Here is a 129,701-nt window from a genome sequence, read left to right on the forward strand (position 1 = left end):
ACCTGATAGAACACCTTTGGGATGAATTTGAGCAGAGACTGTGAGCCAGACCTTCTTGTCCAACATCAGTGCCTGACCTCACAAATGCGCTTCTAGAGAGGAATGTTCAAAAATTCCCATATACACATTCCTAAACCTTGTGGAAAGCCTTCCCAAAAGAGTTGAAGCTGTTATAGCTGTAAAGGGTGGGCCAACTCCATATTACATTCAAGGCAGACGTCCCAAAACTTTTAGCAATATAGTGTATCATTTTCAAACCACCACGCTTCTGTGTGTTATATGGCTGAGTTATTACAGTGGATATTAAGTCTATTATATGTTTATTTATTACTAGTATGTGGATCATAAATAGAAATGAACCAATACCCACAGTGGCAAGATCTGGAGGACAGGAGCACATCACAAGACCCCAACAGAAATGAGTGTTTTTAGTAACTCTTTTGCCAGAGATGATTCAGGAGATTGAGATTGTGATTGTGACACAACATGGACTCAAAAGGGGCATGAAACTGAAACAGTGGATCTTCCACTTCAGAAACACGAAGTTAGCACTATTTCATCATCAACTACTGATTTTGATCACACACCCACACACACACTCACACAGATAGTTAGATAGATAGAGAGAGAGAGAGAGAGAGAGAGAGAGAGAGAGAAAGAGAGAGAGAGAAAGAGAGAGAGAGAGAATCTACAGTATATGGTTGAGGTTCTCTGGTTCTTTACAGCTTATATTAAGTGCTCTGGAGTCTCTATCACAGATACATCCTCAGGCTAGTTCACTGGGTCAGGGACCAGGAATACCATCAAGAACATATTATGTAAAATATTAAAACATTTAATATTATTGCCATTAAATAAAGAATATAAAAAAAAATAAAGAAACTGAGTCAGCACAAATCCATCCAAACAAGTGCATGCTTATTATTATTATTATTATTATTATTATTATTAATACATATTTTTATTAGCATAGAAGTGAGTCATCATTCTGTACTTTTTGTGGACTTTTAACATGCAAATAAGCTGTGTCCGGAACAATACACACACGTGAGCATGAAGGAAAATAAGGCAGTAAGTTTTAGTTAGACTTGACCAACACAAACATTTACACACCGTTCATGTTATGATGTCACAAGTTTGATGTCTAAACAATCATGGGAGGATTTGTGTATCTATTAGCTATTTACACAGTACTTTTCTAAACTGGTATGGAATAGCTGTAGCTGATGACTGTTGTGATTTATTCCCACTGTGTAAGTAATAAGAACAAATACACGTTAGAATTTCGCATTTCGAACCACAAATGTATTGATCAGTCGAACAAATCACAAACGAGGACTAACATCAGTGTACACTCCATTTGTTTTCTAAAGCAATTTGGACCAACGCGAAACAGGAACCTAGCTTAGTTTCAGCATTTTTTTTTTTTTGTAAAAGTGTGAGGCAAGAATAGATATTGAGCCATTCTTGTCATTTTTTTTTTTATGACTTTCACATCAACGTAAACATTTTTTTTTGCGTCACTAACCGAACTTCTCATTATTTTTCGATGTTTTCATTTCATGTGGCCTGGCTGGGAAAATATGAATAGCAAATGATGTCACTTAAAACTTTAGAAGGGAGCTGACTTTCTGGTAGTCAAAACAATGGGCATGTTTACTAAAAATTTCCTGGTTACAGACATTGTGATTTTTTTTGCATAACGGTTGCCATTGTTTCACAGGGAGATTAAAGACTACGAGGTGGCTTTTTCTCTCGATACCCGGAGGCTGAGAGAACCTATCTGCTCATATAAATCAATAAAGAAAATAAACGTCTATCTGTGCTTGTATCCAAGTGCACAGCTTCATTCCTAATTCATACCTTTTAATGATTCCTACACTGAAAATAAAATATTTTAGTACACTATATACATTGATAGAGAGGGAGAGGAAGAACTGGATAACCTTACACCATGAATTTTAAATAGGTTTGCATCAGGGTAATAAGTCCAGTGGGAACCATTTAGTATCATGTGACTGATGGGAAGTCGAATTAAATTGCCATTATTCTGTCAGTAAGGGAAGGGCTGGAAACTGGAACACATTTGCGGGTTTAAATGGATTAAATGTATTCCATACAACATTTGAAGTCTTCTGGCTTTATGTACCACATGAATGTGCAGATGACATGTGAACAGGATTAATGATTGAATTTTAGTGCCATGATGCATCATAAGGCGAACCACTTTAGAAAAGTTTTGAGCCTGTTATATATAATATAATCCTTTGATACAAAATGACTTACGCTTAAATACAAGCCGATCTACTGCTTGTAGAATATAATGTTCCACTTTCTCACTACAAGCTGTAAATAGTTTATAATTATTTATAATAGTGTTGGCTGAAGTGATGGCTGTGGGTAGCACCAATGGTGAAGGATTTCCTGTTTTATATGTCACCATCTTGTTTTCATAGAAAACAGATCACACAGTGATAATTTTACCCATCGTATGAATGCTCCCAAGATAGGTCTTAGCTACATTTATCTCACAGAAGGGAAGTGTAAAATCAGACTGGTCTGATGTGAACAGTTTATTAACATGCTCACAGGTTGAAGTGAGTCACTTCATGTGTTTTAATAGGATACTGCCATCTGTTGGTGTAAACGTAGCACACACTCCATCCTGAAATACACTGAATATGCTTAAACTCATATATTTATAGTGATTCTGGTGTTAAATTATTCCTAGGAACATAGGAAGATGCACACACACAGATATTTATATATATGTACACACCCCTCCAAATCATTCACTTATGTATAAAATGTATAATGTGTATAAAATCTAGCATGCAGACTGCTCCTACAAACATTTGTGAAAGAATGGGTCGCTCTCAGGAGCTCAGTGAATTTAAGTGTGGTACCATGATAGGTTGTGTGTGAATGAAAGGGAGGGAAGTGGAACAGTAAGATTACAGGGTGAAGAGGTGAAGAAGGTCCAGGAGTTTAAGTACTTGGGGTCAACAGTCCAGAGTAATGGAGAGTGTGGGAAAGAGGTAAAGAAGCGAGTGCAGGCAGGTTGGAATGGGTGGAGAAAGGTATCGGGAGTTCTGTGTGATAGAAAAATATCAGTGAGAATCAAGGGGAAGGTGTACAAGACAGTGGTGAGACCAGCCATGCTGTATGGTTTAGAGACAGGAGTCAGAGCTGGAGGTAGCAGAGCTGAAGATGTTGAGGTTCTCTTTGGGAGTGACAAGGTTTGACAGGATTAGGAACGAGTACATCAGAGGGACGGCTCATGTTGGACGCTTGGGGGACAAAGTTAGAGAGGACAGATTAAGATGGTTTGGACATGTTTAGAGGAGGGAGAGTGAGTATATTGGTAGGAGAATGTAGGACATGGAGCTGCCAGGCAGGAGGCAAAGAGGAAGGCCAAAGAGGAGGTATATGGATGTAATAAATGAGGATATGAAGCTAGTGGGTGCAAGTGTTGACAATGCATTAGATAGGGATAGGTGGAGAGAGACGATTCGCTGTGGAGACCCCTGAAGGGAAAAGCCGAAAGAAGAAGACGACCGTGATAGGTTGCCATCTGTGCAATAAGTCCATTCGTGAAATTTCCTCACTACTAAATATTCCACGGTCAACTGTTAGTGGTATTATAACAAAGTGGAAGCAACTGGGAACAACAGCAACTCAGCCACAAAGTGGTAGGCCACGTAAAATCACAGTGCAGGGTCAGCGCACGCTGAGACACACAGTGCACTGAAGTCACCAACTTTTGTTTTTCCTTAGTTCCAGTGAAAGGAACTCTTAATGCTTCAGCATACCAAGACATTTTGGACAATGCTCCCAACTTTGTGGGAACACTTTGGGCATGACCCCTTCCTGTTCCAATATGACTGCACAGCAGTGCACAAAGCAAGGTCCATAAAGACATGGATGAGCGAGTTTGGTGTGGATGAACTTGACCGGCCTGCACAGAGTCCTGACCTCAACCTGATAGAACTAGAGTTGAATTAGAGTTGAGACTGTGAGCCAGGCCTTCTCATCCAACATCAGTGCCTGTCCTCACAAATGTGAGAAATGGACAAAAATTCCAATAAACACACTCCTAAACTTTGTGGAAAGCCTTCCTAGCGTTCCTTAAAACTCCATATTAAAGCCCACGGATTACGAATGGGTTGTCATTAAAGTTTATGTGCATGTAAAGACTGGCGTCGAATAGATGGATAGATGGATGGATAGATAAGGAATATGTTAGCTCCTTAAACCAGACAGCACAAGCTTTTCATCTGACTTTTCATAGTGAATATAATACAGAAGAAACAACAAACACTGAACTCAAATTCCAGAAATGCAGCTAAACGACGTACAGAGTTACAGCACAGATTAGTTCACCTAGTTAGCAATCTACAAAATGACACACCAGTTAAAGTTGACACTTTGGAAGCTCATCTTTTTGAGCAGAGATTGAAAGAGTGCTGGAGAGATTAAAGGACTAAAGTGCTGCTGCATCAGTCTCTTCAGATAAAAGCAAGGACGTATAATATTCCACTACTACTACTACTGGTGGTGGAAATATCACAATTATGATGATCTCGAAACTTTGAATAGAACCTGAAGGATAAGTCCCACTGGTACCACTAAAAGCACAAAGAAAGATAAAAGATGGAAAAAAAAGAAGAAATTCATCAGGGAAGATGAAATGTTAATATGGAGCACAAATAGAAGGGTTATAAAACATCACCACAAATGAATAATTGGACATTTTCAGATCTTTATTTCAATACTATCAATAACTTTAAGCCAGGCAGGTTTAAGGTGTTTTATTTAAAAAAAAAAAAAAAAATCAGTTGCAGATTTGGATTAGACCTTGTTAAGCAAGACATGGATAATGGAGTTAGTCAGCACACCATAAATTGGCAAATAATACCAATGCCTATATAATGTAAATGTGTGTAGTGGAAAATTAATTAAAAAAAAACAAAACACAAAAAAAAGCAGCTATGGGACTGATGTAATACTTTTCCTTATAGTGTGTGAACCCCTCACTGTAAACATGACAAGAGTAATATATTCTAATGTAGAGATTATAAATAAGTCCAGCATTAAACATTTTAGTTCAGTTAGTAAAGATATCCCCAAAAGAGTATGTACGAATGCTGTAGCGAGAGTTTCTTCTATAACTCGAAGCTATGTAACAAACTGATCTGATTATTGGGTCTGTGAATGATCAAGGACGTCATCCAGACTACCCTGACTCTTTTCTTTATGTAACAGAGCACAATATAAGTTTGAAGCTTCAGATTCAGTGACCAAAAGAGGACATAATGCCCTTTTTACTCTGTTGTGTAAACACCACCTATGGGAACCATATTGTTGTTCTTTCCATTCCTGCCTCAGAAAAACGGCCAGGACTCAGAGATGATAGTGTATATAAAACAAAACAGGCACAGGTCTACAATACACAAAAAAAATACTGACCCTTCAGTATTTCATAAAGAAAAAAAAAATATAAAAAAACACGTATCTAATCTGCCCGTTCTGCTTTGAGCCTTGAATAAAGAAATTTCTAATAATACAGAAAACCAGAATATTAAATAGAAGTCGTGTTGTCTTGCCTGAAAGGAGGTCTAATATGAATGGATATCACACTGCAAAAAATCCAAGCACAAATTAAACGTTTCAGTATCGGGCATAACTTCACAAAATAATAAAATAAAATAAAGGTAAACATGAACACATTTACAAGTGCTTTAAATGCTGCTGGTTAAGTGGATAGGTTAGTTATCTACACAATGTTTTTAATCAAAGTTGGAGATAAATTGAAAAGCATTTCCACAGAATCGCATGTCTATTGTATCACTGTTATTTTTTAACTTATTTTTTCCCCCTTTGGTCCTGGGGGAAGCTTGTTGCTTATGTCATCCAATTTACTCTCAGTCATCTGATTTTTATATAAAAGTTGTTTTTAGTTTCAGACTTACCCCACAAAAATGTCATGTGTGTACACTGTTGAAAGAACTAACATAACACACAACTGGCCACTTTCCAGATAAAACAATAATGGAGTCAATCTGGTGCACTGGAAGAGACAAATCAGCCAACAGCCTCCAGAAAAGCACTGTAGCAGCTTGTTCAAGCTCCAGAAAAACTGCTGATTTAAAGGTAAAGGATGTGTGGGCAGATAATGATCTGGGTTTCTTTATACCAAATATAGATCCGATGGAGTATTACTGCTCTTTATTATTCCATGCCAGATAGAAAAGCAATTGGATTTGGGGGGGGGGGTATGAAATGAAATACACAGGCGGGATTGCTTTTCACTTGCGACCTGAGGATTTATTCTGTGAAAACAATCGATAAAAAATTAAATACTGATTTTTTTGGATCAGAAGTGAATGCTGCATGTGAAATCCCAGTTGCACTGCATTTGAGTTTCGTCACTGCACTTCACACTGAAATGCAATCACTGTCCATTTACAGCCATACTCAGGGACGTTACTGAGAGTTTCATTGGAATGCAACAAGGAATTATATTTAATTCTGATGTGATTCTCTTAAACAGTCCCTGCTGATGGGTTTTCACTAAAAGGATAAAGCAAAGTGACAAATGAAAAGCAATACCATCTGTATCTGGCACAGAATCATCATCATCATCTTATTTCATATGCAGAAATGTTATATTTCCTATTTTTTACACTTGTTCACGTTTTATGTGCCTAAGACCTTTGCACAGTACTGTACAGTGGTTGGCCTAACCAGGAGCCTTCAAAACCACAAATGCATTTCTTGTTATTCTGGGATAGTGCAGCTTCAAAGCATCAGGGCCAAATGGTCAGCCTGTGGAGTGGTTTATCCAAAACAAGGACGTTCTGCCTTGCTCTTTCGCATACCACGGAACACTGCCTGGTTCCGGTAAAGCTGATCCTCTCTCTCTTTTTGCTCTGCTCATGTTCCAGTTTAGTTTTTGAAGGCTCCATAGCGACTTGCTTTGCTAATAAAGTTCTTCAACAGGTCGTGGTCCATGTCGGCAAAGGCCTGGGTTTGAGTGACGGCAGTCAGATGGTTGACGCAGAACTTGAAGCAGAACTCTTCCAAGTCCTCAAAAGAAGAAAAAGCAGTTTAACCAAATAATACATCTCCAGGTTGCTTACAATAATGGGTTCTGTTTTGATAGTGGGGTGAACGCTAAACATGACAAAATGGAAATCTGAGAAAATGTACTGAGAAAAGAATATAAATCATCAGCAGAGTTCTTTCCTCTCTACCACATGCCAGAACCATCACTCAGCAAGTAAACAGACAAAGAGTAAGAGTTCCCTAGTAGGTGAGAACTGGCAACCAAACATTACTTTAGTTTTAAAGCATACTTCTGTACTGGATAAATAAAACTATAAATATGACTGAAGATAAATGCCATTTGAAAACATTTCGAATGCTTTCATGGATTAGTTCAGTTTCTCCTGTATGTTACATACAAACTACCTGAAAGGACGCCACCGTGAATATTATTTATATAACTACAAATATTCTTTGTTATATTATATTAATTACATTATCAATTTATTATTATCAGTAGTAGTATATATACTTTAGTAAACATATTTAATTATATAATAAGAATTTAAACATGTAGAATTTTGCAGAAATTGGTCAGACCAAGCAAAATTTTCTTACAGAAACCCTGTGGTTTTCCACTTTCTGGTCATCGGGGTTGTAACTCACACTTGCACTCATTTACGTGTAGCAAGCGGAAGATTCTCCACAAGAGGGCACTGTTGTTATGTCTACAGTCTTTGCTGCTATTATTGTGGACACTGGGGCAGGTGAGGCACATGGAATGAGTGTGCTATTCCTTCCTGGGGTGTTTTGTCTGCATTGTCACTGAGTAGAAGTGTGTGTGTGGGGGGGCACTTACCCGTGCCTCATACTTGACCGCAGCAGATAGCAGTGTGATTGCATTCTCTTCTGAAATACCTCTTTTAATAGTTTCCTGGCAGAGCCTTTTTAGGCGAGTTTCTCTGTAGTAGGTAGCAAGATCAAGAAGACCTGAACACCAGAAAGTCAATTAACTCTTACAAGATCAGTATACACAGTATATCCTGTAAAATAATGCAATAAGATAATACATTTCTTTTTACGCAATAACCAACTAAATTGTTAAATCTATTTCATCTCTGAAATTATCAAGTGTTCCTGAAGGAGCTTTGCAACATTCTTGAAATCACTAGCTGTAATAGGAAGTTCTCAAGTAAGCAAAGCAAGTTCTACACAAAATACTACTTGTTTAGAGAAACAATTTCATCTGAATTAAAAATATTTTTTTTTAATTTCAGCTTCACACATGCATAGGGAGTATTTATATAATCATAGCGCACCGGATAATTAAAAAAAAAAATGCATGCAAATGTCTGCATTTACCAATGGCATCCTCTGGTGGCAAGTTAATAGTGTCAGTGTAGAGGTACTCCAGGAACGCCCGGTAAACCATATAGGAGAACTGATGGATTTCGATGGCTTCCTCATCATTTTCATTTAACAGTGCACGAAAATGCTCACATCTTTTAATAGAGAAAAGCAATATATGTATTAAAATATGAATAAAAGCATAGCCTTGTGGGGAAAAAAAAAACACTTGCAGATATCCATGGGAGTAAACATTCTTTAAAATCGCTTCCAAATATGTCTATGACAATGTGCTCATTTTTTCCAGAAGTTTTCAAGTTGACTTTACTTCCTTGAGCAGGCTGTAGCATGTTTCTCTACAAATTACTGACATTATTTAGTTTGACCTGTTTTGCACTGCCACCAGGAAGTAAATTTTTATCTAGTCAGAGACTGGGAAAAGGTAAATCCCCTAAAGAAAATGTTTTTGTTTACAAGGATAAAAATACAGTCTTGTATAAATATAGTAAGTTTCTATGACTTGCCTAGTGCCCATTACAAGTGGCCACTAAAAAAAAAAAAAGGGCCACTTGAAGTCAGTCCCTTACCTGATTTTGAGAAGAGCTTTGTGAACATGAATACATTTCCCATCAACTAGGAACTTAAGGTCTGAAATTTCTGGACTGTCAAACTCCCTCTTAAGGGACTGAGCTACAGTTAGGTAGTCGTCCCCATCTAACCAGGAAAGAAAAATCCCTTTTAACATCACAGGCATGACCAGACAAGGACAGAAATGATACGAGTGAATATGAGTGATCTGATACTAGTCAAGACTAGATTTATATGCAATAATTCATTTTTTTTCCACCGAATGAACCTGAACTGACTCTCTTCTTACCCACAGTGAGAAGACGCCAGGTTACAGCAGGAGTAGCGAAACAGGCAAACACATCATCTGTGCTGGAAAAATGTGTGCTATGTGGGACAGGAACGGCCTGACCTCGACACTGACCCCACATCAGCACCTGACCACTCTGCGTCTTGGCAGCAGATGTGTGACTGGTGTGACACGCGGCCACTTCCACCATCCTGACGGAGAGACAATACACACACAGCAGTTTGCCTCCTTCATTAAAAAAGGATAAGCAAGGTGTGTTTTCAGTGTTTTGCATAAAGCTAAGAACAACTAGCCAAAGGCAATAATCACGCTTCCAAAAGTGAGCTTATAAATCAAATAAATAAAAACACTACAGTTCTGTGTTTTCATTTCCGTGTGCGGCAACAATTTATTTTAATGTTCATCAGTTGATGCATTATACAGAATTTGGTTTTAGTGCAATCCTATACTACTATTTTCAAAAAGCTGCATTATCCTGCACATGTACGATAATACAAATGCACGTGCATAATCAGTGCACATGCATGGAGTTGGAAATCCTGCGTGATTGTTTAATGTTTGTTCTCACCTCTCCTTGTCCATGTTGATAAGTACAGGCAATGCCTGGTTGCTCTTGTTTCCAGTGCCTAGCTGCCCATAAGCGTTGGCACCCCAGGCATAAACAAACCCCTCATCTGTTAATGCCAGAGTGTGTGCATAGCCACAAGCCACCTAGAAAGATAAGCCACTGAAAGTTTACCTTTCCACTAATGTGAAATGTGAACAAACACCTCTTTTTATTCCAACTGAGCTTGGCAGAGATCAAGCTGATAAATGTTAGTGAATTATAGACTTGAAACAACCCACTACTTTCTTGTGGAATTCAGGACATTGAATCATTTGTTTCATATTACAGATAATTTAGGACTGTCTATTCTGGCACAGTTACATCCGATGAAATGTTTTAAAATCTTTATTAAAGCTATAGGATATACGGTTTTCGAATTTTGCTCTAAATTGTTTGCATACTTTCAGATAGAATTCAAAACTGCATTGTTTAATTTGCACAATGCACACAAAATAGTGTACATAAATAATAACAGCAATGAGGTACTGAGTACAGTAGTATTGATGGTCAGTTGGCTCTCAACTTATATAATCAGCAGCTGTGAGATGAACTGAACTGAGTGCAGGACAGTCATTAACCTCTGCTTTAAAAAAGTTGCTATGTCTTCAAGCTCTTTTTTTTTTTTTTTTTAAATAAAGCGTCTATAAAGTCACCAAATCTAGTGACAAAGTCAACAAGCTCACAGTAATGAACGTCACAGTTATGGAGTAAGAGATCGAAGAGCAAAACCACTACAGCTAGTATTTTAGCTACAGTCAGCTTGCGTCACTGTTACCGCGCTCATGTATCTTGTATATCTTAGTTAGCGTAAGCTCTGGTTGAACTCTAATCTCAGCATGCTTCATGCCAGGGACTGTGAATACAGTTGATTTACTCAATGTATTTTCTGATATGTGTTCTCCATGTTTTTTTGTTCTAAGTCTCCTATATCTTATCACAATCAGAGCGAGACACATTTTTTTAACACACTGCTCATGCTGCATAACACACTTGCATGCACAAGCTTACAAACACCCATGGTTGGCAACTGCTATAATTAATAAATATAATTGGGGAGAAAGAATGCCATTCTTCCCTCCTCAAGACAATGGCCATGTTTATTCTATTAGAATCTCAGCCACAGAAGGCTTTGGTATGTGTACTTTTTCCAATCTGGATCTTTTTATTTGTATTTTTTAATGATGCTCATTCTGAAGATGGGTAACAAAAACATGTGGGTAAGGGTTTGAGAGTTTAAAGGTTGAAGCTGAGCAAACATGAGTCATGCTGCCTGATTTACTTTGCGAACTTGTTTATTTCCTCACCTGGACAATGTTGATTCCCTGCAGAGCAGCAATACGACACGGTGTTTGTTGGTTGCCGTTATTACCCAGACCCAGCTGCCCGTTACAGTTATAACCCCAGCCATAGATCTGTTAGCACATGGCACAATCAGAGCACATAATGCCTATAAATTCTCACAGCAAGGGGGAAATATACCAACACAAATCCCTCGATTAGTCTGAATTAGATATAAGCAAACCAGAACAACTTAGATCATTACTTTGTATTAGCAAACTATCAATCACACGCAAGAATAATTTAACATGAAACGGGCTGTCACCTCTCCGTTGTCTAGGACAGCCATGGAGCAGAGCTGGCCGCAGGCAATGTTCACTACAACCTTGTTCTGCAGACAGCTGCTGACCCTGCGTGGCGTGGGTTGGTTAGCTGTAGAGCCTGAGCCTACCTGGCCAGAGTTGTTGTAGCCCCAGGCATACACCTGAGCATGGAAGAGAAGTTGGCATGGTTACTAATGTACTAAACAAACGGATATAATTAATCTGATGTAAGCAGACCCAATCCTAGACTGGGGTGCAGCAACAGCAAATACAGAAATCCCAATGTAAACAATGATTAAATATTAAAATTACCTTTATGCTTAAATACGTTTAAAAACTTATAGGTACCTCTCCTTCAGTGGTGAGCGCAATGGTATGATGGGAGCCACAGGCCACCTCAGTTACCCTCTTATTAATGAGATTGGTGGACACCAGGGCAGGGATCAGGCCGTGGTTGGTGGTGCCATTCCCCAACTGGCTGTAGCCATTGTGGCCCCAGGCATACACCTCTCCTTCTGCACAGTAAATTAAACAAACAAATAAACAATGGGTTCAGATTGCATATCAATGCAATTGCACAGTAGATTGCCAACAGATTTTCAACATTTTGCATAATTTAGATTTTAGAGAATTAATCATCATGCAGAATGGTCTAAAGAAAAAAACATTTACAATACATCTATTAACATTTCTAAAACATTTTTTTTAAATCCATACTACTAATAAAGCAATGTTGTATCTTTTTAATACAGGACTATAGACAAAAAATCTAATCAGATACTGAGCTTGCAGATTGCTGGAAACCAAAATTTGCTTCAGTTATCTATTATCTATCAATTACTCCAGACACAGATGAGAACGAGGATGACCGGAGATCTTTCTGTTTCACCATCACAGACAGGTATATGCACTACCACTGCTCCCTCTAACCTGAGCCATTTGTCAACCTGGTTTGAGCACGTTACAAGGATACCCCATGGTTGATTCTCATTACACTGGCCATGGGAAAGACCCAGCATCCTCTGGACTGGACATGGGGGATTTGGCCAGGAGGAGCTCTAATATGTGGCTGAGGATTAGTAATGTTTTGGGCAAAATTTCTCAGCCTGTTGCCACTGCAACTCCCACCAGCAGACGTAAGAGAAAAATTAATGAACTAGTCCAGGTTATGTAACTGACATCTGGCCATGGGGACATCTGAAGTCACTCTGGTTATGGCTGACTTTTTAGCAGATGGAGGGGGAGAGATTTGCAAGTCTACAGGGTTGAACCTAGAAGGTTTCATCACTGGTGATGGATGGTGTAGTCAGTGTCTCATCTCCAGACAGTTCAAGTTCCTGAATAACTGGCATGTAATTCATCCTCATTTTGGCTGGCATGGGAGGTCATTATCCACAGTGACACCATCGATTTCTATCCGCCCTGTGCTATTCTGCTACTGCAGCAGCCGGTTCAATCTTTCCTTCCCTTCGGCTCTTTATAAATCCACTGCAATCATTCAACCATATATCCTGGTTCAAAACTGATATGGCCTTGGGACATTTTAAAAATATTCAACATCTTTGATATCCTCATACTCTGGGCCTGAGTTTGACACACACATTCATCACAGTGAGAGAGAAGCACTGGGGTACTTGGAGGCCAAAAAAACCTTACAAATTATCATATAACAGCCTTTAAAGCATCTGGCAATGTATTCGGAAACATTTAAAGAAATTCAGTGACGTACATTCTAGGGATGCCACAATAATCCATGTAATATTGAACCGTTCGGTATGACCTCCATGGTTCAATGAAACATGTTTTTTTCCTTTTTCCGTTCAAATAATTTCCACGCCTTTTATTACTCTCTGAACTGCCTTTTTGTGTTTGCCTGTACTGTATGTCTACGCGCTGAGACAGCCTCCCCGCATGTTAATATCCAATCAGTGAGCGCTGAAGTTAGGGGCACTTAACCATGCTTGCGATGCTGGTGTCTGATTTCACAATCTAACCATGGAGAGCGGTGAAGCAAGACGGAAATACGGGGAAGCAGCGCCGTCTTTCATATCTGTGGTGTGGGAACATTTCGGATTTGTTGTTGACCATGATGCCGATGAAACAAAAACGTTAAACAAAAAATGACTGTGTGCAAGCACTGTTACACACGAGTTACATACTCAAATGGAAATACTTCCACCATGACCGTACAACTACAGCTCCATCACCCAGAGATATCACTGTGTGGAAGCAGGATGTCAGAGCAGGTAACACAGACATCCAAAAAGTAACAGTCCCCTAGCTGATTCCTTCCAGCATTTATACACAACTGATTCCAAGAGACGTTTTCGGTGATCGGTGATGTGGGCTTTCGACACTTTTTATCCGTGTTACACACTACCGTCACATACTTTTTTTTTAGGCACTGAGGTAATTCCCGACCTCTACGAAACGGCGCACAACAAAATCGAAAACGAATTGGCTAAAGCACAAAGCCTTGCTCTAACAACAGATATTTGGACCTCGCGGGCAACAGAGAGTTATCTCACCATGACTGTTCATTACATAGCAGATTGGGAAATAAAGAGCGCCATACTCCAAACCCATCCAATGTAAGAAAGCCATACAAGCACTAATTTGGCAAAAGAGTTGACAAATGCAGTGAAAATTGTCCATGCAGTTCATGAAGCTGACGTGCTGTGAGCTGACAGTGTTCATTTTTTATATCTCACTATTTTCAGTACACTATGAATGTGTACAAGCTGATTTTTGCATTTAAGTAAAATAAAGAGAGTGGCAACTAAAACCAGTTTTTTTTCTTCTTAACATCTTACTGTTCCTGTCACTTAAGCGAAGAATAGTGAAAAAAAAAAAACACTTTAATTTGCCAAGCCATCAGAACCGAACCGAAAACCGTGGTTAAAAAAACAGAGGTACGTATTGAACAGTGGGTATTGAACTGTATTGTTACATCCTTAGTACATTCAAAAGCTTCAGACTACTTATAAATGTCAGTGTGAAAAATGTTGAAATCTAAATGGGTTTGTTTACTTGCAAGTTATGCAGAAATACTAAGAAACTCATTGAAATACCTTTAGGCAGAGGCCTAATTGTAATGTGTTAATATGTAATCAAATAAAAGATGCATTCTGCAATCATTTTTCCTTAAACAGAAAATAAACTAAAACACTCCAGATATTTTCCAATTTTACCATATTATAACATCCCCTTATAACATCTTTTATAAAAATGAAAGGGGAATTCATTAAAAGTCAGGTAGGCAAATCACAAACCTGCAGTTCCAATGATGACATGCGGCCCTGTGCCATAGCTCAAAGAGATAATCTTCTTCCCGCACAGGGTGTCTATCCGCCTGGACTCAATAGTGCTTTGGACATCTCCCAGGCCCAAGCATCCGCTGCAGTTTGTTCCCAAAGCAAACACCTGTTAACACAACCAAAAATTGGATAGATTCAGATTTTACTTTCATAAGCATTGAAATTAATTTATAGGTTCATGTACATCTAAAATGATTGTTGCATTTGGTTTAAAGATATCAAAAATTTGTAGAGGGATACCAGAGAATCGATCTACAAAACTACAATAACAACAACAACAACTACTACAAGGGCTAAGTGGAAAGGCAAAGAGGAAATAGCTTGACAAACACACAGATTAATACAATATCCAGGATACAAACAAGGCTTGTGTTAGTATTACAGGTCTATATTTAGCTTAACTCCGTCTGTCCTTTCTGAAGAGTCAACCTGGAGGGGGAGGGGTTAAAGACAGAGAGAGAGAGAAAGAGAGCAAGAGAGAGCGAGAGCGAATCTTCCTTCCTCAGTATATTATTTACTCAACACATGATAAACTGTGTAGATATCTAAATTACATTGTATATATGACACACATAGATTAGTAGTACCTACAGTTTCCCAGAGCTGGGCATGGAAACCCCCACATCCTGCATCTTTTTTTTTTTTTTTTACTTTCCCTGCTCACACGTACCTGCTTCAACTCAGTAAGGGCTGTTAATTAGGTAATTAGTTGAATCAGAAGTGTTAGGAGCAGAGACAACACTGGACCACCACATGACCAGGGCTGGGAACCTGTGGTGGAAAGGAAAGCCTACCTCATCATTGACCGTAACGTAGATGGCCTCATTAGCGGCACTGCCGAATACACAGGCCTGACGGATGAGACGTAGTTCCTCAGGAGGCAGAAGTGCAAACACTGGCCACTTGCCTACGTCGAGCATCCTACTCTGCAGTGAACAAGATAAACAGATGAGTACAATTTCTTTATCCACTGATGATGATAAAAACAAAGCCCCAGAAATTGTGCATCCTGAAATGTCCACATGCTGGGCTATACACCCACAGACTTGTAGCTTGGACTTCCACTGCATAGGAAAAGTGCTGAGATGACAATCATAATAATTGCTTGAACCGAACGAGTTTAATGCAAACGAGTAGGCTTATAATAAAAAAATATCAGTAACTTTAATCTACTATGGTCAATCAGGTAAAACTTCAATACCATAGAGCTCTGGGGGGCGGTGCCTCGAGTCAATGCAGATTTTGGACAATATGTTAAACTGTTCATGTCTAAACCATCCATCCATCTATCCATCTATCTATCTATCTATCTATCTAGTACCCAGTGTTGTCTGTCTGACCTTCTGGAGGTCCATTGTTTACTTTTTCATGCCCTGTTATATACCTGGCTCAGCAAATCATTAAAAAAATGTGAGTTGAATCAGATCTTTCGGGGGTTTTTCATTATCTGTGTTGTGTGTTGTTGTGTTGTGAGCATCCAGAAGAGTAACCACCAGGAGCAGGAGAAAGCTGATGCTTCTGTAATTGAAAGAAAATCCATATCACTGTCAACTAGTCTAGTTAACTGCACGAAAATGCCTGATATATGACATGAATTAAAAAGCTGCAGCTGGTGTTATTATACAGCTCTATGTAGCCTGGTGCAGAGTGAAGTTAACTTTAGCTTTGGTAGCTAGGAAACTAACTAACTAGCCAGCTAAGCCGCACCCTGTCTTAACTGTATGCTAGCTCAGAAGCAAGGTTCAGTCAGGAAACACTCACTTTTTAACCGCTAATATTCCAAACATGTACTTTAAGCTAATCGGCTAACTTTGTGCCAAAGCTAATTAACGGTAGTATGCTAGCTGGGTACGATAACAAACACCGCTTAGCTAGTAACGATAAATGTCAAGCTTGGTTGACTCGATTAATCTTTTTTTCACTCAGCTATTACATTACCCCTTTGTCTTTGTTGGATGTTGTCCGGCTGCTTTAGCTTCTTTTATCAGTTTCGTGTCCATTCGCGCTGAACATGGACTTCTCCATACTGACCGCTACACTCTGTTTGGAAACACTGCTGCGAGGAGAGGAGGGTGTGTCACGTGATCACAGGCACGCGCCGCTTCGTCTCAGACCGGTTATACTGTAGTGAAATTACTTTTAAACATAACAAATAATATGGTACATATTCTTATATAAAACACTGTATATTTAAATATTCATTCTGCCCTCTTATTAGTGTGCTTTCTTTATATACTTTACATTATATGACCAAAAGTACACTATATTGTCAAGTTTTGGGACACCCCTCCAAATCACTGAATTCAGGTGTTGTTTTTCAGGGCTTGGGCTCGGCCCCTTAGTTCCAGTGAAAGGAACTCTTAATGCTTCAGTATACCAAGACATTTTGGACAATTTCATGCTCCCAACTTTGGGAATGACCCCTTCCTGTTCCAACATGACTGCACACCAGTGCACGAAGCAAGGTCCATAAAGACATGGATGAGTGAGTTTGGTGTGGAGGAACTGGACTGGCCTGCACAGAGTCCTGACCTCAACCTGACAGAACACCGCTGGGATGAATTAGAGTGGAGATTGTGAGCCAGACCTTCTCGTCCAACATCAGTGCCTGACCTCACAAACACGCTTCTAGAGGAATGGTCAAAAATTCCCAAAAACACACTCCTAAACCTTGTGGAAATCCTTCCCAGAGGAGTTGAAGCTGTTAGAGCTGCAAAGGCTGGGCGCTGTATTAAATACATGTGGCCTGGCTCTGCTCTAATTCATCCCAAAAATGTTCTATCAGGGTGAGGGCAGGCCAGTCAAGTTCCTCCACACCAAGCATGGACACTCATCCATGTCTTTATGGACCTTGCTTTGTGCACTGGTGTGCAGTCATGTTGGAACAGGAAGGGGTCATCCCCAAACTGTTCCCACAAAGTTGGGAGCATGAAATTGTCCAAAATGTCTTGGTATACTGAAGCATTAAGAGTTCCTTTCACTGGCCAAGCCCAACTCCTGGAAAACAACACCTGAATTCAATTATTTGGAGAGGTGTCCCAAAACATTTGGCAATATAGTGTATTTGGAACCTGACATCACCTTTGAAGCACACAGTTGTCTATAACTATAGACAGTATATAGACAGTTTCTTTACTATAGATTTCACTTTAGTGGAAATAAGAATCACAAATCTGTGACAATTCCCCTGTGCACGAATGGAGGTCCATGAAGACATGGTTTGCCAGGGATGATGTGGAAGACGTTTCCTGCACAGAGCCCTGACATCAACCCCAATGAACACCTTTGGGATTAGTTGCAACTTTTCATCTGACATCAGTGCCTGAGCTCACTAATGCTCTTGTGGCTGAATGAACAAATCCCCACCCCATATCTAATCCAAGAAGAGTGGGAGTCATTATAATAGCAAAGAAGGACTAAATCTTGAATGGAATGTTCAACAAGTATATGTAGGTGGGATTGGTCAAGGATCCACATACCATATGGTGTATCAATATGTTGATGGTTACTACTCCTTTGACTGGATAATCTGATAAACTGATAAAATTAATGAAGTTGGAGCTGAAATGTTGGTCTATTTTTACGTGATTAAGAGTTTCCTACATGAACCACAGTGTCATTTGACTATCTGCTGATAGAGACACCAGTGCTTTATCTCTACCTAAAGAGAGTAATGCAGCAACACTTTAGTCCTTTAGTCTGTTCAGACCTCTCACTGTTTCAATCTTTACTCTGCTCAAACAGCTTCAAACCTTAAACTGTCATGCCAATACCACCATCAATACCATAATGCTTGTTATATTGTAGATCTCACATCTCAGCCTTTTACCCAGTGCAACTATGTTGAATTGCATTTTGGTCTGGGCTTTGTTTTAGATTTTTTTTTAACATTACATTTCACTGGAAAATGGTGGAAAATGGTTTTTTAGAGGCTAACTGTGAACCTTGAGGCAGAGAGGAATAAAGAAAATATAACATCATCTCACAAATTATCATCAGAATTGCTAAACACATTACATATATGGGGAGGGTTGCCTTGTAGCCATGTTTTCTTAATTACGAATTGTCACGACAGTTTTCTTTTTTTTTCCAGCACATACCTGATGGGAAGATGATCTACCACTTTAAGCAGTTTGATCTGAGTTAGATTACACAGGATTTTGAGAGAGAGGTATTTTCACTCAGTTATCAGTTGAATGGCTCACAACTATGTGCATTTATTTTTTGCCTAAAATGACTCAGAGGTTATACTAAGGTGATTGGTGTCTAACTGAGGAGAAGGAGAAAGTTTCTTGGGGACACGGCCAAGAAAAGGCTGAAAAACCTGGTGCAAAATAAAAAGCGAATATTAATTCTTAAATCTATTTAAGGAAATAGACCAGACTGAGGATCTAGGATTTTCTTTTCCATCCATAAATGTTATTTTTTTGTGTAGTCTTTAATTTTTAGCTTAATATGTCGTTAATGTTCTAATGCCTGACAAAATGGGTCTAAAAGTAATAAACAAAATATAACAGTATATTTTATTTTTAGAAATTTGGTTGTTTAAAAATAAAGTCTTGACAATTTTACCCTATTGAAGTTTGAGTAATTGCTAATATCATCACATTTATGAGTGCATGCTGGTTGAGTGATATGCAGTTGTGGTCAAACATTTGAATACCCTAAAAGAAATTGTTAAACACTGCCATTTCTTTGGAAAATATGACTGATAATGCAAAAGATTTTTTTTTCTTATTTAAGAATAATGTTCACATGGAGTCATTAATTATCACATAGTTGCTTGACTCCTTTTTAAAACCTAATGATCACCCAAACGTCCCTGATCAAAAGTTTACATATCCCTGAATGTTTGGCTGCATTATAAACATGCAGCCAGACACACAGAGGTTTAAATGGCTATTAAAGGGAAGTTTCCACACCTGTGATTCATTGGAATTGTAATTTGTGTCTGTACATAAATAGTCAGTGAGTTTCTCAGCTCATGAGGTGATGCACCTCTCAGGCTGGATACTGCACCATGGGGAAGACAAAAGAACTGCCAATGGACCTGCGTAATAAAGCAGGGAAAGGCTGTAAAAAGATATCTCAACACTTGAAAATGCCAGTCAGTATTGTTCAAACTCTGATAAAGGGGTGGAAAATAAGAGGATCTGTTGATAATAAGCCATGGTCAGGTAGACCGAGAAAGATTTCACTCACAAACAACTTCGAGAGAAATACAGGCTGGAAAAAAAGTGGTATTGTCGTCTAAGGAGCACAATAAGGATTCACTTGAACATAATGACCTGCATGGTCGAGTTGCCAGGAGAAAGCCGTGATAGGAACAAAATCATAACCATAAATGCCGTGTTTGGAGTGGAGTCAACAAGGCCTATCCCCAATGTAAAGCATGGTGGAGGATCTCTTATGTTTAGGGGCTCCAGTGGCACAGGGAAGTTAGTCAAAATTGATGACAAGATGAATGCAGCATGTTATCAGGCGGATACTCTTGGATGGGGCGCTTTTGAATGTTCCAACATGACAGTGATCCAAACCACAGAGCCAAGTTGACCCTCCAATAACTACAGCAATAAAGGGTGAAGGTTCTGGACTGGCCGTCACAATCTCCTGACCTCAATATCATTGAGCCACTTTGGGGAGATCTCATACATGCAGTTTGTGCAAGACAACCAAAACATTTACAGGAACTGGAGGCATTTTGCCAAGAAGAATGGGCAGCTGTACCACATGAGAGAATGAAGGATCTCGTGCACAATTATTCCAAATGACTGCATGCCATCGTTGATGCTAATACATTAAGAACATTATTTCCTGATTTTCTTTATGGTCATGTTTTGTTTGATGACTGTGCCATTCTGTTATGCCTTAAATATGAACTTGAGTCTGATCAGAAATAAAATACATTTGTTTTGCCTTCTCACTCGTGTTTTCTTTACAAAATGGTACATATCTTGCAAATTCACCCAAGGTATGCAGACTTTTGAGCACAACTGTAAATAAAAACATGTTCACCGACAAACAACAGAAGAAATTACACATATTATTAAAACCAGGTGTTCATGTTAACAGGAAGTTCTGTTCCTGCAGTCTAAATCCTAAATCTGATATTATAAGATCGGCAAGGCAGATATAGTGTTTTAGAGAAATTCCAAGGACCACTCTGGTTTACTGTCAGCCAAAATGTGTTCATGTATGGTCATCGTTTGTGGGCTTGTTTTGTGCAGGCGGGAGCAGGATCATCTTTTACAAACACACACATTCACATTGCCAAGTGCAGGAAATAAACCTCCTTAAGCATGCTTAAACATGTCACACTCTAAACCCTTTTATAGACAAAACATATAACTTGGTAGCAGATATTTCTGCCTTTGCAGGATATGAAGCAAACGACGTGAGTAATAAAACTGTGTGTGAATATTTTCATTATCATTTTCATTTCCGTTTTCTTTCTTTTTCTTGCTTTCTACTTCCTTTAATGCAATACACTGGTCAGATTTCTACTTTTGCAGACTATATGTAACAACAGTACCATGTATTGTATACCTGTAGATGCAATTTTCATAGTAATTATGTTATTTCCTAATCATCCGGTGCATTTTCCAAATCTTTTTTTATCAGTAAACAGAAGTTTCGGCACATTACCGCTGTCTGGGTGTGTCCTGTAAAGGCAAATATTTATCACGGAGTCTGCCAAGAACATATTCACTTTCCTCAGTCTCTGTACAGCGCTTAATACAACCATGCTAACTTTTGCCCTCAGTCAGCATTAGAGTTGTGCAACAATCAGGTAAGTGTGTTTTCTCCGATGGGTACGGATGCCTCACTTTTGTTAGAGATAAACTTGCATGTATGTTGCATGTTACTTATAATATTTGATTTCCTTAAATATATAACCCCTAAAAAAAAAAAAGCATTGGTTTATTTTATCAACATTATATACAAACTAAATAAAATGTAAAGTAACTAAATCAAAGAAATCTTAGTCTATTTGATTTGACAGTATTTGCATAAAAAGATAAAGTAACTAAATCAAAGAAATCTAATCAAGTCTAATTGATTTGATAATATTTGCATGTTTTGTTTTTTAGGTTTGACTCAATTTCGATAATAGTCATGGATTTCTGAAGCAGTTTTGCTTACCACATATTCAACGTTTGTTATGCAAATCACTTTTTGGGACGTCTGTGTCGTACCTCAGACCCATGTTCAAATGTGTGTTCAGATTAATGGTTTTTCTTTTCATTTAAAAATGGAGTATTTTGCATGATTTTGTGATTCTCCTTTGTTTCTCTGTCAGAAAATGTAAAATACCTGCATGTTTTAGCACTATTAATAATATACAGTGAAAATCTAGCTCTCTAGCTCTCTATGGTGCGGAGTGGAGGACAACAGTTTGTTCTTGGAAAAATATTTCAACAGAAATAAAGTAAAATCTTTGATATAATAAGTATTAAAAGAAGGCGTAGTTTCGTTTTTTTTGTGTTATAATGGCGAACTGGTTGAACAACGTTTGAGGTTACATAATACGCTATGAATTTACATCTGAATTTTTTGCTTTAAAGGAATTTTAAAGCATACGTTTTTTGTTTGTTTGTTTTTTTTGAGTGGAAATTGCAGGGTGTGTGCCAAGCCTTCACACGAACGCTGAATGAATGAATGCACTGTTATGATATCTGTATATCACCTAGGACCTTCTTTGTTTAACCTTTCCACTTCTGGGAAATAAAGATTTCTCACATTTCTAGCATAATGTTCTTGTTGTTTCAGAAGTGAATATTTAGGCAGAATATTCAGGTTATGCACAAACATTCCCAAAGGAGCAAGAAATAAGCAATAAACCTTGCTCACTCTTGTGTTAAAATAGAGTGTATGTTATTTCAAAGGATATTTAATGCATATTTTCACTCAGGGGATGAATATGAGGAAAATACTTATTCCTTCACCTTCTCTTAAAATTAATAAACTTGACATTTTACTCAGAAACCCCAAAGCCAAATGCCCCCAGTCCAGAGTTTTATAAACATCTCCAAACCTTCTTCATATAAATTATTTTACTATGTAAAATAGTCATTTATAAAATTAGTTTATTATTAAATTGGTGGCCATGTTAAGTACTTAATTAGCTAATTAATGTATTAATTACTACAGAAATGATAACATTTGAGTACAGTGCATTTATATAAAGCTGTGATTTGATTTATAGCCAAAACTACTGAAAATGAATCAGTAATCTGAGCACTGAAAAGTTAACAGCATTGTGGTTCAGCAATAAGACTTAGTAACAGTTAAATGAGTTTGCCTTGGTAATGTGTTGTAATTATTATGGCAAAAAAAAAACCTTACCTCATATTTTGTACTGTTGTTCTTTTCCCCCCAGCATCTAGGATGAACCAGTCGTATAACATTGTTGAAGGCAGTTGTTCAATCAGTGACTTCAAGCGCAATGTCTATCCAACCGTCTACCTGTGCATCTTCTTCTTGGGATTATTCGCATGTCTGGCCTCCTTATGTTTCTTCACTGGTGTGTTAAGGACAAAGAAGTCCTTCCATTCAGTCCACTTCTTCATGATGAACCTTCTCATCTCTGACCTGATGCTGGTGTGTTCCCTGCCGTTCCGAGCCGCCTACTATCTCATGGATTCCCACTGGATTTTTGGGGACATCACTTGTCGCATCATGGGTTTCGTGTTTTATGTCAACATGTACGGTAGCATTTACTTTTTAATGGTCCTTAGTGTAATTCGCTTTGTGGCCATTATTAGGCCCTACAGCTATGTGTACATACAGAGTAACCAAGGGGCTTTACTGATTTGTGGCTTCATCTGGCTGTTGGTGTTGGTAGCGTCCATCCCGCTGCTAGAGTCAGGCACATCTCAGGAAACATCTGGCCAGATAAAATGCCTTGAGCTGGACTTAACTAAGTTGAAGTCCATCATCACCTTGAACAAAGCTGCACTGTGCCTAGGCTTCATCTTACCCTTTGTAGTCATTTCCATCTGTTATTTAATTACAGTTAGGAGACTGCTAAATCTTAAGAAAAATCCAGGGAGAAGAAGACCCCATTACAACAAGTCCTGTGCATTGGTCATCATTGTTCTCATCATTTTCCTGTTATGCTTTATGCCATATCATGTAGTGCGCACTGTCTTTCTGGAAGCTGAAAAGCAGGTTCTAAACAGTACCTTTCAATCATGCCACTACATTGAATTCGTAAGGAAAGCAGCTGTGGTTACGCATTGCCTGGCTGCTGGAAACAGTTGCTTGGATCCTCTTCTATACATCTTTGTGGGTGAAAGCTTCTGGATCTATTGGTATAAGAAGAAAAAGAGGAAGCTGGACAAACAAATCAATTACTACAAAAATCGATCTACGTATACTACAAGGACAGAGTTAAAAGTGTTCCACGCTCAACCTAACTAAAGGGCCCTGTGCCTTCATTTCTGTTCAACAGCATGTTCAAAGATATTTACTTTGCTGTTGTAGGATTTTACATAGATGGGGACACATAGGGGACAAAGCAAAGAAATATTTTGTGGTGTTGGATGAACAGATAACCCGAGAATTGGAAACAACCAAGATATACTCAATATGTTCATTAAAAAATATATAATAATTCATATATTACATCACATCATTATACATTATTACAAATGTTTAGAATTTCAGATAAATCTATATGGGGAAAAACACATCTGAACTCACTCCAAGCTCTGCATTATGAGTTTTATAACTGTACATTATTTAATTTGTTACAACTGTACTGTATCTGTATTTTGGTACCACTTTATAATAACTGCACACTATGAAGCATTAGTTCAGCATGAGTAAGAACTTAATTCATCATTTAGAAAGCATTTCTATATTTTATTTGATAAGCGCATGTTAATACTTGATTATTGATCTAACGTTTTTAAATGACATACAACCTAGTTATTTAGGGCTGGTCAGAGGTTCATAAGATCATTTAGAAAGTGTAAGTAAACGATTATTAAACTATTTAAATGTGCTTTATGTATTTAAAGTGTATTTAAATCATGTACTTATTGTTGTATTTACATGTCTAATTGTTCGGACATACTGTTATACTGGGTGTTTTAATAAATGCTTTATAAACACATGTTCCTCCTATAACTCCTGATTAATTAAGATTAATTCAATTAAAAAATGTTAATACTTGTTAGTTAAATATTTTTTTGAGCTTGTCCAGGCTTGTCTGTGCCTGGTAAAGCTTTTAGATTTAAAGGGTCAGTTTTCTTCTCAACAAAAAACGGAAAGAAACAAAACACACAGTGATACAGAACATAGAAATATTTATTTCAAGATGCAACGAATGGAAATGTACGGCTTTACACTTGATATAAAACGCAAAAAATTAACGGTATATAGACAAATTAAGAAAAAAATGAACAAAACTACCAACCAAATGAACAGAAAAACAACAAAATAAGCTATAGAATGAAAAAAAAAAAAAAAAAAAAAATATATATATATATATATATATATATATATATATATATATATATATATATATATATATATATATAATTATTATTATTATTATATATTAATAATATATATTTTAAATATTTTAACATAGAAAAGTGAGAAATCAGTGCAAATAATGAGTCATAAAAAAGTTCAAGAAAATCTTCCAGTGTGGCAAAAGCCAAATAAATTCTACACTAAACTAAATATAAAAATAAAAATAAATTCTAAACTGAAAACTCACAATTAGCAGAGATAGAAACACAAATATTAGGTCATATATTATATATTATGTTATATTATTTATTATATGACCATTATATAATATAAAGGTCATATATATTGTTTAAACACAGATGAAACAATACATGACCTTTACATTTTATGACACCATGAAAATAAAATAAAAATAAGTTAGTCTCTTATATAGAAAAACATACTTACAGTGATTATAGTGACCGAACGTCATGAATCAATCTGCCAAATGCACCATCATGATGTTTCTTTTCTAGCCATTCATTTTATATTTATGGCATTTGGCAGACACCCTTTATCCAGAGCAATTTATATTTTTATACAGGTGTTAAGGGCTTTAGTAGTGAGCTTGGAGTTTGAACTCACAATGTTCCAATCAGTAGTCCAATCCCTTAATCACTAAGCTACGACATCCCTACAAATGATATATCGACATTTGGCAGACACCCTTATCGAGAGTGACTTGGAATTTATTTTACATTTTATGCAAATGAGGTGCTCAGGGGCCCAGCGGTGACTGCTTGGTGCACCTGGGATTCAAACTCACAACCTTCCCATCAGTAGTGCAATACCTTAACCACATCCCACACTCATTCGCTGCAAGGTGGTCAGAAAGCAACTCTCAGATTCCAGATTCTCCTCCAGATCTGCTCCTTGTAGGACCTCCAAGCTCTCTCAATATACTGGGTGTGGGCACCAGTATGGGGATCTGCATACCACCTTCTGTGGTTGACAGTGTGATGGTTGTACCCTAGTGCAGGGAGAATGAATGATATGTATGATATGCAGTGTGAGCCATGGACACACCTAATTGAAAATAAATGCACAACTAAACATAATGTAATGCTTAAATGTGGCCTGAATCAAGGTTTGCAAAAATCATATAATAACTGAGTTGAAAGATTTTTTTTAGAGACTCAGATACCATTGTTGTACCACAAGGTGTTTAACATGGCAGGGTTTTAGGAAAACAGCTGTCAGGTAATAAGAGATGCCAGAACCTTATTTACTGTGCTAGAAATGGTGCACACCACGAGAGAGGAAATTTGATAAGGTAAACCTGGCGTACGAACATAATTAATAGAATAACAGAAATGATATTACATGGCTTGGTAAAGATTTTTTAACGATTTAATGCTAAATATTACCTTGGAATAATAGCCTAAAAAGCACAAGGGTTATGACTGGAATTGTTAGATTGGCCTGTTCAATGTATTTACTAACAGCTCCATCTGCTGGTCAGTCTCCATAACACATGTACTGAATTACATACCACTGGTTATTCGTAGGCTTTCTATATCTGGCTATTTCTGTTGTTGGAATGTGCTACATACATATAGAGGAGAGTATTACATTTCTGTACATGCAATACTATACTCTAGAAACCTCTTATTATTATGTGAAATTGATTTTTTTTAGGAAATAAATAATTAAAATTCCCTTTCAGGACTAAACTGCATAGCTTTACATGTTGCTGGGCCTTTCTCCTTACTCAACTGTGTTTAGTAATATACTTTTATTATCCACTAGAAATGTAGACATAGTGTAATTTTGCATATTATTTAAGGAAAATAAATTTCCCATACTTCGTTTTAGGTGTACTCCAAGCACTTTTCTAGGTAGAAGATTAAAAGTCAGAGTCTCAAGATTTTGCAAGTCTCAAGTCTTGCCATTCACGCCCCAATTCAAGACTGATAAGTCCAAGTCAAGGTACATGTCCTTAACTTTACGTTTCAAGTGGTAAACAAGTCATAATGAACTCTTTACCAAATTTAAGACCAGAAAAATAATTAGTATAGTAAATGTACACATTATGCAGGTGTTTTAAAATTTGTGTTCATTCCATTCCAGAAAGATATGGGTTTTTGAGAGACGCATTATAATGATATAAAAACCTTAGTTCAGTTTTACATGAGATGAGGTGTAGACTGTTTTCAATATGGACATCTATATCAGTTCATTTTGGCTTCGCCTTGGGATATGTCTTATGCTTTATTTTTTGAGCAAACAAAATCGGAAGTTGGGACTTATACGTCTCATATTGCATCAGGAAGGGCATCCGGTTTAAAAGCCGTGCCAAATGGATTATGTGGATCTTATGAGCTGCTGTGGCAACCCCAGACATGTAGCACCTGAAGGACAACAACGACAACAAGTATGTCCGATATTCTCAAACCACAGGTTCCACATTTCATTTTTTTGTAGTTGAAGGCGATTATCTTTGGGATCATGGCTACCACAAAGTGCCTCTGTCAAAAGGCAATGACTCTGTGCTGCCTGATTGGTTGAACATTGACCTTGGTGGTGATTTGCTGAAAATGAATTGTTTGTTGGGAAGAAGAATAGTTGATTCACTGCCTACTTTTTAATTTATCATTTTTTAATCTTTCTCAAGATTTTTTTTTCCAGTCAAAGGGCTCACGTTGAAAGTCTTCATTGACAGTCAATTCAAGTTTAGTTTAAAGTCAGCAAAAGTGTGACTCAAGTCCAATTTGAGTCTAAGTCATGTGACTCAAATCCACAACACTGTGATGTGAATCTACAACACTGGAATACATTTCTACCCTTGAGGGTATCAACCCATTGCTGTGAACAATGTGACAAGCGCCCCCTCTACACTGTCTATTAATGGCAAGAAACCACCGTAGGACCATCACTGATCAGATATGATTACGGTGATGGACCATTCTCAGCACGGCAATGACAAGTTGTGTTTGTGATGATGGTGTGAGTTTATCAGGCATCGTTTGAGTTCAATAACCCTGATGAATCAACCTAAAATATCCAGTGATCTATCAACCAAAAATATTCAGTGAACAGTCAGAAACTGACACTGATAAGCATTTGAAAGCTTATTATGCATAGTGTTCAACAGGACAGATAAAGAGGGTCTAATAAAGTGGCCAGCAATGCTTATTAAAACAACAACAAAAAGAAACAGCATACCTAGTGAATCTGATCTCATACCAGTGCTACACACATTCACCATCTTTGCGGTGTTCCATCACCCATTTCACTGATGGATCGTGACGCACTGTGAATGAGGCTATGGTCAGTAATTTTATGCAGGCACAACAATGTGGTGCATATGCATTAAAATAGCCAATGAGTGTAGACGCAGCATGTACCTAATATAGTGACCACTGTCTAAATGCAATGTGTACACTATGTTTAATGCAAAATGGCAAAATGAACCAGAATACAATCATTGTGACATTTTATAATGTCATATCCCTTTCAGAGGATAATTAATCAAATTTTATTGACCAAATTGGTGTGAATACTATGTAACTCAATCTTTTTTGCATCTTTAAAATACAGTAATGAAGCACCCAGCCACCAGCTCGTGGGACCTCAGTACAATTCTGAGTGGATTTTTACATATTCTCCCCAGGGACCATGTAGGTTTTATGTGGGTGCACTGTTTTCCTCCCACCTTGCAAAAAGCATGCTAGTAGGTTGAGTTAATATTACTAAAATTGCTCCTAAGAGTAAATGTATGTGCATGGTGCCCTGTGATGGACTGGTGTCCTATTCAGACTATACCTCTGCCTCTTATCCCAGTAGTGCTGGGATAGCCTCCAAATCCTTTATGATAGTGATGAGTGGCTACTGAGCATGAATGAATTGAACGAGTGAATGATTTATTATTACTAGGGAAGCACAGTGGTGCAGTGGGTAGCTTTGCTGTCTCATAGCTCCAGGTTCCCAGTTTCAATCCTGAGCTCAGGTTACTGTCTATGTGGAGATTTTTTTGCTCTTCAGGATCTCCGGTCTCCTCCCACCCATGTAAAATATGCCAGTTGGTTGACTGCCTGTAGGTGTTAATGAGCATGTGAATGTGTGTTCATGGTATCCTGTGATACACGAGCAGGCGCAGTGTTCCTGGGATCCACTAAGACCCTGACCAGGATAAAGTTGTTACTGAAGTTGAATGAATGATGATGATAATAACTATTAATAATAATGACTAGCTTTATAACAATATATTTTAGTATTTTAAGATTATTTGTCACATATACACTATTGCACAATGAAATTCTTTCTTCAGATAATCTGTCATTGGGGTTTGGGGTCAGAGCACATGATACAGCACCCCTGGAACAGGGTGGGTTTGGGGCCTTGCTCAAGGGCCCAACTGCAGCAGCCTTGGCAGTGCTGAGGCTTCCGGTCAACGACCCAGAGCCTTAACCTTAACCTTGTTTAGTAGTAGTAGTAGTAAAAGAAGAAGAAGACGAAGACATATATATGTATTGTATATATTTCAGCTACTGACTTCTTTTATGAATTGCACTTTTATTTAACTATTTGGTATATTGTAGGTTTTACCATTAAGCTTACTATGTCAAACGATGTATATCTTTCAACTAAATACCAAAATACCAGTTTGCAAAAATAAAAAAGAAAGAAAAATAAATCAGGAGCAAACAGAAAAGCTCGTGACATATAAAAGCAGAGATAGATAAAAGAGCTGCGTGTCCCGAGCGCCGGGACGCTGATACGCATGCGCAGCGCCTTGTGTACATTCTTGATAGAGAAGCATAATGGCGGGCGTCCAAATTAAAGAGCCCAGCTCACGTTCAGATGGAGGCTGAGTTGCAGAAGTAGAGAGTAACAGTCGGAAGCCGTGGTTTATTTCGGACATAACGACGTGTCCCTTCACCTTCTCGAGCAGGGAGAGCACGTCAGTTATGTCTTGTTCTTGGAGAGTGGGGTTTTTTAAAGCTCGTCGGGCAAGCTAGCGAGTCTTATGTTTAACTAATTTTTTATAGTGGAAGGGCTTAGCTAGTAGCAGTGAGACACGTAGATAAAGAGCTAGCTGGCTGCTTTAGCTCGCCTGGAGTTTTTTTCTAAAGCAGTTTGAGTCCTCGAGGTTCAAGAGAGGGTTAAAAAACAAACAAACAAAAACACAACAAGACCAAAATAATTGCAAGCCTGACTCTCCTGTGCTGAAAGAAGCGGAACGAGGAACAACTGCAGCGAGTGAGTACTGAGCCTTAGCGAGCTAGCGCGCTTGTATACACACACACACACACACACACACACACACACACACACTGCAAATATAAAGAATGTACAAAAATTATTAACGCGTTGAATTTAAATGACAGAAAGTAGCTGGCTTCTTTACTTCCCTTTCATGCTAACTCGGCTGCACATGGTAATCAGTTGTCAACAGGGATTTAGCTGGGTAGCTAACTGAGAACGTATCGGTAACTGCACACGTCAACGTTATCGGGATCCATTTAACTTAAGCTTGCATAACACGCTAAACTAACGGGACCTTACACAGCACATGCATCCAGGGATCCTCTACTTTAGTTTGGCATAAAATAAATAAGAAACACGTCGTGTTTGACATGGTGAATTGAGGGCATGCCTGTTGAATTGCTCCCTAAGATAAGTAGGCAACTCGGATAGTTAGCTAGCTGTCGTGTGTATGGTTTATATTGGAAACGAAACTGTTTGGCTCAGAGAGAGACTATTTAAAGATCCAGCCTCAGCTCGCTCTCTCTGCTGTCTTGCCAATCTGTGCATTGAACTTTAAACTTTGTTATATAAATGTGGTGGTGTTCAGAAAAGCGTCTCGTTTTCAGGGTCATGTTGGAGACTTGCACATGTCCATGAGGAGAAGAAGAAGAAGAAGAGAGAGCTTTATTGTCATTATAACATGTATAACGAAATTTAGTTTGGCAAACATCCTAAGCAGCTCTCTGTACTAATAAACACAAGCCTGTATAACTTTAGTGCAATCTCTCTTCTTTATATATAATTCAATCCACCAGGTCTCACACATTTATAGTCCGCTCGACACTTTTAGTCAAAAACGAACCTTCGGGAAATGTGATGCACTGCGTTTAGGCCTCTGATTTTTCTGTCTTCAGTGAGAGCAACTCTTTTTAAGCGAGAAGTCACCATCGCTGAGATCGGTCAGCTCGGATAAATCAGTCAGGTTTTATCCGAACGACTGGATGTGCTGTGTGGGCCTCTGATTTTTCTATCTTCAGTAAGTGCTTGCTTTAACTAATAAAACTTTAAGCGAGAAATGAAGACATCACTATGTTTCCCTTATGCCTTGAAAGCGCAGCTGAGATCGGTCAGCTCAGATGAATCGGTCAGGTTTTATCCGATCAACTGGATGTGCTGTGTAGGCCTCTGATTTTTCTTTTCTTCAGTAAGTGCAACTAGTAAAGTTTTAAGCGAGAAGTGAAGATATCAGTATGTTTTTCTTTAACTTTTGTAACCGCTGTGATCGGTCAGCTCGGATAAATTGGTCAGGTTTTGTGAAAATGACTGGACGTGCCGTGTAGACCTCTGATTTTTACACTTGGGGCTTGCTTATCTAATAAAACATTTTATCGCAATCATTGAAAATAGTTTTTTCACAAATGGTTCAGATTTCTGAGCCGTAGTTCACGGACTTGAATGCCCAAAGCGACTAATCCGTGCATCAGATATTTTATATCAGTGTCTCGTTTTCGCCGCTTTGTTTTCCACAGCTGAAACCTTGTATACTTCAGCTATTTGACTTTTTACCCTTTTGTGTCTGTTCTGCTCCACTGCTAGTGTAACGCCTCACCGCTTTGCCACATACTTGTGCTCCAACCAACACAGTATCTGTCTGTTTCTTTTCTCAGTCTCCACATTGTGCGTAGAGCAGTAGGCTTTTGTGTATGCATGGCAGATTGGGTTGCACTTAATCCTTCGGAATATAAGCAGGCCGTGATTTGGCCCGTAGCCGGATTGTGATGAGAACTTCAGCTGCACCGCCACGTCCGCAGGAGTGAGATTAATGATGCCTAACCTCGTAGGTTTGGTGTGTTGGGGCATGAGCAGGTAAAGTCCTATAGTGGAGTAAAGGTTGAAGTAAAGGCTGCTTGGTGTTTGTTGTTTGAAGTGCAGTCATTGTGAATTACAAGTGATAAGCATCAAACCGTACGTGGCTCTGAAAAGACAAATCTCAGGCAGGGTTATGTGAAATTAGTGTTGTATCTACTTTCACAAAGACCTGTTAGATGGGATTAGTGTAATGCCGCAGCATTGGTTTGACCAACACTTGTATTATTGATACTGATAAGAGTCTGTATAAGCATGATGATATCGGTATTGTTTCAGTTCCATGGAAAATAATAGCACCAAGTTATTTTGTTCCTGTCTTGTACCATACGTTAACATCTCAGCTTAAAGAAACCATAAATGTATTTAGTGATGGTGAAATGGTATTGTTGATCCTGGCTTCCTGCCGGTAAGGAGCCAGTTTAACAGACATGAGGGTAAAAATATTCAGTTACAAGATGTCTAAATTCTTGCTAGATAAGAAAAGTGAAAGTCAGATAGCTATGTGCCATCATGACAAAGCCAAATCCTGATCAGTTCAGCTTGTAATCAGATGCTGGCTGTAAAAATGTCTATAATGATCCTGTGGCACAGTTGTGCAATCTTTAAGCTCTGTTTTCTCCCTTTTAACTGACGAGATTATCTTTTAAAATGCTAGAACTTCAGAGTGAGGTGCATGCAACGTTCCACTCAGAGAAAGCCTGTAGTGTCCAGCACTTCCCACAGATGCTTGATCAGATTGAGATCTATGGAATTCAGAGGCCGAGTTAAGTCTTTGTCATGTTCTTCAAAACATTCCTGAACAATGTTTGCAGTGTGGCAAGGCGCATTATCCTGCTGAAAGTGGGAATGAAGTTGTACTGGGACTGCAGTAATGTTTAGGTAGGTGGTACGTGTCAAAGTAACATCCACATGGATGCCTGGACCCAAGGTTTAACAGCAGAACATTGCCCAGTGCATCACAATGTCCACAGTGTGTCCTGTCGCCATCTCTTCCCCAGGTAAGTGACACACACATGATATAAAGGAAAACAAGCCACATTAGACCAGTCCACCTTCTTCCATTGCTTCATGGTCCAGTTCTGATGCTCATTGTAAGCACTTTCACTGGTGGACAAGGTTCAGCATGGGCTTTTTGACTTGTCTGCGGCTACACAGCCCCATATGCTGCAAGCTGTGTTGTATTTAGCATCCTGACACCTTTCTATCATAACCACCTTTAACTTTCTCAGCAATTTGTGCTATAGAAGCTCTTCTGTGAGATCAGACCAGACAGGCTAGCTTTTGCTCCCCATGTGCATCGATGACGCTGTTGCTGGTTCACTGGTTGTTCTTCCTTGGACCACTTTTGGTAGGTACTAACCACTGTTTACCGTGAACACCACTCAAAACCTGCTGTTTAGGAAATGCTCTGACCAAGTCGTGTAGCCATCACAATTTAGCCCTTGTCAAAGTCACTCTTGCCCATTTTTTTTGTTTTTTCCTGCTTCCAACTTCAAGAACGGACTTGTCACTTACTGCCTAATATACCCCAGCCCTCGACATGTGCCACTGTAACGAGATAATCAATGTTCTTCACTTCACCTGTCAGTGGTTTTAATGTTCTAGCTGATTGCTATATATGTAATCTCATCTCATATCTACTCCATTTGTCCTAGCACTCTTCTGGTAATTACTACCATTGATTTAACGAAAAGATTTATAAAAGATTTATACGTGAGATTTCTCAGTGTAGTTTATTAGCAGATAACTGCATTGCAAGTGTCAACTCACGCAAAAAAAGTTGTGATCACATTTAAATAGCCTATTAATTCTGTATTTCACTGCTGGCCTGGTGTTTTGTAAGGAGATTGGGATTTATTTGTCAGCTATTAGAGGATCTGTCACACAAATGTTTATATTGCACTGTTTAAAGCGAATGTCATATTTCTTTTTTTTCCCCATTATGGCTAAACAAATACAGGGTTGGTTTGTAAGGGTATTTTATTCTTTGGTCATTTTTTAGTTTCTGTTTTCTTTGTTCAATGCAGTCATTCACACAGCTCTGTGATTTCACCATAAAATGCCAGTCATAAAGCTTGTGTTTTTCTCACAAATTTATCTAACACAATAATTGTCATTTTCATGTTAAATATTAACACTGGTGTTTTTCCCATAGCATTGCACAGACGTCCTTGTGGATGGGAAAAACCACTCTGGCCATGTGACGCCATATCTATAAAACTCTAGGCATTTTTTTCTACTGAAAAAACTGCTGTCCATAGCACCTTTTGTGCTAACATGAAAAAAATAAAATAAACCATCACACATGACGCACTACAACCATAACCTCGATCCCAACTAGAACAAACTAGACTCTGGTGAGAAGTACAGAAGTAAAGAGGAGTGCTTGTGAGACTAGGCAAAGTTTAGACCTCTGTAGGCAGTGCAACTGTTAAAACATGGCCAGACAGTGACATCAAATACTAGATAAAGATAAAGGATCAAAAGCTAGCTTTTGTTACAGTGCAGTGATGCTGACACACAGTATCTCAAACTGTACATCTTGTTATACTCCTCATTCACTCGATAACGAGACTTGTTGTTTTTTTCCTACTGGTACTATACTCCGTATTTTTTTCCCCACTTTTTTCAGAACTGGTCATGAGATAAGAGATGCTTGAGATACACTATATTGCCAAAGGTTTTGGGACACCCCTCCAAATCATTGAATTTACGGGTTGGGCTTGGCCCCTTAGTTCCAGTGAAAGGAACTCTTAATGCTTCAGTTTACCAAGACATTTTGGACAATTTTAACTTCGTGGGAACAGTTTGGGGATGACCCCTTCCTGCTCCAACATGACTGCACACCAGTGCACAAAGCAAGGGCCATAAAGACATGAGTGAGCAATTTTGGTGTGGAGGAACTTCCTGACCTCAACCCGATAGAACATCATGTGCCTCCACACCAAACTTGCACATCCATGTCTTTATGGACCTTGCTTTGTGCACTGGTGTGCAGTCATATTGGAACAGGAAGGGGTCATCCCCAAACTGTTCCCACAAAGTTGGGAGCATGAAATTGTTCAAAATGTCTTGGTATGCTGAAGCATTAAGAGTTCCTTTCACTGGAACCAAGGGGCCAAGCCACTCGAAAACCTTTGGCAACTTGGTGCATTTTCTAAAGAGGCACATTTTAGCTTTTGGAAATGCTCCGCCATGACAAAAACGCTCTTCTGCTACATGGCCGGATTAATTACACCGGAGAGGTTCACTGGTGGTGGAGAAAAACTTTTGCAAGTAGCCTTTTGAACAGGAAACTTGCAAACATGACATTTTGTAAGCAAAATTGTGTTTAATGGAATAGATATGACCACATTCAGTGGCTTTCATCCACCCAGTGTGAACTTTTGAACAGTGATGCACCAGGTCACGTCATAGACTTATAGCACACCTGCTTGTGCTGTGTTGACCTCAAAAAGGCTCTCGAGTGCTCAGCCATTAAAATAAACCTTCCTACCTTTAACTTTGACTTTTTTAAACTTTGTTTTTAACTTAGGATTTGCAAGTCAGCCGTCTTGCTAGTGAGTAATGATTGCTAATTTGGCAAGCAAGATAGATTACCAATGAACTGCCATGCACAAAGGCTAAATGTTTACCCCTAAATGCAGAATCCTTCGATGAGGTTTCCTTATTCTTACCACAACCTCCATATGCCACAGCTAAAATGCTGACAGAAAACCACAAAGCAGACCTCCTCCCCCTGCCCCCAATGACCAATGTTCCGGTCCCACATCGGTCATGTTTATTTCGCAAGGAGACTCGAGCAGTACATTTCTTCTGTGTCTGTCGCATGCTGATAAACCGCTAGTCAGTAATATGTACACAAATAACTTGGGTTGTTTATTTGCATTCTCTGGGATAATTTACATGATGAGGTACAATCCTCATGGAATAATTTTTGTCAATAAAAACTCGGACGTCATGAAACGCTGGGATCGAGCTAGTGGCTTGAATCATTGCCAGAGGCGGTGCATCTGTCGATAGTTTAATTTCCCAAGACGTGCAGAATATTTAGAGTTAATATGAGTTTTTAGCTTGTGCAGCTATAAAATGAGGTTGACGGGATGTACTTGAACATCACAGACACCAGTTATAGACCATTCTGTGCTCTTCAGAGCTGAACAGACTGTTCATTTTTAATCTATTATGTACTAAATGGACAAAACAATTATAAAAATACATCTTTGTCTTCCAAGCAGCTTTGTAATTAGCAAACCCACCGCTTGCTGCACTACACACATCGGCTCACACAAGTGTAATCTCGCAGGTAGTTTTGCAAACGTTTTTTTACTCTGCTAATTATTTTGTCTGTACTCATGATGGATGAGCAGCCCGGAAAGTATGATGCAAGTATGATGAAACTGTTCAGTGCAGAGCTAACATGTAACTGTAAAGATGCTAGTCAAATAATAATAATATAGTTTTGCATGGAAAGTGAAGAAATGCATATCCCTTAGCTTAGACTATGCTCATGTCAGCGATGCAAATACAATGCACTACATTAGAAACTTTCTTAGTAGAGGAAAAGAAAACTGAGATTTTTCCCCTAAAAAATTATGTTGGCTAAAATTCTATCTTTTAATTTATGTAAAAACATTTTAATAAAACATGAGCCTGGGTAGCCCACTGAAGCTTTTACTGGCTCTGTGTGTTGGCTAATGAATTTATGATTTGTCCAGCACTGCAGAGTTTTGAGATTCTTTGATTTAACCCCCCTGCTTATTCCTCTAATTAACTCCAGCAGGAGTTGAATCAGACTTTATTGGAACAGACGTTTAACTGTGCAATGTGGTTTCTCTTCAGTTTCTGAGTTTGACAGTCCAGGTGCAGTCTGTATACACCAAATTCAAAGTCTGAGCTGCGTTTACGTGCCTCGCTGTGTTGTAGGACTAAAGTTCAACCAGATGTACAGAACAAAATGCTGGAAAAAGCTACTGAAACTGTGTACTGAGAAAGCCGAAGCCCTCAGTGTTTTCATCAATGAAACCGAAAGCCTAATAATAAAGCGTAGTTCTGGTAAGTTTTAATGTTCTGGCACTGCCTATTGTTTGTCATGGGAATACTGTATAGCCGTTTTACTAATTAGTACTTTCAGTCCAATTCATTTAGAATGATATCATAGTGTTTTATATTTTATTATAGTGTTCCTTGGACCACTTTTGATAGATACTGACCACTGCAGACTGGGAGATGCTCTGATCCAGTCGTCTAGCCATCACAATTTGGCCCTTGTCAAACTCGCTCAAATCCTTACGCTTGCCCATTCTTCCTGCTTCTAACACATCAACTTTGAGGACAAAATGTTCACCTGCTGCCTAATATATCCCACCCACTAACAGGTGCCATGATGAGATCATCAGCGCTATTCACGTCACCTGTCAGTGCTCATAATGTTATGGCTGATCGGTGTGTGTGTGTGTTGCATCTCCATATCTTTGGTCATTCTTCTTTCATCATTTGCAGAGCAGGTGTGTTCATAGGTCATCTCTCATATTTCATTCTTGTTTTGCTATTTTCCATTTCCCCACCCACGTAGCCCCCCCCCCCTTTTTTTGGTCATGTAGTTTCAGTCAAATTTCTGGTAAAAATTAGGAAGGAAGTTGTGCATGTTTTGAGCGTTGATAAGATTTAGTCAAATGGCCGACGCAGGGCCGCGTGTAGCCAGAGTTTGTCTCTGTATTTGTTCTTTCTTGTCGTCTAGAGAATGCCATTTTAAGTACGGGATTCACCCTTTATCACATAGTTCCAAAGAAAAGTGTCATTACAGAAACCTGGGAAAGTCCTTCCAGGCAACTTAGATTTCCCCTGACTGTATGGCACTGTACAGCTTATAATTAGGCAAATGATGTGAGGGGGTGTTTTTTTTCTCTAAAAAAAGATAATAAGGTTTTAGGGCCATAAAAAACAAATTGTGGATGCCTCGTCTAGTCATAGAGACGTATTGACACAAATAACCAGCCATGACATTAATATTACGAATGGGGTGTGTGAAAGATTAATATGATGACTATACAAATTCAAATAATGGTTTTCTGCATGTAGCATAACATTTTCAAAACCATTTAACATTTTCCCCCCAGATCTCCTTAAATCTCTAGTTTGTATATTATACTCTCTTTCGTGTGTAGGCAGATGGTATGAAGTGTATATGTACATATAAAATAAAGCAGCGGAAAAGCCTTTGCACTATTGAAGGGAGATCGCAAGTTTGAATCCTGATGTCACAGCCAGGAGTATGGACATCACGCTCTGTAGTGGGAGAGATGGAATGCTCTCTCTTTCCTGTCAATCACCGTGACGTTGGTCGGTATGGTCATCTGTGAGCTCACGTTTGTAGAAGTTGGTGGACGGTGCTTTGCTCTGAAAGGTTACACTGCCCTGTGACGCAGCATAAGCAGCATTTTGAAAAGGTGTGGCTGGCTTCAGGTATTGATGACGCAATTTGTATAGCAATGGCATATTTGTGTTATGAGTATACGCTATTGCCAAAAGTTTTGGGACACCCCTTCATTCAGAGGTTGGGCTTGGCTCCTAAGTTCCAGTGAAAGAAACTCTTAATGCTTCAACATACCAAGACAATTTCGTGCTAAAAAAAAAAAACAAAAAACACCAACACCTTGATTCAATGATTTGGAGGGGTGTCCCAAAACTTTTGGCAATATAGTGTATCTGTAAAATAACAGGTACACATCTGGATTTTTTTGTGTGTTCAGTGTGGAAATACAAACGATTAACATTCAGATATCTGCAATGTTCAGTATGTATATAATAGAACAGGTTTGGATAGACTCATAGTGAGTGGGTCAAGTGTACACCTAGTTTCTTTGCATACTCAAGTAACCATTTTGTTCCTGTTAATAAATATAGTCTGTGATTTATAGACATCTGACCATCGTAAGTGTACGCCCGTTTTGAACATCCCATTCCACATTTAGTCCCCACTGTTATAATAAACCTTTTTCAGACACTTGGAAGACTTTCCACTAGATTTCTGGAGTGAGTGTGGCTGTGGGGACAGAAACATCGTCATGCTGGAACAGGCTTGGGCCTCTTAAGTTTCAGTGAGGAGAGCTCTTAATGCTACACCAGAAAATGACATGCTGTAGAATCGTGTGCTTTGTACATTATAGCAACCGTTTGAGGAAGAACTACACATGGGCTTGATGATCAGGTGTCTGTATACTTTTGGGCATATATTGTATGTACCGGTTATGTGATTATGTATGTAGTTTGGCCACAAAGCCAGTTCTTTTGATATTTGGTTATATACACCTAATTAGGTATATGTAACTCACTGCACCAGGAGACAAGAGAACAAGGAAAATCATTAGTTGATGCGTGACTCATTAGTTAAAATAATGAATTTTAAATTATAGCATCGAGTCGATTTTCCCATGAGACTGTAATTTGTAATATCATTTAATCTTTTGTTTAGAGTTTACTCGCAAATAGAAAAAAACAAACAAACCAACCTTTCCTCCCTTTAGCTAATTCCCAGTGTACTCTTTGCCTTATTGCAAGCCAGCAGTGCCGGGCAAGGTGGGGAAGAGCTGGCAGTCGTCTTCCTTACGAAAATCTTTGAAGCAGTAACTCAGGTCTGTTAACAATTTTGCTTGCAGCTTTACACAAACACAGATAACCTGTAGGTCCAGATGACGTGCAGCTGAGTGTTTGGCTTTGTAACACCTGCACACCATTAACCATTTTCTCTTTCTCTTGCTCTCTCTCTCTCTCGCTTTATCTCTCTCTCTCACCCTCACTATGTCCCTGTTTTCTTGCTGACCTGTAATATCCTCATCACTGTGGAATTGTAGGGTTGTGTGGGTGTTGTTGAGTGCTGTGACATTGCAAACGAAAACCCTTGTATGTGTGACCAAACAGGGGTCGGGAGACAGCTCATGTCATCACCACTTGAAATAATTGCAGCTGACTCAGAGGCGTAGCACATGAGCCTGGCTGTCAGTGTGCCCTCTCTTCTCTCACTTTCCTCAAGTCCTAATAAGAAGTCGTGTTCACACTCTGGCCTCTTACTCAGTAGAGAGCAGATTTGGGCATCGGGGCCATTGCTTACGTCACCTGGCCATGGGGCTGAGAGAGATGGTGAGAGCAGGATTGCGCTTTGTGAACTAACCACCCTCTAGCACTCTTGTGTTCTGACCTCCTCGGTGACCATGACGGAGCTGTCGTAATATGGGAATTTTACTCAATCTCTTATACCACAGTGGTGTACAGTTCTCAAATCTGCGGGTTTTTCGTGAATTTTCTTTAAGGCACTGTAGAAACCCTACACATGATGGTAGCCTTAGTTCATCTTTATTAATAAATGGGTTTTAAAGACGTTTTGCTTTGGAAAGAAGGATTTACTGTAAGGATACTTTTATACAGAATCGCATTTACAGAGAGAAGGTCAGCGCTTTGTAATAGTCCATCAGGATGGAGCAATTTGTTCTTTGTGGTTTCTCAGTTGACAAGATTCAGTATTTGTCTTCATTTAGAGAGAGTTGTAGTTTGAGAGTTTGTAGCTGCTGTAGTTAAAGTGATAATGGGGACAAACTTGCTTGTTGCATTAAATCAAACCTAAAACGCATGACTTTCATTAATGAGTAAAAAATGCAATTGTTGGTAAATTCACTGTGCTATAAGAAGACCACAGATTATAAAATAAATTTAGGGATGTTCTTTTATAGGAATGTAATTGTGTTAAGGGTGGTGGTGAGAGTAACTCTACAGAACCCCACTATGGATTATTATGTTTTTGTGGCACTCTTATTCCAGCCCTCTCTCTCTCTGTTTTTCTATGTATATATTCCAGTTATCTGATGATCATATGGTGGAACGTTGCAGCGTATATCACCATTAGCTCATTTCACATCTTTGTGTTTTTCGATTGTATTTCGCTTCACTTGTAAGTTGCCTTGAATTAAAGCCTCTGTCAAAGGAGTAAACATCTTTAGGTCTGTGAACGCACTCTCCTACGCACTTGTCAGTCGTTTTTTCACAGCTGATAAAATGACAATAGAGCTAACAAGGCAGTATTTAGGACCTTCAGTCTGCGTAAGCAGACTATTTCTTTGAGTGACGTGACGTCAGCTAGAGCTGCAGTCCTTGTGGCTCCGCAACACCATATATTTTAAACCAAGTCTTACATGATTTCTATTCTTTTTGCATGGGATACAACACCTGGAAGATTCACTTTGCTAGCATCTAGCAAGACTTTTTAAACATCTATGTTTTATTAGTTTTGGTTTGAAACTTCTGGCAGGAAATGTTAGAAAAAGAGTGTTTCCTGGAAGTGTCGGTACTAAAGAGGATCCTCTTCAGACAGGATATATATCCATACATATCTTTTTAGATTCATTCACGTTGAAAATGTCTGGCATGATGGATATGGACAGCACTCCCTTGTGTAATTATTAAATTACCCCACCTCATATAAAACTAGTCCAAAAATAGGTCTTTAGTGGGATTCATCCTTACACACACCACCCCTGACACTTAAGCAGGGGGCTGGCAGGCTGATTAAAGCTGATCACCATCAGCCCTGTTCACGTGTGCGCTTGATACTAATTAGATTCAAGGACACACGCCATTTCCTACTTATTAGCTCCGTCTCTGATTCACTGCAAGTCTGATCAATCAGTGAGAGCAAAGGAGAGTGTGTGTGTGTGTGTGTGTGTGTGTGTGTGTGTGTGTGTGTGTGTGTGTGTGTGTAAGCACACGTGCTTTGTAGTCACCGGATCCATACTGTGACTGATGGGCTTTTATATGCATTATGTTGAATGCGTGTGGTGGTTGTGGTGGTATAAATGTGACGGGGAGAATAAAAGAGATTTCTTTGTGCTGTTTCACGTCACCCAGGCAGCTCAGTCCTTAAATACAATGAGTCAGGCTAAAAATAAGCCCTGTTACACACAGCTGTGTTAAAAGTGTGCACTGGGTGAAGAATAAGTGACGTTTGACATGCGGCTTATTCAGAATCCTACCTTAGTTGAACCCAGGAAGATAAATGAACAACGTGAATGGTTAAAGAAACTTGTTGGATGCTGCCCATTTACTCAGTATATAACTTTACATTCCTGCTTGATTGGGATTCAAATAAACGGTGAAATTGAGTTTATATAATGTACTATTTTAAATTAAAATAGACATTAAAATTAATCTATAGGTTTTTTAATGTGTAGTTTTATATTTAACTAATAAGGTACTTGAATAATGTGTTTTATTCTCCTTAAACCATAGCAATGTTTTTAAACCTATTGTGTGCTCCAGACATATCCAGTTGTGTTTCCGCAGTGTTGACAGCACTTTCTCTTGGTGTATCTGAAAGAGCAGGAGCATATGTGTCTGTTTTCAACTTTGTGACTATTCACTTTTATTTATAAGGGTAAAGAAGTAGACATGCTTAACCATTATATATTAGTGAACGTAGATTGAGGTTTTATTGCACACTTTAGGTACTTTTTTTAGTCAAAGTAACTAGCACACTGGACCTGGGTTATAGAATATAAAACACAGTAATGACATGTACATAACTGACTTGACAGTGGTTCGTTTTGTGCCTCCTCTAGGTTGAATGAAGGAGTCATGGCTGAACACACCCCTCCACTGGAGTCCGGCCAGTTACTCAGCCCAGATCTGCCACTCCTCACAGCACCACCTCCTCAAGCTCCACCCGGCATGGTCAACGGCGATGGGGGCCAGCAAGTAGGCACGCCAGGGTCTGATTTATATACAGCTAAGATTAATGATTCAGTTTGCATTCAAAATATTTTATTGTCAGTTTTAGTTCAGAGAAAGTCGAGTTACTGATTATTCAACAATGCTAGTCTGAACACTCGTCATCAATAGAATTGCTCATCTTTTTTAGAAAAGATGGTGAATAGGGTTGTTATGGTGTCGCTGTTAGTCATGGTTTATGATCAGGCAGTTACCCATTCGTTGACGTTTTTTTTAAAAATAGCAATTAAAATGGGTTTCTGTCTACCTTGCTTCTTGTCCCTTTTATGCCTTGTTTCACAAACCCCTCCCCTTCACTTCCTCTAAATGATACTACAGCGATCTCTGATTCATCTAAGCAGGGGATGATTCTGCAGTAAAAACTCCTTGACTGTGTAATCCATTACTGTTTAAAACGTTAAACTGCTGCCACTCGCTTGTACTTAACCTGATCATTAACCATGGCTATCAGACCCACAGAACCTGGCATTGCTGGTCATAACTCAATGGTCTGTTTTTGTTAGAAAGCATGTGCAAGCAAAGTTTCATCATAAATTATCCCTTCATTCTGTTTCTATATGGGCGATGAATTAAAATCAATTAATAGACAAGGTTAATATAACATTGAAATTTCACTCTCTTAATGATGATTTGAAGAGGATTTAAAGCCTTCTAACATCACCATTTTATATCTAATGTTCATATCACGGTCAGTATCATTGTGCATCATGATATGCATCACAAAACAGTAAAAGAGGTTCATGGTCCTATTCAGGCGGTGCGTCACAGCCTTGGCCTCACAGTGAGCCATGTTATAGGGAAGGATGTGAATGAGAACAAGACTGAATGATGGCAGTACTGTGTTTATATTCACCATGTTTGTGGGAGGGAAGTGAAAGTTTCCCTACTGTATGTAAGGAAACCTGCCTTTTTCCCCTTTCCACAGATAGCCCTATGCTTCACTGGACACTAAAATAGCTAGAAAATGCAAATCCCATCATGCCATTCTTCTCTTGATTCTCATCACCACCTCATCATTTTTCTTCCCCTCTGTTAATTTTATCACTTGCTGCTCGACTCATTCATAAATCTAGCAGCTTGTTAAAATGCAGTGACTTCATTTATGAAAATTTCAAGCGAGCAGTCCTGCATATCTATCTGTCTATTTATCTCCTCCTTTGTTTTTTTTTCCCCCCTGGGCATAATATAGATCTTTGTTCCTACCCCTGCCCCCATTCTCTCAGGGGAAAATTATGTGTATGCTATCTGTTGATTATAAAAGGTTGTACCACACACACATTCACCACAGGATTAGAATATTAGTAATTACCCTTTACAGGTTTAAACAGGAAGGGCTAGCTTGGTGTTAATTATAGAATATCTGTAGAGGAAGTCACATGCATAACGTAGTGCTTTGGCATTTAACGACATGGCTTTGTGCCCTCCTCTTCAAATCCTAGTCAAGGGTCCCTCTCCAGGTGTGAACTATGCTGCGTGTTGTCCACTAATGGTTTTGACAAGTTGAGAACGTGTTGGAGATAGAGATAACGCATGGTAAAAATCAGGGCGTGATTAAGTGGAGTGGGTGGTAATATTTAAAGTGATTAGGTGTTTGTGGTGTGTTTGTACTAGATCTGCGCCTCAAGGTGTTGTGATGGTCTACTCAATGAGACTGTTGTCTGATCCCACTGTCCATGACCTTTTCCAGCTACACACTCACTCAGCCACCACCCTCCACCGACGCACTTGTTGCCCAGTGTGCTGCTTGGTATTAACGCACCACTGCTCCATTACTCTTCAGCCAGATTAGAGTGGAAAATACTGAGGTCAAATATCAGTGTTGTGCAGGAGTCACTGCCTAGCAGCATCGTCACCACTCTTTTACGAAAACCGAGGAGAATATGCATGACACGATTCACATTTTCCGTTCATTTGCCGCCGCCACCCCCTTCCTCCCTTTTTCTCTTTGCTCTTCTCTTCTCTCTCTGCTTGCCTGTTTGTCTGCAGCAGATTTTGACCCAGATGATTCAGACTCTTGACTATTCTTTACCTGATAGCCAAGGTACCCAGCTGTTTAGCCACTTGTAAAGATTGTAGAGATCAGAACCATTTTTTTCTTTTTCTTTCTTTCTCAAGGCTCTGCAGATCAACCCTGATACATGCCCTTTTATGCTTTTATTATTTTTCGCTGCCTCTCGCAGCTCATGATTTATACACTGCCTTGAAACGTTTTTATTTTATGAGTGTGTACCTTTGGGGGCGTTAAGAATCGCATCTAACCTAACACTGAGAGGAGGCACAATTGATATTACTTGTGAATGGCAATGGCTGTTGCAGTAGACATAAAAACCATGTTTGAGTTTTATAACCCAGTGGCCATTACCGCCACAACCCTGAGTGCAACCTAAACCTTATACTTGTTGCTCGAAAGGTATCACAAAGCAGGGATCTTAGGATAGCGAGGCAGCTTTAGGTTTAACCTGGGCTTAATGGTGTCACAAAAAGGGTTCGATATCTAGGTAGCTCAATCACTATAGCAACCTGCTTCAGAGAAGATTATGTTGTAAACCTCAAGGCTTAAATAGACCAAAAGATGTCCGTTTTTAGTCTTTAGTGTCCCTGCATCCAGAATCTATCTGTCTGAGCGTTCAAAAATCATTTGTATTCAAATGAAGCCTGACATTTTGCTGCTGTTATCTCCATGTGCTTTGTTCAAAAGTCACACCCAAAGCATTGGTCTAAAGTGTGATAAGACAATGATTTAGGTTCTTGTGGAAGCTTCAGTGAAATATAATCAATGTTTCGTTTCCTTCTTAGGATGTCAAATGGTTAATAGTCAGTGCTTCTTTTGTCTTTGCCAAATATTAGATTGTAAATGATTGTGTACAAACTTTACTTACTATCTGTGATCTTTTGTTATTAAATAAAAAAAAAAGTTTACAGCATAAGATGCACTTAGAAGCTAATTTCCTGGTTGGTCCTGTATGTTTATTATCTTGAGAAGTTAATAGCCTTCAGTCCTGAAGTCAGAGGTGGAGTGGACATTGTTAGTGCAGTTCCAATAGTGTGTAATAGGACAAACTTCAGATATCGCAGACAAGTGAGTGCCATGCAGCGATCTGGTGAGTCGCACTGCGTTTAAGCAAAGTCTACAGCAAAGAAGAGGAAGGTGGCATTGATGGTGGCGTTGGCATGAAGGCTGAAGGTGAGGACGCTGATCTGTTTGAGGAGGGTGTACAGCTGAGGAGGTAAGAGAACTGGACAGTCTCTTTAGGTAGAGATGATGCAAGTACCCTGGCACAATTGGAAGGTAGTTTAATGACATTGTGGTCAAGCCAAAATTTCATTACAGTATAACTCTTGGATGCCACTGAGGATCATGCTATTATTTAAGTGCATGCAGATACCCAGGTAATTAGGTTTATAAATGGACCTTAGGTTTATAATAATAATAATTAGGTTTATTTAGAACCTTAAGTTCCATTGCTGTGCCTTTCTACATTACATTAAAAGCTATTTAAAGGAAGACCACACGCACATTCCCAGGTAGGAGATGCATACAGAAGTTGTCCCCTTGATGGTACACCCTCAGTGATGAGGAAAAGTACAGTATGCAGTGACAAGACCTCATAAAACCCCTGGCATCTTCATCTGTAACTTCTTTCTGGTTAGGTTAATATTAGCCTTTCATACAGTGAACCCTTATATACTATGAAAAAATAGGAAGATTTGTCAATAACCATGGTTCATAGTAATCTAGTCTTGCTCACCTATCTGAGTTCTGCCCAGTTTTGTTCAAGGTTGTGACTGTCTCTTCTAACAGATAAGACTCTGTCTGAAAGACACACGTTGAGTTGGTTGCTTTTCATCTACACCGGTTCCTGACCGTTTCATTCTTACAAATATCTCAGACTGATTAAATACCATACTCCTTGGCCGAGCTATGTTAAACAGTCCTGGGGCTGTTTAAGTAACTTTTGTTTAAACAATTATTCAGTATTTCTTTACACTGTGGGGGAGAGGTACACATTTCTCAAAGTCGAATGTAGACAGGATGCAAATGACGAAATATTAAACCGTCTGATAAGACGCAAAATTATTTGCACCGTAGATACAATCATGCATGCAGTGGCTCAATATACTGCAGAAAAACATTCCCTTATACTGTCCACCATGTGTCCATACCTCTAGCTGACTGGCTTGAAACTTAATAGAAAACTGCAATAGTCTGCTTTGACAGGCCATCAAACTAGTATCTACTTTTCAGGTGGATAGAAATAGGCTTATCCATATGAAGGACATTCTGGGAAAATCAACAGCTGGGTCTAGTGTGTGAGTAAATGTGTCATGCATGCACCTATCAAAAAGCGCACAGATATTGGCATTCTGTTAAAGAAAATGTGTCTCATAGGTGCAGCCTGATAGGAGCTGGAAGATAGGAGCCAGAATCAGGATGACCTTTTATAGACAAAAGCTCAAAAGAAAGCAGGAGTAGTGCTTCTAGTACAAGTCCCTTGGTGGGGTTTAATGACTGGAAACGTCCACGCTCTTTTCACAAACTGGCAAATGAGACACTGACCTGCTGCTGTATTAAAATAACAACGTAATCAGAATTACATCCGGGGTGGTTCCTTCTGAACTAATTTATGGGAATATATTTGAGTGGGCTGCTGTTTGTTTGGATATTTGCAAATTTATGGCACCTCACGGAACCAGACTGTAACTCACTCGTGCACTTATTCTGAAATTTTTCACAGGGGGCGCTATTGATACTTTAGTCTTGAGAGCTGCACAGGAATAGGGACAGCAGTGCAATGGGGACAGTATTGATTGAAATCCATGGTAAAAGCAGGAATAGAGATGAACTTAAAAGCATTCTCTAGTCAGTGGAAAATGAATGCTAGCACAACGTTATCTGTAATGAAATAACGGAGCTGCCGCAGTCAGTAAGGCTCATTTAACACTCGATGCAGTGAACGCATCAAACAGTGGTGCCATGCTCACTACATTTCACTGTTAATCACTGTGGCCTTTTACACTGAATGCACTGTTGAAGCATAATCAAGCATTTAAAAAATATTTATGCTGTTAGTTTAGATGCCATTTAGAAGATTTATTACTAGAAACTCTCTATTACATCTTTAAAGTTTAAAAAAGTTATATTCTTATTATATGCTAATTTCTGAATTATGTTCACTGTTAGTATTATGATATATCTTTATTTATACCCCTCTTCAGCCTTCAGCTGTGTGAAGAGGCAATATTTTGTGCACTAGGCCTTGTTATAGCTGTTGCCCTAATCTCGTCGACTCCCTAGCCACAACAGTTCTGTACGTGGTACCAGCGTTCCCATGAATTTTGTCTTCATCAAGAAAACTAACAATAATATGTACATCAGTGTCACTAGAGCAGGCATGAGTCTTCTAGCTGTAAGCAGAGCACAGTTCACTAAAAATGCCTCATCTGACAGCAGAACAGTAAACAAACTAAAAATATATATATATATATATATATATATATATATATATATATATATATATATAAGATTATTGCGATTTATTTCCGTCACACTCATTGGTGTTATGATCATATTGCAGTATAAACACTTTCTTCTGCTGCCATAGGCTAGGACAATGACAGTTGTAGTTCGCAATACGTAGCAATTTGCAGTCACTGACCATTGTTAATAGGAACACCTGTACTCCTATTTGTTTATGCAGTTATCCAGTCTGCCATATGGCAACAGAGAAGTGCACGAAATCCAGCAGATACAGGACATGAGCTATAGGTAATGTTCATTACAAACATTTAGTACAGGGAAAAAGTGATCTCAGTGACTTGGACTGTGTCGTGATTGCTGCTGGACGAACATTTGAGTATTCCAGTAACTGCTGGCTCTCACATGTAAAAAAAAATCCTATTGCGTTTTCGTGCAAAAGCAGAAAACATTTAGTGAGCGACCATTCTTTTGCCAGAAACGCACTGTTTGAGTGAAGTTAGAGGAGTATGGCTACACTTGTTCGACCTGACAGGGAAGCTACGAAAAGACAATCACTCTTTGTTGCCATGGTAAGCAGAAAAGCATTTCAGGTCACGTTGCACAAGACCCATATCAGGTTCCACTACTGTCAGCTAAATTCAGGAGTTGTGTATGAGGCATATTTACATGAATCAGTATGTTCATGCCACTGAAGATATTGGACCTAAATGATACAGTTGTTGTACTGTAACTGACTCCCTTTAAAAAAAAAAACCAGAAATAAGTGTAAAATAGAGATGTGCTTTTTGATGCATGAACATCGGTGGGTGGATCAATACATCAGGTATTTTTTGGTCATCATAGAGGAATGGTGAGAGTATTTAGGCATAATGTGCATACAGTTCCTAGTCCTAATGCAGCAGATGCTGTCTGAAAAGGGCTACATCTAAATCTGTGGCTGTGAGCTGTGAATGGCTACAGCTACGCACCCTGGGAACACACAGTGATGCTGAGCCTGCAAAAGAGGGGAATCGTGCATATGCGACCAGTATTGAAGCTGATGCAACTCGCTACAATGAGCAACCAATACACCTCTCTCCTGCAATGCTTCACTATTAGTGTGTATCTTGTCTGGTAGATTACAGAAGTTCTCCTTTAAATCCTTCAAATGTACTAATAGAACTCGGCTTGCTGTGCTCAGGCTAGATCTTCATCTATGAAAGTAAGACAATAGACACGTCTCAGAGGTCAACCATTCACATTTGAGCAAAGCCACACCTCAAGTCCAGAATTTTTAGCAGTGTCTTTAGAGAATATAAAAATCTTGAAATGGAGTAAAAAATTGGCATCTTGGCTTTTAGACAAAACTCACACGAGAATAGAAACCTTCTAGTAGATCTGTTGTATTGCTCTTTCGTCCAGTAATGTTAGAGCATCCCAGAAGACTCAAACTTCTATTCCTCTGTAATCGGTGACAAAGCCAAAGGGTAGATTCCCTATACGCTGTGTAAAGTGACCTTCCTGGTGGACAGTCCCTCTACAGACCCGCTGGGGCTCTTGGGGGAATTCCTAAGCTTGAACTTTACTTATCTAGCAAATGCAAGCTGTATAGCAGACATTAAAACTCTTCTAAAAATCGTATTTTTAAAATTTCCAACATGCCATCGTATTGAGTATTGCTCCTGGAGGTAAGTAGCTAGTTATTGGTGGCCGCTGGACATTTTTCCTTTTCCTTTCTCTGACAGGGGCTGAGGAGGGGCATTAAGTACATGAACATCATGAGCCACTTCAGAGAGATCTGGGTCCATTGGGACACATAAAGATCTTGTGCAGACAGGTGAAATATCAGGATGGATTCTGTAAAAAGGGCTGGACAAGAAGATATCATGACCAGTTCTTATTATTTTTATATACTTTCAATTCACTTTTACACATTCCTTTTAAATGACACACACTTTTTATATTGAAAATATTGTGACTTTCCTTGAAATATTGTGTTCTTTTACTAGTTATATTATTACCTTTTCTCAAAATGTTATGACTTTATTTATATTTATCTCAGAACATTGTGACTTTGCTTTAAAAACCTTGTATTTTTATTATTTAAACAGTGGCCTTAAAACCGTCACAGCTTCAAGGACAAATGTCTGAAGTGCTTTTTCTTCTATAGCTCCTTTCCCGTTTTAAAGTATATTTCAGCTGTTTCAGGCGTGCAAATTAGTGAAAAAGAGTCGGTTCGGAAATGAGAGAAAGAAAACTAAACCTACTGACTTTTGTGAAACCGAAAAAGTAATTTTGCATGTTGAGATTCAAAAACAAACGGTTTTACAGGAGTCTCCTTGATACTGTAATTATAGCACTTGCTTTCAAATCCCACTCTCTGCTGCAATACACACATCAGCCAAGAAGAAAAAATAAAGACAATAACCAGGCTTGAATAATATTTTACTACTGATATCTACTAGCTAGCTAAATGTTATTGCATAAGCTGCCACTTTTGAGTCTAGCTAATTACCTAGGCAGCACACTGGTGCATCGGTTTGTCTGGTAGCTTAGTAAATTACGTTTGTGCTTCCTGTGATGATAAAGGCTTTTCTTTTTCTGGCTTCCGTGAAACAGGATGCTGAGCCATCTTTGTTGGCAGACAGACATTGACAGTGTCTCACTCATTTAGAATAAATCACATATGAGCCAGTGTTCACCAGATAGCCAGGAGTGTTGAGATGAGCCTTTTTCTTGCTGGACTACATGGAGAGGTTTAACCGGAGTAGAAATTGAAGGCCATGCTGCTGCATCTCTACTGTTGAATATCAACCAGAGGAGGCATAGATGTGGCTGAGAGGCAGCACTAGAGACATGAATTACAGCCTACCACAGCACCTGAGTAATGGCCAGATCTGTGCCTGTGCAAATCATAAAATGTCAGAAGCAAACATTAATCTTGTTAGGCTTTCTGCCTAACCCAGTGCCATTTCTCCCTCTGGTCACTGCTGAACTAAGCAATGTTTCCATAGCAATGCATCCTCTCTCTTTCTGATTCGGCTCTCTTTTGGTGTGTGTGCGTCATATAAAGGGAGAGAAAATGGTAATGGTTGAGAATATTCTCAGTAGGGCTAGCAAAGTGTCTCAAATAACAGCACCCTCTATTCACTGTGCTGTGGCGGAGTTCTTACTCTTGTCACCAGGAGCATGTTGATAACACCAAAAGGATAAGGTTGCATTTGCATAATAGGTTTCAGTAGCACCACACTACACCTATTCAGCTCTTATGATGTCCTGCAAAATGCAGGCTGAAATTTGGCTTTTGTGTTCGCCGTGACCTGATTTTGAAGGTGTAGTAGAGCTTTGAGTCTCGTGTGGGTTTAGATCTGGGTGAGAGATTTGAATGTTCTTTTGCAGCTAGGCCTTGGGCTCAGTATATGGGATATACTTGTGTCATAGCTCAATATTCTGGTTCTTGCACCATGCTCATTGGTTGCTTATTGACATTAATACATATTCATTTGCCCCATATAAACCTGTAGGGTGTTTTCTTTTCTCTTATATTGTAAAAAGAAATAATACGTGCTTTGGTTAACTGATGGTGCTTGGGTTTGTTTGAAAAGTGAGGCAGCTTGGACATAAAGCTGAATAAAACGACATCACGCTTTATTAGTCCTACACTACCACCCACCCTGTCTCAGCATTAGGAGACGCACCAGAGAGGCCAGTCTGGAGAACAGTCATTCCTGGTCGCCTCCAGTCAGATTGATTTCATGGGCCCATCGTCGTGTAAGTCAATACTCCCCACAGTGACGCTCTCCTTCTCTCCTGTCATAGCCCTGCCTTCACTGCTCAACACCCTCACCTCACTTCTCACCACTGGCACCAAGTGGGCTGTGTGGTTATTACTGTATTTTTGCCAAAATCCCAGTTGGATGCACATGACTGACATTACACTCATGCAAATGATCTGCGTCCAGCTCCTTGCTAAGAAAAGCTGCTTTTATTAAAATGATTTCTTTATTTTTGCTTGGGTAGGGTTCGACTGTTTAGTTTGACAGCACTACAAGCTTCGAGATAACGACAAATAAGTAAAAATACTTCAACATATTGCAGTTCACTTTGTGCTAGAGCGCCATATGTTGTTAATAGATATATTGTCTTGCACAATATTACTGCTGTAGAAAAGTGCAGTATGCAAGCTAGTTTTGTATTCTGTGTACATAGAATTATTGAGGTCATTTGCATTTTAAGTCAGGGTTATGTTTATATCACTGCTCTTTGGAGTGCCAGTAATTACTGTGAAAATAAATCATGCATGTTTGTAAGCTTGTAAATTCTAATGGGGGAAAAAAATTATACTTGGTGAACAGATACAAATCTGATATGTTTTGATGTTTGGGTTGTAGCATGACCAACGATGAATGCCATCGACAATTCCTTCAATTCCTTTATCCGACATTTGGTCTACTAAACTAATGGTTATCTTTAAGCCAAGAAATTGTTTCCTCTACTTTAGAGTTAGAAGTTTGCAACCCTTGCATCATCTGACTCTTACAATCAACCACAGAGGATCCAAATCTAAACCCGACACACATCATGACTCAATCGTTCAGCAATTTTCACATATTATATGAGCAATAAAATGTCATATTATGATAAAGAATTTGAAATTGCTGTATGGTGGTGCAGTGGGTAGCACTGACATCATCAGTTGGCTGAGATGGCTGCCTTTTTTGGAATATAGCATCACTAGAAGTATTGCTGCTCCACTTTAGAAATAAATGATCAATCACTACCATAGTAGTTCAATAATAATCAAACAGCCAAGTGGCTTTATTGATTATCTTATCAATAATCCGCACGCCGTATACGATTAAGGTCACCTTATGCTAGCGTCAGTCTTTGCGGAGACTTTAATCAGCCTGTCATCAAGGCTCTTATCAACTCCCACTCTGATTTTAAAGAGGTTGTCAAAAATACAATTCGTTATGATGCTTGATGATTGAGATCATCACAACTGAGAGGAGCCCGAGTTGCTGCACTCCTCCGCTCTAGCAGCCTCTTAACTCGAGTGATGGCTACATCATACAGTTTGTTTGTTTTCTTTTCTGACGGGCTCAGTACCGAACTGATTAGTTATTGATCACCGATGTTTGATTTTAAACTGTTACTGTCAGACGGCTCTAGATGTGTGCATGAGGACAATAATGAATTTTCCCAACAGCTAGAGATAAAATGTACAATCTATCAGTAAGAAAAATTGATATGCAAATAGAAAAATCAAAAGCGCAAAGAGAAAATCCCTGAGGTGTAGTGAAACTCCATCAATAAAATGTGCTGGATAATGAAAATGAATGAAATATAAAATAATAAACCTTTCTAAAGCGTGAAATTTGAGAAATAGTTAGTACTACACACATCCTTTTTATTCACTAAACTTTCAGTTTAGTTGTTTGTGTTACAAAATGCCAAATTCTGTGAAAGCTGGTTGTCCAGATGGCATTCCTTCTTGGGCCTTAAAGCAATGTGCAGCTGACCTACCACCAGTCATCGCTCATTAATAATGCTTGTCCACTGAACAGCGTGACTCGCCGCGGCTCAGCAACAAATGCAAATGCAGGACTATTCGTATCCCAGCCAACTGCTTGCTTCACCTTCTTATCACATAACTCTACAGGAGGAATTTTATGTGAGGTTATAGATAGTGACTTGATTGGCATGAGTAATAAAATACTATCTGTAATCCTTTTGAAACGAAACGGTAAGATCTTATTTGTTTCAGCTCTGTGTTTCCATGTGAAATATTAGTTAATTGCAGTATGTACATCAACACTGACTCTGCTAGATGTATACACACTGCTCTACAGCTAGATAACAGTGATGAGCAACAGACAGGTTTGAGCAATTGTCTGTATCTATGAACAAAAATTTTTATACCTCAATTTCACTGTCAGTTAGTGTGCATTCTGTAACCTGCTTTGGTACTAAGTGGTCAGGGTGCTGATATTGCTATTATTTAGCTCTACACCGACCAGACAATAACATTATGACCACCTGCCTAATATTGTGGTGGTCCCCCTTTTGCTGCCAAAACAGCCCTGACCCATCATGCACTGTGTATTCTGACACCTTTCTATCAGAACCAGCATTAACTTCTTCAGCAGTTTGAGCAACAGTAGCTCGTCTGTTGGATCGGATCACACGGGCCAGCCTTCACTCTGCACGTGCATCAATGAGCCTTGGCCGCCCATGACCCTGTTGCAAGTTCACCACTGTTCCTTCCTTGGACCACTTTTGATTAGATGCTTACCACTACAGACCGGGAACACCCCACAAGAGCTGCAGTTTTGGAGATGCTCTGATCCAGTCACTCTGATGCTCAGATGCTCTGAAGCCATCACAATTTGGTCCTTGTCAAACTCGCTCAAATCCTTACACTTGGCCATTTTTCCTGCTTCTAACACATCAACTTTGAGGACAAAATGTTCACTTGCTGCCTAATATAGCCCACCCAGTAACAGGTGCCATGATGAGGAGATCATCAGTGAGATTCACTTCACCTGTCAGTGCTCATAATGTTATGCCGGATCGGTGTATTTCTGTATGAAATATTGCTCAGTGCACACAGAACTGAAGTGCTTGCAGCTTCTGCACATGCTCACTTCACTGTTCTATATTAGTGAACCCCTTTGTGTATGTGTAATTAATTGCACCTTTCATCCATTTTAATGACCTGCTCAGTGCCCTCTGGTCAGCAGCTATCACACTCTCTGCTCTCTGTAGATTTGCATTTGAAGGCATGTAGTTGCTTGTATGGTTGAAAGATGCTACAACAGCTACCCAAGTTAATTACACAAGTTGCTTTGCCTTAATGGTTAATCACAAACTTCCTCCAAATATCTGCGACAGCCTTACGTGATCATTGGATACTAAACCTATGCCATCCGTATGTTTCCCAGGTAGCGGAAATGAGCACGACATGAGATTGATACCCGATATTGGTATTGATGCATCTATAAATATAACACTTAATCATGCTGTGCATGTTCACACTGCCAGCCCTGTTTAGGCTAAGCAGCTTGAGAAATGAGCTGCGCAGGCAACAACTTATCACTGTAATAACACTTTGTTCATGCTGCTTTGTAAGTTGTAATAACTTCATTGCCCGCCTTGTTACGCTGAGCGTGTGAAGCAGGGGGAAAAAAAAACATGGACACCTTCACAAACGTGTGTCTTTTCTTAGCTCTGTCAAAGCATATAAAACTCATTAAAAGCTAAGTATATCACACTTGGTAGAGAAGATGTGCTAGGCTCATTTGTGTGAGGGGGTGTTTTCGGTGGCTTTTACTAGTTGTAAACAGGGAAGTTGAAACTTCCTCAAACGCAGCATTGAAATGTTATGAAATATTTGTGGGATATAAAACAAAACCACAAGTCATGATTACTTGGGTTTAGAAAAAGGCCATCTAAGTCATATGACTTTCATATGACTGCATTACGTCTTCTGACAGACAGTAAGGAACAGACTGAGGAAATGCATGGCTCTAACCAGCTGGTGACGTGCTCGAAAGGAGAAATCGGCACTCATACATATAGGTCAAATAGGCCGAGATACTCCACCGACAACCACATCAGGTTTCTTAATATTTTAATATAGTTTATTTTTCTAGATGCCTCTTTTTATACATAAATGTTTAATGCTCTTATTCTTTCGAGCTTTACATTCTGCATAACTCTTCTTAACAAAGAACTCCACACACAGCAGTTTCACAGTCACTTAGCCGCTGTGCCACCGAGTGTTCAATGGTAAACAATTAAAGAGGAACAAATACTGAGGAACCTAAGCCTTGACTCATGGAAGGGGGGAAAGACGTCAGCCGTTAACAGACGTGAACGCAACACCAGCGCTGGCGCATCTCCAGGGCAATAAAGCCAGCGCTAACTGCTGTAGCCGTGTTTGCTAATCACTCTTGCTTCCCCCTCCCTGACAGCCTTGTGCTTCTTCCCAGCAAGTTCACTGTGCCCATGACGCCACAGAAGGAATTATATGTCCCCATCTCTAATCTCTCGAAGCAAATCATTTGTTAGTCATGCTGGGGAATATCTTAAATATCTCATCTTTTTGACATTTTAATGTCAAAACTTGTGGTGAAGTGATTACAGTAATCAGGCTTTTTGGCTGTATTTTTCCTCCCTGTAGTCTGTGGTAGTGATGGAACCTGTTCTTTTCCAAATATGACTGTTTGCTGTTTTATTATTTTTTTCCATTTATCTGGATCCTGATCGGGAGCGCCGGTGAGGAGAGAGTAAGGTTGGTGAGAGACCGAGACGTGGCCTGATGCCTTGTGATTCCAGCCATTCCTATCAGATTTAAAGACGTTTCTGTTATCTAAAACATTTGCTCCCGGTCTGCAAACACATGGTGTAGCATTGGATTTGTGTGCTGTTGTTATCTTGAGCTTTATGACCAGCCTTTTTGTGCAGTATTGCTGTTTGTATGACGGGCAATACTCAAGTTTTATTGTTTGTGAAATGTTCAAATGAAAAAGCTTGAGACAGGGTGTGTGGCGGTGTAAGTCCAAACAGAGTGCACCTAAATACCTCATCATTCCATCACCTCACCATGTTCCTTAAGCCACTGGATTAGTGCCAAAACACAGCTACTAATGAGGCAGTCCTTTAAGACAGCAGAAGGGCCCCAAACCCATTTTCTTGCACATCGATCATAGTATTAATAGAAGCTGTGCAGCGGGTCTCTCTGTAAATCGAGTGTAGGGGGAAGGCTGTTGGGATGGTGTGCCGAGTGTGTCGTATGTACATGCAAGGCCATCCCATCACAGGTGAACAGTTGAACCTCAGATTTTCATGCTTCTTCCTGAACACGTTTTGCAATTAACAACCCTGTGCCTCTTTACTCCTATCCAATACCAAATAAAAATTATTTATTTATTTCATTTCCTAATTAAATCATCAGTGCTCGGATCAGTCGATAAAATATTCAAAGCACAGCTGTTCTCTGTAAGAGTTCAAGGATTTAAAAAAATTATAAAATCATTGCAAACGCAGCTCTGATGAACTTGACCACAGCGAACAGGGCTGGATTCTCAAACAGCTTATATCTAAATAGATATTTACACTGGTGCTGTACTAGAGTTATGGACTCCACTAGATCCCTGAAGGTGTGCTGTGGTTTCTGGCACCAAGTCCTGTAAGTTGCGAGGTGGGGCCTCCATGGATCGGACTTGTTTGTCCAGCACATCCCACAGATGCTCGATTGGATTGAGATCTGGGGAATTTGGAGGCCAGGTCAACACCTCAAACTCGTTGTTGTGCTCATCAAACCATTCCTGAACCATTTTTGCTTTGTGGTACGGTGCATTATCCTGCTGAAAGAGGCCACAGCCATCAGGGAACACTGTTTCCATGAAAGGGTGTACAGGGTCTGCAACAATGCTTAGGTAGTTAAATAGGGTGTAACATCGTTTTACAACTTTTGAATCTGTGCATTTACAGCTGTTTTGCTGTTGGTAATGGTTAGGGCACTTAGGGTTTTTGAGCTTCATGAATTTTTTTTGGTACAGGAAGTCTAAGATGTAGATAAATAGTTAAAGTAGAGGTTAAAGTTTCTTGATTCATTGGCAGAGCACGAATGATTTCGTGAGTAAGGTCCTATTTGGTAAACTTAGGGGTTATGTATTATGGTAAGGCTCAGTCTTCATCAGACATCACCTTTGTCTGTGAAGATGCAGGTAATCATCACAGGAGAAAAAGTTTGTGTAAGTGTTTCCACCTCACTGTCGCCATTCTCTCACGAGCAGTGCACAGGTGATCATGCTCTCATCTTATTCCAGCATGGAACGCTACAGACATCGGAACGGCTTATTTGTTGAAGGGGTTGCTGTGGAGACTGGTGGTGGCAGTGAGGCAGAGTGAGCGAGGGAGAAAGAGAGGGAGAGAGAGAGAGAGAGAGCCATCCATCTGCTGCAGAGAGTGCTGGCGAGGAGATAAAGAGAGAGCAAATACATGCTATGCTCCCTGTATCTAGCAAACAGATTCCAGCTAGCAGCCAGAGGCGAGTCGTACCTTCTCGTCTAGTGCGGGGTTGGGGGTGGGGGCGTGATTGGAGTTCAGGCGTGCTCTCCATGTGTCCATCACACTGCTCTACCTCTCCACTCTCATGAGCAGCGGGTGAAAGAAAGAGAAGGTGACTCCAACCCCCTGGAGCTGTGTGTGTGTGTGAGCGTGTGTGTGAGTGTGTGTGGGGGGGAGGGGGGTGTGGGGTAGGAAGGGGGGGCTGGTGTACGAGATTCCTGACACAGTGGCTAGCCCTGCTGAAGTACGCACGTTTGAATGGGAAGAGATGCGGGCAACAGTAAGTGGCAGTTTGTTCCCCTCTCTCTCTCTCTCTCTCTCTCTCTCTCTCTCTCTCTCTCTCTCTCTCTCTCTCTCTCTCATAGATACACACACCCACTTCTCTCACTCGCTTGCTCTCTCGCACTCACTCACTCCCTCTCTCTCTCTTGCCCTCTCTCTCTCTCTCTCTGTCTCTCTCTCTCTAGACGCTCACATTATTATGTCTGTCTCGGTGCATGCTTATGGAAATAGAGGAGCCAGAATCGTGGAGTATCCTGCATATAAAATTGATTTGGAGAGTTGTCATTAAGAGGAAAAAGGGGCGGATAAGCCAGCATTTTGCAGAACAAAGGAAAGACGCGAGCAAGTGAAGAGACACTGTTGCATGCGCGTGCAGCCAAACGACTGTAGCATCTTGACTCTAATTCAATAAGACTTCCCTCAGCCACCCCCTCATAGTACTGCCTTGCTAATGCATCACTGTTTACCGCTGCGTGCGTAGGTGTACGCGAGCGTGTGTGTGTACGCGTGTGCGCGGAGGGCCAGTGCGTGCGTGCCTGCGTCTCTCTGGCATTCATGAATGGGAAGAGGGAGTGAGAAGGAAGTGCAGAAGGATGGCTGTGTTGGGGGAGACCCGCAGCCGGAGCCCCATGCCGTGGGAGTATAGGCATTATGACAGCAACAAGACCGAGGTAAAGCAAATACACACAGCGTGGCTTCTATTTATTCATTAGCATTTTTAATGCAAGATGTGCTCAGTGCATAGAGAATATCCTACTACGACTACCACCTTAACCTGATTAGATGTTTTTCCCTGCTGTGTTATATCCTGTTCAACTTTTTTGCTGCATGTTGTGTCGATATCATTTTAATGACGTGTCACCGAAGCTGTGCATGTCGTGGGTCGTAGTGTAGAGCAGTCGTTTTTATTTTTTTTTTTATTCTGCTATGCTTAATGTGCTAGCGTAGTCTGAAGCAGGTGCCCCAGCCTCTTCAGGTTGGTGATGATGCACATTTTATGCCTGCGTCCAGCTCCGTACACTTCTGAACTAGGTGTTGAACTAGGTGTGGCTGTGAAAGATCCAAAAAAAAAAAAAATTGTCTGGGGGATCAGACGTTTTAGAAAATGCACATTAACATGTAGCTGCATCACTGAAACATGCTTATGGTCTTTATTCTATGTCTGAATTACATGAGTTCACTGCTCTTTTCATTTGTTCTTTGATATTAAAGGGTAAAGTTGTTTAGCATGAGCAGAAGTGGCTGTAATATGGTCAGAAATTAGTTTCTGTGTGAATGATGTGCTCCAGTCTGGTATTATCAGCCTGACGGATCATTCTGTCTCTCTTGTGGTCGCTATGGCAAACCTGAAAACACAAGGCCACAAAAGCTAATAATGTTTCAGCTGCATTGCATCTCATTCACCATGGCCTTTGATGTAGCTGTTTTTCAAACCTTATACATAATCTCAGTGTGGAAGTCTCCAGGCTATGAGTTTATTCACAATGGTGGAAAGTTCGGAGAAAAAAAAAAAAAAAAGACTTCCCGGTGGAGCTTTTTGGATCCCCTGCATTGTCGAAACAGATCAGTGCTCCTGCTCTCCGCTAAGCCAGATGTGTCATGAATGCTCCTCAACAAAGGCTCAGCGGAGGGCTGACTCAGACTGATTTCATGGAACAAGTGTCCCTGTAATGAGTGCCGTTAGCGTGTCTCTGTGACGTGGGTTTGAAAGTCATAACCAGGAACACGCTGTTATTTACCTTTAACTGCATTACAGGAGTGATTTATGGCTTCAGATTAAAATGGAGCAGCATGGAAGATATTTAGATCTCAGTTTTATTAACCAGTCTGGTCAATTAGTTGCAGTTGATTAAAGATGATGTGCTGCTGCGTTGCAACTGCTTTAAATTCAGCTTCTTAAAGGTGCCAAAATGTGATGTTTCGTCTGCGTATTTATGTGTTTCATTCCGGGAGAACCGCATGATTATAGCGACGTTTGCTTTCAGGAGGTAAACACTGGCTGACATTTAAATAAGGTATAAAACGTGAATACGCATTCTGTAATAGGAAAGTAATTAACTCCAGGCTGGCGTGTTTCCATTGACAACTCGACGTTGTTTATTCCTCTTATACCACAGCAGCTTTGGAGTGGTTTTGGCAATTTATTCACGAATAGCATGTCATCATTGTAAATGTTTATAGCTGATGTGGAACATCTGCGAGACAGTCACCTACATTATAGTAGCTATAAATAGTTGTGTCCTTTCTATTGAAGAGGTCAGTTTTATGAAAACAAAACAGAAAAATGCAGCTTGTTATTCTTCAAGACAGGAAACATAACGACTGTTATTTTGACAGCTGACATTTCTACCATGGATTAAGTAAATGCTAAATAGTCATCTCCGAATAGTCGCCATCTCAATAGTTAACTTTAGATCAAATTTTGTTAGGTGTAGCTGTTGTAACATATTCACAGGAGCACGTTAATGTATATAATTTAATATAAACGTGAGTTGGATTCTCGCTGGCTGTATTTTGTTAATGGGAAATTAATCAATATCTTCAGACTAATCAGTTTTGAGAATTTAGTTGTTCTGTGGTATAATGCAGCAGAAATATATTTTTTTAAAAATGGCAGTGCAAGTTGATTAAGAGTTAAATTGTCAGATTTGAGAAAAATGAGTTCTATTTTCTGTATTTTTTTTTAAGAAGTGTTGCTGTACTTTGTGGTCAGTCAGTAAATCGGTAACGTATTTATAGCAGGAAGCTGAGAATAAGGACAGCTGGTTCACTTGAAACTAGGATGCACCGTCCCTTTTGTTGGCAACAAGAGTTCAACAGAAAATGTACTTTTACTGCGCATAGCAAGGACGAACCCATAAAAATAAATTACACCATTTTATGTTCACGTTACCCTTTACGTTTATTTATCACGCCAGTTTTCATGGTGTTGATAAATCCGTATGCACGCAGCTTATCGCTGTGGTCACAGCAGGTAGAGTGGAATAAAAAGCCTTATTCGTTACTTTCTGCTTTTCTGAAGTGAGAGACTGACTTCCGTTTCTTTACTGTTCTTCTCAGGTAATTTTGGTGCAAGTAAACCCAGGTGAGGCCTTCACAATTCAACGAGAGGATGGTCAATTTCAGTGTATCACAGGTAAGTCTACTGATTTCTTGATTGTTTTATTGTACTTATGTTATTTCCATTAAGGTTCATCAGCATGCAAGAAAAAAATATTATAACAGGCATGCATTGTCATTTAAAGTACAGATGCTTTCGAGAAGATTTAAAGTTCGTAGACCTGTCCCTTATTAAACATTGACTGGATGGTTAGTTTTATTTGAATGTAAAAGCAATAGTCACTATACACCGATCAGGCATAACATTATGACCACCTGCTTAATATTGTGTTGGTCCCCCGTTTGCTGCCAAAACAACCCTGATCTGTTGAGGCATGGACTCCACTAGATGCCTGAAGGTGTGCTGTGGTTTCTGGCACCAAGATGTTAGCAGCAGATACTTTAAGTCCTGTAAGCTGTGAGGTGGGTTCTCCATGGATCAGACTTGTTTGTCCAGCACATCCCACAGATGCTGGATTGGATTGAGATCTGGGGAATTTGGAGGCCAAGTCAACACCTCAAACTTGTGTTCATCAAACCATTCCTGAACCATTTTTGCTTTGTGGCACGGTGCATTAACCTGCTGAAAGAGGCCACAGCCATCAGGGAATACCGTTTCCATGAAAGGGTGTACATGATCTGCAACAATGCTTAGGTAGGTGTCAGAGTAACATTCACATGGATGGCAGGACCCAAGGTTTCCCAGCAGAACACTGACACTGCCTCCGACCGGCTTGCCTTCTTCCCATAGTGCATCCCGGTGCCATGTGTTCCCTAGGTAAGTGACGCACATGCACCCAGCCATCCACATGCCATGATAATCAGTGTTCTTCACTTCACCTGTCAGTGGTCATAATGTTATGCCTGATCGGTGTATATCATTTACTGCAACTTATTCATTTATTTAGAAAATTGGATTTGAGCACTCAACCATCCTGCTGTATGCACATGTTTAATCATTTATCTATTTCCTGGTTTACTCACAGAACATTTCCTTATCTTTTTACTTACTAGTATGTTAATAAGGGGGCGTGTCTGGTTTATTCTGGGCCGTTATCACCATGCGCAAGAAGTGCTTGACTAAGAATATTATTGCAATTTTAACTCCTTTCAATGTACGTAAGATTGTAACCGGACCAATGTATTTTAGGAAGCCGAGTTTACTAGCTCAGAAACGTTTCATTTTTTAAACAAACTAGAGGAGACTCATGAACCATGAAGTGGAACATCTGTTATCTATTTGGAGTGTAGCGCTGTATTAATGCAGCAGGGTGATTAGCTTGGTATAGACAGTCATTCATGCTAAACCGTGTAACGCGGCCAAATGGAACAGAATCTAAACACACTAAATATGCGGCTTTAATAAATATTACATCATCTTGCAGTTCATTATTAATCAATCTTCAGTAATCCCACAGCATTAATAAAGAGTTCTGATTCTGTCACAGTGTTCGCGCTCTACAAGCACCACCACCACAAACGCATCATTTGTTTTGTGTCAGTAGAACATAGAGCCTGGGGACAGTCGAAATGAGGACCACTTGAAATGTAACACGAGACCGCGAGTGTAATCAAACAGCATCGTTTTATTTCTTCTGGTCTAACATGTCGGTTTCATCTTTCTCATTCAAGTTGCGCAATGATGTTTTCAAGTGTTTTTGATCTCAAAGCTTTTAGAAAGTGGAACCGAATGAGTGGTAGGGATTTTTAAAACTTTAAAAACAGCCCTGCAGCACATTTTAACAATTTAAGAGTCGCTCGAGATTCACGTCACACCGTACGTGATCTTTTCCGTCACGCACAACACTCTTCAGATATGCGTCGAGTGTGAAGTGGCCAGTAATTATGTTGAGAGGTTGTGATACTAGGAGTTGAAACATGAGAAGGATTGAATAGAAACTCTGGTGCTTCGTCCACTCAACACTGATGGCATCCTCCTCCTCTCTGGTGTGCTCTACAGCTCAGATTTGTCTTTATCTTGGTAGAGTGTATGCACCATCCAAAAGTCTGAAGTCATTTTATTTTTTAATAGAATGCATTTCTAAGCACTTTAAAGTTTCCCCACTGCTTTCATTTTTAGTCATATCAGCAAATTGGAGGTTGGTGATGCCATGCATTTTAAACCACCCTGCCTTACAGAATGTATTTTTAATTATGCAGCAGTCGAAACATTTCGGCTCACGATTTACCACTTGAGAAACTGGAAGAAGTCTGAGCAAATTACTGGTACCCAGTAACTACTCATTTTTGTATAAACTTTTACATGGCTAATTGCCTCAAAGTGCTTCTTGTGTTTATTAATTATTCATTAATTGGTGTGCTTTTTTTTATGTAAGTGTTAGGTAGTCTACTTTTTTCCAACTTTCCAGATCTGTCTGCAGTACAGATTGCTCTTTAGTTTTTATTACTTTCTTTTTTCTATCAGTTTATTGCTGATGATTAAGTTTATCCTTTTTAATACTGTAAATTCTTGAGGCTTTGTTGAACCTTGTCTTGTTGCTTGGAGGTTTTGTCTTTTAAGTCTCAATACCAGGTTGTATATACACAGCCATTATGAGCAGTGAAAGGTGAAGTGAATAACTCTGATTATCTCCTCATCATGGCAGCTGTTAGTGGGTGGGATATATTAGGTAGCAAGTGAACATTTTGTCCTCAAAGTTGATGTGCTAGAACTTTGACAAGGGCCAGATTGTGATGGCTAGACGACTGGATCAGAGCATCTCCAAAACTGCAGCTCTTGTGGGGTGTTCCCGGGCTGCAGTGGTCAGTATCTATCAAAAGTGGTCCAAGGAAGGAACAGTGGTGAACCGGCTACAGGGTCATGGGCGGCCAAGGCTCATTGATGCACGTGGGGAGCGAAGGCTGGACCGTGTGATCCGATTCCAACAGATGAGCTACTGTTGCTCAGATTGCTGAAGAAGTTAATGCTGGTTCTGATAGAAAGGTGTCAGAATACAGTTTGTTGCATTTTGGCAGCAAAAGGCGGACTAACACAATATTAGGCATACATTAGTCATAATGTTATGCCTGGTAAGTGTAAATGTCATTTTGTCACCCATTATTATGGGGAAATGAAGACTATAGAAAGGATGTATTGCTGTAGAAAGAATCCATACAAACCCGTCTATTTGGACTGGAGCTGTTTTACTTAGGGTTAATTCTAAAAAGCCTTTGTAATCTTACCAGACCTGGAATAGTTTATGAGGTATTTGGCTAGACTAAAAGGCCAGAGATATACCGATAATAATTACATTACCCCTCCTCTCTATGTAAAATGAATCCAGTCTGAATGGGGGATAAGTGGAAGTAAAACAGCAGACAAGTCACTGTTTGTCTTTCACATGTGTCTGGACCTGAAAGCACTGAGCCAAACGACACGGAGTCTGTACCACCCTGGTGTTGTACTAACAGTGAAGTTCACTGTAATTCTCCCGAAACACCATTCCTGCATCATTTACGGCGTTATAAAGCTCGTCTGTACACGTGTTTGACGTGTATGTGCTCTGATGTCATTGTCATGGAGAACCCTCTCAGCACAGCAGTCAGTGTTGGCTCTCCGTGGGACTGCCATGAGATGTCTTACACGTTCGCTGTGTCTGAATGCTTCTTTTGTGTTCAGCCATTGTGTGGGATGTATGAAAACATTATGAACTGTGTCTGACTCAAAGAAGACTGGCTCTGCCACTGTCTCTGATTGGCAGTTGTTGCTACAGTAGGATGTGAAGTGTGTCTGAAAGTGAAAGATTACGGAGCACTGCAAAGCTTTTGATTAGGCAACAAGTAGTCCAGGTTATATTGCTTGATTTGTACTCTGCCTCTGCTCTGTTGAAGATGTTGGGAATTCACACGTGCGTGCTGTGGTTGTGGTGTTATGGTTGTTTCATTGCTTTTCTACCGGTGCTGCTGATCGCGTCTCAATTCCTCACATCACAATATTTTATGTTTTATAACATATGGCAACACAAAGCCGTACAAACTTGAAGCACTACTGAAGGTTTTACGCTTGTTTTTCATTAAAAATGACTTGACAGGTAACAGTTAAAGCCTGGTTGAATGAGGCATTGTAAAATGTAATATGACCATTAAATTGTTACACACTGAAATCCCGACTGTACTAATTATACTGCATTTATATACAGCTAATTAATTGAGCAAAAACATTTTTTAATGTTATATTCCAGTTCAGTTTTATCTAGTAGGTAATAATAATAATTTTATTATTATTTTATGATTATTATTATTTTATGATTTCTGTTATATCACAGGATTGTGGATATTGTGATTTAAAAAAAAAAAAAAATTCAGAAATATTTTGTTGTTAATTTAGCGCTTATAAATGAAAATAAAAATCAACCTCAAGTCACGCAAAGCCAACCCACCACAGCTTTCTGTACTTCTGCTCACATTGCAGTCTTACACTCTCAGAGGGAGAGTGCGATCTACTCTCTTCCGCATACTTGAGCAGACATGCGCTCTCAATCAACACGTGACGCTGTGATTGACAGGCGGAGAAAGCGCGGGTCATTTTTGGTTCCTGGCTACTAATGTGTGTGTGGCATGATAGAGGTCTCCTGACCATAGGATGAACAGTATCACTTGGGAGCTACAACAGTTCAATCCTATGTTTTGTTGTAAATATAGTGCCGTGTAAGAATGCCTCTGAGATTCGTGATATGAGGATTGTGACATGATAGCTTTTTGTCATGTTGCCTAACCAGGTACACTACCAGTCAAAAGTTTGGACACATCTTCTAATCCCAGGGTCTTTCCTGATGTTTATTTCTTTCTACATTGTAAAATAATGCTGAAGACGGCCGAAATACACAATAATGTCCTTTGAACAGTTGATATTGAGGTATGTCTGCTACTGATGCTCTGTAAAGCCTTCATAACGGCTCTAATCTGAGGTGCTGTTAATTGGTGATTTCTGAGGCTGGTAACTCTAAATGAACTTCTCCTCTGCAGCAGAGGTAAGTTTTGGTCTTGCTTTACTGGGATGGTCTTCATGTGAGCCAGTTTCATCATGGTGCTTGATGGGTTTTGCAAATGCACTTGACAATACTGTTCTTGCAAGAACTATTCCAGAACACCTGACCTTCGTGTCTTAAAATAACAACGGACTGTCGTTTTTCGTCATTACATTTGGATTACTTAAGTCCATGTGTGTTATTTCATAGTTTTGAAATCTCCAGTATTGTTCTAGAATGTAGAAAATAAATCCATAAACAAAAAACATTTAATTAAAAGGTGTGTCCAAACTTTTGACTGGTAGTGTACCTGTGATAGCATAGGTGTATTCTTAAAAATACAAGGTGCACCTGTTCTCATATTTCAGGGGTAGAAGTTACTGTAGCCTCTGATTTCTACATCCAGATTTCTGTGTAGTTTCCTTGTCAAAATCTAGTTTAAAGCATTCTATAAATGAAATTGAATCTGACTGTTTACCGGATTGTCAATAAGTGATCCAAATTTTACATGATTAAATATTCTAAACTTTATTACTGCTTAAATGTTTCTATAAGCCTAAGCAAGAAACGTGCGCTAGTGATGATTATAGGTAGCTGATGGAAGTGATTAAATGTTGCATCTGCGTCCCACATGGAGCAGAAACTAAATGCATTAAGCAACCAAGAATAATTGCACAGGTATAACTTCAGAGTATAGATTCAGAATAATGCCTGCTGTGATCTTGTAAAGAAGCTGGCTTGGTCATTGAACTTCTCATGCTCCGTTTTGGCTTGGACATGTTAGTCATTCCCCAGATATCTCTCGTGGCTTATTCGCACTTGATAAATTATGTGTAGGGTTCGAGATGAGGATGTGGCACACTAGGATGTGGAGAAAGCACTTCCCAGTAGTGGTTAACCTCAGGCTTTTTCCAGTAAACAGCCGCTATAGATAGATCACCCCTTCCTAACTAAAACGATGTCCTAAATTTACAAGTGTCTTTTCCTGGAGGCGTGTGAAGTGCAGGACAAAGGAGAGCGAGGCTAGTGCTAACTGGCATGTTTCTGTGAGCGCTTGTCTGTCAGTGACGCTGGCAGATCGATGACTCACCGCTCGTCCTGTGTCCAGGGAGGGAGGTGGCCGTGCTCCATTCGTTCATTAACCTCCGTTCGTTCCGAGGTTAACTTCTATTGTTCTTAACCTTAAAATGAACTGGAGGCAAGACTAAAATCAATGAGAGAACCCCTCCTCCCGATTTCCATCTCGGGTCTATTTTAAGGATTCATTCATTTATTTTTAGTAGGAGGAAGTACGTAAATGCCACTCGCAGGCCAAGGGCTGCATATCTGTCTGTTTAATATGAACAGGCAGGACTGTGGAAAGATGAGAAGGTGGAAAAAAGGGGAGGGGGGTGGATCAGAGAGTTTTAATTTAAGCTTTATCGCAGGTTGGTGGCAAGTGAACCATGGTACCTCTTGTGAGAAACCAAATTTAATTCTCTCCTAATCGCCCCAAGTGTGCCCTAATTATTTAGCACGGTTTTGCCCGCTTGTGTTTATCTTTTCCTGGAAACTTCTAGCACAACGGAGTCCACCACACAACGGCTAACTGAAGCCTGAATCCGGGGTTAGCAATATTCCCAGCATGGTCAGGGTATGTAGTGTAGGTGTAGACACCACAATGGGAGAACCTCTGCATGGTGATGTGATCATAAAAAGTGAGGAATATAACACAATGAGGGCTTATTCCACTTTTACTACTACATTCTGCCATATGTTATTATTATTATTATTATTATTATTATTATTATTATTATTATTTTATTATTATTATTATTATTATTATTATTATTATTATAAACCATCTTGTGCTTTTTTTTTATTCATGTATTATTCCATTTAATGTTTTCGATCATCCCTGAAATGTTTATACATTTTCTCACTCTTGTTACAGCAAGCTATAGGCAGTTTTCTCCTTTGCCTTTTCTCTCTCTCTCTCTGTAAATTAATAAACATAAAATCTCTCGTATCATGTTGCTGAGAAACAGCAAACCACTTTGTTCTGAAGACATGCAGAAGAAAAGCGTTTATATTTGGAAGATTGCGAGTTTGAAACCATGACACGGCCATCTGGGGCTGAATGCCAAGGGACTCGAACCAATCGTGGACATCTGGGAAGTCACGTATGTGGAAAAGGGAAGATAGCTAGTTCCCTCAAGTGTGATATTGTACTCTGTGATGCAGCAGTTTGAGAAAGATGTGGCTGGCTGACTGACTTCACTTGTCATGGTGGAAGCATGTGTTTGCCACATCATCCCAAGCTGGTTGGGGGAAAGGGAACAGCTTTTACCTCTGATTGCTAGAAAATGCAGACACCTTCCGAAAATGCTAAATAAACATCTCTGACAGCTTCAGCACTTCAACAATTATGTGAAACAAGTGCCACGAGTAAGTTGTTGCTAAAGATATCGCACTAGAACACATTAGAGCTCCTGTTATGGGAAAAATCACGAAAATCTTCTACTTGGGTGTGTTTTCACGTTTGCTTCCTATGAGTGAAGCTCTAGCTGGAATTTGGATGTTGTGCTGCTCATCCACTACAGAGCTGTACTCTTCCAGATGTTAGTATACAAAGTGCACGATTTAAGGTTTTCTGCAAAAATAAGCATATAAATGAAAACTCTCTGAGTAGATTGCTTAGCATTATTTGTTTAAAAATCCCTGCAAATTACAATATCTGTTTGCTTGGTGAAGCAGAAGGCATAAGCCGTGTGAAAGAGAGGCTTAAAAGGTTTTTAAGGTTTGTGTGTGTGTGTGTGTGTGTGTGTGTGTGTGTGAATGGTTTTGTTTTTTATGGCCTTTTTTTTGCCAGTGTGTTCTAGTTTGGATCCCAGAATGTTCATTTGCGCTGCCTTTTTACAGAGGTCACCAAACCTAGCCCCGGCACTGACGTCTGAGCTTTATAGCACTTTTCCACCGGATAGTGTGCTGCAGCATGGCGTGCTTAATAATGCAAATCCAGTACTGTCCGTACCCTGGTCAAGTGTCTGTTTCCCCACAAACTACACTGACCGTCAGAGCACTACAGGGAGAATAAGCTGAAAGATTCATCGTACGATCAATGTAGCGCTCTCGCTATCATGGTTTTTGGAATGGTGAGTATTTAAACTTCGAAGAGAGACCACGTTAACCACGTAATAAACTTGTCATTTTTACCTTCTGAATCAAAGTCTGGATGCTCTTGTTATATGAAAAGAAGCTTATCTTGCTTTGTGCCTGCTTTCTAATCTGGGTTGGCAGTTGTCTGTGATATAGCATAACATATTAACAAGATTACAATTTCCGATTGGTGAGTATTATCCCATACAATACCCATTCTAAACCCAAATGACTAATGCTGCTGGTGGTGTCCCTGTCGTTGTCGTAGTCGTCATTGCTTTGCTGTGTGCATTTATTTTTCTCTGACTCGCGTAAAAACATGTTCAGTACAAAAGCGTGTTTAGTAAGATGTGCATTATTATTTACGTGTGAAAGTAGTTCACTATTCATTGTGGTAGCCAATTATTGAATAATAACTCTAAATAAAATAAAAATTGATATCAAATAGGCTCAACTTAGATATTTTAATATGAAATGAGAGAGGCTGAGCCTAGGAAATTCTGTCACTTCACAGGAGGAAGAAAAAAATGCTGCCTGTACCAGTGCTTTAATCTTAATCATTCGTAATTTCGTGTTATTTTAAAAATAAAAATATTTATACTTCAGTACTTATACACTGATCAGGTGTAACATTATGACCACCTGCCCAATATTGGTGTTGGTCCCCTTTTGCTACCAAATCAGCCCTGACCCATCATGCACTGTGTATTCTGACACCTTTCTATCAGAACCAGCATTAACTTCTTAGTAACTCGTCTGTTGGATCGGATCACACGGCCCAGCTTTCACTCCCCACGTGCCTCAATGAGCCTTGGCCGTCCATGACCCTGTCTCCGGTTCACCACTGTTCCTTTCTTGGACCACTTTTGATAGATACTGACCACCGCAGACCGGGAACACCCCACAAGAGCTGCAGTTTTGGAGATGCTCTGATCCAGTCTGTCTAGCCATCACAATTTGGCCCTTTGTCAAACTCGCTCAAATCCTTACACTTGCCCATTTTTCCTGCTTCTAACACACTTGTTCTGCCTAATATATCCCACCCACTAACAGGTACCATGATGAGGAGATCATCAGTGTTATTCACTTCACCTGTCAGTGGTCATAATGTTATGCCTGATCGGTGTAGATTTTATATTTGCAGGGCAAGTGATTTTTTAATTTTAGAATTTTAACTGTGAAGTACTTCAGTAAAAAAAAAAAAAAAGAACTAACTCTAAAAATAAAACATTGGACGGTCGTTAACTCTGTACACTGATACTGAAGAAAGCTGAGCTGTACCGTCTGGTGGAAAAGTTACTCTAATCTGAGACATTATTAGCACGATTGGGTAATGATTGCATTTGATTAGTGCTCTGTACTATTTCTGGCTCTTCCCATATGTTCATTCTCAGCACACATGGTACCTCCGCAAGATCGGCGAGCAAATTTAGCTCTTTGCTGCAGCGCTGTTTACTTAGTGATGGAAACATGTGGAATCAGGGTTAATTTACAGACGCTGTGCCAGACAGTCTGATAAGCGTGCTTAGAGTCTAGTCACTGAGCTGGAGTGCTTGTTTTCATATTCAAAAATGCTTAAGTGAGGAAAGCACACACAATTCTTGTTCTTGCTCGGACGGACTGCCTTAAAAAACTCAGCGCTGACTTTACGAAACACCTAACATCAGGTTTGACATGGACTTCATCACACTTGAGTGCAATCAAATTAGTCCAAACAAGCCCATGTGACTTTATTACATTCTGCACTGATGTGTCTGCTCACACATCTTTCCTGTTAATTCTCATGTGTGCTCGCTGTGTCTCTCTCTCTCTCTCTCTCTCTCTCACACACACACACACACACACACACGCCATTCATTCATAGCATCTGCAGTCCGTAGCTTTGAGAATAAACCAGTCGGTGACTCATCCTTCTCTGCCTTTGCTGCATGCAGGAGAGAGAGAGAGAGAGATTTCAGATCTGTGCACCTTTTTGTTTTATGTTCTGGTAATATATCTGGAAGGGCTTTATTTCTGAAATTAGCTACAGCTTTACTATTTCGGACACCGTTCTTTTCCTTCGTCATACCTCTAAGGCTTTACCTAGCTTGCTGTTGCGTAACTGCTTGCTATATGCTTGCTAACAAATCTGCGTGGGTTTTCGGCGTTCGTCTCACCACATTCACCTTTAAATACTGTCCAACAAATTAGATAAATTATCCCCCTCGAGCCATTCAGGCAAGTTTTTGTATGTGTGTTTTTTGTTTCTCTCTCTCGCTTTTATTTCTGGGAGACAAACATTGAAAGATGTAGCTGGGCACGGTTTTATGAATAGAGTACACACTGCTTTCTTTGAGATTTTGGTTTTAGAAATGGATGTCACAAGGGGTTGTGAAGTTTACTGTTTTTTACACACACACACACACACACTTTCAGACCCTTAATACTTTTCTTACATGTATTCAAATACAAAAAAGGATGTGTGTAAATATTACTAGTGTCTATACCTTAACTGAAAGATGAGTATCAGCATTTTCTCCGTAAAATACCATGAAACCCCTGTTTACACACTCTGTCTGGGGGTCAAACAACGGTCATTTCAGATTTGTCTTCTTTTTAATTGGGGACAGAGAAGGCTGCACTTTTTCTGTTTTTTCATGTGACGGCATCGTACTCTGATGTTAAATGCAGAGCTCCTACACAGTAATCACGGCTATAGCTCTTGAGAGCCAAGGGTGTAAAGGAGAGATTATGATGGTGTTGGTGTAGTTTAGCGGTTAGTCTAGCAGATACATTCGCGATTGCGTGTTTGCTTTAATTATTTGAGGGTCTTTGTAATTAAACTCCAGCAGGGTGCCTGCTCTAACAGTGTGTTATTCTGGATTAGCTGTAATTAAGAGCATAGCCCAGTCTGCTCCTAGAGCCTCGGTCACTCAGGCTCACTGGTTGACAGCAAAACAAGAGCCCTCGTATAAACCCTCATCTCACTGCTCGCTGGCTGGCTAGATCACACAGATATGTTAGTGCTGGTGACGGTACAGAGGGAACAGTCTGGTGTCTGCCTCCAGCACAGGCACAGATGACATACTAGACAGCGAACACAGTATAAGCCTTTAGCTTGTTTCAGCTTCGCCCAACATCCCCCGTCGTCTTTCTCCTCTAACACACACACACATACATACAGAGTGCTGTTTGTGTAATAGGAAAAGAAGTTTAGCTGCTGTTCACATGCCAAACAGGCCTGCCTGCTGTTTTGGAGTTTGGCCTGTTCCTGACTCAGCCTCAGTCTTTTTTTTTTTTTTTAATGTGTGTTTTTCTCACTCTGTTTGTTGATGCTTCCTCCGGAAGGCTGGCTCTGGAGTCCACGTCAGCAAAGCAGCAGCCTGACTCTTTTCCTGAGGGGAGGTGTGTGTGTGTGTCTGTGGCTGAGAGAGTGAATGAATAAGAGAAGGGGATGAGGGATGAGGAAAAGAGGGGAGAGAGGGGGATGTGGCCTTTGTGTCTCATCTGCCAGTGCTTGTGCGTCAGACTGATGTAAGTATGGGTGTTCTATTTTTTTTTTAATACTCCTATTCCTTCCATATTTTTCGCGTCCTGTCTCTCTTGATCCCACCTTCCATTCCCCGTCTCTATATATTTTGTCCTGTCATATTTTCCCTGTTTCTGACAGGATCAGCCTCTTCGAAACAAACAGAATAAAGAGAGAAAAGCTGTAAGCCCAGAACCTCCTGTGATCTCCATCACAGCTACATACACCTTTTCATCCTGCTGTTGAGCTTATAGCATACACATGCCTTGCACTGTTTACCTCATCTGACTCACTGTTTACTCAGTGGACAGAAGCACCTCTTGTACCTCCAGAACTGAGCTTTGAGGAACTTGTCTTGTTTCCGCACCGTTTTAGTTCTTGCTCCATTTTAAACAACGAACGAATGGAGTGAACTTACACCAATCAGGCATAACATTGTGATCAGTGAGAGGTGAAGTGAGTAACACTGATTATCTCATCATGGCACCTGTTAGTGGGTGGGATATATTAGGCAGCAAGTGAACATTTTGTCCTCAAAGTTGATGTGTTAGAAGCAGGAAAAATGGGCAAGCGTAAGGATTTGAGCGAGTTTGACAAGGACCAAATTGTGATGGCTAGATGACTGGATCAGAGCATCTCCAAAACTGCAGCTCTTGTGGGGTGTTCCCGGTCTGCAGTGGTCAGTATCTATCAAAAGTGGTCCAAGGAAGGAACAGTGGTGAACCTGAGACAGGGTCATGGACGGTCAAGGCTCATTGATGCACGTGTGGAATGAAGGCTGGCCCGTGTGATCCAATCCAACAGACAAGCTACTGTTGCTCAAATTGCTGAAGTAGTTAATGCTGGTTCTGATAGAAAGGTGTCAGAATACACAGTGCATCACAGTTTGTTGTGTTTCGGCAGCAAAAGGAGGACCAACACAACATTAGGCAGGTGGTCATAATGTTATTTCTGATCGGTGCTCATGCCTTCTATTGTCTAATATTCGCATTTTCAAGTTGTGCAACACAATCAGAAATTCATACTCAGTGATATACAGTGCATGGCTAAAGGTTTGTAATCCAGCCTGACCATTCCAGGCTTTCCACTAGATTGTGGGAATTTCTCTCCATTCAGCCACAAGAACATTTGTGAGGTCAGGCACTGAGGAGGCCTGGTGCACAGTCTGCGTTCCAGTTCATCACAATGTGTCCAGTAGGGTTGAGGTCAGGGCTCTGAGCAGGACATTCGTCTTCAACTTTAATCTTGACAGATCATGTCTTTGTGGTCCTTGTTTTGTGCATGAGGGATCTGCATGCTTGTTTGGGATAGGTCCATTTGTTCCAGTGAAAGGAAAGCTTCAGACTACAGTGTACAAAGATATTCTATATATTTGTAATTTTCAGGTGTCCACATTCTTTTGGGCATATTTGCCCAGCTATGTAAAATAGAAACATGAAAGATTTTATTTTTAACCTACTCACATTTGCTGCAATTTGAATTGTCTTGCATATTGCATGATTTGTCACTTTGTCAGTTTACATAATGGCAAATGTCCCTGCAATAACAATGGGTTATTTTTTTAGTGGAGTTCCCCGAAAGATTTTAGAAACGGGTTTCATGTCCCTCAAACAGCTGTGTGTGTGTCTCTGTGTATCTGTGTGTGTCTCTGTGTGTCTGTGTGTGTGTGTGTGTGTGTGTGTGTGTGTGTGTGTGTGGGCTTCAGGTCTACTCACCTGTTAGACTAGACTGACTCACTTCACATCAATTATGTAGATTCAGTCTCTCCAAATCAGACTTCAAAGCTCCCACAGCACTCCACATCACTGTAAAGACATAATGGCTGTCTGTCTAAAGTGCTTGTGTATTTTTGCTTTGGAAAGAACAGCACTGTCTGTAGTGAAGCCAGCAGTTGATGATTGATGTGCTCTAGACTTTGTAGTTATTAGTGGTAAAGTTGTTGTTGTTGTTGTTGTTTTGTTGGTCAGCATTTAATCCAGGCTTGGGACCGGCACTGAGAGTAAACTCTTCAGTGGCTGGGTTAGCGCCCTGCCTGGGAATCGAACCTGGGTCGCAGCAATGAGAGCACGGGATCCTGCTGGAGAGTTTTTATATTTTTATATATATATATATATATATATAATCATTTAATGTTAAATATTTTTCCACTCATGCAGCAAATCATGAGTGAGTAATAGTGCTTTGGTTTACAGCTTGTATTTTTTTATACCTTGTCACTGTCACCAAATGAGTGAAGTTGTCCAATTCATTTATCCTAGAATATTAGTAGTGTGCCTGTTCACACACACCCACACTCAGTATTTATGGCATTATATATCAATTTTGAGGGGAACATCCCAGACTTGTATTTGGTCGTGTGTATCCTCATCATTTAACAATAAAATCTATCGGTTTTAATATTCTTTTTATATTTTTCGCAGGTTTTTCAGTCATTATCTGAGTCAGTATCACAGTCGAGGATGTTGACTTGCCTTACTTTAACCTAGCTTTAGGATAAATATTTACATAAGATCTAGCTGAACTCTGTGGAATGTAACTCGTCTACTTATTTAACAAACACTTTTCAAAGTTCAGTCTTATTTACTCGGGTAAAAACAGGACTGACTAGCTGTAAAACTAACAAACTAGACAGTGAGGTTTTAAATAGGGTTTGGTAGATGTTGTGTTATACATCACATATCAAATATTTTTGAGGAGCCTGTCTGTCCCAGGTTTGTGTTTATCCATTACAGGAATTTCTTTGGTACAAGAAGTGCAGGTACTGTGGTGGTGATTTTCCTTAACAAATCAATCTAAATTTTGTTTCCCTGCTTCCAAGATACTTAAACTTTTTTGTAGCATTGCAAAGCTTCGCATTGTGTAGTAGCTCTCCCTGGAGAGTCTGGTACTTACCACTCACTGTGGCTAACAACCACTTGCTTTTATAAGAAGCTGAATCTTATTTACTTGGGTAAAAACAGGACTAACTAGCCTACAACTAACATACTGTGCAGTAAGTTTTTAAACAGGGTTTTGTAGATATTACTGGGGTTTTTTTGTGTTATAGCCTACATCACTTATCAAAAATAAGCAAGTGCAGGCAGGTTGGAATGGGTGGAGAAAAATATCAGTGAGAATCAAGGGGAAGGTATACAAGACAGTGGTGAGACTGGCCATGCTGTATGGTTTAGAGACAGGAGTCAGAGCTGGAGGTAGCAGAGCTGAAGATGTTGAGGTTCTCTTTGGGAGTGACAAGATTGGGCAGGATTAGGAATGAGTACATCAGCTCATGTTGGACGTTTGGGGGACAAAGTCAGGGAGGCCAGATGGTTTGGACATGTTCAGAGGAGGGAGATTGAGTATATTGGTAGGAGAATGTTGGACATGGCAAGGCAGGAGGCAAAGAGGAGGTATATGGATGTAATAAATGAGGATATGAAGTTAGTGGGTGCAAGTGTTGAGGATGCAGAAGATGGGGATAGGTGGAGAGAGACGATTCGCTGTGGCGACCCCTGAAGGGAAAAGCTGAAAGAAGAAGACATCACTTATCAAATATCTTTGAGGAGCCCATCTGTACCGGGCTTGTGTTCATCCAGTACGATATTCTCTAGAAAGTATTTATCCTGCTATGAAGGCAGGTCTTTCTGTACAGTGACCGCTCATTAGCAGCAAATATGGTTTGCCATGTGTTTTCGGCTCTGCAGACTTTGTTCCCTTTATTCAGCCGTCCCTTTGCTTGAGGGGGAAAAAGCTTTGTGATGTTTGGAGTTTATTAATTTTAAAGACTTTGTGTAGGTTGGCGGTTATGTGACAGGATTACAGGTTACAGGATTGAAGATGTTTGATGCTGGAATGCCTCGTTACCTGAAATTGATGGAACATAATTCTGTTTTTATACACCATCAGGCCTTCTCCATCAGTAAAACTAAGTTGTATCATGTAGAGTGATGTCTAACTAACCCTAACCCTTCAGCTATAAGGCTTCCAATTACTCCCTCTGTACTTTCCATGAACATCAGCACTGCTGGCAGTGGCTCAAACATAACCTCGTAGCATCTTGTCGTCTAGAATATAGACATAACCTACAAGTGGTGGTGTGAAATCAGCCCCAGTTGTTAAAAAACCTCTGGTTCCTCATGTTTAGAGAACTCACTAAGCTACGGTCAGATACAGTGTGTGTCCTGTCTCAAATGCTCCTGTCTGTTGTCTAAATCACTCTGACTTTCTGAAATGACTGCTTACAGACTACAATTCAACTCAAGTCTTTTCATGGGGCCTCCATATTATCTTTTTGCAAGTAATACTAGGAAAATCTGAGTAGCATTTTTTGCCTGAAAATGCTCATCATTAGCAGAGGGTCTTTAACTTGAACTATCTTTTGAATCTTTCATGCATTGGTTCAACTCGTCAATTTCCCCAAGCACACCCTTAGCTGATTCACAGCACTGCATTCACTGATGCTTGTGGGTATGCAGCCACTGTGTCTTTGGGACTGATCCCCACAGCGGCGTTCGGACATCCCTGTTGTAGAGGAACAGATTTCTTCGCTGCTGTATCTGATTTGTTGATCCACGCTACTTCAAATGAGCCGTACTTCCAGTCACTTAAGGGTTAACCTTGCAAAGAGAATCCTAAAATAAGCGCCTGTCGTTGATTTTAGACTTGTTTATTCATGTGTACTTTGAACCTTGTGTGTTTTTGAGTGTTAGTGTGTTTTGATGCCTCATCCAACACGATCAAGATCAGACATTACAAGAATTTCTTTGCGACAAGAAGTGCAAGTACTGTGGTGTTGATTTTTCTTAACAGTACAAGTCAATATAAATTTTGTTTCGCAGGATTCTTAAACATTTTTGTAGCATTTCACAGCTTTGCATTGCGTAGTAGCTATCCCTGGAGAGTCTGGTACTTACCACTCACTGTGGCGAACACCCACTTGCTTTCATAAGAAAAGGCAATCGGATTTGCATTACACATACGCTTGCTTCGTATATGATGTGTAGAGGAAAGTGATTTTTTTAAAATGTGTTACATTGACAGAAATGCAGCAGTGCTAACAGATAAAACTGTCAGACAGGTTTAATGCTAATATCATGTAGTACTGATAAAAGTCCCGAGTGTGTGCGCTTTTTGGAGAAAACATGAGGTGACGGTCACAATAGGGACCCAAGACATCTTAGGCAGATGGTTTTAATGTTATGGATGCTCTCAGTATTTTTGTCTGAAAAACAACACTTTGTGCAGGGGTGGAAAGCTAATGACATTATTTTGTTCGTTGCACTGGGATCCTTTATAGTGACAGCTTAGTAGATAGTGTGTTAAGATATTTATGAGAGAGTATTGTAATGTGTGATTGATTTTGTGTTCTTGCAGGTCCTGCTCAGGTTCCCATGATGTCCCCAAATGGTTCAGTGCCTCCAATCTATGTGCCTCCTGGATACGTTCAACAGGTGAGTTTAAATGCTTTCTTCTTGCATTTGCGCTAACACACACACTCAGTTTATTTCACAGTGCATAGCATTTGGAGATCTACCTTCTTTTTGTTTCTGCCTATTGTTTTCATTGTCTTTTTGTGTGTGATCTGTCTTAAGATCATTGAGGAGAATGGAGTAAGACGGGTGCTGGTCTTGCCTCAGGCAGAGTTTCACCCTGGGGGCCACTCTCCACTGCATCACCCTCCCCCTCCTCCCACCCACCCCCACCTGCAGGCCTTCATTCCCCATCCACATCCAATCTTGCCTCATCATCCTCCTCACCTGTACTCAGGCATGGCCGGCGGAACTGGAGACATGAATGCCCAGTACATCTCTCAGTACCACCCAGCCCACATCTACCCAGACCAGGGTGAGCACACACACACACACACAGAGACTAATCCCACACATCTTGTACTGATAATCCATTCAATCTTTTCTCATATCACCCAGTAAATAGTTGCTGCTGTTTACACATTTTTGTGTAATTTAGAAACACACAGATTTAGAGGTTGATTGCTTGTCGGATTTATAACTCCATTTTTCCCAGCAGCTCCGTGACTTAAATATCCTTAAGCCACTGTAAGTTTTAATCAGTTAGACACTCATAGCCGAGATTAATAATGAGTAGATGCACTAGTGAATAAACAAATTAATAACTCAGATACAAGTAGTTTATTAATAGGACGCTTGAGTCACCAATTAATTTGGAAAGCTGCCTAAAGTCACCAAAAGACCCATTTGAGCTTTGCCTATATAATTTGCTTGGAAACACTCAGCAAGCTGAAGTAGGGTTTCAGGCTACATAAATCATTGGATTTTTTTTTCCCCTTCTGGTGCACTTTGTGTTCACAATGTTTAACTGTGACCAAGTACAGCATGCTCTGACCATTTTTATGGGCTCTGCTTCCCAAACACATTGATACTGCAGGCATGTTGTATTTTAATTTAAGATTGTTTTGTTTCTGTTTATTCAAAGTTGAGTTTTACTCGTCAGAAGCCACATAAGTCTACTTGTGTGCAGTTAAAGTGTTAGATGATCTGAATATAAATACTGGTTCAGGAAGGCCTCAGAGATCCATATCTCAACAATAGCATTCTGAAGACGAAAGAGAATCTGGGACAGTATTTATACCCATTGTGTGTACACACAAGCTTTGTCCCATATGTAATCATTCTGCCTGTGTGTTTCCAGTTTCTCCAGACACACACCCGGCACATGGACGCACAGCGTTTCACCGGGATGAAAGGGCTAACAAAGCGCATGAACGGCTGCAGAAGAAGCTGAAAGAGCGTCAGGGAGGTCAGGCAGGTGGAGGAGGGGGAGGTCAGGGTCCTACCAAAGATAGTCCTCCTCTCTCTCCACAGAAGAACCGTGGAACCCCACCAGCAGCAGGAGGAGACCTCCAGAACGGTCTTCTCAAAGGGGTGGAGGAGCAAAGCCAGGCTGCTACGTTCACCGGTTTGGGAAAAGAATGTCCAGGAAGAGTGAGAGACACAGAGCCTGCAGGTAGGGAGATACAGATCTCATTATACCGTGTGCCATAATATTCATGAACCATTTCCAGTAATTCTTCTGTCAGAAGTCATGCAGTAACTTCTGTTTATGTAACAACCCTCACTCACTATCTTCACTGTCTATACCCCGGTGACTCAGGGGCACTGTGTAACACTATACAGGGGTGAGGATTTGAGATTCAAGGAAACTGATTAAATCTTAGCTGATGTTCTGTCAGATAAACACTATCACAAACTGTGTAGGACATACAGTGCATCCTGGGTATTCTCTACTTCTGGTTTATGTTTATGTATCAGCACTGGTGGATTTTGGTGAACTAAATAGCGTGCTGTCAGGTATAAGCATTGTCTGAGAGACAGAAGCCAGGTCAAAGTGCTAAACCAAAAAAGTCTAGCAATTAATAACTGGTTGGTTTATCAGCGGTGGTGTAAGAGACTTTGACATGATTGTTGTATGTCTAATTACAAATATATCCCATACCACCATAGATGTGCATCTGATAGAAGAGTTTTTGGTGATTTTACAGGGTGTATTGCTAGTAAAAGACAGGTTTTAGTGCATACTGGAAGTCTGTATTGTACTGTAATGTGTGAGCTTGGTCATGAGCAGGATTATCACTGGCAAGGCTTTATAACAGTGAGGGTCCAAATCACTTGTATTGAACTTCATGATTCTAATCACTTTAAACTCTTTTTCTTTTTCAAATATAGATCAGTTCGGGAGATAGACAGTTAGAAATAGCAGAAATGATAGTCCTGTCATATCTCCACTCTAGCGCAGGAAATGATGCTACATCTACTGAGAGGTGTGAACAAGCTTTAGGAGCTCTCACAAACCGGAGTGTTGCCTGACTGAACTATGCATCTTTGACCTCATTATCACAACAAATGATGAAACTAGGAGCTAGATTTCACACTTTATGATTGTCTATCATGGCCTGGGACCATCAAAGTTTTTGGTTTTCTCAGAATGTCCTGTATAGAGAAATGAGAGAGTAAATAATCTTGTTGAAGATAATGGTTTCTTCTTTTAATCTGTTCTCAGAATCGAATGAAAAGATTCAGGCTCTTCTAGAATGGTTAAACAATATCAGCAAGCCTGTGGTAAGTATATGGAAGATTTCTGCATACACCAACCAGGCATAACATTATGACCACCTGCCTAATATTGTGTTGGTCCCCCTTTTGCTGCCAAAACAGCCCTGACCCATCATGCACTGTATATTCGGACACCTTTCTATCACAACCAACATTAACTTCAGTAATTTCAGCAACAGTAGCTCGTCTGTTGGATCGGATCACACTTGCCAGCCTTCGCTCCCCACGTGCATCAATGAGCCTTGGCCGTCCATGACCCTGTCGCCAGTTCACCACTATTCCTTTCTTGGACCACTTTTGATAGATACTGACCACTACAGACCGGGAACACCCCACAAGAGCTGCAGTTTTGGAGATGCTCTGATCCAGTCGTCTAGCCATCACAATTTGGCCCTTGTCAAACTCGCTCAAATCCTTACACTTGGCCATTTGTCCTGCTTCTAACATCAACTTTGAGGACAAAATGTTCACTTGCTGCCTAATATATCCCACCCACTAACAGGTGCCATGATGAGATCATCAGTGATATTCACTTCACCTCGCAGTGCTCATAATGTTATGCCTGATTGGTGTATATTATATGAATGATTCTCTGGTAAACTGAATGCCTGTAATGATTATTTATTTGTCAGCATATACAATGGCTGTCACCTTTATATTTTGTGTAAATTGCATGATTACATTTGTTAGAATTATGTATGAGAGTTGTGTCCCTAAAAATTGAGTAGTAGCTGACTGTAAAGGTTCATTAAAGTTCTATGTAAAATATTATCAGCGACCAAATTACTACATCCTTGTTTATTCTGGCGTGTTCTGTAGTTGTAATGTGTATTTTCCTTTAGCGTGTAGGTTTATTATGTTTAAATACATGGAATGATCATCTGTCATTTCTCAACATTCGGGGGCTGTGCCAAAGAGTTGAATTCATCTGTGTTAGTGAAGTGGTGTTCAGGTGACACTGTTTTTCTACGTAGCGCTAGATGGGCTTTTCAAGGTTTTTCACTGTAAGGTTAAGAATGATCATCATACATCGTCTTCGAATTGTTATTTTCGACCTATTCTATTTCGACCTGTGATTTGGTCAATAAAATAACCATGATGGCTGTAAAGTGCTGCCATAAAGTTAATAAAAGTCAAGATATTCTTATGTAGGACCTAGTTAAATTGGTTTTGTTGTCACAGTCCTTGCAAGAGTCCTGAGAGGCTAAATAAAGAGACAGAAGGAAATGAGGTGGGCAGTCGAGCGAGGGCTTCGGTTGAAGGCCTTCTTGGTCCAGATGGACAGATTATTTCCACAGAAATGACTACAGGGATAAGAGCGGATGTTGCAGAAGAAGAGAACAGTAAAATAGCACAAAGCAGGGGGAAAAAAAAGCTGTGTTAAGCTTTCAGTATGCTATTCATCATGGTTTTGTGCATCTGTTCTGTGTTTTGATTATCAAAGAATCAGAGATATCTACAGTAACAAAGCTGTATCTGCAGGATGCCTAAAGTAGAAAAAAAATTCAGAGTTTTTGTTTGGTTTGTTTTATTTCTGGAATACTCATGCACCTGAATTCATCTTGCATTACTCAATGCATGGGTTTCACTGATCTGTGATTTCTTTAGGTGACGGAGATCCAGGCCAGAGGAGCGTGTCTCTGCTGGACTGCCCCAGTAAGGAAAACTGCAGACGAGGAGCAGAAGGAGCCAGAAGAGAAACCCGAGGAGCCCACTATCAGCTATGAGGTGTCCGTTTCATACAGTGGCAAGGACGGCAAATACAACACTGCCTACAGGTAATACAAAATAAATTCAGTTTGTAGGCTGCACAATAGACGTTAATGACATGTCCAAAGTTCATTTGGACCTAGAAAGATCCATATGCAATAACTTACCTGGATTGATGTGACAGCCCCAAGGCTAACAAGCTGTGCAGAATGCTCTGTGCAAGAACAACATGTGCAGTTCACTGTGTTTTGAACACTTGTTGCCATATAATTTTGATCTCAATGAAATGTTATTTAGTTCTTGTCACATTGAGTTACATGAAAAAGAAACATATTTTGTCATTGCTTATTGTTGTGTTTAGGCTGTTTGTAAGGTTTGGGTCTGTGTATTTCTGCGACAAACTGTGAAGACACTGTTTCTTTTCACTTTTGCCTTTATGTGGTTTGGCTACATTTTGGCTTCATTTCATAAAGATCATTCTGTCATTTTCAATGTCTTTCCGATCTCCTTCTATCTTTTCGGACCAGTGGTAAGGAGCTTAGTGCAACCATAGAGAACCTAAGACCAGCAACAGACTACCATGTCAGGTGTGTATTCTGGTTAGATGCATCATGATATTGTTATGGCCTTCAGGATTTCTAACATTGAGAGGAAATAATATGTACATCTGCATCTGTAGGGTCCAGGCCATATGTAACTGTTTACAAGGAAACCCCTCTGAGCCTGCAAGTTTTACAACTCTGAGCTGTGAACCTGACACACCCATCGCACCTCGCAAAGCCAGCGGCACCAAAAACTGCCTCGTCCTGCAGTGGAAGGTGCACACACACATGCAAGCCATGTACACAGTTGTTTTTGCAGCGCACACACACATGCAAGCCATGTACACAGTTGTTTTTGCAGCGCACACACACATGCAAGCCATGTACACAGTTGTTTTTGCAGCACACACACATGCAAGCATGTACACAGTTGACTATGATCAGTGATCTTTTAAAACGAATATCCATGTTTTAGAGTATTGTTTTAGAAAATTTGAAACAAATCTATGCACTTGTTAATCAATTGTTCAATGTTTTAACAACCAACTACCTACACAATGGGGTATTTACTACAAATCAAATCTCTTCTTCCAGGCTCCATGTGACAACGGTTCCAAAATTCAAAACTACATTCTACAGTGGGATGAGGTAATGCTTTATGCTCCATCACTCTTTGACACGAAGTTAGTTTAAGTACATGGTGCCTCACATTTGGAAGTTGCGTATGTCACAGCATCCTTATTTGGGTTTAAAGTCAAGCACCTTAAAACAGATAAGATTAACTATTAACAGTTTAATCCTGAACTTCGATTTATCCGACTTTCTATCAGTGTGTCTTTCTCGTCTTTTTTGCTATCTTTGCACAAATAAAGTATAATGTTTTGTGTTTAAGAACATAACATGAATAATTAGATGTGTAAAATAGCTAACAGATTACATTTAATACTTGGCATCAAAAGTGTGGACTTTAGCTCTTTATTTGCTGTGTACATGTTGTGGGCTAATTGTGCTAAATTGTGGGCTAACTTTGTCCTTTGGTGTATTTGAATTGTCATATCTGAACAGGGTAAAGGTACAGGAGTGTTTGAGCAGTGCTACTATGGCCCTCAGAAGCAGTACAGGGTGACCAAGCTCTCGCCAGCATCCAAATACTCATTCCGCCTAGCAGCCAAAAACGACATGGGTGTCAGGTGTGTGTGTGTTGTGCGTGTGTATTAAGCCAGTTGCTACATGATGGATGTGAATGCATAAGTGTGGGAGTACTTAATCGGCCACTACTTGAGAGACTTTTTCTTGAGCTGTACATGGGTTTATGTGTGTTCTTGCTCTCTGTTGTAGTGAGTTCAGTGAATCTGTAGACATGTTGACCTCATGCAGTGTCCCTGCACCTCCAAAGAGCCCTGAGCTGATCCAGGCTGGGGTCAATTGGCTCTCCCTGCGGTGGAACAGGCCAGAAAGCTCACCAAAAGAAGACGATATCAGTTACATACTGGAAATGGAAGAAGAGGGCTCGGTGAGAACCTAACACACAAATCACAAAAAGTGCCCTATGGATATTTTGCTGAATTAGACTAGTGCACACACAAGCTTAATGCTATGCTTATAATTAACAAAGCAGTGAAAATCTTCCACAATACATACACTTGCAGGTAAACACATTGTTTTTTATTTTTCAAACAGCCAACCATCTATTTTACATTGTAAGAAGAGAGAATTCATTTCACATCATGCCTCTGATTTCTATATCTATGGTTGGCACAGAGAAATGCCAGCACAGAGTTCACTTGGCGTTTACGTTCATGTGAAGGGTTTCTCACTTGCACAAAGACAATACACAAGCAGGTACAGGATTATGTATTTTAACGGCTGTGTCGCTGTTTGGTCTGGATTTACAGGGTTATGGGTTCCAGGTCAGTTATAATGGTGATGACTTGTCATGCACAGTGAGGAATCTGCACCGGAGCACCAAGTACAAATTCAGGGTGAGAATGGTCTTCTCTTTGGTATATGTGTACTTGAAGAGTGTTTGAGACTGGAAGTGAAATTTATGGTTAAGTGAACAAATGATATTAGATTATAATGCTAGTATCAAGGTTTTTATATTTATTATTAAAATGCAGATGCTGTAATTCCTGCTGTGAAATACCAGCTAATATATACATATTTATAACTGTAATAATTGGAGACTAGCCGATTGCGGCTTGGCAGGTATCTAACGTACATCTTCTAGCTACATTCATATTTCCCTTTCGCTATTCATGTAGCTGGTATTTATAGTGTCTTATGATTATAATCAGTCATCGTTTTGGTTTAAGCTCTTATCTGACTATTTTGATACCCTTCCTAGAACGCAGCTTCACAGCGAGAGTCTCCGTCTGACTGACTGTCCAGTCCATTATAAGCAAATAAATGTTTATAAATAACAGGCAGTTAGCCCAGCATGTGACTAGCACAACTGTCATGATGATAGTGATGAGTTTCTGGTCATAGTGGGGCATTGAAATCACATAAATCATGATACTGTGAAAATAGCCTTATCAAAAATGTGTCCTATTGATAGTTGACAAGGAGAATGAGAACATATGAAGCAAAATTAGATTAACATCCCATTAGCTACTTGTTAGTTGAGTTGGTCAATGTTGTTAAAGTTATCATTCTGCTGTGATCAGAAGGCGGCCTGATTGCAATCAAGTTCCTATAGACTAGACTGTTAATGTGATCAGTGCATCTAGCAGGATGCTGATGAGACTGTTAGTACCTGCTGAGCAACTCTTCCCTCTTATAGGTCCAATTACACCCCATCACCAAATGTTGTCAGGGTGCTCTGCTTAATACTGATTATAATAACTAAGCAGCGTGATGTTGTCATGTTGATGTGTATCATAATTCTTTTGGAGCTTTTTGGATCCTATTATAATTGTGCAGTTGAAGCGATGCCGTCTTTCAAAGTTCTAGTTTTCAAAGTTCCTTTTTTCTTCACTTTGTTCTGTGGTTAATCATGGGCGAAATTTTAATGCTGTTTCTTTTGTGCTGCTATTTTGTTAGCAGTGATACAGTACATGATACACACTGGTGGTTAAAGTGTACCTGTGAATTAATACACTGGTATTATTCAGGTTGCTGCATATAATACAGAAGGTAAGAGTAACCCGAGTCCTGTGTCGGAGTTCATCACGACCCCAGACAGACCTGGCTGCCCCTGCAAACCCTCAGTTAAGGGCAAACAACATCCCACCAGCTTCCGCATGACCTGGGGTGAGTTCAGCTTTGAGTCGCAGGCTTTGAACTTGCATTAGATGTGATGCATTTACACTGGCTGCTTGCTCCAACTCTTCCCACAGATCCCCCCAAAGAGACCGGTGGCTCAGATGTGACTGAGTATGTGGTGGAGCTGTTTGAAGGACTGAGTGGTAAGTTCCAGTGGGATTCTTAAGTTTTGTGTAATTATATGAGCATGTGATACAACTGTGTTTGTGTTCATGTTTTCAGGCTCCTCTTGGGAGGAAGTGTACAGGGGTTCAGCTACGGAATGTGTTTGTGATGGGCTAAAGCCAGGTGGAACATACCAAACTAGAGTCTGCTGTCACAGCAAAGGAGGACAAAGCCCGGTAAGGCACACAAATACATACAAACACATTTTTTGAATGTTTTTAGCCTGCATAGGCTTCATAAATTTGGCATAAGTGATTCTGTGCCTCAGAGGTGACTGTAAGAGAAGCTCAGAAAAGGTGCTGTTGCTTTATCCTGTTATGTTTTTATTTTTTAAGAGGTTTTTAATGTAATGATTACTGGAAATTCAATCAATACAGTTTATACGAATGTATCAAACATTTTACCAATATGCCAATATATTAACAGCATTATCTGAGACAAGCCAGGCTTAATGTTGCTTTTATGTACAACACTCTTGGGAAAACTATAAAAGATGTATTGAATACAGTACTGTTAATTGTGAAAAGGGCTTTCAATGCCGCATTCTAGATATATTATTTTTCTGAGTGTCCCAAGTACGTGAATAAACAAAGTGTCTGATTTAAAATCTCCATGACTAGAGCCTCTATTGGCATAGTGCTGTGAGCGAGCAAGAAGTGACACGTGGAGCCGTGCTAACTTCTGTGACTGTGGAAAGCAGAATTCACCTCACCTCTATTTGACCCATCCGAGCCATAGAAACACTGGTTTAGCAGTTCATTCCAATGTTACGAACCTTATGCAGGCCAATTTAAAAAGCTCAAGGCAGCCATTTTAAGGCTGAGCTAAAGGTTTGGAAAAGGGCTCTTTTAAACACTCACAGTTTAAGACACACACTTCTCACAAGATCCTTTGCAGTACAGTGAATGAATTAATGATGGACTGTTTTGAGTTCATCTATAAATGTTCTATAGATGTTCATGCAGGTCTTCAAAATCACAGTTTTATTACTAGGATATTTTTTTTTTACTGTATGCAGTCAAAGTAGTAGGAAAATCTAGCATTAAAAAAGTAGCCCAACACAAACATCAGTTAACATGCACACAGGTTTGTTTTTGTGAATTAGCTTTACAGAGTCGGACACAATAAAGGACCCTGGCCTCTGTGTTAAAGTTAAATTGAAGAGCACTTCCAGATGACTTCTCATTCTTTACACGGAGAGAACCTAAAGATTTCTCCCTGGTGAATGTATAGGCTTCACAGGGATTCAGGGTGTAATTGTGAGTGGGCTGCAGCCTGAGAATATGCAGTCGTGGAAGTCTTTTTCATTCCTGCAGAAGGGTGTGTGGATGCTGCTGTGGAAATAGTTTTAACATCCTCATATTTTGCTCAAAACTTTATCAAGATTTAAACGATAATGAACTTTCAGATTACACAAGAAGCAGACTAATTATAGTGTTTTTAACAGCAACATAAGCTTTAAATGAAGTGCTTTATAACGACGAGCTGATCAAAGTGCTTTTCCACCCACACCTCATTAGGTAGATGTGAATTCAGTGACCTTTTGTATGACTGGCAAGGTGCATGCCTTTATTACACAGACCCTAGTCGCTGTTCTTTGGCAACAAAAACAATAATCATAAACAATATTTTGTGTGTATGTATATAACGCAATTTCTGAAGGTCCTAGGGGCTCGGATTCTACCAGAAGTGTGCTGTTCTTTTAACCCTATTTTTATATTGTTTGTGTGTTCCAGTTTTCCGAGACCCTGCAGGTCCAGATTCCAGCTGTTCCTCCTGGCCCCTGTCAACCTCCCAGAGTAATTGGAAAGCCAAAAGCCAGAGAGGTGCAACTTCGCTGGGGTAATCCTACAACCTTTTTATTCATTTTAACTTAACTTTTTTTGGTTTTTTGTTTAATTTGCTCGTCCTGCTGTCGTGCTTCAGCTCCTCCTCAGGTCGATGGTGGGAGTGCGGTGTGTGCTTACAGTGTGGAGATGTTCACCCCCCAGGCTGAAGAGGCCAGAGAGGTGCATCAGGGCCAAGAGCTTGAATGCACTGTGCACAGCCTACTACCTGGAAGAACTTACGGCTTTCGTCTCAGAGCAGCCAACAAAGCTGGGGTTAGAACCACACACCATTCAGTAATAGAAAACTAAAATAAAATAGCTGAACTGAAACTAATAAACCAGACTGTAAAGCTGTATTTGTCTCCACTGCTGAAAATTAGTCATCACATGGAATTAAGGTTAAGGATTTCACTCTTAAGCGTTCCCCCCCCACTTTGCAGTGCACATATTTGATCACAGAACACTGTGATTTGAGTCCTAAACTTCACTTATTGCTTGAAAGTAACCGTGTGGTGTCAGATCTCACGAAATTATATGCTAAACTGGTAGTCATCGACTGTTCCCATAGAAACCAACCTCTCACACTGACTGGCATTATACAGTAGAATTGGCTTTGGATAGAAAGATAATACTTATATACAACTACACGAAACCATTATTTGTTGTAGTTAAACAATAACATACCCAGACAGCGTGCTAACAGAGCAGAACAAAGGTGTATACAAGAATCTGTGCAGACGGCTGTCATGTTAAAATTAAATGGCTGGTTAAGAGGTACCAGCTATTGAAGCGGAGACAGAAAAAAAAGAAAAAACAGAATGATTAAAAGGTGATGATAAGCAGAAAAGACGGGAAAAGATAGTTTCAGTTTGTTCGCGTTTAATTCAACATTGCTGGAAATCAAATAACTTGAGAGAGCCGTTTTAGAGAAATGGTAGAGTTTCTGATCTTTTCCCAAATGTGTGATTGTGCTTGAGGACACTACAAGTGACTCTGTTTGCCCTTAGAAAGTAATAGCTTTCTAAAGATCTTAGTAGTTTGACAGATATAATACAGAAATCTGTCTGTGTGAGTAGACAGTACAGTCATGTCAGTAATGCTTTCTGTGAAGGTCATATTTAGAATGAACTATATATAATTTAATACATTTGTATATAAGCAGTAATCATCTTAGGATGTATCCATAACACATGGGTATAATTTGAGCATGCATTAGACTTTCTATTTTAGACATATTATACTTGGTTTATTGCTTTTTAAGTAGTTCTTAACACGTTATATAACCATAACTTTGGCATAATGCAGTATGATGGAATGAGTTTTAAAAAATTTTTAAAAATTAATAGTTAATTATACGGGCACGAATAGCATGAAACCCTTCTGCAAAACTTGACAACTTTACAAAATATGATAAATTGGGTTTGTGAGAAAAACCATTAGAGATGCCATTGATTTAATAATCTTCTCTATTTAAACATTGCTACTTTACCTTGTGCTGACAGGTGATTTTATAATCAATTATAATACTATTATATCTACTTTGAGTCAGAGTACTATCACTTTGCATTTTCCCCACTTCTAATGCATTATGTTAACAATTTATAAAAGTGTTATAAGCATGACTATAAACTATAATGCAACTGTAACATTTTTATAAATGGTTATACCAGCATGTATGATGCCGCATTAATGCATTATAATGTTATCATTATAATGTTATATATTCATAGTAATAAGGCCATAGTAGTTATGGCCTTTATACTAATCGTGTTATTTTTACGGGCTCGTTTTCAACTTACTATTCCAAATACACTCCGGTTCACAGCTGTAGTGTTTCCTTCTGACCATAACTCTTATATCATCATGTTATTCTTATGTACTCACTAAGTATGTATTGTCTTGCTTGTCAGTATGGGCCGTTCTCTGAGCGTATTGAAGTGACCACAGGACCAGGAGCACCTGAGGCTTGTCGACCTCCTCACATCATCTGCAAATCTCCTTCTTGTGCTGTGGTCAGCTGGGAAGTAAGGATCACCTATTGTATATATTTTATTGTACTGGTGAAAAGTTCACGAAGCTCATATTACACACTTTTAAAAGTCCCAAGTTAAAACGCGTCCTGTCTTCCAGGCTCCATCCTGTAATGGTGCAGCAGTGACAGAGTTTCGGCTGGAGTGGGGAGCAGCTGAGGGGAGCATGCAGGTGATCTACAGTGGAGCTGCAATGAGCTATGAGCTGAAAGGTCTGCTGCCTGCCACCAACTATTTCTGCAGAGTGCAGGTGAGCATCAGAAATTGAAAGCACATAAGCGTGGTGGCCGATGATATTCTCATCACTTCTGTTGGCAGAAAGCAATACTGAAAAATATTTACCAGCTGTCCATCAAATACACATTAATCCTCAACTCGGGTATGAGAATAACCTCAGAATATCCCTAAAATATTTCAGATTTTACTGTATGAGAATAACCTTAGAATTCGCAAAATAGTTAAGTCGTCTTTTGCACCCATAGCGGTTATGTTAATCATCGTTCTAATGTTAATCCCCTCCTGTCACTTATTTTTAGATAACGTTAATAATATATGCCGCTATGTGTTGTTTATCTGTGTTCAGGCAGTGAATGTGGCTGGTGTGGGGCCATTTAGTGAAGTAATACTGTGCCAGACGCCCTGCTCTGTGCCTGCCATGGTCAGTGTTGTTCATGCTCTCCGAGAGAGCGAGATGTGGGTGGAAGCGAAGGGCTCTGACAGAGGAGAGGTGGAGGATGAAGAAGAAGAAGAAGAAGAGGAAGAGGAAGAAGATGGAGAAAGACCCTCTCCTCCACTCTATTCGCCTTCGACTTGCCTGGGGCTCCGCTGGGAGGCACCGTGTGATCACGGAGCAGAGATTACATCTTACCTGATTGATATAGGAGAGAGACAGCCGATCTCCACTGGCCCTGTAACGAAGTACATTATACAGAACCTGCAACCTGATACCACCTACAGGTATACAGTTAGGATTGCTTCTTTTATAGCTTTCCACAGAAAGACATATTTAAGAAATTTATTACAAAATGTTAGCTACAGTACTATCTATTGCTCTTTGTTTTGTTTTGTTTACATTGAGCCACATATTATTAGTAAAATGCATGTGTTTGGCCATGTGTATTCTGGTGATTATACAGCCAGCGTTCTGACTTTGTGCATAAGATTTCCAGATTGGAAATGCAAAGAAGTAATTCCAGTGTCTGAATGAATGAGTGTTTGTTAATGCTAATTTTGTTGCACACTCTAAATATTTGCATAATGTTAGTTAATGAAATGAGGTAATATGCTTTTCCCCCCCAAGTTTTTGGCTTCATTATTCATTAAGCCTCATTCTGTTAAATCCAGTGGCATATATGTCCAAATGTAAAGTTTAATATACTGTATAAAAGCGTGTGTGTGTGTGTACCCACAGGATAAGGATCCAGGCTCTAAACAGCCTCGGTGCTGGTCCCTTTAGCCACACTTTTAAGCTGAAGACAAAACCGCTGCCTCCTCTGCCACCAAGGCTGGAGTGCACTGCATTCAGCCACCAGACGCTCAGGCTGAAGTGGGGTGATGGTCCAGCCAAGAATTCCCCCACAGACTCACTGCAGTACCAGCTCCAAATGGAAGACAAAAATGGCAGGTGAGGCCATACATCATTCATCACATACAGCATGACGGACAAAAAAAAAACAAACAATAGTAGTACTGGCACAAAAGTAGTAGAAGTTATAAAAACCTCGTGGTTATGTAGATGGATCTTCAGTAAAATAATATTACACTAGCTATGGGTGAAACACCTGCTCCAGTTTGTCATTGCTTGATAAAGATTATTAATCGCTCCTGGTTAAGACTTCAGACCAAGACTTGTTGCTGTGTGTCTGTTTTTCTGTAGGTTTATATCCTTGTATAAAGGACCTTGCCACACTCACAAAGTGCAGAGGCTAAATGAGTCTACCTCTTATTCGTTTCGCATCCAAGCCTTTAACGAGGCGGGCGAAGGGCCCTTCTCTTCTGTGTACACCTTCACCACCCCCCGCTCACCACCAGCTCCACTCAAAGGTAAGGCTTTCGGCTCTCTCACCTTTCACCTGGAGCTTAGACCGCTTCTCAGATTGTGTTTCACTTTATTCCCTTTGTGTCCATCTGTCTCTAGCACCACGTGTGGAACGACTGGATGAGTCCTGTGAGATCAGTTGGGAATCCCTGTCACCTATGAAGGGAGATCCGATCATATACTGCCTGCAGTGCACGCAGGGAAATTCTGACTTTAAACAGGTACCAATGTTGTTGTCATAGTCATTCTGTTTGATACCAGCTTTTACGTTTTTATGAGCAGTTCTTGTGCCTGGTTTATGCTTCATTAGGAATGCTATTGAGATGCTCTGAGTGTTCATGGTTTTTCAAAACAGTAAAGAAACTTATCTCTCTGTCAGAATAGGAAAGCAGGTAGCAAACAGTTTTGTTTATAAAAAATAAAACAGCTAAAAGATTCAGAAAAAATATAAATGACCGTATGAATAATCTTTAAAGTGTCGCATTTCGAAATGTGAATGTGGAAATAGAAACACATTCAGGTCTAAAATCATTATCTGTTCAGCTAAGTTAATGTACAAAAAGCTGCTAAACAAAATCTAATCCAGTCTTCTGCTTTTACTTTACTAAAGCAGAATGCAAATCCATTCAACTAAGAGAAATACTATTTTCTATGTTCATGCACCAGTTCAAAAATGTGTAAAATATCTCAAGCAAATAAAATAATAATATAGTCTTTATCCCTATTCCCTGGACAGTGTGAACATTTCATTACTTAGAGAGAGACGGATTTGAAAAGGGTACCTTTTCAACTCAGTTTTATTTGTGTAGCTCTTTTAATAAAGCAGTTTTACAGAAATCTGGATGTAGATTCAGATCCCTAATGACTGTGACAAGGAGGTGACCATGGCAGGGAAATGGCCCTGGGACAACATGAGTAAGAACCAGACTCAGGAACTGGACACTTTAAAGTCAAACTGTACTGAGACTGTTGAAATGATAGTCAGTATGAGGATATTGTGATGAAGAGTCCTGGGATTGGCAAAGGGACAGTCTGGATAATCTTACAAGTCTGTAGTCTCCGTGTGAGATTATCCTCTGAAGCAAGAGTGCGACTTGGGAATAAACTTTTTTTTTTTTTTTTTTTTTGCAAAATACAGATCTTTAGGGCATACATGTAGGACATTTTACAGTAAGAAAGTGAGTCATAAGCGTAGAAGCGCCAAGCAGAAGTAGAGCATCAGGATGAATCAGACAGATCAGTAGGGAGAGGAGAGACACGGCACTGACTTGCTGGTATTTTCACTATTACCCAATACTGACTGTGATAAACGCATCTAACGATAGGGTGTTGGACATATAACACTTTCAGTTTCTGCCCACGCCTTCATTCACACGTGACCGTGAGCCAGTCACAGAGGAGGTGGGTGGGCAGATGGGATGCTTTGGCTTTGTAGACTCACTTATTTTTTTTCCCAAACTGCTGGTTGCAGTCCCATCCCAGGTGTCTTTCGAACACACCAAAAGGATCTGAAGTCTGTTTGGAGAGAAGCATAAATCGAGCTTTGGAAGATCTTCTGCTTTGTGTCCACTGCTTTGATTTAATTTATTATATGATTAAAAACGTATTTTTAATTATTGACTGAAATAAACATTATTTTAAGTTGCTTAGCATTAAAAATCTAGACTCTCTGAAATGTTTTATTGAGACAAAAATCTCAGATTAACTTTTTTGTAGTTAACCGGATAACTTTTGTGCTTTGTCCTGATGCCTCTTCTATTTTTAATTTTAGATATACAAGGGCTCAGACACTCTATTCCGCCTCTCCTCCCTGAACTCGTCTTCTGAATACCGTTTCCGAGTGTGCGCGATCCGCCAGTGCCAGGATGCTCCGGAGATCATGGGGCCGTACAGTTCCAGTGTCACTTTACTGCCTCTTCGCGTCGAATCTCCCAGCTCATCCAGCAGCACGGGGCCTAAAGCTGCTGAGAGCCAGCAGCCTCGACGCAGCCTCACAGACGAGCAGTTCTCCCTCCTCATCATCGCCCTCCTCGCCCTCACCTCCATCCTCATTGCCGTGGCCATCCAGTACCTCGTCATCGAGTGATCCCTGAAGCCACGAGGCCAAATCCTGTTGTTTTGGTTTAGTTTTTCTGTCTATTTCATTTTCCGTCTGTTTCATTCTCAGCACCAAAGTGGGTTGAGGAAACGGTGAGCGAAGGAAAAGGATGAGAAAAAGAAGCTGAGGCTGTAGATTTATTTCACCAACTCTTCTTTTTTCGGCTCTTCTCTCTGTTCTCGAACTCTTCTTTCTCTCCAGCGCTGTTAGAAAGCACAGTATTCCTCTCCCATTAGCTGGGAGGTGATTACTGAAGGATTAGGAACGAAGCTTACCACTCACTGCATACTCCTTTTTATCATTCATTTATATGTGTAGCTATAGTTTTTTTTTTTTTTATTATTATTATTATTATTTATATTTAGTTTTAACTATAATTTGTCCAGTATGTGACGTTGGATCTGTGTTCCATAGCTGGCACGGTGATTGTGCACGGTTTGCTGGTGCGTGGTTTGCTGGTGCACTGTTCATTCATCCACCGGTCATTTACACGCCGGTGTGCAGTTTGCTGGTGCACGGATTGCTGGTATGCTGCGAGCTGTCGCTCGTGCACTGGTCATTTGTGTGCCGGTGTGTAGTTTGCTGGCGAGCTGTTTGCTGGTACACTATGTGCTGGTGAGCTGTTTGCACTGGCCACTATTCGGTGGTAAGCTGTTCACTGATGAGCTGTCTGCTGGTGCACTGGTCATCGGTGCGCTGGTCACTGCTTGCCAGTGAACTGGCCTCTGTTCGTCGAATTTAAGTTGTTGCTGTCGCACTGGTCATTGATGCCACGGCTGCTGTTCTTTGGTAAGCTGTTCACTGATGGGCTGGTCACTGGTGCGCTGTTAAGGGACGGAACTCAGAGGGCCAGTGAATACAGAGGAGAGGGATGAGAGGAGGTAGGGAACGCCAATCTCCCACTGACATGTGGAAGAAAGAGAGAGATGAAATACCTTGAGGTCCTGAAGGTACCAAGCTCTCTAACTAGGAGATTAGTTTAATGACATCACTGAGAAGGGAGACTGATTAATTCATCTTATAGAACATTCATTTAGCACTTTCCTTTTTGATGTGCAGAATGTGTAGGGATGCAAAAAAAAAAAAAAGGACAAGAAAAACGGTAGTATATTTTTGTACAGCATGATGCAAGGACCTGCTCTTTTGAGATCTGGGTTGGTATAGGGTTAGATCAATGACTATGGGGGGAGGAAAAAAAAAAAGAAGAAACAACCTAACACAGTCAAGTTATTTTTATTATCATGTAAGTATACTGTAGCTTGATTTTACATGCAGCTGCTTTGCTCCAGAATATTGTCCAGCACAACAAATGTATGCTTATCCAGTTATTTTTGCACCTTAGTGAGAAGCAAAACAAAACAAACAAAAAAAAACAACAGTACTGACTGCGTCTTGATCTTGTGATGCGTTTTATGGAACACACTCTCTTTGGTTGTGCGAGCCCTTGTGTTTTTGGATGTTGAATTGTAGTACCATAAAACTAGTTATCGAAACCTTTTTATTTCATAAGTAATGATTTCAGACTTGTGATTGGAAACAACCATTTCTTCTACACGGTATTTTCTTAATTTCTCTGATCTTCTTTTGTTTATTTTTCTTTCTTTTTTTTTTTTTTTTACCAACATTAATTTTCTCCTTAATACTGAATATAAAAGTATTCATATTCACTAATGTTATTCATTATTTTCCTCATTTGAATCACATAATTGAAGGGTTTTTGTTTTTTTATTTATGCAAAAAATAAAAAATAAAAAAGGTTAATCATCTCCAGAGAAATTAAGAAGAAGAAGAAGAAAAAAAACCCATGAAAGCAAAAAGCAGTTCTAAAATGTGTTGATTCTACATGTACTTCCTGTGAAACAGAATCGTTTGCCTTTTCTTTGTGTAAAGTCATTGTGATAGATTGCCCAAGCTGCATGACGGCAGCGAAGACAATCTAGCCGTGAGGTCTAACGTCGTGAGTGGTTACGACAGTGGTGCTGTCACGACCATACAAGAACTTACAGGTACCTTGCAAGTCTTGGTTTAATTACATGATGTGGTCTAGGTGGTTTGCAGATGTCTTCTCTTTGTCACTGAAGGAAAAAATAAAAAAAAACCCAAATTCCTATTTTTGATAGTGATAAAACTGTAATTGCAAAATGTGCCATTTTAACATCTCCCCCACCATAGTAGGCTTCTACATTTGGTCCATGGAGGAGACAACAAAAAAAAAAAAACCTACAAAAATATGCACAAAAATGAGACCATTTTTATGTAATTTTAATGGTTGCAGTTACCTCATACACCCGTACATTCCAAAACGAAAAATTTGTTATACTATACATAGTACCTGACATATCACTTTAAAAATGTTCGTTATGAATTCAGAAATGTATAATCATAAATATGTATCTAAAGTGTATCTGTAAAGTCATATCTACAGAATCATGCACAATAAAAAAGTTTATAATTCTTAATTGTCTCTTTAGAAATTATTAATTATATGAATATTTTATTTATTATATAAATATTTATTATATAAATATTTTATTTATTTATCATATATTATTTATTATATTAATTATTTATTTCTACTTTAAAAAATCATACATGTTTAGCATTTGCCTTCCTTCCTCTCTCTCTCTCTCTCTCTCTCTCATTTTCATATTTTCATTAATCATTTAATCCTGGTCAGGGCCGCAGTGGATCCAGACCCTAACCCTATCCCAGTAACACTGGCTGTGAAGCAGGAATACAACTTGGATGAGAATGCCGGTCCGTTGCAAGGCTCCATGCACACACATTCACACCGAGGGGGCAGTTTAGCACCTACCTACCAGTCCACCTACAGACATGTTTTTGAGAGTTGGAAGGAAGGAAACTGAAAAATCTGGAAGGATACAGAGAGAGCATGCACAGAAACTCTAGTGAGGTGTGTGTATGTGTGTATATATATATATATAAAATGCGCACAAGCACTTTTTCTTGCCGCCATCCTGTTCTTGATCTCCAATGAAATCCGATTTCTCCGATGTATAGGAAAAAACAAAATAATTGGCTTTGCTATTCTCATACTTTCAGGAGGAGTGTATATTTGAAGCAGCACTCATTCAGATCTTCTTTTTTCATATGCAACCATAGCAACATGGAGCTCCATCAGAGATGAGGGGTTCTGGGTTCAATATATTCTACTTAAAATAAAGATTACTCACAGTTGGAGATAAATTCAAGGGCATTTTGGGGACAAAACGGTTTACTTTGTGTATGTTCCAAATAAGCGGGAGCCAGTGTCACGTGAAAAAAGGGGTGAGGAAAGAAGTGACTGACTTTTTATTCGAGTAATGTAAGTTGATAAAAAGATGGAAGAAGAGCTGTATGTGACTTCAGTGAAGAAAGATTTCTTTCTAGCTATAAATAAAAGCTTTTATAAACAACAGCTGTAAACTTGGTGGCACAAAGTTTAGTACTTGGTTGCCTGGCCCCCTTTAAAATATGATTTCTTTTATAAACAGAGTGTTTTAAGGATCTGAGTCAAAGCAAACATTTCTCCCATCATGGTTCCCGTCTCTCAAACACATCACCCACTAGAGAGCAGACGCTTGCTTCTGTGTCCTACTGTTTAACACTGCACATCAACACTACAAACCACATCTCCTCCTGTTCTGCTGCTGTGGAATATTAAACAATATATAATTTATAACTGCAGCTTTTTCACCAGCAAAAAATACACTCCACTTATTTGCACTCCAAATGGAATCCAAAATAGCTGTGTGTGTATGTATGTGTGTGTGTGTGTGTGTATATATGTGTGTGTGTGTGTGTGTATATATATATATATAAATATAAAAAACATGCAGTCGAACCTGAGAATAAATCACAGAAACCATATTCCACATTATCATCCATACCATCAGCTTATAGGGTAAATAGATATAATAAATGCATCTGAATGTAGGCATGCACTGACGCAAAAGCAACAGAAATATTCCATTCCCTAGGTTGCAAGTTATGGCATGTCTTTTGTCGTGTGGCTTTTTAATTTATTTAATCACTGGTCTTAATGTTAAAAGCATTGCTCAAGTGGAAGTAGACACAATAATACAACATTTAATTAAGCATTAAGATTGCTGGATTTCCTCCAATTTCCATATACAGTCATTCCAGCCGTGCGGATTAAATGAGGCTTTTGGTTCGGAGTGCATTAGCATATGCCTTCATTAATGTGTTAAAAGAAGTAGGCATGGTGGTTTCATGTTTAGAACATTCAAGATTCTTTTATTGTCATTATACAGAGTATAGCGAAATGAAAGCTTTCCAAACACTGCAATTCACATATAATGTGGTGCAAACTACACTAATCAGGTATAACATTATGACCACCTACTGTACCTAATATTGTGTTGGTCCCCGTTTTGCTGCCAAAACAGCCCTGACCCATCATGCACTGTGTATTCTGACACCTTTCTATCAGAACCAGCATTAACTTCTTCAGCAGTTTGAGCAACAGTAACTTGTCTGTTGGATCAGATCACACGGGCCAGCCTTCAGTGAGCCTTGGCCACCCATGACCCTGTCTCAGGTTCACCACTGTTCCGTCCTCGGACCACTTTTGATAGATACTGCCCACTGCAGACCGGGAACACCCCACAAGAGCTGCAGTTTTGGAGATGCTCTGATCCAGTCGTCTAGCCATCACAATTTGGTCCTTGTCAAACTCGCTCAAATCCTTACACTTGCCCATTTTTCCTGCTTCTAACACATCAACTTTGAGGACAAAATGTTCACTTGCTGCCTAATATATCCCACCCACTAACAGGTGCCATGATGAGGAGATCATCAGTGTTATTCACTTCACCTCTCACTGTTCATAATGTTAAGTATGTAAATATTTTTATATGGATAGAAATATATAAAGATATAAATAAGTTATTGCATAGTAGTTGGGTTTGAGAGGGTATTAAGATGTCACAGGATATAACCTGTGGTATTGGGGGTTTGATTTCCACATCTACTCTGGATACTGCAGTTTCTTCTCCCAGTTAAAAGTTCAGGATATTTGTTGATAACGGTATCGGTTCCTCTCTCTTCCTGAATTTGGTCTCTAATAATGTATCAGCCCAAACCTCTGCTACTAGCCACTCTATTCCCTGAACTCCTTTTCCTATTTTAGTATTTTATCTTTGTCTTGTTATATGTGTGGTCTTTCTTTAGGGTTCCTGCATATCTCTTTGAAATGGTATAAATTGTACACCTGAGGATCATTTTTTTTCCCTTTTTAATATTTTTAAACCATGAGGGATGAAAATGTATCTATCAAGTATACAGATCTAATATATTATTCTAACACATCACACTACAGTATGTACTATAATCATTTCATAAATTTCCCCTGCAGTTGTGTATGCACAAGGCCCACATATACAGTATGAATCTCAATTTCTTTATCAGAGGAATTCAAGGGTTATACAGCTGAGAAAAGTGGATTTAAAGTTAAACCATTTTCTCACTATAATTACTACTGAGTGCACTTTTTTTTTTTTTTTTTTACTAAGCAAGCCTTAAAGGAACTAAATTGGAGAAAACATTTCTGTTTCATTCTTCCAAATGCACTACAGGATTATGGCTTTACACGTTCTTCATTCAAGACGCAGTTTGAGTTTATAGAATCCTGGTAACATTCATAAGCCTTTAATCAGTGTTGTGTTAATGCAGTATTAATGATGTTCATTATCCCGGCTCATAGAGCACAGCTGTATTGCTATGTTTGCTTTAATCTTAAATTGGATTGTCATATCATATCATATCTAATGAGTCTACAAAGTCCCTTTTTGTCTCATTTTGTAGAATAGGAATGTCTAAAGTATTTTCTGCACAAGATATGACTATCTCCTGGAAAAAAATAATAAAATACATACAAACAAATTAATATAATGATGATGATGATGATGACGATGATAATAATAATAATAATAACTAGGCATGTACATTTCCTGAAGAAAATGTGAGCAGTGCTTGCTGTGGCAAAACTCATCCCCGGGTTGCATTTTTGGGGCGTTCGATCGTTCGTATCAGGAATATTGTAATTCTGATCGCTTATAAAAGTCATAGCACATCTTTCCCGAACAATTTGATACCTCAATCATGGGTCTATAACAAAAGCTGCAGGACTAGTTATGGGACAAAATTTTGGGAGAAGGAGGAGGAATAGTAATAGTGTGCTTTGCATAGCAAGCACCAATAATAATAATAATAATCTCTAAAGCATTATTTGAGTCACAGGCCATTAATTAAATTATGTGAGAGTCCAGCTCCATCATTTTGGTCATTTTCCCACTTAAATGTCCACGTGACCAGTTTCTAACTAAATTGTATTCGATATGCGTTTGCCATAAACATATATAGACAGTGTTTAAGTCAAAATGTGGCAGCTATGTGTTTTTTGTTGATTTTCCCTCATAAGATGGAAGTTGTCTTTTTTTGTCACATATACATTACTGCACAGTGAAATTCTTTCCTTTCATATCCCATCTTTGGGGGTTGGGGTCAGAGAGCAGCTTCAGCCATGATGCAGCATCCCTGGAGCAGGGTGGGTTGGAGTATGATATGGAGTAACTGGGTATAGTAGCCTTCTATTAGCTGTCATATATATAGATGGAGTAGTCAGCTGCTGTACTGAAAAGGAAATTGCATCAGATTACATACCTTCTGAACAAGCCCTTCTCCTGAACCCTACTGTTATGTTGCCTTCAACTGACACCTTTTTCTGCAGTTATTGATGCGTTTTCTTCTTGTTCCATTGCGGGTGATAGACTTTCACATATGGACAATCATCTTTCAGCCTCACACTGTGTAAAACCTGCCCAGTACCCAATAACATGTTCAGGGAGAAGGTGTGAAATGCCACACTTACATTCACCTGAGCTCAGGACTGAACTGAGGACCCTGGAGCTCAGAGGTGGCAACACCACCAGCTGTGTCACCGTGTGTGTGCATGTGTGTGTGTGTGATTTCAGTGTCTATACAAGCAGTACTCATGTTCCAACAGAAGAGGGTACTAATGCTCCTTTTTTTTTATTACTTCACTAACATTTCTAACAAAATATCCAAGATAACCATTTCACCGTGTGCAGATGATTTACTAATCATACCAACTGGTCTCAACTAGTTTTATTCATTTCTATAATTAGATAAATATCGCTACAGAAATGCAGGGTACTGGGGAGCTGCATAACATGCATTACAGCGCAGTGAAAATCATTTCACAGCTTGTTCTGAAGCTGAGAGAGGGATACTGGAGTAGAGAGGGTTAAGGGTCTTGCTCAAGAGCCATACAGTGGCAATTTAGCAGTGCTGGGGCTTGAACTGTTGCCTTAACTTACTGGCATTTAAAACTACTGCATGAATTTCACTATAATTCTTACAGTTTAAGCATTGATCTGTCTAAAATGCCACTTGTTTCCTCTGAGTTCTCTGGTTTCCTTCCACTTTTAAAAAAAGATGATGGTCTGATAATGATGTTAAGATAAATGTTCCCTAGGTGTGAATGCGGGTGTGAATATGTGTGAATGTGTATGTGTGTATGAATATGTGTGCCCACAGATGGACTGGTGTCCCATTCAGGGTGTATCCTCATCGGCATTTTTCCATGATATGATAAGTGCTTTATGGTAGTTGGGTGATGGTCTGTTTTATGACTTTTAGGTAAGCAATAGTGTTTTAAATCTGTTGCTACAGCTACAGGACACCAGTGGAGGAAGTGTAGCAATGGGTTGGTGTACTGGAGCACTTAGGAAGGTTGAAAACAAGTGACACAGCTGTATTCTGGATCGATTACAGATGTTGAATGGTGTTTAGAGGCAGACTTCCCAGGAGTGACTTGAAATGGCAAGGAACTGAACAAGCACCTGAGTGGATAGAAATGGACAAATCCCTCTTATGTTGTGAAGCAAAAACAATGTGAGAGGAAAAGACAGTTGATTGTCCATGCTTATCCCTAGTCCCTAATTAGAGCGGAGACTGCGAGCCAGGCCTTCTTGTCCAACATCAGTGCCTGACCTCACAAATGCACTTCTAGATGAATGGTCAAAAATTCCCATGAACCCACTCCTAAACAGTGTGGAAAGCCTTCCCAGAAGAGTTGAAGCTGTTATAGCTGCAAAGGGCGGGTCAACTCCATATTACATTCATGTACATGTAAAGGCAGATGTCCCAGTTTTGGCCTGGCTCACAGTCTCTGCTCTAATTCATCCCAAAGGTGTTCTATCGGGTTGAGGTCAGGACTCTGTGCAGGCCAGTCAAGTTCCTTCACACCAAACTCACTCATCCATGTCTTTATGGACTGGTGTGCAGTCATGTTGGAACAGGAAGGGGGTCATCCCCAAACTGTTCCCACAAAGTTGGGAGCATGAAATTGTCCAAAACATCTTGGTATGCTGAAGCATTAAGAGTTCCTTTCACTGGAACGAAGGGGCCGAGCACAACCCCTGAAAAACAACACCTGAATTCAATGATTTGGAGGGGTGTCCCTAAACTTTTGGCAATGTAGTGTATATAGTTTGCTAAATTTCAGTTTTATCTTCCTCAACAGATTTCTGAAATAGTGTGGTAAGCACTAAGATGACTGAGCGCTAATGTTTAGCAGGGTGAAATGAGGAGCTCAGTGTAATCTTTTTCCACGAATCTCAGGGTTTTCTCGCCTCACCCCTGTCTCAGTGATTCTTTTGTTTTCTCAGGCTGATCTACTGCAGAAGAGAGTTCAAGTCTGAGAGATGTGCCTGCTCTAATCTATTTGTTTGAACTGCAGCTCAGTGCAGTAAGTCATTAAAGATCATTCTGACTCAGCTGGCATTCCTTAACTGTTGAAGTGTAAGTTTTGGATAAAAACAAAAAATGTCAGCCAAATGATCTAAATGTACATTTTATAAATTTAATTTTAAAAAAATCTGATCCTCTGTAAGTGAGCCAGATGAGGTCCACTTCATTTCCAATACTACTACTATTACTACTGCCATAATTAATAGTACTACTACTACTACTAGTGTGTGTGTGTGTGTGTGTGTGTGTGTGTGTGTGTGTGTGTGCGCACAGTTTATCAGATCACTCTACCATTAAATCAGCATCGACTCCCTCCTACACTCTGCATGTATATCTACAGTTTCTTCTTGATTTATTATTTTTAATTTAATTAATTAAATTATAAAAATTGTATTATTATATGGAAATTCGATTCCTGTGTACTTTCTACATATAATGTCATACTTTTCTAAAAAAAAATAAATAAATAAATAAATTAAAATCTTGTTGTATCATTTTTTTTTTCATTGAGATGTATGAGTTAAGCTTGGAAGATACAGTTTGCTGTTAGATTTGTTAATGTAAAACATTTGTTTGTTGATCTTTCAACAGAAAATATCCCTCAATGGAGCTGCCATTATTATTATTATTATTATTATTATTATTATTATTGCACATAACTGCTGTTTCATTTCAAAACATAGGCTACAATCTGCTTTGCAATAAACAAAACTACCATCTTTTATACTAGCAACAACAGCTACCAGGTTTTTATGCTCAGGTGAAGCTGTTATAGCTGCATACTCCATATTAAATTCATGTGCATGTAAAGGAAGACGTCCCAAAACTTTTGCCAATATACTGTGTGTATATATATATATATATATATATATATATATATATATATATATAAAATCATCCTCGATAATAATGAATGCCATAGATTTTCTAAAACCTTTGGAAAATCAGCTCCATCATAACAGTTAACAAACTGCATTAATGCTGCACATCAAAAATATTGCTCTGTTTTTGTTTTGAATATGAACAGTTTTGTTAACACATTGTTTATTAACACATTGGGTTTTTCTACATTTAGAAATTAAAAAAATGTAAGGCTACTGATTTTTAGGATTTGCAAACTTTCATTGGAGATTCGTCTTATACTTCAGCATCATAATATCACCCCTAACAGCCATGATGAAGAGAGGATGGAAAAGGTTGAAGTGGATTCCCTCAGCACTTCATCCCTCATGCTCTTCATCATGGACATCTCAGAGACAGGGGTGAGGGCGTTCTCTCACTGTATTTTGGACAAAAGTGCATTATTCTTCTCCAGGTTCAAGCTTCTTGCATAGGCCAGGGTTGAAGAACCCCAAAGGTCACATTCTCTTGTATATATCCAGCCTTTCCTAAAGTAACATCCATTGAATGCGTTCTTCCACAGTCACCCTTTGTAGGGGCTATAACCTGGGACAGAGGTGGAAAGAGGGGGTAAGAACTCCATTACAGTGCCCAAATGGGAAAAAGTGATCATGTGGTTCACCCCCTCCCCTCACCTACAGTACACACAAAACTCTCAACTAATACAGAGCAAATACTGGTGGCCAAACAGGTTCATCTCTTCCTGTTCTGTCTGTAGCAAGCCAAAATACCTTACAACCTGTCCGCAGGAAAACTACTCCCTCTACCGACACCACAAAGAACACAGTCACATATAATTATCGGCTTTGTCAACCCAAATCTCCCCTCATCACAGAACATCACGGTCGTCATGACCATTTTCAAAGTCCCTTCATCTTCTTCCCCTCCCTGACCTGCTGCTGCTAACATAGCCAAGGTAATCTAGAACCTTGTGTTTAGGAAATTTGGAATCCATTAGGACATAGTGAATGACCGGGGAGCTCAGGTCATATTTCACGTATGGGGAAGGTTCATGGAATAACGTGAGCCTAATGTCAGGATATCATCACCAAGCTAATGGCCAAGAGAGAGAGAGCTAATCAGGAGATAGGAGTCTTTTTGCAAACATTCTGCACTAACACTCACCTAATCACAGCCAAAGTATACAGACTCTCATGCTACTAATTCATTGCAACACGTACATTTTGTTACCAAACCTGTATATTTCTGATTTCTGCTTTTTTCTTTTTTGCTTTTGCTTAGTCTTAGTTGATACTGTTTGTTCATCACCTGACCTGACCTGGAATTATTCTGCCACAGCTTTCGTGCAGCTGCAACTGTGCCTGTGTCTGTCTCCTGTCAAGGAGTTAAAATGAAATGAGATTTTTAAAATACTTTTTAATATTTCCACACCATGGCCATGTAAAAAAAAACATTGTAACTAGACGTGTGTACATTAAGTCATTTTAAATCAAAAGTTTTTATCATCTCTTACCATCGGTCATAAACAGGAAGTACTACAGCCATGATTGGGAAGTGATTTAGCTTCAATCTGTAATGTAATGTAATGTAATGTAATATAATATAATATAATATAATATAATATAATATAATATAATATAATATGTTGTGGGTTTCATTTTTTTTTTACAAACCACCCTTTAAAAAAAGACAGGAACTCCCCATTCTCACAGCCATTTCTCTCATCCATACTTCATCTCTCTCTTCCTTCATACTTGTATCCTGCTATCCTCCATCTCATCCTTCTGCATTATTGAAGTAGGTGGCCATTTGGGAAGCTGCTGCCTGTCAATTTGTGACTCAAGTGTGTGTGTTGCTTAAAGACACATGGCTTTGTCCAGATGGATCCACACACACACACACACACACACACACACATCAGGAGCGGAGTGTGTTCTGTACAGAGTTTCTAATGAGAGTAGGTGTAGGTATCGTTCATTAAGTGTGCACATGTAATTTGTTTTTAGAAGGAGATGTCCTGAAATCTCTTATATACCACAGATATTCTGATAACCGGGTCTTTATCTGCACACACCGTGACTCATGAACTCATGCAACTACTTGGACGTCTGTGGGTTCTCTGCTCACTCTGTCCACAGGAAGTAGCCACAGAAAATACCTGAAGACTAAAGAAAAAAGATAACTATACTAAGTCTCCAAAAAAGCCCCATCTTTCTTCTTCTTCTATTTATTATTATTATTATTATTATTATTATTATTGTTGTTGCTACACATTTTAAGGATTTTTTTTTGTCTCCACACTGCATCATTCACATCTTTTCCAACTACTTGGATGTCTGTGGGTTCCCTGCCCACTCCATCCACAGAAAGGAGCTAAAGAAAATACCTGACAACTGAAGACTAAAGAAAAATAAGATAAACAAGTGTCATCCTCCTTCTTCTTCTTCGTCTTCTTCATCTATTTATTATTATTATTATTACTTTAAACTTTATAATTTTTTCCTGTTCTATGTTTCTATACTTCTGTAAAGCTGCTTTGAGACAATGTCCATTGTTAAAAACGCTATACAAACAAAACTGAAGTGAATTCGTCTTCGTCTCCACACTGCTTCATTCACTAACATGGGGTTAAAAATGATACATCTCTCAGCCACTAGAGGGCGTCAGATATTATGATGTAGACATTTATATACTTGCCTTAACCCACTGTTCTGAGGTTCTTTGTACAGCTTAAAGACAATAAACATGAACTCTGATAACCTGCAGATATAATCAGATGAAAGCGTGTGTGTGTGTGTGTGTGTGTGTGTGTGTGTGTGTGTGTGTGTGTGTGTGTGTGTGGTGCGCACTCTTCAGTGTCTCAGTGTTTATTCTCTCATCCGCCGCTCAACAGTGAAGACATTGCGCAACCAAAATACTGCGAACCACATCAGCCAGACAAACCCTCCTCCTCCTCCTCCTCCTCCTCCTCAGGGTTCTCACATCGTGTTGATTCTTTAGTTTTGTTTAAGTGAAGAGCTGCTCGGTTGGAAATGTGACTCCGGTAGTGGGAAAGTTTACTGACTTTTTAATCAGAGTTACTTGGGCACTCCGGAGCGCAGCTGGACAGATCGGACACACTCAGAGGATGGAGGTGAGCTGCTTTTTTGCTGAAAAATCGCCTTGATTTTTTTTACATTTCAGCGTCCAGACTACACCACATGACAGAACGTTCTTAAAATTGAGATATTTTCTTTAGACCAAACGGAAAGGAATCTGCACTTGAATGCACTGACTTCTAAAAGAAAAAGTAAACTAGTGAGGAACAGATTTCTGATGTGTCACTGAATCATGAACTGAGGCTGTGATAGAAACTCTAATACAAATTATAATAACTGCATGTATATGTACATATGAACAACAAAAAAAAAATGTAGATGACTCCAAGAGGCTGTTGAAATGTCTTGCAATTAAGAAGAACTTCCTCAGTTAGAAATACTTGATTGTGATCAGGTTATTAGGCATAAGGTCCTGCAAACTGTGACCCTTGAAATAAATCACGCCTCCCCTACGACCCCACATCACCGAGAGATCTGTTACTCTTATGCATTTCACCTAGATTTAGAATATTAACTTTAAATCATTACAGTGTCATGTATTTAGAACCAAATCGTCTGAGTATTAGGAATTATAGAGCTTCTCAGGGTGTGTACTAGAGACCCTGGGGGTTCATTTTTTTAAATTTATTTATTTATTTATTTTAGCTTTATTTTATTTTTATAAAATATTTCATATAAAATGATAATCAGATCAATTCAACCTGGACCTAAAGTGTTTAGTTTTAACAATTTATTAATAATATTATAAGTCGGATTTTGTTCATAAAATAAATCTGTGCTGAGGGAAATCAATTTACAGCTTTATATGAATATATATATATATATATATATATATATATATACACACACATATATCAACAACATGTGCTACGTGAGGAACGTGTTCCCATATAGAGACGAGAAGAAAACACTCTGCACTGGTAACCAGTATACAGCAGAAATCAGCAGTCTCTATCACTGCTTCTGTTTATAGTGTCATCTCAGTGCAGGGCAAGGATTATAACTTGTTTTATACCAGAATAACTTGAATAAAATCTATCTATCTATCTATCTATCTATCTATCTATCTATCTATCTATCTATCTATCTATCTAGATAGATTTTATTCAAGTTATTCTGGTATATCTGCATATATATATATATATATAGATAGATAGATAGATAGATAGATAGATAGATAGATAGATAGATAGATATAGATATAGATATATTTTATTCAAGTTATTCTGGTATAAATCAAGTTTTAATCCTTGCCCTGCACTGAGATGACACTATAAACAGAAGCAGTGATAGAGACTGCTGATTTCTGCTGTATACTGGTTACCAGTGCAGAGTGTTTTCTTCTCGTCTCTATATTGGAACACTTCCTCACATAGCACATGTTGCTTGTTCCCTTGCTGCCCTAAAAAGTGCCCAAGTGCATTTAATGTGTCTTTGCTGATGCTGCCAAAACGGATTCGAAAGAAAATGTGTTATTCTCAGCTAAAATGTCCACAGGCTAAGAGCAAGTGCGGAACTCGAAAGAGAGAAGAATGGTGAATGGAAGAGAAATGGAGACGATTCTTTCTACCAGCACTGTGTTGACTGACTTCCAGCAGATTAGGACAGTGAAAGCTTGTGGGATCAGTAGGGAAAATTCACAACATCCTCTGGCCACTTACTATTCCGCTGAAAGCTTTGGGAGTCCCCTGTGTTTTACGAGTGTGTGTATATTATGTGTGCATGTGTGGGTGGGTTGGGTGTGTACTTGGTCCCATATATAGCTGGACAGAGTAAAACTAGGAACAGAGTGTAACTGCAGATGTGAGAGAATAGGCCTGATCTGCCAAGCATATGGGAATGAGCATGTTTTATTCATCTTAAGAATAAAACTAAAACTAACATGAATGCTGCCAGCATGTAGTATCTATCACTGGACCAATTAGAACCACTACAAATAAACTAGTTCATACACTGAGCTGGAAAAAATGTTCAAATGCTATTTTCAACCAAATAACTATAATGGATTTACCATGGTGTAGAAAAGTGTAGGCAGTTGGCCTTTTTTAAGTGATGTCTTTTGACATGTCCTGTGCTGTGTCAAGCAAAGTGCTGTAGTCAGCGGATTTCTCACAATGCCATATGATCACACTTCTCCTTCTTATCTGTCTTACGGCGCCTGTCATTTATACATACATATATATATAAATACAAATATAAATGACATATGCTGTAAAACAGATGCTATGCATTCTTCTAGCTGTTTATATTTATTATTCACTAATACCTTAAAATGATAATAATTTAATATTCATACTTATTATTAATAAGACGCTGCTTAGTCAAAGTACACTTAAATTTCAGTTAGTCATCTGCATATCATCATCATTTATGTCTAAGACAACATGTTCTCCTCTGTTTGTGTTCATGATAACCTGCTTCATTGTCCATGACAGTGACCTCTTGAATGATTTTAATGAGGATTTCAGGGCCACTCTATCTGCGTCGGTGATGCTTTCAGGCCACATGCGTTTTATTTTCCCGATTCTGCCTAACAGCTAGACATAGCTCTGACTGCTACTAATCTCTTCAGAAAAAAACAAAAAACCAAAACATACCCATGTCTTCTTCAATACAAGAAGTGAGGATCTACTGACAACTGTAAGGGACCAGTGAAGAGAAACAACCAGAAGGAATTAATAGGTTTTATACTTATCTATGAGTCAACAGAACCCTGTGTATTGTTATTGTAATGGTTGTTTCAAATCTTGATTAGTTTATCAGTTGGTGAAGTTCCTGGTCATTAGGTCCAGCATCATATGACATGAAGGATCCTCTGCAGTTCTCAGACTGCAGCCCTAACAGGATCGCATCTTCAAACAGATAATATTCAGACTATGCCAGTGAGGTAAATTAGGTGTATTTAGTGAGACAGAATGATAAACACTGATGTGATGTGGCTTTCTAAGGCAGGAGTCTGACCCTTCTGCTGCTACATGTTTATTTGATGTGTTGGATGCAATTACAAATCAATGCTTGTTAATCGGTTTAGCAGTTTAATGCTCTTTACCATGTGGGAGCTTAAAAAGATGTACTACATACAATAATAATAATAATAATAATAATAATAGCAATTTTCAATTCAATCTATCTGTATAGCGCTTTTTTAATGGACATTGTCTCAAAGCAGCTTTACAGAAGTATAAAAACAGTAATAAATGATAAAGTTTAAAGTTAAGTTACTATTTATCTCTAACATTTATCCCTAATGAGCAAGCCTGAGGCAACAGTGGGAAGGAAAAACTCCCTGAGATGATATGAGAAAGAAACCTTGAGAGGAACCAGGCTCAGAAGGGAACCTCATCCTCATTTGGGTGGTAATAATAATAATAATAATAATAAATAGAAAAAGAAGAAGAAAGAAAGATATTACTTTTATGGAGACTTGGTATCCACCATTGAGATTTCAGGAGCAAGAAGTTCGTATTCAAAGCTTTCGCTCAGGTGTCAAACGTCCCCAAGACAAAGATTAGAAAGCCTAAACCAGAACCTTGTGGTGTACCATACGCCATATTTTAAGTGTCTGTTGAGTCTGAACAAACTGTCAAATTATCTATCAAGTAGGATCTAAACCAGACCGGAACTCATCTGCATAAACAGGGCATGTTTTCTTTTTCAAAGAAACTTTATTGTCATTTCAACCCTATATAGCTGATACAGTACATGGTGAAATGAATCAACGTTCCTCCTGGACCAGAGGTGCTACACAGAACAAAGCAAAGCGCAGGGTGACTCAGAGAGACATCTGTAAATGAAATCTATATGAAACTAAACTAAGATTTCTAGTCTGCTGATAAAAAATCTCAAGGTCAGTAATGTCGCAGACTGTACACAAGTCCAACACTATCAAAAAAGGAAACACAGCCACAACTGAACACAAGCAGGACATTGACCAGTTAAGCTTGTGCTGATATTGTAATTTGATGCTACTAAATGTCATGGAGGAAGTCACACACACACACACAGCTTTTTTGTAGATAAAGCCATGAATGTTCCACTTAAGTTACCCAGAGATTTCAGCTCGCTACAACAAACTGCTGAAAGGGGTAATGATCCATGAAGATTGACAACAGTTTGAGGACAGACTGTTATTGCCGAAAAATGCCTATTCTTTTATGTACAGGAACTATTTCATGGATAAATTGAGAAGCATTTCTTTCCTTTCTTGAGAATCCCGAATGGAATGGTTTTGAGAAAAACAAAGCATGACTTTAGTTATCTACCAGCAGTGCATTATCCTAGAATGGGGAAGTAGAGACATTAACCACTCACAGCAGTGAGATGGAAAGCATAAGCAGTGAGAGGAAGCTTTCTGTCTTCTGACACTTGGAGGTTTCTGTATATGGAGCGTCACTCTGTGCACTCCCGTATAGTTGGAATGTGATTGAATGCATATCTGGACTGTTCTCCATCCCAATGGAGAACTCAGTAGTGCTCAGTCCCAATGTCTTGATACATTGACAAGAAAAAACCCGATGGCGGTTCTGTCTTTGCATTATATCATTCCATGACATTCCTGTGAATTTGTAAGGACTTGCCTTTAACTTCAGAATCCATATTTAGTTATGCTGAAGTGTATGGCTTATGTATAAGGCTTGATGTCTGTTTTCAATGCTTTGAGGCTTGTGTCATTAGAAATAAGACTTTTGATGTTTTTACACTGATCAGGCATAACATTATGACCACCTGCCTAATATTATGTTGGTCCCCATTTTGCTGCCAAAACACCCCTGACCCATTGAAGCATGGACTCCACTAAATGCCTCAAGGTGTGCTGTGGTATCTGGCACCAAGACGTTAGCAGTAGATCCTTTAAGTCCTGTAAGTTGCGAAGTGGGGCCTCAATGGATCAGACGAGTTTGTCCAGCACATCCCACAAACGATCGATTGGATTGAGATCTGGGGAATTTGGAGGCCAGGTCAACACCTAAAAATCGTTGTTGTGCTTATCAAACCATTCCTGAACCATTTTTGCTTTGTGGTACGGTGCATTATCCTGCTGAAAGAGGCCACAGGGGGAAGCATTGGCAGCCCCATATGCAACTATGATGCACTGTGTATTCTGTTACCTTTCTATCAAAAGCAGCATTAACTTCTTCAGAAATTTCAGCAACAGTAGCTCATCTGTTGAATCAGACCACACCGGCCAGCTTTTGCTCCTCATGTGCATTGATAAGCCTTCCTTGAACCACTTTTGATAGATACTGACCACTGCAGACCCGGAACCACCCAACCAACCCCCTCCCAAACGAGATGCCCTGATCCAGTCATCTATCCATCACAATTTGGTCCTTCGTCAAACTCGCTCAAATCCTTGCACTTGCCCATTTTTCCTGCTTCTAACACATCAACATTGAGGACAAAATGTTCACTTGCTGCCCAATATATCCCACCCACTAACAGGTGCCATGATGAGGAGATAATCAGTGTTATTCACTTCACCTGTCATTGTTCATAATGTTATGCCTGATCGGTGTATATTGTAAAACAATCTATATCTGTATTTGTATAATGCTCCAAATATGCATATCTGTGTTAGTCCTGGCCAAAACAGGAATTAAAAATGTAAATGGTAAACCACCATTCTATCCTGTGACACATTGGAAAACACCAGAAAATAAACCCCCAGGTAGAAATGCCAGTGAATGTTTGTGATTTCTGACTCTGGACAGTTCCTCAGCCTCAGCTACATCACCCAGGATTATTCATTGCTCTCACCTTTTTTTTTTTTAAATTAATCCTACATGCACAGATATTCATTTAGATTGTACCTGTCCACAATAATATTAATGGTGGTCTTTTATTTGTCCCACAAGCTTCAAAATTGACCACACAGTAAAGTACATCTCATGTCTACATGTCTTCTGTGGAATTCCAAGGCAGCAGGTGTGAGGTTGAGGTGTGAATGTACCTGTTGTAGCATGTAGAATGAAGCATGGTTATTCTTTTTAATTAAAGCAAGCTTGGAGAATCACAAAGCTTCATTCTTGGAACTGTTCTCAGACTTGACATTCGCGGTTCTGAAGAGAGTTCGCAGATATTGTTCTGTGCAGTGTCCTTTTGACTAACCGCTGTGAAACAGGACCGTTTTCTAAACTGGTTATAATTGCTTAACACAAGTGAAGAGCTAAACTTGCGATTCCAGTGGAAAAGTGATGTGATTTCAAATATAACAGGTCTCCTTGGAAACTTGGAGGAAACAAAGGATATTTGCAAGTCTGCTGGTAGCATTAACAAGACTTGGCTGCCGTTTTATATGGTCACTCCTGGCAGCCTGAACTCTTCACTTTAATCCAGCAGACTTAAAATAAACGTAAACTTCACTATGCTCAATTTCTACTCCACTAAGACTGTTATTTCCATCACCTCTTCTGATTCATGTATATATTTATATTCTTCCCCTTTGCTCGCTTTGCTCTCAAGATTCATTGCTTTCGTCTTTCCTTCCCTAAGCTGTACAAAGTATACAGTAAATAACAGAATGAATAGAAACCTATCACCACTTGCCTTGGTGTCTGTATTTGGACATGATTCTCATAGGAGCATGATTCTCATAGCAGAGGTAACTCTTTCACCATATCATGTGTTTGCTGTCTAAGAAAGACTGCTTGTTGGATTATTTGTTAGTTGCCTTTGTTGTATAGTTTGGCACTGGTCAGCTGATCTGTAGCAAAGGATGTTGCTCTACATGAGAGGACCTTTTATTACTTTGAGCAGAAGGAAGAGGCGCTTCATGCTAACTCAAAAGTTGTTACTGTATTAATTGTGCATACTGCATGTACATTTATATCATGTTATCCTGTGAACATAATGCATTATAAACCTGTATTTTTTAATCAAAATAAGTATTTTTGGAATTTTAAAAAATGATTAGTATTTTTATACTTTGTTTTTTTCCCCACTTTGTTTAATGTTTAGTACTTCAAGACTAGTAATTATCACAGATGGTACCTTTTAAAGTGGCAAGATAATAAACCCACTAGTTTCAGTCTCAATAGCCCTGAAATCACACCCCTTCCTAACAGGAACAGAACTGCTGATCTCTGCCCTCACTTTCTTTTTCTTTTCAAGAAAATATAAAAGGAACATGTGTGGTAAAAATCTTTCACATACATTATCTGCTATATACAGAATAAAGTAGTCCACTTCCTTGAACTAAAATGAATCAAAACCGGAAGCACAGCATCTGAAATCTGAAAAGATTTACCCCTAAATTATTGCATATTGCAAGATTCCGTTTCGATTGTGGTAAAGGAGCATCATAGATATTTTGTTTGCATCTGAATGCTCAGGCTTTTGCTACACCATATAGCTACCGATTAACTAGATGCATCAAAGCGTGACAATGCGGGACCCAAAACAGAAGCATAATGGAAAAAATTCTGCGCTGCTCAGAGTCATCTAGGCCTACTGAAAATATTTTTGTTATTTGCATTTTAACATATGTTAATATTCACTTATAATTGATCATTTTTGCATCAGTATCATGCCTTGTGATTTTGCATGCAGCTGTAGTTTTAACAGACGAGTACGGTTTTATTTTATTTCTCATCAACAAATGAGAAAATACAATCTACAGCTCTTCCTGCTCACAGCTGGTTGAGGTGTCTCGTCTTCATATCACCCGTTCACACACATCCTGTGTCAGAGATGACAGAAGGCAGAGGTAAGGGGTAAATTGCAACTGTGCTCTGATCAGACCTGAATGTTTTGTCTCGGCTGATTGTTTGTGTCTGAGCGAGTGTAAGGGTTCCTACCTAAAGTACCAATACAGAATAAATCTATCCTAAGTATATTTTTAAAATCCTTGGAATGCAATGTACTCTTTTACATGGCTGTGATAAAGTTGGCTGTTGGGACATATTTTCTCTCTCTGGACATGGTTCATGTCAATGTCAACAAGAAACTAATGACCCAAGCCTTCGTGACTGCTTGGTAGCGTTTTTTCTCAGGCCCCAAACCCCTAAAATAGATTTGGCTAGGTTTTCTCTCCCACAGAAGACCCCTCTGGCCTTCCCAGAGTCTTGAACTTTTATATCCTATAGAATTGAGCACAGCCTTACTTTTGGTTGGCTTGTAAGTTTTGCCATACATGGTCTAGGTATGTCTGTACCCACTTGTGATAGTGATAGATTTGCATGCAAGCTGTTTGATAATGAGTGTGAATATCATCACATTTGGCAACAGTACTGAACTTGAGTGTGTTTAAAATGGGGTTGGGAACTTTGAATGCTTGAGTCAGTAATTGTGTAAGTTATTTTTTGCAGCCTTTGTCTTGGTCTGAAGTCTGAAGGTCATTTCTGTAGACCAAGGAGCAAAGTCATGGCTGCGGTCCAAATGTGTTTTTATTAGAAACCATCAGCTTTGGTTAACCAACAAAAGCTTAAACATTTAAGAAACACTCCATTGTCTTCTTGGGAGGTTTTTTAATTGTGAGCACTTAGGCATGGGTTTTGTTTTCAAGAGACAGGAAGGAGTTAACAATAATGGGCTCCAAAATAATGAAACAAGGGTGGGTGGTCTCTGGGGGCTTCTGCTTATCACTGATGAAAAAAGGAACTGTAGGAATTTAGAGGGAAAATGTTTCTCTTTCTGTGTGTGTGTTTAGTGAACAGTTTTTAGGTAACGTGCAGGACTTGATGTGTGTGTATGTAGTAATCCTTTTTTTGGGTGGAGGGAAGGTGGTAGGTGAGATCACAGTGTTTGTGTGTGTGTCTGTGTGTGGAATAGGGAATGTGTGTATATCTGCAAGAGTGAGTAAGAATGTTTGTGGGAGAAGTGTGCTAATGTTTCCAAAGGGTTTGGCTCAGACAGGGCAGACACCCAAAGCTAGAGGCAATAAGGAGGATCTGTGTGTAAAGAGTGCTTTGTCCTGGATAGCTCTCAGAGCAAAAGAAACAGTGTGAGAAGAAAAATGGAAGCAAAGAAAAAGACGCTCAGTGCCAGTGTCAATATGCATAACTTTATAACGGTGATTAATTTGACTTAATTCTATTAAAAAACTGTATTGAAAGAAAGAGAGAAAGAAAGGGAAACTGTTATCTTTGTCTGTAATTCCCCAGGCAGTTAGCATGATGTTAGTCAGCTGTGTTAATGTTCTAGGAAACACACCCAAACTTCCCTAAGTCCCTAATGCCCCTCTGGGCTGATGTCATCATTTCCCTGTGCTACTTTTTCAGCCACTTTTCATGTGAGCCCTGCTTCATTTTCCTGTTGTTCTGAAAGCGGGAAATGTGATCGGTTCATAAAACAAGTGCTGTCTGAGTGTGAGGGTAATTCTTGCATCATGTAATGGTTTATGTAATGGCCCCGAAAAACACAGAGGCGTGTAAAACTACTATTTGGGCATATTCTCTCCACTGTAATTCCTGAGCGTGCTCTTTTGGTGGTCTGGGGATATTCTAGGTTTTGTGGGAACCCTGTGTCAACAGTGAGAAAAAGCCAGCGTAAGGTTTAAACCACCTCAGAAATGCACGGGTCAGAGAACATCCAGCAGTACCAGTGCCTGCGCTCAGTAAATTTGTTAACAAAATAAAGAGGCCAATGCATCAGTTCTGTAATTCATGAGGCACATTAGTAGGGTGTGTGGGAAAAGCACATACATCAACAGAGTTTAGCATATAAATCTAAAGAGTGTCACCAGTCAGTGATTGATTGGATCAGATTTTAAATACACCCTGGGCTTACTATCTGGGTGAGATTATGAAACAGAAAGCTAACCTTGGGTTTAAACTAACTGAGTTAATATAGAAAGCTATGTTCAGTGCAAGATTACCTTAATTACTATTTACACTGCTGACAGATCGTGTGGTACGTTTCTTTGTCACAGGTACGAGACTTGAAGAAATTCTCCAGTGTTTGTTTCTTTGTTTAAACACATCTGTAATATACACTACCAGTCAAAAGTTTGGACACACCTTTTAATTCAATGTTTTTTGTTTAGGGATTTATTTTCTACATTCTAGAACAATACTGGAGATTTCAAATCTATGAAATAACACACATGGACTTAAGTAATCCATATGTAATGACAACAAAAAACAGTCCGTTGTTATTTTAAGACACGAAGGTCAGGTGTTCTGGAATAGTTCTTGTGAGAACAGTATTGTCAAGTGCATTTGCAAAACCCATCAAGCACCATGATGAAACTGGCTCACATGAAGACCATCCCAGTAAAGCAAGACCAAAACTTACCTCTGCTGCAGAGGAGAAGTTCATTTAGAGTTACCAGCCTCAGAAATCACCAATTAACAGCACCTCAGATTAGAGCCGTTATGAAGGCTTTACAGAGCATCAGTAGCAGACATACCTCAATATCAACTGTTCAAAGGAGATTATTGTGTATTTCGGCCGCCTTCAGCATTGTTTTACAATGTAGAAAGAAATAAACATCAGGAAAGACCATGGGATTAGAAGATGTGTCCAAACTTTTGACTGGTAGTGTATGTGTGAGAATTTTAAGATATTTCCCTGGACTTGGAAAGAAAAAAGTGAACCTGTGTACATAAAGCTAATTTATATAATGCAAGGCTAAGGGCAGTTGTCGATGTATCAAAAGAAAGCTGCACTAGCCAGGAAAAAAAAAACATTCTAGTCAACTTTCCAATACAAATATAATATAGATTGCAATTTGGGTTATTTCTGCTTTCCTTAGGGCAAAGATCTTAAAACATGTCAGCAAAGGATCAGCGTGGTGGCAGGTTTTTCATTCCAAACAAAACTCAGGTTTAATAAGGTGTTATTGGGTGTGGCTCAAGCTTAGGATTGAAAACTACTGTCCTAAGGCTAGGTGGTACAAAATGAAGCATATTGACAAAGCTTGATAACTGCCCTTAGTTTTTGTATTATATGAAGTTCACTTTTTCTTAAGAATTTTCTTTTTTGTGGTACAATTAACGATGGCAAAAGTCACGTATATGACACACACAGTACACATGCTGTAGTGTAAAGACTACGTTTTAAAACACTGGACTATGTCTTGAACAGCACAAACCTGTATAAATACTTGCATTAACTTACATCACGCTTACCTTTTCAGGAGGGATCTCCAGTCAAGTTATCAGTGGCTGAACTGGCGGGGAAGTTCAAAAGTCAACCACTGCCAATGCCAAAGACTGATGAGGTAATAGTTCATTTAATTTATTTGACTCAATTCTTGCATGTTTTTTACAGTTTCATCTCATGAGAGACAGAACAGACATGAATGATTAAGAATAATGTACATTTACTAGTAGACATTTTCACCCATGATAGTCCTTAGAGTATGGTCTAGTAGCGCTTTACATATGTACTAAAGTCTTTATGATTATAACCCAAGTCCAGACACATTGTTGTATGACTACTAGGCAGTTAATATGATTTGGATGATTGTATATCGTCTATGTAAGGAATAAAAGACTTCAGGAAATGCTATAATTGAAAACTGATCAACAGCTGGGTGGAGTGATGCAGCCCGTCACAAAGCATTGTTAAAGCGAGTTATTGTGACTACTCCAAAGTTTATTTCCCTGAAACGGCACATGAAGAAGTCTTTTATTCCTCTTAAACCAGGAATTTGCCAAGACGTACAATTATTTTTTTTAAAAAGTGAGGCATAGTTACGTTTCATGTGTGTTATAAAACTAAAAATTGAGCTCTTGTTATTAGTTTTGTTATAGCAGATATAAATAGTTCCCTCACATCCTCTTGAAGTTAGTAGCTTGTTACAGCTTTCTGTTAAGTAACGAGTGATTTTTCGGTTTCCTCCATACAAGTCCCCGTGAACGAGCTGTCACTGTAGAAATGCACAAATGTACAATTGCATTATTATAAAAAAAAAAAAAATCGTGATTTGCTGCTGTTCTTGAAAATGAACCATATTCACAAGTGCTGTGGTATGAATCCAAAACCACTGTATATGGGTAAAATCCATTATATATTGTTTATTAGCATTCTGCATATGCTGTCTGATTTATAATGCATGTCCATCTGTTACTGTGTCAGAGAAAACCTGTTCAAAGGAGCCCTCCGTGTTCATTGCAATTACATGGCCAGATGGATAGTGAGAGTGAGAAGGAGGTGAGAATTGAACTAAAATACATCATTTCTGTCCGAACCGTCAGAGAATGTCATATTCAGCATTCAAGAAGTCAATCTTTCCCACCTAAGACAAGCTTAACAGCTTGCATCAATGTAGAGAAACAGCTGCAAGTAACATATTGTTAGGTATATTGTTTATATTAGCACTTAATGGTGGTTAAGATAATTGTTATTATTTGGAGATATGTTCTGACCTACACGTCTTTTTTTCTGTCAAAGAAACTGGCTACTACTCCTCAACCTCCACCCAAGGCCAAGCTGAAGAATTCTCCCCTCTTTGAGAAACTGCAGGTAAATATCTTGTTATCTCACTGGAATTGTTAGTAGCTAAGAATTGAATACAGAGCTGATCAATTTATACCATTTTAATACAAACAGTAACTTATTTGTACCAAATACTACATTAGACTGTGTGACAAATGCAAGCTCTTACTCGTGTTGGACCAAGAAGCCCTATTAGTTGTGCAGGTCTGGATGAATCAGCAGTTCTAAGGAAGCACTTTACACAGGAAGTGCTCCATCTTGCAGCTTCCTTCAAGAGTACTTTCAGTATTTGTGACATGCATGCAAACTGTTAGTGATTAGTGGAAACCATCAGCACTCACACGTCCTACAATTATTGCAAAATATACAGTACTATTGCTGTCTACGTCAGTTCCTCTCAGATGGTCTCTGGTTAATGAATGTCAGTATAGCTATATATAATTTTAGTAGAATGGGAATAGCGGTACCTCCTCTTCATGCTTGAGGAGATTTACTATTATCCCCTCATTTTGTATCTCTGCTGCCACTTAGTGTTCAACAGTGGCATTTAAAGTATATATATATACTTATATATATATATATATATATATATATATATATATATATATATATATATATATATATATATATATATATATATATATATATATATATATATATATATATATAATCAGTATACACACTAGGGGTGTAACAATGCCATTATCTGTATCTATGCTCCAGATATTCAGATCTTTATCAGTATTTGTATTTGTGAAAATAGTGAAATTGGTCAAGAAGGTTTTTGTTGTTTTTTTCTCTTTCAACCTGACCCCTACCATTATGCCCTGGAAACAATGGAAAGTACACTGGAAAAACAGAGCCGCTGGAAAAGGAAGTGATTTTTCTATTATTATTTTTTATTTATACTCCTCAATCTCAGCAAATTCAATCAAGATCAAAATCAGTATCAAAAGATTAGGCAAGCATGTTTAACCCGCATTACATGAAAGTAAAATCATTCTTGTTGCTTCCTGCAGACTTCCTGTTTCTTGCTAGGCTCATATAAATGCATTTTCTCACAAGCCATCTTAAAAAAGCATTATTGCCTGTCTCCTGTTCTCTGGATTTGTATTAATTTAGGAAGCATTATATGTTCAATCCAAATAATGTATTGATATTTAGTTACATCCCTAATATACTCTGTACATATTGTGTGGTTATTCTGGAGGATTTACAGTAGCATTTAGGGATTTATAAAGTCCCTGTAGCTTGGGTTGGCCCAGGCCTGCTTGCTAATCAGATCAGGTCTTAGCCGTGTTGCCAGGCTGCTGAGTTGTCCTGCTCTTGACTTAGCAGCCAAGAGACAGAAGGACTGCCACTTTTCTCTCTACTTCATCTCTCCTGTACAGGTAGGAAGCATACCTCGTGCCGACTCTTATTCAGATAATGGCTCTCCACTTTCATTTAAAGGTCTTCTTGGGTGATCTGTGTTTGATCCGGTTCATATGAGTTATTTTTTGTCTTCTATTTTGTGAGTCAACAACATTGTGATTGAGGACCTCAGTGTGCTTCCAGAAATGTAAATAGTAGACAGATAGATCATTAAATAAGTTAGGCTTGTGGCTATAGTAATAATGAAAGTCCCGTCAAAAGAATGTCTCAACTTCCTTTCTGTGCTTGTATTTGGGATGATTATTTTCAAAAGATGAAGGAAGATTAGCTCCGGCTAGGCTGACTCACTGCCTGCTGATTCAGACTTGCATTCAACCCATAATGAATCATGTTTAACATATGATATACAATAAATGAACATCATGTGGCATTTATGTAGTCCAATGTTGCTTTTTTTTCTTGTCCCATGTAGGCCAGTCCCATATTGTCGCCCACTATATTGCTCAACTCAGCCAAAATTCCAGAAGGGAAGCAACAGCTTTCACCATTCTGTCCCATCATACCCTGCAGTCCCCAGAGTCCCACCCTGAGGCCGCCTCAGCAGCACGGTGCCAATGAGGAGCCCATCAGCTTCGAGCAGCCAGCTGAGGGCACCACACTGCCCAACTTTAACAAGGTCTGAATGCTTTACTCGAATCCTAATTGCTAAACTCTAGGGTTAAGGCCATTTTAAGGCAAAAGTTTGACAGTCTATAGGAACCATGATCAGTGACAGGTAGCATGACTATTTAATAGTAATAATAATGATAGAAGAATTTTACAATATAAATTATTACAATTAGTAAATGGTATCTTTGTGCTTTTTATTATTAGTATGAATTAACCAATTTACAAACCCTAATGAAGTAACTATAAAAAAAATAAAATAAAACCCTAGAAGTATCAGGGCTGTCTTTAATTGTAATCGATACACACTATACTGAGTGTGTGTTGTATTGTTCACAGTATGTACTGAAAGACACATTTACACACAATGTCCACAAGTTCATTCTGTCAGTACATTTGTAATAATATAATTATAGGAGTCTCCTCTCAGCTTTTCTACTTTCACATTATTTCATCCTCTTTTAAAGTTTTCTGACCCCTACCAGTACTAAGACCTATACTAGACTAGTGAACATGGATACTGCTGCTGTTATCTCTGAACTGAGGATGTTCTGGTTTAGGAATTTTAACCCATTGAATTGTCCTGGCATTTATAAGCAAAAAGGTTCCATAAATGAAAACTATGCATTAAGGAAGAACAGATATCATGCACATGCAAACAAGGGCATATTAGCAGCAGGGGTTGAGCTGTTTTCAGAGCCTAAGCTCCATGTAAGCTCAAAGTGGCTAGCAATGGAGGATGAAAACTGTAATCCATTTACAGGAAGTGGTCCTTCTCAGATCATTAACCCTCTATATCAGTTATATTAGCATCTTAATATCCAGTGTTATTTGTGGTATGATTTATGTTAAGACAATGAATAACTACACTCTAGACAAGGTAGCATGGAAAGCACAGTTGTGGCTTCTATTATTTTAAATGTACAGTTTTCTCTTGGTGAGGGTTTGCGGTGTTCCTAAAGCCTAATCCAGGTACACTGGGTGTGAGGTGGAAATTCATTGCAGGCCATCATGCATATGTACATTCATACATATTGTAGACAATCCACCTACCTGCATGTTTTTGTGAGGTGGGAGGAAACCAGAGAAAAGAGGAAAAATCACAATGACCACAGGGAGATATTGGGAATATCTACACAGGCAACCTGAGCTCAGGATCTGGAGCTGTTTGGCAGCAATGAAAGCTAGTGCCACCTTTTGTCCAATAATATAATAACAGTTCAAAGACACTGTGAGTTACAGTATTTCAGGCCTAGAAATGAGCTCCACCACCCATCTAAGGTAACAGCTCAAAGGCACACAGAGTCAGTTGTTATACCAACAAAAAAAACTGACACTGTTTTGCTCTTTGTCTCCACAGAGTCGAGTCCGGCTGTCCTTCAAGCGGCGGCCACCCACCCGCCAGCACAGGAAGTCAGTCGGTGAAGAGGGAGCTCCAGACACACCTGAGGAAAACAGGTCTCTCTGTGATCCGCAAGGTGGTGACAACACTCTGGACAAGAATGGCAATACTAAGAATGCACTGAATGTCCCTCAGGAGGAGACACACAAGAACCAGGAAGACTCCACTCCTCCCATCACTGTACAAGACACGGAGCCGCAGGAAGAACATGATGATGTGACCAAGAACAATGAGGAGACTGAAGACACTGAAGGGGAGAACAAGGAAGAGGTAGCAGAGGAAAAGAGCTCAGGAAATCCTGAGGCTTCAGACGATATGGACAACCAACAAGAGGAAAAGGCACTCGAGGAACTTAGCACAGGAGAAATGGAAGGATCAAAAAAAGAAGAAGAAGAAGAAGAAGAAGAAGAAGAAGAAGAAGAAGAAGAAGAATCTTCAGGGGAATCTACTGAAGAGAAAACAGATGAAGAGGTAATCCTTTCACATTAATCATACACAAGTATGCAGATATGCAAGTATAAGAGAATGCATAACTACAAAAAGTTTGTCATAAGCACATACAGTGGTTGGACAATGAACGCCTGGTTTTAGACCACAATAATTCATTAGTATGGTGTAGGGCCTCCTTTTGCAGCCAATACAGCATCAGTTCGTCTTGGGAATGACAGATACAAGTCCTGCACAGTGGCCAGAGGGATTTTGAGCCATTCTTCTTGCAGAATAGTGGCCAGGTCACTACGTGATGCTGGTGGAGGAAAACGTTTCCTGACTTGCTCCTCCAAAACACCCCAAAGTGGCTCAATAATATTTAGATCTGGTGACTGTGCAGGCCATGGGAGATGTTCAACTTCACTTTCATGTTCATCAAACCACTCTGTCACCACTCTTGCTGTGTGTATTGGTGCATTATTATCCTGATACACGGCACTGCCTTCAGGGTACAATGTTTGAACCACTGGGTGCACATGGTCCTCCAGAATGGTTCGGTAGTCCTTGGCAGTGACACGCCCATCTAGCACAAGTATTGGGCCTAGGGAATGCCATGATATTGCAACCCAAACCATCACTGATCCACCCCCATGCTTCACTCTGGGCATGCAACAGTCTGGGTGGTACGCTTCTTTGGGGCTTCTCCACACCGTAACTCTCCCGGATGTGGGAAAGACAGTGAAGGTGGACTCATCAGAGAACAATACATGTTTCACATTGTCCACAGCCCAAGATTTTTGCTGCTGGCACCATTGAAACCGACGTTTGGCATTGGCATGAGTGACCAAAGGTTTGGCTATAGCAGCCCGGCCATGTACATTGACCCTGTGGAGCTCCCGACGGACAGTTTTGGTGGAAACAGGAGAGTTGAGGTGCACATTTAATTCTGCAGTGAGATGGGCAGCTGTGGTTTTATGTTTTTTGGATACAATCCGGGTTAGCACCCGGACATCCCTTTCAGACAGCTTCCTCTTGCGTCCACAGTTACTCCTTTTGGATGTGGTTCGTCCTTCTTGGTGGTATGCTGACATTACCCTGGATACCGTGGCTCTTGATACATCACAAAGACTTGCTGTCTTAGTCACAGATGCGCCATCGAGACGTGCACCAACAATTTGTCCTCTTTTGAACTCTGATATGTCACCCATAATGTTGTGTGCATTGCAATATTTTAAGCAAAACTGTGCTATTACTCTGCTAATTAAACCTTCACACTCTGCTCTTACTGGTGGAATGTGCAATCAATGAAGATTGGCCACCAGGCTGGTCAAATTTAGCCATGAATCCTCCAACACTAAATTGGCCAGTGTTTCAGTTTCATTGTCCAACCCCTGTATGTACAGTACCTAACTATGTGAGAGTTGAGAGATGAGATAGAGTCAGCTCCCTTATCTACACAATGTTTATCTTCAGAATATCTTTACATAGGAAGCTCTGGAAATCATAACAATGCGATATGCAGTGAATTGTTTCCTTTACAACCGTAAACAGACATAAAACAGAATTTACATGCTTAGAAGTAGAAAAAGGAAAAGTATAATATAAAATATATAAAAGACAGATAGCAAGTATAGATAGATACTTTATATAAAGATCAAGCATGGTTGTGAACATATTTGTCTTTGCCAACAGCAGCAAATACTGAAGGAGTTGCTATATGCGACATTTGATGTGTATGCAACATTCTACACCGGTTCTTTCCTGCTGTTTTTGTTTGTGGTTGCTCTTGTTGCAAATGTGTGATGTCAAGTAGCACCATGCCCGATAACACCACATAAAAAGATTTGTTTCAATTTCCTGAAAAGAAATTTGAGAAGAAAATCACAAATAAAAAAACAGTTTTATTAAACAGGAAAGAAAGACAAAAACTGTGCCTTCCCTCTTTTTCTCATTAAATGAACCCAGTAGTCTTTAGAAGAAAGGAGAAATCTGCTTAGTTTTAAAAGTATAAAGCAGTTCTTTTTCTCGAGAAGTCATAAAGAGGTTGGAGGAGTGAAAATACATGCTGTCAGAACATCAAGCCACATAACTTGTGAATTTGTGAAATTTATACTGAATCCAAATTACTTTCTTATTTTTTTTTCCAGGATCAAGATGAGGATCAAGCTTCTGGAGACTGAATAAACATGGACAAACATATAGCTGTGAAAGGTGGAGAGTACAATGGAGGACATCTACCAGAGGAAGAAGAACACTGGCTAAATGCAGAGACTTGTATTTTATAATGTTGGACCTGGATTTATGCTCTGATATATGCTCTAAGCCTTCACACTCAAATCAACAGTGTAGCCACTACCACAGCTGTTACCAAGCCTTGTATGGTTGAGCATCTAACAGTGGCCTAGGAGTACTGCAGTATTGTCAGAGTATGAGCAGAAAACCAAGTGTGTATTAAATTCGGAGAGGATATAACCCTTTTCTGATGTTTTTTTTTTTCTTCCCTTCTCTTTCTGGATCATGACATCAGTGTACACTTCAGAACCTCTGATATTGTGTCGCTTAAAATGTAGTCTTTAAACTGATAATCGAATGCAATGGCATCAGAATGGTGCAGATACTGTTAAAGAGAATGATCTTACTAGCAGCTCTTACTAAACCTCAAATACTATGCAAAGTATGTAATGTGACAGAGCAAAAAAAAATTTAAAAGACTAAGTATCATTAACTATGCAAACAATCATTTCAGGAAGCTTTGTTTTTAACCTTGATAACTTGCTGTACATGAATGACTGTAGAGCTGTATATTATAATGTATTTTTTTTTTCCTTTTTATTATTGATGACAGTGGTTCTTTACTACAAAATGCTTCCACCTTGCAGCCTAAAGTGTTTCTCTTTCAGAGAATATTCAAGGTTCATGTCTAAGTTGAACCCCTTTCTAGGGCTAATATTATAATATATGTAAGAAATAGCACACGACAGGCTGTGCTGTTATACGAAAATAACGCATAGCTTCTGACCGATCCGATTTGAGAATTCAAGAGGTATAAACTGTTGTTACCAATAAGGTGTTTAATTTGAGTCACAGAACCGACCAGAAAACCAGAATGATTTTCAGATCTACATTAGGATTGGATTTTATTTTGATTTTAAGTTGTTTTGGGCCAAAATTGTCTGGTTTGTGTTACTGGGCTGCCATGCTACAATGAAGAACTGTTTATTTAAACTGTAGACATCTACAGTGACCACACGGGGGCAGTCTAGCATACTTAAAACTCTTGCAGTTGAATTCAAGCCAATTGAAAGTGACCATAGATATGCTTGTAATCAATCAGTACAACTCCATACCACACTTAAATACACATTTTGGCCAATTGTGCTCAACCTGCAACTTGCCAAATAATAATAATAATAATAATAATAATAATAATAATCAGCAGCAGCAGCATCATCATCATCATCATAACGATGGTTATTTATGAGAGTTGACAGGGTTCTGTTTGATGTTTGTAAAACCATTATCACATTGTGAAATGCACCATGGTTTAAATCAGTAAACTGGCTTTTTGATACCTCGAAATTTTTTCCACATTCATCTTTGACAAACTCTATTCCTTTCCAGATCCTCTTTTAATGAGGAGTTATGATAAAAGAGATCATGTAGCACAGTATTGAGCTCTTTCAACGTAAGCTTTGTGATGATTCAGATTCATTAAACTGGCATTGCCATGACTCAGCTGAGATAAGATCAGCTGATTAAACACGGTGGAATTGAGTGAGGCTCCTGCTTGACTGGAATGAAAGCCTGCATGCACATCAGCCCTTTGTGAATAGGATTGGATACCCCTGACATAGATTCTCTGGCACTGGTCTGAATTCCATGTCTTACACCAGCAGTCATCAATTTCAGTCCTGAAGGCCCAGAGTCTAGCACAGATTGATGATCTGACTGCTCAAAGACACCTGTTTCAACACAACAGATAATTACCCATTGCAGCTGTGTTAGAGGAGAGATTCTAGTCTTCTTGGATAGAATTGATGACCAGTGGCCAACTGTCCACCGAGTGAGCGAGCAAGAGAAAGAGAGAGAGAGAGAGAGAGAGAGAGAATGTATAAGAGGGAGACAAAGAGAGAGAGCTCATAATTTTCAGTTTTTAGTCCCCCTGACTGTTTCCCTGCTGACCCAAGTAGTATGCTACTTCTAACCACTACAACCCTGACCTAGATAGTTACTACTAAACAGTCTTCATGGGTATATTGGAGGAAGGAAAATGCCAAAGTTGAAGAAGCCCAGGGATAACCCAGGAGCAGGGCTGGGACACTGATTTGGTGCCACTGTCTAGGTCATAATTTAAAGTCCTGGAGGGTCATAGTACAGCTCAGTTTGATGATTTCTCTGCTCTAACATACTTGCTCAGTAAAATCGGTAATTAACTGGTTATTTAAATTGTGTTTTTTTTGCTGCTGTCAAGGAAATATCATAATTATGAGCAAGCTCACTTGAACACCAACACCATGTCATATTTAAAAACAGCATTACACACAATACAACTTTGAACACAGTAGCTACATTCACAAATATGCATCATTGCTACTTAACTATCTGGCTACACAAAGTAGCACAAGAAGCACTAAAGGAAGCCTGCAGCATCTTTTGTATGATAAAACGTAAAAAGGCCAGCTCTCGCAGGAAGTTCATGCCCTTTCGTATTTTAAACTGCAATGCACCCTATGATCCAACGGTAGCTAAATCTGTAATACTGCCCTTAGAAAGCATATCAGTATGATCATAAAAAATATTGAATGTGCCTTTTCTTCTGCTAGTTTTTTTTAGCCCTACTTTATCTAATTGGAAAGCAGATCAATACTAACCGGATATTATTTGAATAGAGGAGTGTCGTGGCATACTTTTATAGCAGGGACCAAACTTCTGGACATTTTGATTCACCTTGCTGACCATGCTGATTCACCTTGTAGGTCTTAGTTCATTATTCCATGTACAGTTTCTATTGTCTTTCATCTTCTTCCTCAGTGCTCAGTTTCTGGCCACAGGACTGCGCTTGGTTTGACATTTTTGTTTGAATACGCTCTCTATTCTGCACTTCATCAGATTGAACATCAGCCTGAAAGCTAATCAGCTCGGAACACCACTACCCAGTTCCACCACACAAATAATATCTGGTCAATGTTGATCATATGGCATCTCTTCTATGGCATCTATCTACACTATATTGACAAAAGTTTTGGGACACCTGCCTTTACA

General features: G+C 39.4%; 4 protein-coding genes across 13 annotated transcripts; 3 read left to right on the forward strand and 1 right to left on the reverse strand.

Moving 5' to 3' along the window:
• Window positions 1–4,742: 4,742 nt before the first annotated feature.
• rcbtb2 (regulator of chromosome condensation (RCC1) and BTB (POZ) domain containing protein 2) lies at window positions 4,743–16,877 on the reverse strand. 4 transcript variants are annotated; one of them, XM_058414025.1, is made up of 13 exons: window positions 16,735–16,860; window positions 16,181–16,314; window positions 15,591–15,722; window positions 14,752–14,902; window positions 11,828–11,994; window positions 11,482–11,640; window positions 11,183–11,290; window positions 9,840–9,982; window positions 9,272–9,462; window positions 8,982–9,108; window positions 8,410–8,549; window positions 7,907–8,037; window positions 4,743–7,089 (listed from the first exon to the last, which is right to left on the reverse strand). In XM_058414025.1, the coding sequence occupies exons 3-13, from the start codon at window positions 15,714–15,716 to the stop codon at window positions 6,949–6,951; spliced, it is 1,584 nt and encodes a 527-aa protein (XP_058270008.1). In that variant the 5' UTR covers window positions 15,717–15,722; window positions 16,181–16,314; window positions 16,735–16,860; the 3' UTR covers window positions 4,743–6,948. The 4 variants fall into 4 exon arrangements, 3 of the variants coding, with proteins under 3 accessions (XP_058270008.1, XP_058270006.1, XP_058270007.1); XM_058414023.1 differs by lacking the exon at window positions 16,181–16,314 and having other exon boundaries at window positions 15,591–15,717; window positions 16,735–16,876; XM_058414024.1 differs by lacking the exon at window positions 16,181–16,314 and having other exon boundaries at window positions 16,735–16,871.
• A 4,180-nt stretch (window positions 16,878–21,057) lies between these two features.
• cysltr2b (cysteinyl leukotriene receptor 2b) lies at window positions 21,058–24,657 on the forward strand. 3 transcript variants are annotated; one of them, XM_058413010.1, is made up of 3 exons: window positions 21,058–21,190; window positions 21,418–21,586; window positions 23,177–24,657. In XM_058413010.1, the coding sequence occupies exon 3, from the start codon at window positions 23,185–23,187 to the stop codon at window positions 24,217–24,219; it is 1,035 nt and encodes a 344-aa protein (XP_058268993.1). In that variant the 5' UTR covers window positions 21,058–21,190; window positions 21,418–21,586; window positions 23,177–23,184; the 3' UTR covers window positions 24,220–24,657. The 3 variants fall into 3 exon arrangements, with proteins under 3 accessions (XP_058268993.1, XP_058268994.1, XP_058268992.1); XM_058413011.1 differs by having other exon boundaries at window positions 21,073–21,205; XM_058413009.1 differs by lacking the exon at window positions 21,058–21,190 and having other exon boundaries at window positions 21,263–21,586.
• Window positions 24,658–30,059: 5,402 nt separating this feature from the next.
• fndc3a (fibronectin type III domain containing 3A) lies at window positions 30,060–97,891 on the forward strand. 4 transcript variants are annotated; one of them, XM_058413315.1, is made up of 26 exons: window positions 30,060–30,522; window positions 42,987–43,122; window positions 62,033–62,108; window positions 79,037–79,113; window positions 79,255–79,507; window positions 80,333–80,647; window positions 81,701–81,759; window positions 83,362–83,531; window positions 83,991–84,050; window positions 84,143–84,281; window positions 84,600–84,653; window positions 85,071–85,195; window positions 85,344–85,518; window positions 85,901–85,987; window positions 87,122–87,260; window positions 87,347–87,415; window positions 87,495–87,613; window positions 89,174–89,279; window positions 89,364–89,539; window positions 91,177–91,290; window positions 91,397–91,546; window positions 91,880–92,253; window positions 92,708–92,920; window positions 93,173–93,339; window positions 93,434–93,555; window positions 95,106–97,891. In XM_058413315.1, exons 2-26 carry the CDS (start codon window positions 43,003–43,005, stop codon window positions 95,418–95,420), a joined length of 3,774 nt encoding a protein of 1,257 aa, XP_058269298.1. In that variant the 5' UTR covers window positions 30,060–30,522; window positions 42,987–43,002; the 3' UTR covers window positions 95,421–97,891. The 4 variants fall into 4 exon arrangements, with proteins under 4 accessions (XP_058269298.1, XP_058269297.1, XP_058269300.1 ...); XM_058413314.1 differs by lacking the exon at window positions 30,060–30,522 and adding an exon at window positions 32,354–32,376; XM_058413317.1 differs by lacking the exons at window positions 30,060–30,522; window positions 42,987–43,122 and adding an exon at window positions 58,888–58,970.
• A 10,089-nt stretch (window positions 97,892–107,980) lies between these two features.
• On the forward strand, window positions 107,981–127,872 carry zgc:153184 (uncharacterized protein LOC751652 homolog). 2 transcript variants are annotated; one of them, XM_058414296.1, is made up of 7 exons: window positions 107,989–108,222; window positions 119,265–119,348; window positions 120,209–120,283; window positions 120,524–120,595; window positions 122,415–122,618; window positions 123,969–124,481; window positions 126,587–127,872. In XM_058414296.1, the coding sequence occupies exons 1-7, from the start codon at window positions 108,217–108,219 to the stop codon at window positions 126,617–126,619; spliced, it is 987 nt and encodes a 328-aa protein (XP_058270279.1). In that variant the 5' UTR covers window positions 107,989–108,216; the 3' UTR covers window positions 126,620–127,872. The 2 variants fall into 2 exon arrangements, with proteins under 2 accessions (XP_058270280.1, XP_058270279.1); XM_058414297.1 differs by lacking the exon at window positions 120,209–120,283 and having other exon boundaries at window positions 107,981–108,222.
• Window positions 127,873–129,701: the final 1,829 nt, after the last annotated feature.

This window comes from Hemibagrus wyckioides, linkage group LG17 (assembly GCF_019097595.1).
Source record: "Hemibagrus wyckioides isolate EC202008001 linkage group LG17, SWU_Hwy_1.0, whole genome shotgun sequence".
Lineage (NCBI taxonomy): Eukaryota > Metazoa > Chordata > Actinopteri > Siluriformes > Bagridae > Hemibagrus > Hemibagrus wyckioides.

What these genes read in the sequence shown, in the direction of transcription:
- rcbtb2 (XM_058414023.1), bottom strand. Translation starts at nt 16,796, where the DNA reads ATGGACACGAAACTGATAAAAGAAGCTAAAGCAGCCGGACAACATCCA. An exon ending in GCCACCAGAGGATGCCATTG is followed by an intron (nt 8,038 to 8,409) that starts GTAAATGCAGAC and finishes TCTGGTGTTCAG; the next exon opens with GTCTTCTTGATCTTGCTACC. An exon ending in CGGTCAAGTATGAGGCACGG is followed by an intron (nt 7,090 to 7,906) that starts GTAAGTGCCCCC and finishes TCTTCTTTTGAG; the next exon opens with GACTTGGAAGAGTTCTGCTT.
- fndc3a (XM_058413314.1), top strand. An exon ending in GCACCAAGTACAAATTCAGG is followed by an intron (nt 85,988 to 87,121) that starts GTGAGAATGGTC and finishes GGTATTATTCAG; the next exon opens with GTTGCTGCATATAATACAGA. An exon ending in CAGCTTCCGCATGACCTGGG is followed by an intron (nt 87,261 to 87,346) that starts GTGAGTTCAGCT and finishes CTCTTCCCACAG; the next exon opens with ATCCCCCCAAAGAGACCGGT.
- zgc:153184 (XM_058414296.1), top strand. An exon ending in CCCTCTTTGAGAAACTGCAG is followed by an intron (nt 120,596 to 122,414) that starts GTAAATATCTTG and finishes TGTCCCATGTAG; the next exon opens with GCCAGTCCCATATTGTCGCC. An exon ending in CACTGCCCAACTTTAACAAG is followed by an intron (nt 122,619 to 123,968) that starts GTCTGAATGCTT and finishes TTGTCTCCACAG; the next exon opens with AGTCGAGTCCGGCTGTCCTT.
- cysltr2b (XM_058413010.1), top strand. Translation starts at nt 23,185, where the DNA reads ATGAACCAGTCGTATAACATTGTTGAAGGCAGTTGTTCAATCAGTGAC.